Raw genomic sequence first — 144179 nt, 5'->3', positions numbered from 1 at the left:
AGCAAGTGTTTTCCCTTCCACTGAAATAAATCTCCCCTAAAGCTGCAATTGCTCATTCTTTTGTTCCATCCTCATTTGAAATGGGTTCTGCAAAGCCTCCACACCATGCTAAATAATCTTCAACTCTCACTTTTTAAAATCTGTTGGTTTATGCCTTAATGGCTTTGATGGGCTTTGCTATTCAGTCTTGTTACTTAAACCACTTTCCTCATATTCCTAAACTCTTGTGTTTTCATTCATCCTTACCACAGTGGACTCTTTGAAGCTGAAAGGATTTATTTATTATCCAGAATACTTCTCCCCACTGATTTTGGAAACATACCTTTTTAAAAGACAATGGGACACAGTTCAGAGTATTTTCTTGGTCTAGAATATTGAGCCTAAAACAAACACATTTCGTGTTCTGATTTGCTGAAAAATCCATCTGTACCTTGCAGGGAATCATTTTTCCAGTGGATCTGTGTCAGCTCCAAACAATAGAAATGTTGCACTCATCATCAGTTTAATGTGATCTGAAATAACATTCTGTTTGAGTTCCATTGTTAGTGGTGTTAATAAAAGCTAATCAGTAGCAATGGTGAATTTCTGGAAGATTACTGCATATGAGCTGTAATTCTCTGTCTTCAATATGCATTGCAATTTTAAATTAAACTAATTTGGGCACACATAGGAAATGTCAGTCTGGGTAATGCTGTGTAAACAGACTGAAGTATCACAGAGGAGGATCAGGAACAAGTAAAATCATCTGTGTGACTTTGTTCTTAAATCAGTGTTGACACTTTTGCTGCTCCTACAACGCTAATGTAACTTTCAGCTCTTTCTTCCTGTGCTGTCCTCACTGTGCAACCATGGAAATACTGAAAAGTGTAATCATCATTTTGTCAGTCATTTACTTTAATATTGTTCTCCAAATATTTGAAAGTATCTAAAAACAAGTGCTGAATTTCCGAAGCTCATCTATCAGTCAGAGGCAGTGAGCCTTCTTACCAACCCACACACAGCTTCTTCAAAAACTGGAAAGATGTCCATGTATTTGAAACATCGCCAGCTGCTTCCAGGCCAGATTCATGTGCCCAGATTCCTCCATTCTCTGGGGGAAAAATCATGCAACCAAAATCAGGAGCCAATGTTGTTGTGTTTTCTCTTATATTTTTACACTGATTCCAGAAAGAGATGGTGTCACTGGAACACTTCAGTCAAAAAGAGTTTTTCTAATGACTGAAGCTGGGATTCAGCCTCAAAAGACATTGAGCCAACCTGAAGCCAGAGATTTCACTTCATCTAGCTTCTACGGGAAAAGGACTGAATTCACACTGAGCCCGAATTTCTAGGCTGACATGGAATAGCATTTGCCTAATTAGAGTCCAGCTGAAGGATTAATGTAGAGTGGGATAAAGTGGGCTTTTACTTCTTCAAAGCAGTCATGCACACAGGCACACACTTGGCTGGAGACCATTGCTTTCTGTGACCTAACCGGGACACGATGGTATTTAATGGGACTGTGACTCTTTTTGTATTGCAAAATGTCCCCTGCAGAGCTTTGACTTTCAATGCAGTCATGGTCTCTCACCTGCAGTACTTACATGCTCCAAGCTGCAGGCTGAAATACCAGTTTTAAGGGTGTGGTCAAATACCAGGGCAGGAGCCGAGGTTTGTATCTGCATTGGGTGGCCTGGGGTTAACCCCCTTAATTACCTTAAGGTCATCTTCCTAGTTTTAAATTGAGAGTAATACCACCTATTTTAGTATCTCACAATGGGGAAGGCACTACCAGGATTAGTGGATGCTTGCAAAGTGCTCTGGAGGTTGGAAAGAATTTTAAGTGCTATTTTGTAAAGTTGTGTGCAGAACATGACAACACAGGCCACTCCTTACCAGGTCTGTTGGTCAAGATGGACTTCTTCAGCATCAGATTTCCAAGTGATACAGTTCCATGTTCATATTGTGGTTTACGTTTCACCAGTGGAGAATCTGGAGAGATCCTGCCCTCGGGCAAATGGGAAAATTGAAACCCCATGATGGAAAATCTTCTAGCCATCCTTCCAGGTTAGAAACAGGTTTCTGCATTATTGGATAGGCTGGGGGAGGACAGTAAAACCAGGACTCGTGTCTCCTTGCACAGTGGAGTGTTCAAGAAGGATGAGAAGAAATACACCCTTGCTCTGCAAAATGCACCATGGACCAGATGTTACTCATGCCCACGGTTCCCCATGCTTCCAGGAGGACAGTAAATGGAACTTCAAAGGGATGTAGTGTGCTATCTCCGTACTCCAGTGATACCAACCACTATCCATTAGGACTGAGGCCTACTATTAATCACAGCAAAAAGACAGCTTGCCTGCCACAGATTTTTCCCCATTTTTGTATGATGAGAGAGTCTCAGGCATCAGACCCACTTTCAAGACATTGAGCATCAGCTGAGCTGTGGTAATTGCCACGCATGGACACAGAGTCTAAAGGAGGATTTTGACTCATCTGAATTAGCTTAACTTTCAACAACAGAAATCAGCTGTGTTCAAAGTACATTACCGGCTCAGGGACTAAGTGCTTGTGCATGCATATTGACCACAGGTCAGACGACATGATTAAATATATTATTCCCAAAACTGGTTGATACTCTTTGTCCTGATTTAATTATTTTAGATGTGGTACTTATTTCGTAAATGAACAAAAGTAAATCCATACATACCCTTAATGCTGACGCTTTTATAGAAAAGCAATGGTATAACTTCTAGTACTTTCATATATTCTCTTCTCATCACAGAGGACCTACCTCAGTCATTTCCCACCCTTCCACCTCTGCTAGAAGACAGTAAAGAGTGGGCAGGTCATGCAACAGTTAAGTTCTGGTCTAAACAAGTCGGGCTAAATAAACCAGCAGCAAGTCCGAGCAAAAATGACCCAAGTTAAAAGGGCAAGTCTTGTTAACAATCACTTAACTGAACAGTGAAGACTATTGAACTTAAGTGGGCTTGTCTGGACTTACACCAGTTCTGACAGTGACCACACATACAGCTTAGACAGCAGATGGGAAGGGAAGGAAAGGAATTAGACCCCTATCATTGGGCCCACAGGTATTAAATTGATGGGAAGCTAAGAAGGAAGACTCCTTCAGCCAGCGTAACTACCTACCTTGGAAAGGGACATCTGGAATAGCACCTTAACTGAGAGTAACAGTGGCTCTACCTGGAATCTCCACAGGTCACACTCCTTGCCTCACAACTCTTGCTGCCACCTCCCTGCAGTGTTTAGAAGCCAAGTATGGGTAACCAGCTCCTGCCCTGTGCTCCTTCAGCTGCTGACTCTGGTTTTGCTTGCATGCCTCTTCTACCCTGGCAGTATCAGCCCAGAATTTCATTCAGGAACTCTGAACCCAGAAAGAAAACAAGTCTGTACCACCAAAGAGAGACAACATCTCTCTCCCTTTGCTCACCGCTTAGTACTTTTTAGCTGCTTCTACTCCTCCTTAAAACTTACAATTTGAGAAGTGGAGAAAAAGAACTCTTCTCAGTAGCAATGAGAGTCACGTGAAAAAAATACTTGTCTCACTAATTACAGGTATGGTGTTCACAGACCATTTGCTCTTGATCACCACTTCTTTTCAGTTACTCCTTGTATTGCTGCTATATCTTGCTCAGCAGGTAGGACAGCAGCACAAGGGGATCCAGTACCTCTTACTGCTCAGCTGCTTCTTTTTTTGCATAACCTTAGTGAGGCCTTTTCACCTCTCTCCCAGAGGATAATTAGGTATAGTGAGGGTTAATACAGGAAGTCCAACGACAGCAAGTCCTGTGTAATACTACCCTTTACAGACATAGCATATTCTAAAACAGGTAAGCCAGCAGTATTTTTCTGTGGAGCATTCTCTGTCCCCCCAAAAAAAGAAAGAAACCAACAAGCTATATCTAGCAAGCCACTTAAACTGATATTATTTCCCTGGTCATCCAGAGGAGTGAGTGAGGACAAGATACCTCTGTGTTTAAGAAATTAAATTAGAATCAGAGATGAGCTCAGCATCCCAAACTCGAAAGAAAAAAACAAAACTGACAATTCCAAACTGCTTTCTGTTCATCTTGTTTGCAACCAGACAAACCTCATTAGAGCTGAATTTCTGCAGAGCATCATAGTGACATTCAATGGACCACTTGCAAAGTACGCATTTCCTTCAAGTGTCCAGAACAAACTCTGGACCTGGAGCTGGGGCCAGCTGTTTGTTAGAAAGCCAACCTTCAGCTAAAACAACCTTCCAAGCTTCCACACTTGCTCCAATTTGCCAATTAAACATGCAAAGCAAATAATGGGGAAGGGGAAGGAGCGGGGGGATCACAGTGTTGCTTTGCCAGAAAATGTCAAAATAAGCCAGAGATAGGAGCCAGTAGAGCTATTTACACCACATTATAATATGCAGAGCATTGCCTGCCTCCTGAACCTGATAGTAATTTGTCATTACACTGAAGCCTCATTGTATTTGTTTCCTTTAAGGGAGCCAGAAGTTTCATACGCCATCCCCCCATCTTTGAGTGAATGTGGTCAGGCTGCCTATCAAGATATTTCAAGGGAAGGCCAAGATCTGTGCCTTGGAAAGCCAAGAGTTTCTCTGTCTGTGCGGAAACCTAATGGACACTACATAATGTGGAACAGTCTGTCCCAGCAAAGAGCAGAGCTACTAATCTTCTCTGGTACTGGTTAACAGCAGCAAATGCTCCTGCTCTGGAAGCACAGCCAGGTATAGGTCTCAGCCAACTCACGCAAGCACTCAGCCTGCAAAGGATGCCTTGGGACGCCTCCCCAAGTTTCAGCACCTGCCTTCTACCTGCACCCAGAGGCAGGTAGCCACACATCAGGCAGACTAAGGACAGGCTTGTGTAAGATCTTCTATGTTAGACTCATCTTGACCTCCAATTTTGTTTGTGCACCAAGAACACAGCAACTGGACACCACTTAAAAAAGAACAGCGCTGAAATCCTCTCGTTTGCCAACTCTCTGGCACTCCGAGGGACGTTTCTGGCCAGGAACTGTGACTTTGACAGGTTGGATGTCAAGGCATGCTCGCTATGATAGCTCAGGTCTCTGTGCAAGCTAATATAACCCTAAAGAGAAGTCAGCTCATTATCTCAGCCAGCGTTGGCCTGAAACAAGGTTGCCCTCCCAAACCCTCACTCCTCCCTCCTGCTTCTAAACCATAAGCTACCTATCTTGAGCTAAGACCCCAGCAAGGTGTGGGTTGTCTCTCTACCCTATGACTTAAATTCCCGGTGCCTCTACATGCAGAACTCAACTCTACTTGCAACCCTATCCTTCCTTTTCGAAGTCCCCTTCCTTTCCAAGCATTGAAGCCTGAGGGTAAGGTTCCACAGTAGCTCAAGCCCGTTCTGAATCCATCTTCATCTCTGTAACGCAAGTCACATAATCCAGCCTCCTTCCTTGCACAGTTATTGGCTGTCATACATGTTGACGAGTTTAAGGAACCAGCACAGCTGAAAATAACCCGCACCAAACAGAGAAAAAAGAAGTGATTAAGTTTCAGACAGATCAGTCTCCTGAACAGATTCACTGCATATGAATGGAAAAGGAAGAAAATAGCTTTCCATGGGAAAGATGTAACAAAGCAGTATGGGCCTAGTACAGTAGAACTGTGCCTGCAGGCAGTGGGCAGGTGATACTTGCTAAGGCCAGCAAGTATGCTTGTGTTAGCTGACGGGTCCTGGCTTAACAAGATGGGGGCAGATGGACAGAAAGAAAGCAGGAGAGTCTTGGGGTGGCTCCAGCAAGCTGTGCATACCTAAGGCCAGCTCTGAGCTCTGCACTACACTGCAGCTCTGCAGTACAGACATACATACCCACTGATCTCAGAGATGGCAAGCAAAAGCATCAGCAGTGATTCTGATTGATATGTAATTTCCCTTTCTGGCTCCAAATATGCCCTGTGAAACTGTTCAAGAGTCTTTCTTCATATGAATTAGGAAATGCACATACTTTGCTTCATTCATCTATTTCTTTAAATATCAGGTGCCCATCTTGTAGTTAGAAAGCTTCTGACTGCCCTTAAAATTTAGTTCGTATCCACCCTTTACTATAACAAAAGCAGCAATCCTTACACAAGACAGATTATTCCAATCCACCATCCTGTTTTAGACTGTACCAATGAAAAAAAGTCATTGCTAATTTGGACTATTGTTGAATATGCCAATAGGTTTGTTTTGTACTCTAAAAGGGAAATCAGATAATTGCTTTGGCAAGACTGCACATTACTTATTGTACATGGTTATTGCAAAACCTCCAGCAAAGATACATTTTTATAAAAATGCTTTCAGAGACTCTTAAGCCTATCCTCTTGCCCCCAGCATCCTCTTTTTTCCCCACCCCAAAATCTCACAGATTTATTTTATCCCTGGCTGCAAAATCAGCATAAAAAGTGAAACCTGATGGGAATTGGGGGAGCAGTTTTTAAGTAAAGGCAAAACAAAGCTTAAAAGGATTTTAGTCATTTTTAAATATTTAAAGACTGCAACCACAAAATCAAAGTTTTGTGTTTCGGGTACTTTTATGTACTGGTCTAACCGAAAACAGCTTTGTATAAAAATACAATTTTGCAAGTCAGCCCACTTCCATAAAGAGAACTATCCCCTTAAGCTACTGCTAAAAGGTCATTTGGCCTGCAGGGACTTGCCCCGTTCTCTCGTACACTACCGTTAGCAGAATGCGAATGACCCAGCATCCCATAAACCTCTAAGCCCTTGAAATACCAGAGGCACCCAAGTCAAAGAGTAAGAAAAGCCATTAATTTGGCGTTCATTTCCCTTTTTAGATGCTTGGTATGAGCCGTTTCTGGACCTGGATCCTGCAAAGGCTCAAACACAGGTTTAGCTTTACACACTGCATGGGGTTCCATTTACTGCAACAATTGCAAACACTGGGAGGCCCAGGGACTTACAGACAAACTGAAAATCAGACTCCACTATCTCTTTAAAAAGGATCCCAAATATCTGGAAAGCCCATTTGCATCTGGGGGGGTTGGGGTTGTTAACCTATTACAGTTACATTACACCATGATTAGTCCAACTGAAAGAAAACAGCAGGAAGAAAAAAAAATAGCTTCTATTTCCTCTCCACTCCCAAGTTAGTTTATTATGTGCATTTGATGGCCCTTCACGAAGAGGCAGTAAGACCCTGAACCTGCAATGACCCCTGTTTCCACAAAGAACATATGGACTTCAGTGCAGGGGTTTGCCTGGACAGGGCTCATTGTCAACTGAGACTCAAACATCCCTGAGCAAGCAGAAGAACAAAAACATGTTTTAATATTCCCCTTGAAAAAAAAAATAAGTCTAGCAGATTTCGAATGTTCTGTTTCTATGAGACACTTCCTATCCTGTTGTTTTACAACTGAACACAACCCTGTTGGTGCTGGATGCTCTGCAGGGTCTGCACTATTTATCTGTAAGGCACCATCCTGCAGCATCTTGAGCTGTGTTACTCAGCACCTTCAACTCTTTCTGAACCCTGCTAGAGTTGAGGGCACTCAGCCCTTCTCCGGATGGGACACAAAACTAGTTTACTTTGATCTTAAGTGCTGGAATTGTTTGTGATTAAATCTAATTCCATCAAATCCTCAAATTTACCCATTCCTCTAACATTTGCAACTTCACTGAAAACAATACGTGTAGAAATCACTAGCATCACACATCCTACTGAAGATGAAGTTAATTTACAGAATCTAGCCTTTAAAATAGAAGGATTTCACAACAAATCTGTTGCTATAGCAACAGAGTAAGCTTATGTGAACTTCAGGCATTCATATTCATAGAAACTCCTGAAGCAAGACTGACTGTTGGCCATAACATCCCTACTCTTGCCAAGTTTCAAATAGTGCATGAATTATGCCAAAAATAAATGGGTGTGACTAATACAAGCACACAGAACACCGAGGGAAAAAGAAAACACCCAAGCTTTTGCCCCTAAGGCAACATTTGTTGATAGAAAAGATGGGCATTTGGAGAGCATGCCTTTTCCTTACCTCTATCTTTTTGCTTTACTTGCACTTCATAAAAGCCCCACATGCACATTTGCCTCCCATAAATTGTACGACTGCTAGCAATCGCACATCTTTGCAGTCTATAGAACAAATTTTTTTTAAAGACTTGCTCCCTTTGTACTCCCCTGGTATTTAAGGAGCACGTGTGTGCTGGAGGAGGAAAGTCAGTCTGTTTTAACTCATACCCTTCTCTCTCACAGAGCTGCAAGCAATTCTTTCCACAGCCTCTGAAAAAAGCATGCCCAGCCTTAGCCTGTGACAAGCTCTGCGACATCAAATCCATTTCTCTCGCATCCTCTCCTGCCCATCTCATCTCTGCACCCCAGCCCAGCCTGCCCACTCTCATTTACCAAGGTCAGACTTTTCTAAGTCCCAGCCTGCATTTAATGTGCTGTATCCAGATCCAGAAACTTCCTGCTAATTACTGTGGTCACACTTCCTAATCCAACAAGCATCAAACCGCACAGTAGTCTCTCAAGTGGAATAGGTCACCTAGCTATCTGCTGCAGGTCATTCAGTTGGCGGATTTTTCTTGATGAAAGATAGTTCTGCAAGGTAGCTGTTCCAACATGAACAGCAATCTAGAGTAATTACATGTGATACACCCACTCTGATTCATGCGATAGCACAAAAGGACAGGGAGGGAGGAAGGGGAAGAAGATGAAGAGAAACAGGAAGACTAAGCATGGTAAGTCCTTAACTCATCTAAAGAACAAAGGAAAGTTTCACACTTTTCACTCTTCCCTATGGAATAGAAAGGTTCTGCAAATTTTGGATTCCAAGAATTTATTAAAAACAAGATATTACCCCTCTTTCTCTACCTGCCCCAGCTCCTCTTCCTAGCCTGTACAGCAGCTCCATTTCCCATTACGATCCAATCAAAACTAATAGTTCTTTCTCAGAACTCAGTAATTGGTTTTGGGTCTGACAAACTCTATAAAGGCTGAACAACACATTATTCAAAACAAACATGAAGGCAGTGGAAGCATCTCTCTGGCTGTCATTTCACCCCATGTTCCCACAGATGATTTTACAGACTTTCATTCTGCCCAAATCCTGATTTTTGCCTAATGATGGAATTAGCCCAAGCACTCCTTGAGGCAAGAATATGAAGACGTGGGAGGGCTCAGGAGACAAAGGTAGACCACATGGAGCAGAGGTTTTGCAGTAGAAAAACATAAGGCTCATAGGATTAACTTTACAACTGATCTTGAAATTGAGTGTGGGGATATGGAAGAAGCATTTCTTCTTTGAATGCATTGCCACAACATTCAGTCCCCCTTCTCAGAGCAAGTGTTAGGTCCTGAACCCAGAATATTTCACCGCGTTTTGGACAGAATGGTGGCCTCTGACATGCCTCCTGTCAGGCATTACGTCAACATGCTTTTCCTCTTTTTGGGAGCAATAACTTCCACACAATCTCATTTCAGCAACTAAGTGTGGACAGAGTTTTATCCAGGGCTTAAGATGATCACCTCACATCCCCCATGAGTTTATTAGCATAGTTATTTTTCATTTATCTTGACAGTAAATTGATTTCAAATTATTTGAATACTGTTCATTCCAGAGTCTGAAGAGAAACTGTTTGATAAAAGTCAGACAGGTCAACAACTGAATGCAAGAATATGCCATCTCCTCAGAACAAAAGAGTTGGCCCATTGGCATTAAGTAAGACACAACTTGTTGCAACATGGTTGCTTCAGGAATTCTGCCACATGGCTGAGTTTCCTTGCATGTGTCCTGTCCTTGGTGGAGGTTGTACTGATCTAGACACTAGATTGCATATATTGTTTGCTGCTGCACCAAAAAAAAGGAAGCCACCTGTGCGTTGCTTGGTAATTGTACTATCTTCTGTTAGGATGGTTACAAATGTTCAAGAATGAAAAGCTGTGAAATAGTCAGTCCTTATGATTAAGGAGGATGAGAATGCAATTTCCTGATCCGTTTTGAAAGTCCATTGACAAGTTCACTGGTGCATGATAGAGAAGGCTGTTTCCAGTTTCCCAGAGCTAGGCCTGGAAGCTGGGAGATCTTGTGTGAAGTATGAAAACAACAGAAAAATAAGGGGGAGGGAACAAGGTGAGAAATCACAAAAGCTATTCATGGTCCACGGATTATTTAAGAACACCTGTGTTACCTGAACACTTGACCTTGCTTTGGCCTGGATAATTCATAATGCTGGCATCAAGTCACCCCTTGCCGGGAAAATCATATTGGGTTACTCACCATCGCATGAGATGGGCCTGCCTCCAAACAGTGCAGATTCAACCAATGCTGAAAATTGCACGTATTCATAAGCCTTTGCCAATTGACTGCCTATTTCTCAGCTATAAGGGTTTTGGTAGTTTGCCCTCCAGCCTAACAGCACTCAACTGAACATAACAACATGTCTTCTGAGCATGCTGGGGCACCAGCAGGCGCTGCAAAGCCAGGTATGCCCCTGAGGGCTTGCTCAGAGCTCTTAGAAAGGCTTACGTTGGCTAACATAGGCCTTGGGTCAAACTCCACACCGTATCAGGGAACAACAGCCAGCAGTGGGGCAAGGAACCACGATGTGGACTCACCCACTAGATTTTATACCACTGATCACAGTTGGTTTACTCTTAATTTATGTTAGAGGTCTCTCCAATCTAAACAAGCCCTGTCATCTCATTCTGAAATGTTGGCTATGGGTTTTGTCTTCTTGTTTCACAATCACATTTTGGTCTCGATTGATGGGTTCTTGAACTCTCATGGAGCACTTTCACTCCCATCTGGTCACAGCGTAGCACTGTACCACATGAATACATTCTCCTCTCAGTTTTAGTAAAGGACTTCTGCAGGATGCAAACCTGCACTCCCTCAGGCTTTAAACCATTCGTTCTTTTAGCACTATAATACCAGCATCCTGAAGGCAATATGGACAGTCCCTGGAAAGGACTAGCAAGAGGATCTGGAACGTGCTTTCATTTCTACCTGTTACACATATTCGCTGCCCTCTACCCTTTGGCAGAAGTACTAAACTACCGGAAAACAGAGGCAAATTCCTGCAGCTTCATTCTAATAGTAGCCAAGGCTGTGTTGGCAGGCCAAGTAGTGCCCATTGCCTTTAAATGGATTAATTCTGCTGTTTGAAGAAGCATGAAAGTGAGTCTTGGCAGAACAGGAGTTAAGATTTCAGAGTGGTCGTCCTACAATAGTAGTTTAGCTTAAAGAATTACAGTTACTCCAAACGTGGGCCGCAATGTTCAAACTGGTATTCTTAATATCAATTCCCAGAACTGCTCAAGACTTGTAGCTCCACCTTTCTTCAACAGTTGTGATTAGTTGACTTCACTGGAAACCTGAGCTTTTGTCCCGGTCAAGCTCCCTTTTCTATTTCTTCCCTCTAGAACAGATAAATTTATTTCTACCCATTTTAACCTATTGTACTTCTTACTTGTTTCTCCCAGGAAAATGTTGGCTGTTTCTAGCCTGCAGTTTTTTTGGAGGAAATTAAACATTAGTTTCAGGCCAAAAAAAGCATGTAAGTCAGTTTGTAGACATTATAGCCAGGAAACCGTTGTTCTTCTGTGAACAATGAAAGGGCAGTCTCTGCAAAAGTGCAGGATGTTCTGGACACTGCCACCAAACTGCCCACCACCTACACAGCTGTGTCAGAGGCAGCCTATCTAAGCAAGAACCATAGTCTTGGCCAGGTGCACTAGCAGGCCTAACTACCCATAGAGGAGATAGACTTGGTCTTGTGTGCCTCAATGCTGCTCTTTGTTTGCAATACAGGCAATATCCAAAGGACCTTTGATACTCTGCTCCCAGGTAAGTGCCCAAATACCTCTGGGAACTGAGGATTCCTCTGCAAATTTGCAATGTCAGAAGTATCGGTAACAAAGGGCATGCTATTGCTCAGGGCTTCCCATTTTCTGTCTCACAGGATCCAAAAGGCCACATACTTTTAGTAGAGACCACACTGACCTCACCATGAACTACGTGGGGCCAATGGAAAAGACTCCCACAAATATTCATGGATGTGAAACAGCCACTGATAAACGTTTATAGGTGAGTCCTATTACTCGCACTAAAGGAGCTTAACTACTTCTAAAAGAGAGGAAAGAAACTACATTCCCAAGCATTATTTTACTACTATAATATAGTAATAACGGTATAATAATAATTATTATATAACTCCAGTGCTTTAAATAAGTGCAGTAAATATCTATTTTGAAGTGTCAGATTCAGAATGACTCTGCTTTTGGTAAATGAGGGCTTCAGTTTTCCTGGTAACAAGATGGAGATCTGGTGCAGAGAGATGAAAAACATTTCTCAGTAATTTCAATGGGTCTGCCTGGAGACCCGAATCTTAAGCACATGCTTATGTACTTGATTGAACACAGAAAGGACTTAAGCACATGTTTAAGTGTTTTGATGAGTGTTGCCATATGAATTTCAACATGGATTTACAGATCTATGGCTTGACTGACAGACTCAACCCTTTCGAACATGTATTATCTAATTAGTGCCTGAAGGGAAAGGCCTAGATATAGAACATTTGTCTTTTAGCACACAACTCACACAGCATTTCATGACATCTTGACACTTATTAATTGCATTCAGTTTGAATATAAACACTGTCACATGATCCTTAATTGAGAATTGGCTGAAATGCCATAAACAAAAGATTACAAGCAGAGAGGGGGGAGGATGTGTCTCAGGGGATGCCACAGGGAATTTTGGCTGTGTCCAGTCTTGTCCTCAAACGATGAGGAAAGAAGAACTAAAAACAAGCCAGAGTTTGTAGATGGTTGAAAACAGACATGAGAGGAGCTAGGAAAACAGAGTACCTAGAAATGTTTGAAACTTGGTAGACAGAAAGAGAGGAAGAGTTATAATGGAAAGGAAGAAAGAAATTTCTATCTTCTTCCTCTCAGCTGGAACAGAGACAATATTCTCGACACCTTCTGTCCAAAGAGTTAAAAAAATCTGCAGATGATCCAAAATATGCACACAGCAATAGTAGAAACAGTATCACAGCATCATACAGAGCAATAAGAGTGGGATACTGTCTCCAGGAAGAAAGACAGAGGTAGAAGGTTTCTGTAAAACTACTATGTCTTCTAAAAAAAACCCTAGCAGCAGCAATGGCACCAGTTAAAAGCCCCCTTCCCACCTCCCCTCTGTCTGCCAACCTCTTCCCTGAGGCTGTTCCAGCTTTGCCATCTCCAGGTCTGTGGACTGTGGACTTCAGTCATCCCAGCTCCTGTTACAGGCTGGGGCTTGTGACAGAGGCAAGATAAACTACTTTTCCCAGCTTTGTCATGACATCTGGGAAATTCCTTCCTTGCTCAAGCAATCAGAGCCTGGGACCAGCATGTGACTGCCACCAATAGGCAGTGGAAAAAGTGGATGGCACCAAAGTACTCCTGGGTTTTAGAGTCTCCTACAGGCATATATGACTTTGCATGTGTTCACAAGAGCATGGAAGCTCCTATGGGATTGCAGGACAAGAGCCTAAACTTGCACTGAAAACTAAAAGAAGGACTGCAAACTCCGGTACCTTCTTTCTGGATGGAATACACTCTTACCCTTCAGCTAAGAAGCAGCAAAATGCTGGAGCCTGCATTCTCTATTTGTAGAACTGCAAGAAGTTAGCCCACAGACATTTTTTCACATTAGTTTGGCATTTGCTAAAAGCCACTACAGTTGTATTTATAGCATATCATTTTTCAGATGACCAGAAGACTTATTTTCATCTGCCTGTCAATTAATACATTTATCATTCAGACCTTTCCTTTAGGTAAGAGTGTTCTCTCATAACTTTCATACCATTGTAAATTTTTACCATGTGGGGGAATCAAGTAAAATTCATCAGAGCTTTCAATCAATGTGAGATATATATTGATAGAGAGAGAGACATATATGAAGAAAGTGCAGCAACGGTATTAAATTTCAGAGCAAAATCATTTATTCTGCCTAACAATGAAGCTGCTATCTAGAAACAAGACTGATTATTCATAATACTACCCACTGCTATTACCACAACTCTTTACAGCCCCTGATAAGCTTTTACCCAAGATGTTTAACATGTCAAAGTCAATTTGCCTTTCCACATGTATATTTCATAAGGTTACTTAAGTATACAACCAGACACCCAAGTATTAAATAGAGCATACATTTGTTTGTATTTATTTAATATTACCCTAGCTCTTGACAACTTTAAAAGAACACGTCTTAGAAATAACTGAGGTTTCTTTAGGAAAAGATCTGCCATCAAAAATTATGTTTTTTCTAATCAGCTTAATGGTAGAGGATTACTATTTTAAAGTAGGAAGAAAGATTGTGTAATTATCTATCTTTATAGTTACATATTGCAATATACGGTATAATTTACATAGCTAGAGTAACAAAGGACAAGGATATCTCCCCTAACAAACACCCAGCAACGGCGACCTCCAGATCCCATGAGAAATAAGGGGTACACCAGGGTGCACACAGCAAACCAACTGACCACACAGATTCAGCTCAGATCCATCAGGCCTCCTGACTCCGTCAACAACACCAGTCCCAAGCCAGCTACATGAATCATTGAAAATGCACTGTGCAGGTGGGGCTACACTAGCTCAAGTAAAGTTCAAGTACCTATACACAGATGAGGTCCAGCACAGTCAATGCTGAATCAGAATTTTCAGCCCCACTGACACAGGGGCAGGCTGTCTCTGCCTGTTTTCACACATCTAGAGGCACACAGATCTATTGGCTAACTGTTCAAGGGCTGCTTAACAGCAATGCCACCACTTCTGGCATCAAGCTACTCCTGAATGACATGTAACTTTTCTCACTCCTGCATCTGAGCCAACACACCCCATGTCTCTGTATAGAGCAAGTTCAGGTCGCCCCACATCTATGGACAGCCCAGGTATAACCCACAACCCAGACAGACACACACAGAACTCTAACATCCTGCACATAGCTTCAATCTGCCCAAAATGCACCACCACTTCACCTGGAGCACCTGTGGGGATAACACCCACTGCTTCTTCTTCACACACTACTCCTGCCCACCACCAAGCCCATCGTCATCAGCTCCCAACACAGCCAGTGCAGTTTAACAACAGATCATTCACCCTTCAGAGAGCCACTTTGCTGCCTGTTAACCTCAGGATCCTGCTGCACCTCAAACACAGGGCCCCATCTCCAGCACACTCCTTCCCACAAGGGCACAGCTCTCCCATTCCGCTCCAACCTAGCATCTTTCTATAGCCCAGCCTCCTCATGCTGCATAGGACTCCTAGGCTGACTGAGCACCTTTTAAACACTCTTCTGCCTGGTGAGGGTGGGAACATGCCTTCCCACACTGCTTTACAAATACTGAGCAACTTCACATAGCCTCTGCAGGAGAGAGAAACTGTCATGTTCCCAGTGGGGAAACTGCGGCAAGCAGCTTGAGCATCACCCCTGCTGACTGTCAGCATCAAACCTGTGCCTTTCTTACTTTGGCACAGTAAGTCAGGGGTAGCTGTGTAGGCCATAAGCAGATTAGCTCCTCACACACAAAAAGCCTGTCTGAAGTGCCCAGCACCGTTGAGCTCTGAAGCTGATTCCCACACAGTCCTAGCAGGGCTCCCTTTTGGATGAAGCACTTTCACAGCCAAAAATGAAAGCCTGAGGAAAGCTTATGATCCATGAAACACAGTTTTACCAAAAAAATACAAAAAACGACAGCATTTCGAATTTAGCTTACCTTGGAGCATCCCTGCTAGTTTAATGGAAAGACACATAAGCGTGCAAACATTGAAGTACAGGTTAAGAACAGTTAGCTGAAACCTAGGGCCCAGTTTTCTTCCTGTTCACATTTCAGTTTGGGGCCAGGTTGTTCCTCTGCTTTCATATCACCAAAAACATGAGCAAAATCTAAACTATTCCTGGTAAAATACTTCTGGAACATTCAGCTTTAAAATACATGTATTCCTCCTTCATCCTTTACATTGCATGTACCTGATGGCACAAGAGTATGACAAAATGTGATGTTTTGCTGCATTCACTTGTGTTCTTCTGAATAAATACAGAAAATACTGAAGATTTTCCCTTAAGTTACTTTGGAAAAGCTCCTGCAGTCATTCTTGCAGTCTACTGAGCAATTGCTCTAATAAATGCAACACCCAGAAAGATTGAGTTCGTGTCACAGAGATACATCCTTACAGCTGAGAATCATTTTCAGGCTTTCAATCCAGCTAAAAAGCAATGCATTAGTAAATGCAGACAACGCATTACTATGTCCTTTTGAAGGAGGTCTGACCAGTACACATGATGAATTCTTAGACCGCTACATGATATAAATAAATAGCCATGATTTTTTATTATTATTATTTGGAGCATCAGGCAAGCTTTTTCAGTTTGAGATTTAAACAAAAGAGACCACACTTTCCCCCCAGTTATAGTGCATACCTTGGACAGCGCTGACAACAATTAAAATGGGGTAAAAAGGCTTCCCAAATACTTTGGCATTGTCCAGATGACCACTGAATTTTAATAACAATTTCAATTAATTAAGACAGGGAAATACCAGAATCATAACAACAGTGCTATTTTATTGGCAGACTACCAGGAAAAAAAGAGGATTCATCTGTTGGCCAGCAATAAAAATCAAAATAACTGCAAGTAGCCTTGGGGCTAGATTCTGCTCTTACTTACACCATCCAGGTAATTCCATTTATTGCAGTGGGATTACTCCAGGCAGATATTGTGGTCATGCAGCTGTTGAACACCTCATGCAGAATAGAGCCCTCCAAGGAGAATTTGGCTCTGTGCATTTATGCTTTCTATCAGGCACATACCCCTAAGGGGCTATAATGGAACGTTAAATAAATAAAGTAAAATAAAAATAGGGACTTCTGGCTCAGGTTTTAACTCTGCCCCCCTGCACAAGGTTCCAACTGATTTACCAAGTTAGTGTGGTGCCTGGGAGGCACAGGAAAGTATGAGGGGTAAAGAGCTCATTTCTCCATTACTAATTCCTATTATCGTTAGCTGGAGTCAAGAATAAGGAGATTCAGAATGAAGATGTCAGAAAAAAGATCAAATAACTTGAACAGGCAATAACAGCACACTGACTAGCTATAGCAGCTGGATTACAGGTGGTAGTCCTTCTTCCCAAAGAATGGCTGGCATAGGAAACAATTTTCAGGGACATTGCTCAGCAGAATAAGAGAAGATACAGTTTTGAATGAATTCTCCATTGCAGCAACCCTAACATAACATATTATCCTAGGAGGAGTAAGATAGACTGTATTTTTTCACATGCTTTTATGTTTCCTTATGCTCCCTTATGTTTCTCAGTCACTGTGGAAGAAGTGTCAGCTGAGGATAAGTGTATTACTGGAAGGTGAGTGAGTGATATGGCTGGGGATCTATACCCTGCAAAGGGTCTTTCTGTCAGGCTACACATGAAGATGATGTCTTTGGTTGAGACCAGTGCACCAGGAAATGTTTGTGCATTTCAGTAGTTCGAAATGGTGTAACCAGGAATAACAATAGAAATTCACTCACTGCCACTAGCTCAGGCAGCAGAGGCTTCATCTAGGTGGCTGTTTTTTCCTGACCTTTTGCAGTTGTGGCCCACCGGTGGAGCATACTAAAACAGATGTACTGCCTCTGTCAGATCCCTTCATCTCCTAAGCAGGTTCTTGTGACCTCGTCACAGTAAACTATGAAACAAATGATCTGCAGTATAAAATTACTTCCAACCAAACTGATTCAATTTCACAGGTCTTTAAGGACCAAATGCTTAAGGACGTGGTTTCAAGAGAATGTATGCAGATGCTTTTAATTAGATGCAGAAAAAAGTGCTTTGCTGAATGAGAAGCTAATGTGCAGCTGTGAAAGAGAAAGGTTGGCTTGTTAAGTGTAAGATTTCTCACATACCTGGAAAAATACACCTGCTTAAGTTTGAGAGTAGTAACTGTTTTTTACCTGCACTTCCCACTGAAGGCCAGGCAACGAAGTATGTCTTTTGCCTGCACTGAAGTTGCAGAAAAGTCTCAGGCAAACAACTTAGCAGAGAGAAAAGTGTGTTCCATTGCACAATATGGATGGCATTTTTCTTTACAAAACACTGCAGGTTGATGGCAGGGTATCAGCACAGAGAAGTTATATCTGTACTTGGTGACTAATTCACCCTTGGAAGATATTGCTTCTACAGCTGATAACAGATACAGACAGGAGTCCTGCCCCTGAAATCATTTCCCATCAATCTCAATCACTGTGAAAGGCTCAGCCACCAAAGGTTCCCAAGTCAGCTGGCACACAAATGTCCAGACCCTGCCAATATTTTGTGATCCACTTACTGTAAACACATAGCTAATGAATGTTCATTCCCTTGATGATTCTTTTGGAAAGTGGAGACATGTCTAAGAGTGTTTAAGAGGTATGTAGTACTCCAAAAAACTGATAAATGTTCTAACACATCTTAAAACAGAGGCACCAATGACTTCAGCCAAATAAATAATTCTAATGTTGTATAAAGACATGAGTTATCTCAGGAGCCTCAATGTATTAGTTTCATTATCACTGAACATCGCAGTTAAATATTCTGACCCCATAGCTTGGGGAAGGACGGGAACAAGACTAAGGCAGAGGAAAATTGTTAGTTGTTATGGAAACCTTTGAATAATTGTGATGCTAGTTTTGTGTCAGTCTGTGGATTATGTATTTCCACCATCAGCAATGGCCATTGCTAACCCACAATGTCCACTTAGCAGGATCTGAGACTGTACAGCTCTTCTGGCAAACAAGATGCCCTGACTCTGGGAGAAATGCAAGTGAAAATGAGTTGTGCCAGTGTTGCTGGCCACCTTCCCACTGAGCTACACTAGAACTCAGCAATGCAGAGTCAACAGCCTACAGGAAGACTTGAATTATATTTGTCTTGAAGCCCAGAGGGACTGCTCTTCTAAATAGCGGGTCACAGGACAAAAATTGTTGTGTAAATGCACTCATGTGCACAAAGACATGCATACAATCAAACAGAAAGTTGAAAATTCTATTTTAACAATATTGTGCTGAGAATCACCACCAAAAAAAAATATTTGACTTTAGTTTCTTTCCGCTACAAATCCCTAAAGGCAGATGATGGGACTCTTTGAACACAGTACAAATTTGGCAATATGAAGTAACTTGCAGATGCTAGCACAGACACAGCGCATGTCCTACAAAGCTGTATTCACTGACTGCCATCTTAGAAAGCTTCGAAGCATCAAGGAAGTTGAATGCAATCTTCCGGTCCTCTCGGTCCTTCCACAGAGAGTGTCTTCCAAGGAAGGGAATAGGGAACCTGCCTCTGTGTGTGATCATGTTGCCATCTAGTGACCGCAATCTAGAGAATACGCAAGCCCTAACACTCCTACACAAGCACAGACAATGCTGTGCGTGAAGCAACAGGGTCTTGTGTAACTGAGACCTCAGGGGAAGTCTAAGCTGTTGCCAAGACATACGGGATTATTTCTCCTAAAGTTACAAGTCTCACTTACACAGAAACAGCAAGTTCCTTGAGTAGGTTGATAAGGAACTGAAAGCTCATAGAGGTTGTAGCTCTTGCTGTATCATTTTTGTGCCATCCGTCAACTTTAGGGCCAACACGGCAGTTCCCTTTCCTGAATTCACATCAAGAGTTGGCAAGACCAACCACGACAGTCAGTCATGGCCAGCTGGTCTCTGCCATTCCTGTGCGATTTGCTCAACTTTTCCTGTTAAGCACAAAGAACAACAAAACATCCCAGCATAGGTACTGAGCAGCGCAAGGCCTCCTCTACTGCCTGTTGCACCTGGATTCAGTGGCTGACTTCCTGGGACAGAAGGAAAATGCAGTTGTCTTCTATAGCCCAAAGGGTGTAGGTACCCAGCACTCTTTTTTATATGATCAAGATACATAGGCAAATAAAATTTGGGGATTCCACATACAGGCACTTCAGAAATCCAACTCTCACTGCTCTTTAGGCACCTTTTACCAATCCTGACACAAGACACTCAATCTCCATCAAAGTTGTTTGAGTGTTTTTCAAACTTACAATTACGGCGGCGCACTTCTTTTTTGGCAACTTGAGAAGGCAAACTTTCTTTCATAAACGTGTATGGGCTCAGTCCATTTGTATGTAGATAACTGTATGCGTGTGTGTGTGCATGCGTGCATATGCGTGTGTGTGTGTGTGTGTGTATAAATACATATATGCACACAAACAGAGCATCCTCTCCAAGGTCCAATCTTTTTTTTTTCCTATAAATGCATTGCTACAAAGTCAGTTGTAGACAACTGGCCAAAGATATAAAGATGCACTTATATGTGACTTTCTGCAGTATCTCTTGCAAGTTTTTCACCCTGCCTAAGCACCAGACATTACCACCCCAAAGTCTCTGTATCCTGAAAATGACTTCTCCCCACAGTATTAGGTTTTGTGGAATTTATCTTTGTTTTTCTCCTTGTTGAAAGAAAGTCTCTGTTTCTGCCTTCACAGAGTCACACGTCAATCTGGATCAGTATCATCTTGTTGGTTTTGTCTATAAACACACACACACAGAGTAATAAAAACAGCTCATGTGTTTTCTTCCTATTATTCTCTGTATTATCTCTTTCTTTTGCTTTGGGATCTGAAAAGCCACTGATTTGTTTTTACTAAAATATAAATAAATTTTAGGCCATATATTCCCTGATCAAATACAGACAATGAAAGGCTAATTTCAGCATACTTTTCTCCTTAAACAGTTATAGAAGTCTCAGTGTGGTTTCCTAAGAGATATGATACACACAAGAATTGCTAGCAGATATAATTTGCTGGCTCCAATTTATTAGAGATCAAAGAATGGGGAAAATAGGCCTCATCTTTCTTGCTCTTTTTGGCAGTGGAACTTTTAGATCACTTACAAAACCAAAAGGCAAGAGGAAAAGAAACAACATGAGGATATACAATTGCACTGGAGAGAAAATCATGATCACACTGAAATACCTAAGGGACTGAAGGATGGCTTTCAAAAGCCTTCATAAAAATTAAATGCATAAACTATGTCAGATGCAGATTACCAAGCACCATGGCCCTTATCCTGAACAGCCATAAATCAATCATGATGTAGGTATGCTAGTGTGAAATAGCTGAAGATCTTCCTCCACTGTGGTGATGCTCTAGGGTTTAGGATGGGATAGTTCCAGTGGAATATGGAGGCAGGCAGCTACATACATCCCTGCCTGGGAAATAAGGGAATCACATTTCTTAAAACCTTTTCCACCAAAATGCACTAGCTGATGAAGCTAACCTTTGCCACTCCCATGAGATTTGATCAACTTTTCCTTTAAGCACAAAGAAAAAAGACATGAAGCACAATGAAGGATGGCCATGTGCGGGATTGCTATTTTTGCTCTATTATGCTATATATGATTATTCATGTAGTCAATTAATTTTTCTCCCAAATAACTCACTAGCTGAGTCTACAGACTGAAATTTTGTTCTATTCTCTCCTATGGGGATTTGTATTCCTCAGGCAATTCCTTAAAATCAGGGGTTTTTTTAGACTTTATCAAAGTGCTTCCTTTCCAGAGAGACCACCCAGCAGAAAATAGGAAGTTCCATAGTTTCATATTCTTTGAGGAGCAGAATGCAGAGTTCAAGCCCCTTACCTACCCAGCCACCAAGGAGTTAATGTGTTGAGCAGCTACTTCATGTTCTGCAGCTATGTATATACTGATTAGCAGTGGTTAGGATAAAAGACTACAGCCCAAGGAAGGCGGAGCATTCTCAGAAACAGCAGTCTGGCAAGAAGCTGTCAAGGGAATAGATCCAGAACCCCCAAGAAGAATGAGACGGACTGACTGGGAACAATTAAGGAAAATCATTCCATTCTCTGTAAAGGGGAGAACAGAGCATCTTTCTGAAGTTGTGAGGTCCCTGGAAATCCGCATTAGCATAGTATACAGAAGGGACTAAAAGACCAGCAGACTGGACCATTCATAATCTCTTGAAGGGCAACACCAAAACCCCTCAAAAGGAGAATGGAAAGTCTTCCCCAGCATTATCTCCCTATCACATTGTGCTAATGATGGTAACAGTGCTTCTAGAGCAGGTTTCACCCCAGTGCAAACTAGACAGACGCTGGCTCCTTGTTTTGGGAGTCATTCACAATAGTTGTCCATTACTGCCTAGCTATGCAAAACTTCAAATAGCAAAGTGCTCCTGCGCTAGTGGCCAGTCTCTCCACTCAACCCATATCTGACCAGAAGCTGCACTATGCTGCTAGAGAAAGCTGTCCACAAGGCAAAAGGTAAGAATCCATCCCCAAACCCGTTAGTTCTTTGATTACTCTATTGACAGTGCTAATGATTAGCAATGACTATTGATTGAGAGATGCATGATTGACCTGGCTGATTGACTGACATTACCAGCTCCTTTTATGCAGACACCCAAACAACCCCCAGTCTCACCTAGGATCTTTCTTAGTGAATCTTACCAAACTCCAGCTCCGGAAGCAGACAGCAGTAGTCATCTCAGAGAAAGATAAAGGACACTAGAAATTAACAATAATCTGTTCCCCATCCTTGTATTTGGACTTCACCTTGACTCCATCAGGTTTTGTACCTTTTTCAAGAAACACGTTTAGCATAAACTATTATGAAACTGGTTATCTTAATTAGGCAGACAAAGAGGATTTCTTCTCTCCATCTCTTGCCAAGTTTTGGTCCCAATGTAATCTAGCGGCAATGAGTTTTGCAGACTAGTTCCACATTATGTGAAGATGCATTCCCACGGAGCAGCTGTAATCCCTTGTAGGAATCAGCAGCTTTGAAGTTTTTCTGTTACAGTGAATATGGCCTCTGTGGCCATCTCTGCGCTCTTTTTCCTATGGGACCTCAGAGGACAAGGGCATGTTCCTGGCTGGACCTGTGTCACAGGATGATGATCACAATACAAAAATAGTCCCCCTGAAAATCAGTTTATTAAAACTATTAAATGATCAGCAAGGAGCAGGTCTCCTTAAAGATCAGAGACCCAACTGGACACACGTTTCAAGCTGGAGTGAGGGCAGGTTACAGATCAGGCTAATCAGCACTCTCACAAAGCAGGAGTGAATGGGGGACTGAGTCATGAAAGTGTGATACAGAGATATATGAAAGGAGGGCACAAAGTGCAGGGACCCAAAGATATGAGTCCCATTGCTACTGCAGAGGATGTACCAGCAAGTTCTATTCCACAGATGATGGAACAAGGAGAAAATTCCTGCCATCATTCCTACACTATTCCATATTTGGGGAACTTTATCACATCCCATCACCTTGATCCTTGTAAGGCAAATAAATCTGTTCTATAGCAGTGACTTCCTTCTGGTACATGAGGACTAGACAAGCTGAATGCACTGCATGACCTCAGCACTTGTGTCAAGTACTTTTGTGCCTATATGCCTCTTTTGGGGACAAAGACAGGAGCAAAGCTGATGACTCGCATCCTGTCAGTCAACAGGTATTCTCAAATTCCCCTGAGCGTAATGTGCCTGGATAGAGCAAAAAGATAGTCCTGTATTCCCAGAATATCCTCAGCCCCGGTGTGGAAAAGCCAGGCAAATCGATGACCTGACCTTCAGAGGTGTCACAGAATCACGTAATGGTGGAGGTCATCTTGTCCAACCCCCCTGCTCAAAAGTTGGGTCACCTAGAGCAGGCTGCCCAGGACCGTCAGCCTTGCTCCTATTGTTTTCAGTGGGAAGTCCTGGTGCTTACAGCACCTGTGCAGGACAGATCTCCCTCCTTAGGCATGCATTTTATTATATAACAATATATAGATGAGGAAGCACTACAGGAAGTAGTGCTATTTGGAATGGAGGTAGACTCCAATACAAAATACTGTTTGTAAAGCAGCTATTTCTATGTACACAAAAAAAAAAGCAGAAATGTTTAAAATATTTACGTGCAGGATTAATTCATAGCCTGTAAAACTCTGACTGCAATCTTATAGCAGAATGAGCCATCTGCTTATTTATCCATCTTAGTAAACTGAAAATATATAGAACAGCAAAACTGCACAAACTGCCCTCGCCCCTGAAAGAAAATACATGTTGCTATCTCAGCACTGAAACAAAAAGAAAAGCAATCATCTTTGCAAATTAATTAATTTATTGAAATTCTTAAAGAACCAATCAGAAATAGTTGTTAAAAAATAAGGCTTCTTAGGCTGTGGAACAATTCAGTAATGAGAAATCCTATTATTCTCTTAGAAAGGTCTTGAAGTGCTTTGTAAGGGACTGCTATTAACTTTATAGATGGGAAAGCCAAGACTTTACCAGGTCATATGATTCATCCAAGGTCATTTTACAACTCAGTAGTGGAAACAGGAATATAAACCAAGTTTCTTAATCCCCAGACCACCGCCAGATTCCCTTAGCCTTACCTCTATCACAGGTAGGACTGAAACAGCAGTTGATAACTGTTTACTCGTGAGCCCTCACATTGCGGTTTCACGAGAACCCATGTGGAAACCTGGTGGGATGTAACAACACTGGAGGACACTCTGCCACAAATCATTCTTCCTTATGCAACTAAAGACACTAGCAACAGGGTCCCACTTCTGCATGAAGAAAAGCTAGTGCAATTTCATACTAGACTTGAGTGAAATGACTTTGTGTGGGAAATGCTGGGGAAAGGCTTTGAACAACTTGCCCCCAACTGAGTATCTTCAGAGCGCTGCTTCTTCCTCCCTAACGGTAGCCTCATTGCAGTCACTCATTAATTTGCCACCTCTTTCTTGTCTCCTACTGCATCGCAAGTGGAACAAGAAGATGTCTGAGCTCCCACTCCTGAGGGTATAGTTCTGCATGCCTGTGCTGCTGTGCGAACCCCCACCACATTCCCTCTCCTATTCCCTTTACAGGTGCCTCCACTTTCAAAAAAATTAAACCGTGTGGCAGGCCCAGCACAAGCCACAGCGACACATGCCAGCTGCCGGGGCCTCTCCTGCAGGCCGGAGCAGGCAGCCTCAACTGAAGCTCAGCCGCCCTCCAGGTAAGGATGACCCGCCTGAGGCAATCATTTCCACCAGCAGCTCAGAATTAACCTCTTCCACCGCAGAAAACCCTTCAGGAAGAGGCAGGGAGGGTGCCGTGACGGACAAGGACGGGAGTTAGGGGGACAGATCCCCGTAGTCCTCAACACCTCGCCGTGAGCGGCTCGAGTTAAACGCGGCCCCGACAGCCGCGCCCGGCGCGCGCCTCGCCACGAGATGTCGCCCTCCCCTCAGGCAGGGCCGGGGCCGGCTGGGCGGCCGGTGGCCCCCGCAGGGCCAGCCCCACTGACGCTCCCGCTCCCTCTGGGGGAGGCGGCGGGGTGGTGGCTCCCGGAGCCGCCCGAAACCTGCCGGCCTCCACCTGTCGGCGGCGGCGCCTGGCTGGCGCGGAAATGCGCCGGCGGGCGAGCGGCCGCCATGTCGCGGAGCCGCTCGAGGGCCTCTCCGCCGCGCCCTGCCAAGGTCGGGGGGAGACGGCCTTCGGGGCCCGCTGGCGGCCCGCACTCTGCCCCGCGGCTCTGCTGCCTCGTTCCTGGCGTCCCCCGCGCAGATCCAAGACGTCAGTCCCACTCGCTGAAAAAAGGGAGAGTTTAAGCACTTGGTTTGAGGACCAAAACGGGTTCCTGGGGTGCAGGCGGCCGCCCCTCTGCGGCGGTGGGTCCTCCTGCAGAGCCACCAAGCGCTGGCTTCAAACCAGCTGCCCTCTTTGCACCCAGGGCATGGGAGGCTCCAGCCCTGGGAGGCTGTTTAGGGACCTCGGTCCTCTGCTTTACAAAACTCTTCCTTTTCCGTGGCCAGTTCATTCTGCACTGCTCCTTTGATGCCACTGTCCTTTAGCCCAACTTACTTTTCACCGTGTCTTCCGAGCAGTGAAAAAAACCCAAATCCAGCAGTCTAAGAGGATGCCTGCTATTTCCTCTTGCTAGGAGTGCGCAGTAGCAACTTGCAGTGACTTGGTGTTAAGGTAAAACCACCATCTTTACTAAATTCCCCCATCTGGACCAAGTATCCCTCCAAAAATGCTAAATGCAACAACTTGATCCTCAAGTGGGTCTCTTGCAAGGCTCAGCAGCCTCCACTGCTGTTCACTTGACTCCCGGAAGGCAGTCACAAGTTAGGACTAAAGGACCTGAGCGGGATGCAAACAGCTGCTCTGCTGGAAGATGTATCCACCTCCCACTTACTTGTCAGCTTCTGCCTGCTAGAGGGTTACCACCTTCCCAACTCTGTTGGTGAGATCACCTTATCTAAGTGCTCCCTAATCCACTTCAGGCACAATCAGACAGGCTGGTTCAAACAGTGAACTGGTGGGCTGAGCTCAGCCAGCAGATTTTCCTTGAAGCCCATGATGGATGCTACAGGGACAACTCCATCAAAGTGACAGCAGTATTCTCTTTCCATAGGTCCAGCCAAGTGGAGAAGAGAATGAGTGTCCTTCCGGGTTGTCACTCGGTAGCTTCCCCAGCTGAATCATCCTTTTCAAACGTACCACTACCCTTTCAGTAAAGGTGTTTTGGTGATCCTGGAGGAGGCCTCCTATCCCTGCCATACATAACACCCAGACCCAGACCACATGCGTTAGTACTCCAGTCCTGAGTCTGAGAGGCTCACACACATGTGACCATAAGTGTGGGGGAGATGGGATGAAAGAGGTCACCCGCAGCAGCCTCTGAGCAATTCTGTAACGATGGCGTGTATGTAAAATGACGTAGGAGGGTTCAGAACAGGAATCTGCTCTCAGAAAATATTTGCCCTCTGTGACACGAGGAGTCCTGCTGATGTCAATGAAACAGGAGTGGCAAGCCCTGGTCCACAGCAAGGAGTCAGATTTCCCTTTTTTTTTTAATATTCACAGGGTTATTATGAACATCTGGAAAACAAATTCTTTCTTAACGATTGACAAGATTTTGACGATTTCCTTTCAGACAGCTGGCTTAGAGTAGTAAGACATAGACTCTAGGGTTTAGATTCACTTTTTTTTCATACATAACTTCTTCCACTTATGCATAATTGTATTCACAAGCAAACCGTAACTGCTGGGGGGAAAGTTTTCCCTAAGACTGCGTTTAAATCCAACATTCCCCTTCCTTGTCAAGACTGTGCTTATTATTACATGGCAGACACAATGGTACTAGCTTTGTACAATCCAATGTTTGTTTGGTACCACTGGAAAGGAAGATTTAACAATCCCAAACTCTGTACAGGAAGCTAGAGAGAAGAGTTACGTAGCGATTCAATGCACAATGAGGAGATAATTAAACCTGGTGCACAGGAGAATCCTTTCTAATTGACCCCCTGGATCAGATTTTTGCTGGCAACCATTGGAAGTGAAGATTAAAAGAGTTTAACAGCTTCCATTTTCAAAAAGTGATTTTTAAAAGGAAAACATCACACTTCATTAAGAATTTCATTGGAGCAGCCATGAATTATGTTCTAAAGAAGACATACTTCATCGCTATCTTTGCTGACATTGGTTCTGTAAATTCAAGTGCATTCTAGGGGAGGTTATTTTTTGTTACCATGGTAAAAATTATTTTAACTGTATATGATCAGCATTGCCCCCTCTGTTCATAATCTCTTCTACTCCTCCACTTTCCCCTTCCAAATATATAAGCATCAAGATTTTTTCCTTCTTCCTTTCACTCACATAGGTAACAGAAAAACGATCTCTCAAACATATCCAGTGATGATACCTGTTTATTAACTGGTCTGGATAAAAACCAGCTCCCCTTGTATAGCGAAGTATTAAAGACAAACCCCCAAAAATTAATAGCTTGAAGTTAAACTTGCTTTTTTTATCCTAGCTTCCTAATGAAATGAGGCTTATGTGATCTTGCTGTCTGTTTTCCTCTCCTTTCCCACCCTCCTCCCCCATTCAAATGCTTTTAAACCTGTTGGCCAATTCCAGCTAAATTTGGCAGAGAGATAGGGAAATAATATCTTTGCAACCTCACCAAGCTTAATGAAAGTCAGCACGGGGCTGAGAGGAGATACCCAAATGAATGCCCTTGGTTTAGGAAAGACCATGTAGTTCCACAGTCACCTGTTCAGCTTACACGGTGACGCAGCAGCATGCACACACCGGACAGCCTGTCTATATAATGATTACTTCAGCTCTCCCACACCGCGTGTCTGCTGTTTGGCTGGCTGTCACTGCGGTATAGGAAAGAGGTGAGACTTACATGATGACTGGAGGGAAACGGAGGTGGTGCAGGGCTGCGCAAGGTGTTGGGTGAAGCTGTAAGTTACAGGGTTGTGTATAGAGAGGCATGGGATAAAGACACGTCAGAAGCAGCTTTCACTGCATCAGCTGCTCCCAGAACAGCTACTCGCAGTGACTGATACTACCCATGTGGTAATAGCCACCTTCAAATAGCACAGTAATCCAAACTGGCACGATTATTTCCCCATGATACATTTTGCCATTCTACTTAAGCAATTTGGGTAGGACACGTATGAGAAGATTTCCGGTACAAAACACTGAACAGGAGTATTCCTTATCTTCGGTAGCCACTGCCTCCAGACAACTTATGTTATGCCCTTTTCATTCTGGGTGGGAGCCAGGACTGCTAGACTGATGAATCAATAACATCCATAAGGAAAATGAAATGGAGGAGCCTCTTATTCAGTACATTTCTCTTTTGTTAATTGTTGCTATATTTCACTCCATCCATCCAATTCTTCCAAACGGCTGGGATTGTGACTCAGCTTCAGCAGTTTACATGCTCAGAAGAGAGAGGAGTCACCCTCCTGGGGCTGATTTCACTATCACTTCGTAAGCTCCATTGCTTGGCAGGCTTGTCCATCCCACGGATCCTTCTGCAGGTCTCACCCATCCCACATCCTGAATGCCTGTCTTGTCCCAGGCAGCCAACCACAATGGACAAGGACAAGGACAGCTACAGCATCAGGGGCCAGCAAGATAATCCTGCTAGTGGGACAGCTGCGTAGGGAAACACTGGCTTTGCTCATCAGATGCATAATCTACATAACAGAGCATGAACTGGGCCTAAAGACAGAGAGAAACAAGCCCCGCTCTCCAACCCTGCTGCAGAAACGCCAGCACCTGATGGACAGGCAGTACAGACTAAGAAGGGCAATTATTTCTTTGGCTGTGGCACTTAAATCCAGTAGATTTTGTTTGTCAGTCATAAGTCAGCTCTGAAGCAAGCTTGTGCCTTCAAGGTATGGCATAGATGCTTCACAGCTGACACCTAGTAAGTCACTCTGTATGGAAAGCTTAACATTGCTGTTCCTAAGTAGCAATTACAGTAGATGGCAGGTTGGAAGGAAGGGTTCATGTAACTGGGAACCAGAAAGGAGGAGTCAAAGTTAATGAGATTTCTTTTTAAGATAACTGCTGTGTCCTCCTCAAAATAGGTCAAGGCCCCTTAGGTGGAAACTGAGGGAAAAGCATAGTGAAAGCAAAACAAAAAAGCAATGAATAGCAACAGGGAAATAAACTGGAAACATACGTAAAACAAAACCAGAGGCAAAACACACAGGCCTTTCCAAGCCTCACCCCTTAAGCCCCCACTCCTGGAGTCAGGAGATTGCATACAGTCCCCAGTGTCATTAAAGAAATTTATTTTCTCCTTCTTGCTATACTCTGCAAAGAAGACTTTGAAAACATAGCGCGGATGCGCTTTAAAGAAAAGCCAGAAAAGGCACCCAGATTTGGCTAGCAAACACTGGGTCTTCAAAACCAGAGTGACCTGGCAATTCTTTGAGATTTGCCCCACAATTTTTGAATAGTAAGGAAGTGTTCAAAACAGAAGTATTACTGCATGGGTAGGATGAATAGTTTGGGCCCTGGGAACACTATACAACTATGCTGCTTTCTGGACATAATGAGACTATTTTCATAAAAAAAGGTGTTTATGTGCAAATATGTAGCTTTCAGGTCAAAGAGAAACCTGGTATCAGAAAGTAAACAACAAGGACATGCTGAAGCCTGTAAGCTCTGTATTATAAGGCTAATGTTTCCAAGTGCATTTGGAGATGGTACATTTATATTGCTAAAAGACCCAACTCACACCACAATGACAATGGGACACTATAATGATATTGGCAGCTGACTGCAAGTCTTCCACTGCTGATGTTTTAGAATAGGTCAGATACCACAACCCATATTTAGAGCATGCTTTTCAGAGACACTGGCCACCCACAATTCCTACAGGGCTGGGCACAGACATCAAGCCAACAGCTGTAAAGCTCTTATTTCCAATGTTGTGTTTCCAGTCAACACATAAAGCTTAGGTAGGGAACATATTGTCAGGAATGTCTTCTGTGTTTGTCTTTTATTTTTTTTCAGCCTGTTTCCCAGCTAGTCTTACTAAGGAACAAGAAAATCAAATGACTTGCATGGAGGTCACAGAGTGAGTCATCAGCTCAGCCCAGTGACGGTCAAATAATGCTTATTTGTAAAACTATAATTTTATACTGCTCTACTGCATAACTTTAAAAGTGAATGTATGGGAAAAATACACCCACATATGACAAACGTACTTATACTCTCTCCACTTCGGGTGGACGTTCTGTTAGTCACAAGGAAGCATCTGTGCAAAGCTTTTTTTGTTGCTGCTTTTTGCTTCTCTAGACATTTCATCAAATGGTCCCTGAGTCAGAAGAAGTGGGTTTTGCTATTAAAGTCTGTGTGGAGGCTGCATTCCAAAGCTGTTGGAGGATTCAAAGATAAATATTCCTACTTTGGGGAAAAATTAAAAAAAAAATCAAACAACTTTGATTTAAGAACAACAACAACAACAACAATCCAAAATGAATGTAATGTTTACAAAGACAGCAAATAACTAATGATCCTGCCTGGTAGTCACTTTGGAACTGAAACCCGAGAGCTTCATTAAAGCACAAGTTCCTTTAAAATTGCTTTCAATTGTATAGCATATGCGCCTACTGTGCTAAAAAAAATGGTATTGATTCATATTGAAACTAATTCCAACAGCAACAAAATATTAGCCAGCAACCTCATACAGCCACTGTGCGATGAACAAAGCTCTTTGGAGCAGGAGCCATCTCTGTTCTGTGATTTGTGTTTTGTGTGGTAGGGGTGGAATGCAAGCCTGTAATAATCTGTCTCAAGAAAATATTTGGGGACGAGCATATAGGCTACGGCTCCTTTGGCTCGCTGCTTTGGAAGCTTCATGTATCCTCTCAGATACGCAGCTTACATCGACAAAATGAGGGAGAGCTGTGTGGTGCAAGATGGTAGAATCACCCCATTATATGAAAGCGTTTCCCATATACATATAAAAGCAGCAGTGGCAGAACACACAGGAGGTGTAATACAAGGAGGTCAGACCATGCTCGCCTTCAACTTAAATGTAGGGATGTTGCTCAAAGTAGCACCCCTGCCTTAATTCAGGGGCAGCTGAAATTAAGGGGCCTCCAAACCCACAGTTCTCCCTGCTGTGGTCCAACATGGACAGCGGAAATGACAAAGAAAGTCTGTGCTCTCCCTACATAGCATCTGCCATTGTCCCTTTCACGGGGGTACCAAAGCCTAGGTGGGCTTGGAAGGATCTTGCCCTCCCACATGAGGCAGAAAGAGTGATTTCTCCCTTTTGCCCTGGGTGTGCTGATGTGCAGAATGGAGGGACTGACTTGCTCAAGGACATGGAAGCCCACAGCAAAGCTGGGCCCAAAGGTTGAGTGCAAAGTTCAGTTCTTACCCCATACCACTTTGCCTATGTCCAGCGATATACCATGGCTGGGATGATCTACTTCGTACTAAAAGAGTGCTCTGGATGAGAGGAGTTTAAGAAATGCATCTAGCCTCCCTTTAGTCTAGCCTCCCATCTAGCTTTAAGTCTTTCTTGCCTGGCTTAGCAGTGAAGAGCTGAAGAGCTCTGCCTCACCAGCCATTCAAGGTGGAGCTGGACACAAGGGGAGGCAGTAAGCCTCTGATAGTGGAACTTTGCAGAAGGAAAGCTGTTGAGTGAGACTGCACAGGAAAAAGGGACAATTTTGTTTGAGTTGGCCTCGTCTCAGCCTCACATTGCCATTGCAGTCATGACCTAGGGAAAAACAGTCTTCAAGCAACATTGATGAGCCTGGTGCACCTCATCTCTGATAGTCACATCACCAGAGCAATTATAACTTATGTCCAAGAGAAGCTAAAAAGATTAATGAATAAGAATGTTAAAATATTAGATCATCAGTAGAACAATGAAAACCCCAAAGAGATACAAACAATGTTCTTGCCTTTTTTCTTTTTTTTTCTTTTTTAACTTCAAGCTGAAAACCTGTTTGGGCCAGAATTCTTTGGAATCGTGCTACTGAATGTGCCTATAGTTAGGAGATAAAAAAAAAAAAAGAGGCGTTAAAGCTGCTAGGAGATGTGATCATCACAATGAAGACTGGTTGCAGCCTGCAGGAACCTGAAAAGAAACTGGTGAGTGCAGGAGTTAGAAGGCATTGCTATGACAACAAAGCAAACCACCCCTGAAGAGAATAGAAAATATGTACAGCCATGCCAAGATCATAAGCAAAGAAATGTATATTCTAAGAGGAGGCAAATGAAATATTGACTTGGAAAACAAAATTATGCCTTTAGCATGATTTCTTTATACGTGGCACCTCTTCAGGAAAAGCATGCATTTAGCAGAGGGAAAGAAACTTTCATCAAAGCACCTCTTTGCCCAGTCCTTATGCTTTGAGGAGGTAGCAGAAAGATCTGTGCTCTACATCTGCACTCTCAGATTTCGGTTAGCCATGGTTGTTTAAGCTACCCATAAGGTGGTCTCTATGCTTTTTTCCAACCAACACTTACTGTACTTGTGAACAAATTTAATGCTAACTTTCTTATATTTTCCCTCCTAATAAAATTAATCTTATTTACCAGAAGACGCCTTTTCATTCACATTCAAAGTCTAGGATACTCCATGGAGGGTTAAACCTAGAAATTCCTCTAGCATTCTGGCAGAGAAGGTTTCCATGTTCTTCTACAGCTGCACATAAGTCATTAACAACATCGGTCCAAGCAGTTGTCTGGACCATACCTAGCAGAAAGCTCCCTGGTGACATTGATGCTTGATGACAGTCAACTCTTGAAATCAGAGCCAGCATGGATGTTGACATAATTGTCCACACTTCGTGTGCTCAGCCAGGAGGGAGAAAATCCTCTGGTACCCAAAGTGAAGGAGCAAATGAGCAGGCTGGAGGAATACACTACAATGGAGTGTGATGAAGAGGTGGTGAGCAGCATCTTAGGGTTTGTTGCAGGGACCAGGGATAGGCAGCTTTGTGTCATGAGATTGTTCTGCATAAAGGATGTCCTACATAGGGAGAATCGAACAGATACTGCTGGAGACAGAGCGGTATCAGTCCCTACCTGGGCAGTCTTATCATGGCTTTTGAGATTTATCTTCTGATTTAGCTCTGGAATGGTAGGAGAGAGGGTGTCACATACACAGGTGACACTGTCTCTACAAGGTCCTCATGATGCAGTCCCCTGCCTCTCTCCAGCAGACCTGAGCAGTTCTGCATCACTTTCTGGCATAAACACTTTCCTGCTTCAGCCTCAGAGATTTTATTCCCCTACAGCACTCCTCAGCCAGAGACTGAAACACAGAGCTCAACAGTTACAAACATATGCCGTACCCTGTAATACGTCTGGAACATCAGCAAACTGACGCATGAAAAACATTGTCCCGGGCTAGGAGATACCTTGCAGTAACAACAGCGGCAAAAAAAAAGTGTAATTGTCCTTGCCTGTCCTGCGAGAGCTACTGCCGCAGAGCAGAGACACGGCCTGTGCCACCAAAGGGAACTTCAGCCTACGGCAACGCTACCTACGTACCCAGACACGCTAAACTGTCAGAAACACTCATCTGTCAGCACAGCTCTGTCTACACCAGTGCCTTGCCAACAGTGCGGGAGTTGGTTTCTTTCCACACCCTAGAATTACACTGGCAAACTCTGTAGGTTACACTAAGCCACAGAGTGCAGGCCACGTGCGCATACATTTTATTGGCTTTCATTTGATCCTGTGCATTAAAGGCAGCTGGGCTTCCTCTCTTTCCAGCTAAATAATAATTACTCCTATTGTTCCCAGTGGGCAAAGAGACCCTGTTCACACGTATCCAGAAAGACAAGGTATATAATTAACACCTTGCTGGGATAGAGAGCTTTTGTTCGGGTTAGTTATTACATGTCTTGCAGCCTGAAAACAGTCCTTCTTACATTCATTTCAGCTCATTTCCTCCCTGCCTCAGAGCTGAACTCTCTGCTTCTTCCCAGGTGTTTGTGCACGAACGTGTCCAGCAGCAGTGCTCGGTAGGCTGAGGCCAACAGCTTAATCCAGATGTCCAGGGCAGGGAGTCCTGAACCGTCATGTGCCTCCCGCATTCCTGCACGCAGTCGGGTGCTGTGGCTGTCATTGCTACTGCCGGGCACATTTGCAAACGAGTGGCAAAGGTCTCCGAACGGTGCAAGGTAGAGGACAGGTCTCTTCTGAGCTACAAGAGAGATTTGGGCTACAGGAAGAAGGTGAAATTCCAACAAATGGCTGGGTTTAAATAACAGCTCATTGCTCTCCTCTTCCTACTTCCTTTCTCTTTTCTTCCTTATCCCATTTCCATCCTCACTGCAGCTCTCATTTTCACTCTACATTCTGTCCCTTCCCTGCCCATGTGCTGGACTCCACCCTCTGCTGACTAGTGTGGTCAAAAAATCTCTTTTTTTGTGTGTGTGTGGATTTAGGTTTTTACTTTTTCACTTTAGGTTTCATTTTTCAAGCCTGCGGTTTAGTGCATTCAACTGAAGGATCCCGAACAGGCTGAAGACTGGCACAAAGGGGAAAGCAGAATAGTCACAATGAAGGGGAGAAAGGGGGTAGACAGGGAAAGGGGGGATATGCTCCTCTCCTCAGGCAGTAATCTGCTATTAAATAAGCTCAAGCTCTCTTCTGCAACTTTGCCATTTGTTTTGCCAACGCAGCAATCTGGATTACAACGCTATGAGGAGGTAGGGAAGGTTGAACTACATCATTTTGTCAGCAATTTTGTTGCATAGGTGCAATTATAGCAGCAAAGAATCACTTCATTTCAGGGCCAAAATCCCACAGGCAGAAGCATTGTATGCCCAGAGTAAGGTCTATCTGTACAACACGAGCTTCCCAGGAAGGAGACTCTCAAAAACCCTTTTGGACACGGTGCTCCCCAGCACACTGAAAGGCCCCAGGACCCATCAAGGCAGAGCAGCGAAATCCTCCCCACTCCAGTGCCCCTGTATTGCAGTCTCTGTACATGAACTGCTGACAAGTCTGCCGCTTGCACTGATAGCCACCAGCACTCAGGAATACAAGGCAGAGAGGAGGAGCTGAAGAGCAGAAGCTACACCCAAGACGTGAGGAGCCAGAGCAAGAGCAGAAACCAAAAGGTTTGGCACAATCAATACAGGTTTTGGCCATCGACTGACAAAGGAGCAGCTGCGGCTACTGCCTTACAGCAATAGCTCCTGGCAAGCAGTGGGGCTACCAACGCCCAGCCGACAGGTGTTTGCATAGCCCACATTTCGTCACTTCGCTCCAAGCTCGGTCCAGCTGGTGCTACCTGATTTGGCAAGGTCTCTGCAACCCCAGGGCGGTGTTTTGCCCACTGACAGCTTTAACTATAAATATCCAAAGCATCATACCAATACAACCTGAGTGAGAAGGAGCACTTACATCAGCTTAAAGACACCTAAGTACCAAGTTCCTCTGATAGGACTACTCTCTGCTGCCTGTCATCGACATGAAGCTAGAGGTCAGCTCTGTATCAGAGCACTCCCACATCAGCTGGATTAACTTAAAACCCCTTTGTCAGCTCCATAAAGTAACATGGTGCACAGCTGGGTTGGTAGCATATAACATTTTCACTACCTCAATACAGATAAAGCAGCACCAGTCCTTTGAGGAGAAAAGGTCTAAAAAAGACCATTTCACACCTGTGTTGACTTAATAAAACCAGTAATAGCTGAGTTTTGTAAATGGAAAGTGCAGCCGCACTCATGCAACCCTGGCAGACTAAAAACTGCTGTAGCACAGAGTTCTGTCTTCTTTTTCAGCCTCTAAATGCAATGGCATCTGGTGCCTTGGGGTTTCGGCCCCTCCAATTAACTAACAAGCTTTTATCTCCCACTGGTGCAACTGAAAGGTGATTCTGTGATCTCAGGAAACACTAATGGCTCTTTTTTTCCCTGTTGTAATTTAAATAACATCCAGTCCCTCCCTACCAAATAGCCACTATAAGGATCTTTAAAAAGGTATGTACTTAGCACAGTGAGATTGCAGCAGACAGGTAAGCAGTTAGGCAAAATAAGCAGCAAGTTCTTCTAATACAACAGCCATGCAAAGTTACTGTTCATTCCCTGTGACAATTGCTGTATCTGAATGAGGTAGGATGTTTAAATGGATTTGACACATAACATTTTGCTAATGATGTCTGGTTTCAGACCTCAGTGTTACGGAGTAGTGCGGAAGTCCCTTATGTTTGTACCCCACCAAAATTGGTAGGACCTAGACAAGCGTCTAAAACCACCACGATAGCAATGTCCTTAAAATACATGGTGGTATTATTGGACTATGATTTGAAACGTTATTCTTAGAATTAGCAGTTTAAAGCCTGAGGTAGCAAAAAAAACCAAACCAAACCAAAACACCCAGCCCCAACTTCAGTTCTCCTTATTTTCCAACTCTACGCTCAACAATATTTCAGCAGCTGCCTCTGGAGAAGCTAAAATATCCCTGCAAGTGTCAGGCACTGCCAGGAGAAGGACACAGAGTGCTGGAGATGGGCACTACTTCCCCTGTCCCGCGAAGGTAGCCCAGGGCAGCAGCCAAAGGAGTGGTTTGTTTTTTCAGATCCTTTTGTAACAGCAAGTCAGGATAGTCCAGCAGTGCCCAACGGGCTGGGTAGAAGCAGCAAGGATTTATCCCAACTGCCCAGTACACTCCTTTCCTGCTTTCCTTAAGAGGTCTCTAATCTGCTTTTGCTGCTGGTGGCTGGAGATAAAAGTAGCCGTACTGCCTTGCGCATTTTTCTCCAGGATCTCATCCGGTCCCCTGAATGGGGACAGCAGATGCACTTCCCTAGGTTCCCAGTTCATTCCCTGGACGAAAAGTTATCTACCATCCCAGTTATCTCAAAAGGATGGCTCTGGGAAGCATGGCTTAGCCCTGAAAAACGCCCTGTTGTGAGGAGACAGGGGAAGTAAGATTAAAGAGAAAAGCAGCAGCAAAGCTGGACCACAGCATCTGATTGAAATCTCAGGTTTTACTCACAGTTTACTGAAACTTTCAAATTTTCTCATGACAAAATGAATTGCTCTATCAACAAGTGTAAAAGGAAATGATTAATTTACCCCTCCCATCCAAATTGATTACCAAGACTTCCATATCTTCAGGACCTGAGTAATGAATGAGCTTCCTGTGATTATAGCCAGGCACACCAAGAGGGCTCTGGTGTTAGCATTCACACCTCTGGGTCAAAAGCTGTAAGGACCACACAGCATATCTGTGCTCATCAGAGACAGCAGCAACGCTTTAGCACGGCAAACAGTAACTCCTGTAGTCTTTAACCTAGTGCACAGTAGTAATCTTGTTTAAAAAAAAAAAAAATCTGTTTCACACTGTACAACATGGCACATGGAGCACTAGGCTAATGGGAAAACGCTGGAGTCCTGGTTTCCAAGGCGTGCAGACCAGAGCAAGGGTAGCATGCCAGCTTGGACTTTCTTTCCGAAATGTGAGGCTCAGCTTGCTGGGAGAAACACAAGAGGAATTGGAAGCTCCTATCTCACAGAAAGACAAAATGCTGCCAGCAATTAATGGCTGGTATCTTGCTTTCTTACATGACAAGCCTCACTCCTGGTGAGACAGGAATTCAGCATGAGCTGGAAGCTGCAATTTCTTACAGCTCCTTCTCTTGTGGTGGCATGGTTCCCAGTTGCTGATCTTACCATGTGCCAGGCAAAAATCTGTCCTCCTGCTATCTTTGGCCTCCACGCTATCAAGTGCTGACCCTGATTCAGAGCTGCGCTGGTCTGAGTTAAGTGGCATAGCAGCGAGACAGTGGGGCTTCTCTGCGCTAATGCGCTCCCTGTTGCTAACAGCGATGTGAAAACCAGGCTGGAGATCCAAGCAGGGACATGATGGTCACCCTCCTCTGTTCTGTCCTTCAGATTAGATGTTGAGCCGAAGCCTCTTCTCCAGCTGCTTTCAAGGCAGAAATTACAAACTGTCACCGTCATTCTCAAAAGAATAAAAAACAAACCTCAGCTTTAGTGCGCAGGCCAGCATCCCCCCTTCCCCCCCCCCCCCGAGGAAAATGGTTTCTGTGTTAAACTTTCACAACTAAACCTGAAACCCAGTGATGTTTGTTTTAGGTTTTGTTACAAACCTAGAATACAGGCCAAGTTTGAAAAAAGGAAAAAAAAAAAAAAAAAAGAAACCTGGGCAAAGTTTCAAGCAAATCAAGACCAATTTATGGTTTTGAGTGGAAACCATACTCAATTCACTACTTTCACAGGAGTTTGATCTGAAACCAGGCACAATCTGGCAGCCTGAAGCTGACTTTTGCTTCAGGTTAAATTGAAAGCCAAATCCTGCACATGTCCCCAGGTATCCAGGTCTATGGGGTCCTTGCAAGAAGGAAGGATTCACGATCACAGATGCTCTAGAGATGCCATAATTGCACAGCAGTACCTATACAGCGGTGTAAGTCGCTCCAGTCTCACATGGGCAACAGATCTGCCTTCAAGACAGTACTGTAGTATACACTTGAGAGCTTTCAGTATAAAATACATCATATCATTCTAGCCTGTAATTCTTCATTTGTTGGGAGGGGGGGGTTGTTCCTTATTTAATTGTTTGTTTTGCTTTTAATCTCTTTGCTGCTTTGGTACAGTTGGCTTTTTATCAGATTGCAGGCAAAAATTCTGGTGGTCTTGTATCAAAGGCCGTGAGTTGTTGCAGTAATTGAGAATGCTGTTGTGGCACTGATAGTAATTCACCAATTTTACTGAGAGATAAGGCGCATGCATATACTGCATTATCTCTGAGCTTTCCCTCCCTCTGCCTAACACTGATACTTGTGTACGTTTTAGGCCTGCTTTCGAAATATTAAACAAAAGTGTCCATTTGAAAAACGTGATGGCAACTGTGCCATTGCTAGACAGACGGCGCAGGAGTCGGCGTTTCGCAGAGACAGAAGGAAGGCTGAAGTAAATAATGGACAACCAAAGCCATTACTTACTGATCCTGTGCCTGGCTTCTACCATTATTTCACATCGTTAAATGTAACGTCTTGCCTCTCCCTGCCAGCCCTCCATTTTCCAAGTCCTACTTAATACCCTGTAGATCCAGACAGCGAGGGTTTATGCATCCTTGAGTCTGATGAGACGCTCCAGACATGCAAACATTCACAACGCAACAGCCCTAAGTCAGCACATCAGTATTAGGGCTGTGCAGTCCGTGCCTTATACAGATGTACGTGTGTGCTTGACTATTTGCTGGGAGTAGACTTTCATGGGATTAGCCACCGGGAACATTAAGTGCATGCTTAAGTTTTTGTGGGACTGGCAGGCCTATCTATTAACAAAAGAAACAGATACATAAATACTACTTTGCACGTACCCAGTCCCCCATCCCAATTCTTTGTATTTTAATCAGATTAAACTTTGTAGAAACATATTATTTCATGACAAAAACGCCAGGAGGAACAATCCTTTGTATAGGATATCAAAGAGCCATCTTGAGACATGGCTCCAGTCGAGTTGGCACAGAAGAGGTAAAGCATCCCCAGCCATGAATCCTCCCCAGGCCGGCAGGAAGCCACAGGGAAGTTTTCTTGCTGGAGCCAGGCTCCTGGAAACGTGCTGCTCTCTGTAGTGGTTTCAACAACAACAACAAAAAAAACCCCGATAGCAAGTATGATGGGCTTAACATATGAGCTGTTCCCCATGCAGCCCACTTGAAGCGCTTCAACGGGTGCAGGGGAAGCGTTTTGCCACCACCTATTTCCCCAGGTCCCTGCTGAGACCTGAGGCTTTGCCTCCCAGGCCACCCTTTCCCAGCGGGAGGGTATGGGTGGAGAGACACGTCCCCCTCCGGTTGCGGCTGTCCTGGCCACGTCGCTCCCGCCGCCACAGTCCCTGCAGGTCCCTTGACCTGCTCCTTTCAAAATCTGCTCTTTAAGCCGATTAACGGGCTCATTTTCATCTTGCTGTGACGAACAACTGGAGGCAAACACCCGCCCGCACCTTCACGGGCGTATCTCCCACAGGCCGGCGGGCCCTGCCGGACGCTTTGGCTTCCTCCTCTGTAACACCTTCAGCCCCAGCAAGCCGTGACAGCCGCCTCTGGGCACTCCCCTGAGCCGGGGGACCAGCCAGCGGGTTTTGCCCGCACTTCTTCACCTCTACATGGACTTTGCAGGAGGTTAAACCAAAGTAGCGAATAGCCCAGCGCTGGCAAGAAACCTGAGTAACCCTAGTCCTTGCCAGACAGAAGGCAGTTTGGGTTGGTATTCCCTTACTTATCCTTCCCAAATTTACCAGGCTATGTGATCTTTTCAAGCGTAAATCACCTGAGGTGACTAAGGTTAGGAATGAATTTTTCCATGTCAATAGCAACTGCCAACGATGCCACCAGTCAGCTTGCGCACAGAGCTGCCAAGTAGCAGACCAAATTCCTGCCTCCTACGATCCCAACGAAAGGCAGGTTATTCCAGCGGGGGTAATTCTTACTTCTTCATGCTAGACAGACACCACTTCTTAAATCCAGTGTTCTGTTTACATTTTAAGTACCCTCCTTGAAAGATAAGTGAATTAGGCAGCCGCGCTCTCCACTAAGGCTGACCGAAAAAAAGAAAAGAGAAAACATGTCCATCTGAAGCACAGCTGGACAACTTTTCTTATTCTTATTATTTGATGCCCTTCAGGATATAAAGAAAGTCCGTGCTCCATTGTTCCAGTGACAGAATAAGGCCTGCTGAGACCCCACCACTTCATTACAAAACCGCATGCTGGAGCAAACACAGAAGGCCACAGCTGGCCAGCTCTGGGAAAAGCAGAAAAGGAGTTTGCTAACTCAAAATGGCTTGAATTCAGAATTTCTGTCCCCTGCTAGTAGGAGCACACAGCATTATTTGTTGGTCTGGAAGGAAATGTCCGTCACCTAAGCTGCCAGTTACCATACAAATGGTTTTAAAGGACTGCTGCCTCCATGTGAGATGTTACAGCTGGAAAGAGAAGCTCTGGGGCTTGACTGTCCACTGGACATCGTCGTGCAGCCACCGTCCCCCTGGACCAGCTCCCGCCTGCCCCTGCCCGAGACTGCCAAGTCAGGCAAACATTCGAGCTGCAAACCACATTTCTGCTTCAGTCAGTTGCTTGGGATGTTTCTCTCATGCCTATCAGCATCACCTCTCTTATCTGGAGTGAGCACAAGGCATTTTGCTCTTCCGTATGTCCCTAGCCCGCCCGCTGGTGAGCGAGCAAGCCCCCGGCTTGAGCGAGGAGGTAGCTCCGAGTGCACCTCCGCACCCATAGCCCTAACAGGGCAAACCCACTGACGGAGAGAGCCCTGCCGAGCCCCACGGGCGATGGGGTGCACGCTAATAAAACTAGCCCCTGACATCTCTCGCGTGACCCTACACATCTATACGACCTGCCAGCAAACTGAGAAAACCTGGAGTTTATTGGCATGAAAGGCTGGTGCTGTCGATCTGATTGTTAGAAAACCAACCATCCAGCAGCATAGCCATGTAAAACCAAGCGCCGTAAAGCTGCACGCATCCATCCTCTGTTGCCTCAACTCTGTCCTCACTGCTGCATCTTCAGTATCTTTGCGGGGATAGAGGAGGGCACTGGGTAGTGCTCTTGCCTTCCAGCCATAGCCTGGGCTCTGCCCCAGGCGCCGTTGGGAGCCTCGTCCTGTACCCTGAAGACATGACCAGGAGCTGCAAGCACTCCCGGGGCCTTTTGCTAATATGAGCTGTGATCCCCTACTCCCCAAGGGTACGTGCCTCCCTTTTCTTGTTTCTGTAGAAGCAATTGCTCAGCAGGCATTGAATGAGGCCAAAAAAAACCCCAAAAATGTCTAGAAAAAAAAAAAAGACAAACCCAGACCATGCAATTTTGGAGCTTCCAAAATGAATGAAACATGGCAAACATTTTCAACTTCACCCAAAATATAGGGGGAGAAGACATACAGATCTGCATTTCTTGAAAGAAACAGTTTGTTTGGAAAATGCCACAGCATTTTATTTCAATGCCTCTTAAACACAACCCTTTGATTTGCTATTTTAAAGTGGCATTTTCCACTCAAAAGAGACCTGAAATAAAAGAAAGTGTGAGAAGCAAGAGGGGTAACTAACCTCAAAACAAAACATAACATTCAAAATGCGATTTGGGTTGACCCAAAATAACACGTTGGGTTTTTTCTCATTTCCCCCAGACAAAAAAAAAAAAAAAAAAAAGAAGAAAAAAAGGCCATTTCTTTCACTTTGACCCAATCCAGTTCTTTTTCTCTCCATTTTCCAGCTCAGCCCCTGAAACTGAGGCAGCTATCATTTTCGCAGGTCTTTCCAGAGGGCATATTGTCTGCTTTGTGCCTCTCTGCCACGCAGTCCATGGGCAAACACAGAGCAAGCAACAAAGCTCTGCTCCTTTGGGGCAAACCAAGCCCTCAGGTGCCTTGTTTTTACTCAATCTTAACTTCTACATAAGAAGTGAGTCGGTATTATCCAGCCTGTCTGACTCATGAATTTCAGGAGCATCTAAAATGCTCAGTGCAGATACAGTCTTTTCATAAGTGTGTGAAGCGGGCAGGGTAAGGGGAATCTGTTCATATTTAATCTTCGTTCTAACGCTCTCACACTTGCTGGGCAGCTTTGGCAAGTTCATTTGCTCCCCTGGCTCAGTTTCCCCGACTCCAGAGCAGGAACGAGCTTTATCAGCACAGCAAGCTGCTGTGCTGGCTCATGGGTGCACTCTCCTGAAAACAGCACGTTAACCACTGCGCCCTTGTGCAGTGAAGTTTCTTTCCCTCCGTTTCAGCATCTACAGAACACGGAAAGGTTGTAATGGTCTAAACCCGCCTAATGCGTGTGTCTCTCTTGGGATGTTACTCTGCTTACAAGGGCAGCCAAGCTTTGAGAAAAACAGCTCCTTCCTTCCCCCCCTTTCCCCTTTTCACTTTTTTTTTTTGTTTTTTTTTTTTGCATCTTCCTCCGCGGGTTTCCGGCGGTTCCTTACAGCCCCACAACAGACAGCTGTGCTCACTGTACCTGTGTGTGTGTGTCTGACTTTTCCTCCCCAGGAGATTTCTCTAGAAGATAAGCACAAGCTTGCGGAAATCCTGTGACACCGACCTTAGGGCAGCTCTTTGTAGCAGGGATCCCAGTGACATTTTGTCCTTCTGGAGGGCCTGCTGATGGACACAGCCATGCATTTTGCACCGCCTGAAAATCTGAAGTAAAGCTTTGGGCACCTTACGCCGTCTCCCCAAACACACAAGCCTCCACTGCTGCTCTGTGGTTTCACTGTGGCCAACTTTATTTTCATTTTCACGTCGTGGAGGCGAACGTGGTGTCTGGGTTTCAGCCAGGGAATCCTGCACTGAGGTCCTGCATGCTGCACCCTAAAGCCACTGCACATGTGAGGATGATCCCTCTGCATGGGATCGGCAGGGAATTTTTCCCTTGAGATCTGGGAGAGCAGAGGTATAAATGCACCGAAGTTATGAGGTGCTGCTGAGTGAGGACTCTGAAGTGGGAAAGGAGCAGTGAAGGGAGGAAGAGTTGGGGAGGGTGGTGAGGTGGGTCAGGTACGGGTCTCCTGCGCAGGAGGAGCCCGTCTTCTTAGCACGGAATAAGGTCAGTTCCTTGCATATTAAGAAGCAAGGGAGAAAAAACATACCCAGAAAAGAAAATCAGGACAAAACAATATCCCAAAAATGCTCGTTAGGATGCCAGGACGGACACAAGTCTTGGGCATCTGGTTGCCCTGAGTCAGAGGGAAGTGGGGTGCAGAGCCCCCACGATTTGACTGAGGTTATAGAGGAGTTCAGGGGCACCTGAGGGCGGGCAGCCCAATTTCAACCTTTCCAAAGGAGCCACCCGAGTGCCAGAGACAGCCGCCTTCTCCTCAACATCACGACAAAACTTCCCGAGACAGACCCTACGATATTCATCACAAAGACACACAAATACGCATAAAAAGACAAAGCCAGGCTCTCCTTTCCCTGAAACTGGCACTGCATACCACAGATCAGACCTTTCTAGTTCCACTCCAACCAAAGGGGTATACACATGCATTTTTTCTAGTTTAGAAAAGCAAAAAATATTTCTTGGGCTTTTGTTTCAAAAATCACTACGCTGTGACATTTTTCAGCAAAATATTTCAATTAGTGTTTTATTGTTCTTTTTTTTTTTTCAGTAAGACAGATTTAGTATCTGGTTCCACAGACCCAGCAAGAGAGTAAATCAGAATTTATAGGAAACTGGGAAGTCCCAAGTGGACCTACCCAAGTACAGAACAAAGATTTAAGATTTGGAAATCTTTATTTGGAAATAAAAAGAACAATGTTTCCTTTAGGAGGTGCAGCTCTTGTGTTCGTGGCTTCCAGTCTAAAGAGAAATGTCTTCCCTCAGCAATTTCACATAGTAGGGAACTTGGGAGATGTAGCACAACCGGAAGAGGACAGGGAGGGGAATCCCTGGGACTCGATGACAACGTTAAGTAATTCCAGAGTCTCTCCTACAGGAAACAAAAGTCAAAAGAGGAAAAGGAAAAAGGTTGACAACACCTTCCAGTTCAAAACTCACTGTAAGCCATTGTTTTGCCGATGAAAATGTCGAGGGAGGCAGTGTCTTCTGGTGGTGAATATTCCCATATTTCCTCTTCCTTTTGAGCTTGGCTAGCACATTTGTGTCGAGCCCAGTTAACCCCACAGGCAGCTGAATAACATTTACTGCGACGTCTAGACACAGGAGAGCCCCGCGCCTCCTAAATTAGCCCAGGACACTCTCCAGCCACAGTGCTCTGGGAGGGAGGTTGCCAATGTCCGATACTTGAAACGGATCACAAATTTTTTTCCCCCAACAGCGAGTTACGAGTAAAGACTGTCGTCGAACAGAGGCAGAAGAGGAAGTCTGACTCCAGCTGGAGTTTGGGGGGGTCCCTGTGTACACCCGCAGGCTGATGGAGCCAATGGGTCTCTGAAGCTACTCGTTTGGCTCCTGGAAAGCCATGGAGAACGTGGAGAACAAATTCGGCATCAATCCCATATGAACCCAGAAAGGAGGACTCGGGTTCTGCAGGGATGTGCATCCCTGTAGCAAGGCTTCCATAGCTGCATACCTTCAGCGAGCTATGTTAAAGGCCAGCTGCTGGTCTCACCATGGTGTATGTATCCAAAATAAAGACACCAGTGGTATTGCTCCTGGTCTATACCACCATACTGGAGAGGAAAAATTTTCTCCAATAGTCTTAATTAAGAGAAAGACACCTAGAGCTAAACAAATAATTCTTTACACTGGGCATGACCAGCCCTTCTCGGCCTGCAAGCCACCAAGCAAAATCTTCACACCAGACCCTGACCCCCGAGCCTGAAAACCATGTGGAGGAGGAGCTGGGAGGCAGAAAGGGAGAGTTACCCCATCCCTGAGCTCTGCAGCTGCCTGGGTCGTGCCTGGCCACAGGGGTTCCTGCACAGGTTCACATCCTCCAGGCAGTCAGCCGTCCCCGATTTAGCGCTGGGCTCAATTTTCGCAGTCGCACACGTCTTCAAACCAGTGGGAATTAGAGGCTTTATGATCTGACTTCCATGATTCAGAAGCTTGCAATTTTGCGGGATGTGGGTGCTTCCCTTGCGTGGGACATCTGAAGGGCCAAGCCTTGCTCATCTTCGAAATTACATATAGTGTTTGGATATCTTTCATGTCGCAGTGCAATTTCCAGGATGAATGCATATGCTGCACCCCTTTATGGTAAGTGTGTTTTAATTTAGGCCTCTGTGATGTAAGACCCTGAAAAGTGCATTTAAAATTGAAAAGGCAGCTGGTCCTCAACACTAAAGGCACAAATATGATACCACAAAACATTTTCTGAAGGGTGTGCCTTCTTCAAACACACCTTCATTAGAAAGATTAAAATGCAGAAGAGAGACAGCATATGTCTTACAGTCATTATTAAAAAAAAAAAGTTGGGGGAAGCATTATAACTAAGAATCTAAGTTTAATTCTTTATCCAAGTTACATGTTGGCACAAGTGCAAAGGAAAGGGCTCTTGTTTAGGCAGCAAAAAGTATTTGTAGGTGAAAACACTTCTTTGGAGGGTGAAAAATGTGTTTCATCTGTGAAGACTTACTTTCAAACTTAGAAATAAGGGCGTAAAGAATTTTCCTAGGGTGGAAATGCACACTGGAGCACTTTTACTCAGGCCACGCTGGGCAAATGATTACAATCACGTTCAGTTAGATGGAGCAGCTTCACAGCAGCATTTCATTTTAATCCACGCTGATATAAACTATGAGAAAAGAATAAGCAGGGTGGTATTTAAGCTTGAAGCATTTAACTCTGCTCCAAAATTCTCCTAAGTTTGGAGTAATTCTGGTATGTCTCACAAACTTGTTAGAATTGATTTCTGTCCTTTCTGATAGTAAATTACAGGCGAACAGAGGGGCTTAGGTGATTTAAATACCACTTACAGCCAAGCAATTAGACACACGTAAATAAGCACAGAGAATTAAGCTCGAGAGGATGTTGTTTTCCTGTCCTAGATGACTCCCAAGTGCTCCTGAGTCTGAGTTCTCCCCCTGACACCTGAGTATCTCCTTGGGCTGTGATTTCTTCTGCTCTAAGGGAAGACCAACGCTCTTCTCTGCCCTTACAAACAACTGTGAAAGATGCTAATGAAAATTAGTATATAAGACCAGACTTGATTACACAGATGCATTAACTGTATCAAAAGTTGCAATATATCATTTATCACCTGGGTGATTAACTTTTTTGAAAATCTCATGTTCCTCAGTGATTATCTCCCCCCGATACTTGGAAAACGCATATGAGGAAATGCTGTATAATGAAGTGCCATCGTTAAAAGGTCAAAGCCCCTTTTGGGGCAATTGTGTGCAGCAAAGTTAAGTTACTGCAAAGCTTCCACTGCTTTCTGGTATAGCAGGTTTTATGGTCAAATAAAGCTCTGGCCATGATTTTGGTGACGGCTGTACGGTAGTGGCACGATGTCCTTTCCACTGCTGGTATTCTTCAGAAAGCAGAAGGCAGCAGGCTCTGGTGCCCTTTCTCAAAGGGTGCTTTGCTCATTTACTGTCAGAGGTAAAGTCCATCTGCAGAGGGGATAGAGTTGACCTTGACTGGCTACAGCAAGGTAAAAATCATCTCTGCTTTGCACCCTCCCAGGATTTTAAAGCAAGACAGCTATCCATCTTTCTTTCAAGAAGACAAAGACTTATCCCGGTTTGTCTGTGACCCTGAGAGAGGAGAAGGGCCAAAATTGGGTCTGCCATCTCCCAGGCCTTTGAGCAAGTGTTGTAGGAGAGCTTTCACATTTGTTGCTTCCTTAGACACAGTAAGGTCAAAGAGAAGACCCAAATCTCTTTAGAGCTAAGCAGGAACTGATTTATAAGCAGCTTTTCAATGTCACAGCTATCCAGAGCATTTTATGCGGAATAAATTAAATACTGGTAGTGTGGCAATGGCTTTGGTACAAGGAGCAGCAGTTATAAGCAATGTAAAGCATACGGGCCATGTGGTTAGGGTAATTCTGTCACCCCTCAATCAGTTTGGACTACACTGTATGGGAGGAACAGATCTTGTGGGAGAGAAGAAGCAGAAAGCAAAAAATAAAGGAAGAGCCCAGACACTGTGATAGGTCTAGTGAAGACAAACCCGATGGCATTAAAAAAAAAAACATCGTTCACCTTCTGACGATAAATGTCTTCTTCCTAAGCTCTCTAGCTGCCTGCTTTAAAAAAAAAAAAAAAAAGTTATAAAATGCCAGACAGTGCTGCCGAGTTGGGGATGTGTGACAAGCTAGGTGTCTGGACACTGTTGGGGATCTTGTTCTTTGTTCCCCAAGAAAACTGGGGCAATTGAAAAACTTTCTGAAACACTTTTTTTCAATTCTGAAATTGAAAAAATTTCTGAAACTTTCTGAAACTTTCTTTCTCATGCCATAATTTTGCAGAGATTCATGCCCACATTGGGTGTGTGTGACACTGAAGCCACACGTGGTGCTAGCACACGCGTGTGTACCTCACGTCGTCAGTGGGACCTCTCCGATGTGTGAAACAGGAAGGCAGGAATTTGCCATAAGCCCCTGAAGGGTATTTAAAATAAAAAAAAAAAATCTCTTCTGATCCTGTTGCCGCTGCCTTCAGTGGGGCCGAATCCGGCAGTTATCATCAGTGCCACGTAACTCCTCCCGTACAAACCACCCCTCCAGCCATACTTTGTAAAGCTGCACTTAAACAATTATCACGTGTTCAAAGTACGTGCAGGAGGGGATGAAATTCTCTTCCTAAACACAGCTTTCAGCACATCCATTTAAGTGTAAATGCTGGGGTTTATAGACTCGAAGAGAAAAACAGAATCAAAGGCAAATGTTTACCTGCGTGGATCTAGGAGGTTTCCTTCGCAGTCCTGCAACATAAGTCGAGTACTCCTGACTATGGAAACAAAGCTTATTTTCCAGAGTGCCTTCTATTTGCTGTTTTCCAGCACTTTATAAATAATTCTTCTTTGTCACAATAACCCTTAAATTAACCCCCCCTCCTTCCCGCTTGCAATTTTAGCACGATGGTATTAACTGTAGAATGAACACAAAAAAAAGCCCTTCAGCTGCCTCTTCAGTATGCCCTGTATCTTGGATTGTTTTTACTCTCGGCTTTTAAGGTCAGAACATGCACCCAGCAATAACCAGCCCTGGGTTTTTTTTTTTTTGCTAAGGGACCGGAGAGGTTCCTATCTCAAACAAGGGAGTTTTGTGAGCAGGCTGCACGCTCCGGGGAGGCAGGCCCACACGTTTAGCTTTGCAGGGGTGAAGCTCTCGTAACCTGGGCTTGCATTTCTGGGCTTCGTTAACCCTGCAGCAAACGCTGCTGGGGATGTGGCTGGCAGTACGCATCTGAAAGGCCTTGCACCCAGTTTCTGCAAATGGCAGCGTCTGTTAATAACCAGGCACAGAGCAGAGCTGTGCGTCTTCGTTCCCTTGGCTGGAATACATACCGGAGTATATGTACAGTTCCAAAAGATTTGTGTGGGGTGACTAATTACTTTTCTCCTTAGAAGTGGGCAGGGAAGCATAATATGTTTGTGATTACAAGGACATAAAAGGAGCATATGATTATTTTCATGGGAATCCTTGGGAACAGCGATGCAAGCATCCTGGAGGGTGGCTGTCTAAGGTGGTGCTCTCTGCAGGACCATTAAGCTCTCCCAGCTTCTTCATCGTGTGCTTCGACTTATCCCCAGCAAAGCCATCCAGTAGTGGGTGCACGGGGTTAACCATGAACTTTCTTTAGCTCCGACTCTCCGCTTCCGAGTCCTTCCAGGACACTCGTAAGCCATGTGCTATATTGGCCTAGCTGGAGTTGTTATGAGGACGTTGACACAAGGGAAAATATCCGCCTGGAGAAAAGGGTGGACCACTTTGAAATTAAATATTGTTGAGCATCTGTAAAGGACTGCCTGGGCCAGTGTCCCTGAGCAGCCCTGAAGCCGAGGGCTCGGTCAAGGAGGATACAGGCAGGGTACACACAAGGCTCGTTCCACTCGTCTCCCCTGCGTACCATACGCCACTAAACGCGCGAGCCAGCCATGTCCTCATTTCCATATTTCAAAAGCTTCATTCAGCTCCAGAAGCTTTTCCTGATCAATACCTGTGGGGGGGTTTCTGCCACGGCTGGGCCCAGTCTGGGTAAACCCGCGATTCTAACTGCTCAGAAACTGAACAAGGACCCTCTACTCACAGCAAGACGCTACGAGAGAAAAGCAGGTCAAGCCACGAAAACTGGTTTTGCCAAAGCAAGTAGTCAACAATTCATCCTGTCACCTGCGGAGGCTGGCCAAAATGCTTTGCAATAAAGGCGACAGGGGTGTTCAGGTGGGATGGTCTCCCATTAGCTGTGCGAGAAAGGGAGGAACGGCGGTTATTGAGTGAAGTTTGGGTATTGGAAGGTGACTTTCTTAAAATACACATAAGGGTTCAAGCCTAATTCAAATAAACCCCAAGAAGGGGAGGAAAAGGTGTGCACAGCTCCAGTGTTTTTCCCAGATCCATCCAGTTTTGTGCTCCCTGAAGTAAAAACAGATTATTTGGCATCTGTTTATTCAGCTCCCACGAGGCCTTGGAAACAGCTGTATCATAAATGCAGAAACCTCTCAAGGGTGGAAAAAGGCATCTTGAGAGGAGAGCAACCCTTCCCTCATGCCAAAAGAAGCCCAGCTTTAGGACTAATCCTGAGGTTGCCAATGCATCCATGACGCCATCAGAGTTCATGCACACTTATGTTTCGATCCGATGGGCCAGGGCACGCTCCGAGCCGGCAATGCACAGAAGCAAAGCACTGCTGGGGAACAGATGGTGATATGTGAAGGTTTTTTAGCAGTTTTTCCTTCCAAGCATTCAGCAAAAAAAAGTATGCAAGAAGTTCAAGAAGCAGCTGTGCACCCATCTCTTGTTGAGTCCATGCTGGGGACTCCCAAAAAACGTCATCCTGCATCACTATGTCTGAACGAATCGCCCTCACCAGTGTTGCTGTCTCACTAAACCTGCTAATGCCATCCTGTCACCACGGTGAAATTTGCGGGGGGGTGTGAGGCTGAAGCACTGAACTCAAGATCAGAGCATTTTCCTGCTATCTGCACCGCAAAGACAATGTGTCATGTGCTTGTGAGATTACAATTTGGGTTTGTTATCATCCCTTTAAATCAAAAGGAAGTTATGCACACAAAGGAAACACCAAACCATCATGTCAGGAGGGCTATAAATCACTTACTGCTGAATATTAAGGGGACATTAGAGTGCCCAGTAGAAAAGCAAGGGTTTTGAAAAGCCCACTTTTCCCCACAATCCCTTCATTTCAGTAAACTTTGCTTTTATTTTGAGGGAGGGTGAAGGAGAACTCATGGTTTCATGAATACAGCTACGAATAAAAACAGGTTTGTCCCATACATGTGACTCATGGCTGACGGCAAGCGTCGGTCAATACCTTCCCGCCTGTCAGAGCATTGCTGTTGCCCAGGTGGATCCACGGTGTCCAGAAAGGGCTGAGCTCCTGCTCTACCTCTGCTTTCAGCTGAAAGCACTGAGCTGCTCCTCTAACCAGACATTTATTTTATTTGAACAGGTGAGCACTGGGTTATTTTGGGGATCTCTACTCTCCTTTCTCATTCCTCCCTTCCCCTTCTTCCCCCCAGCCACCAGCTCCAGCATCTCAAAGTTCTACAGAGGTGCATGCATGCAGTAGCAAAGAGATTTTTCTTCGCTAGAAGAAATGGCCATTTTCTGCCTTAGTAAAACACATGGTTACAAAAACCAAGAAATGGAGAAAACAGTGGGATAGTCAAATCTTGGGCAAAGCAGCCTATCTGGCAGCGAGGGTCCCTTTCTGCTTTCCTGCTCTGGTTAAGACCTTCAGAAGGACATCCTGGGAAGACTGCGAGGAGCCCTCCACCTCCTCTTCCCCTGGCGGGTACCCAAAATCCTCACGACAATTCTCCAAACCTCGTGCCGAAATCCCACTCCCGCTGAAAAAAAAGCTTTGTATTTCCAAACTCTGTGACCTCCCAAAATGTGTCGACCCTGAAGGCTTTCAAGCTGATGGCAAATGTTGCAGATCGTTTCTGTAGCTCTCAAATTCTGAGCGATTATAATGGGGGGAAACACAGATGTAATCATTGCTTTTAAAATATGATTGCTGCTAGAAAGAATTATCGGGGAGGGGGGTAATTGTCTGGAGGATGGTGTGATTCAAGACTGCTGACTTCTACTCCTCACTCATTCAAAGTCACTGCGTGAGTCAGTGGAAAAGTCATTGAAACTAGCACAGTCAACAAGGTACCAACATTCATATTTAGGTTCCTAAATCAACAGTGTGGAAGATTTCAGCTCAAAGGTATGGGTTTTAAAAGCAAGAGTGGGTGAAGGGAGCAGGCTACATTGCAAGCCCGCAGTAAATGCCATCCTAAACTCTGCCGCTTCAAATTCCAGCACTTCTCACTCCAAAAAAGTGCCAGCTAAATGTGTAACAGCACTTTGGGAAGTCCATTTTCAGTCCAAAAAGAAACGAGGTCCGTATACCAGGTTCTCTGCAATGACTGAAACATTACGCTGCAAAGTAAACATTCCTTTTGCATATAAAATGCAGAATAGTCATAGCATGCGAATCGTTAGTACGCAGAAGCTGCTGTCTTGAAGCTCTGCCACCAATGGCTAATTAATTCTAGGTACCGTAACAATCGCATCACAGGGAAGCGCTATTCTGTAAGCAGAAGCTCTGTATACAAACAGTACAATGCACAAACAGAAATCACACCTCCAAGAGCCTTTTCATTCAGAAAAGTCAGTCATCTTGAAAGCGCTACTTGCAAGAACCAGCATGGTAACCTGAATATTAGAAACATAAAATTCAATATTTATCAGTATGAAAGCAAGAGGGTTGTGCAGTGAGAGAAATCATTTGGAGAATAAATAACTTAGCAGCTTTCAAATTTGCAGGACAGTGAAAGCAGAGATCAAATGCGAGATCTTGCAAATCCACAGGAAATGACTCAAGAAACTAGATCGAGTAGAACTTCAGCTTCCAAGCCTCAGACACGTTTGCTTCTCACCAATGGGGCAAATATATGCATACACAACACGAATACATAAAAATACATCCAGATAATACAGTCAAGCTGTCACGCGTTAATCGGACAGTGACTAATACCCGGTTCTCCTCAGCACTACATGCATTATAATGGCCTTTTAATTACATGATTGTGCCCTGGGCTTTTCAGGTCGCCATAACTCTCCCCTTATTTTGTAGTAGCCAACTGCTAAATGCCATGCTCCCCTCCTTCGTGGGCATCGATGCTGCTGCTGACCATGGAAATTCTTGGCATGAAAGATTTTAAGGATGTTAGATGTCTGTGCAATCTCAGCATCATTTGGGAGGGGGGGAAAAAAAAAAAGAGAGACATAGGATGGGTGGAAGTGTGTCAAATCATTACATCTGGTCTTTTATGGTACAGCAGCTGAAGACGTTCCTGCCATTTCCTTGCCCCCAACCGCTTACTCCTGCCCTGACGCTTCCTTTCGCAGCCAGCTCTGCTTTGCCAAGATGTTTATCATGCCATTCTGCAAGCTGGATCCTTGAATAACTTTCAAAAATAAAGAGGTATTGGGGGGTATTATTAGCTGGGACCATTTAGCAGATCCAGCAGCAGAACCCCCCAACGGAGGGATGCATTAGCACAGCCGAGGGGGTGTCAAGCTGTGCTTTGCAGAGGAATGAATGGGTGGGAAGGGGATGGGGAGAGAGGCAGCATTGCCACCCGAATGAGCACGCCACAGGCTGCCAAGGGGAGGGAAGCGGGCTTGCACTCTCACATGTTATCTGGTGTTATGGCCGAACCTCTAGCAATAACAAGTGTGTTACTAAAATATTGTAATGCCACAATTACAGATCCGGTACCACCTCCAAAGGACATGCTGCTTCTCCCTGGGGGTAACCTCCCATAAAGAAGACCTCAAAGCTTCCATCAGCCCTTGCCTCCATCGCATTACTAGCAGTCCACAGATTTTTCTCCAAGTTTCCACTTCTGTTCCTGAAAAGAAAATTTACAGCACTTAGAAACTGAAACCCAGCAGAGCAGAAACACAATTTCCCCCCCAAAATCTGAAGGCACCTTCAGGACTAAATGCCATAGAGTAGACCTGAAAGATAAATCACTAAGTGGCTTCCTTAGGAACCGCAGCCATAGGGGGTCTGAATATCCCTATGCAGGGAGAACAGAGACGGGGCGTCTCCCTACCCACGGTGGGAAAGGGATGCTGCAGCTGAGGAGCCTGCGGAGGCCGGAAGGGCAAGGTGATCTACTTGGGTAGGAGAGACAGATTTCTTCTTCCAGGATTGCCCCAGGTCACAAAGGACCCAACGGAGACAGCAAAACCAAAACTCACTTCTAGCTAGTTATTCAACTTCATGGGCCAAATTTTCTTTTCAAAACTCAGGTCCTGTCACCCCCTCCTCTGTGGACCAAGCAACTTTCCAGGGCAGGAGAAGGTGTCACGGCGTAGCTGTGGACACACCACAAGCTGGGAGAGTGTTGACGATTACGGCGCTGTTCATTGTAGCAGAAAACATTTAAACTGACCTACAAAAAAAAAGCTGCGTGATGCTACCAGCATGCCTGCGCTCACCCCATAGCGTAGCCGAGCATGGCTCCGCGGGTTGACTTGTAGAGCGCGAGATGGGACGAGAAGAACGCCAGGGTGGTGAGAAACCCAGCTGCACGGGCAGAGGAGCCCCGTCACCTCAGGATGCAGCTCCGTTGGGGCAACGCCGCCTCCCCGAGCTCCTCTTCTACCAACGCGCTGTTAAACCCCTCGCTGCGCACACGGCATCGCGCTAATCGCCCACAGGAACGTAAATCCGTCCTGCGGGCCTTGTCAGCCACGGCAAGGAGCCGCGCCGAGCCGGGCTGCCTTGGGCCAAAGCAAACCGAGCCGCGCATAGGTTGGGTTGGGCTGAACGGGCAAGGTCAGGCTGAGGCGAGCTAGGCCTGGCGGGACTGCGACGGGCTAGATCGGGCCGAGCCGGGCCTCACTAGGCCAGGCTGAAGAGGACTGAGCGGGGCTGGGTGAAGCTGAACCCAGCCGGGACAAGCTGAGGTGAGCCGAGAGCCGAGCCGAATCGGGCCGATCCGAAGCGGACGCAGCCGAATCGGACCGAGCCGAGCCGAGCCGAGCCGAGGGCGGGGCGCGGGGGCTGCGGCGCGGGGGGCGGCGCCGGCGGGCGGAGGCGAGCGCGGCGGCGGCGGCCGCACCCCGGGCGCTGCGCCGCCGGGGGCTCGGTGGGCCGGGCCGGGGCGGGCCGCGCCGCCGCGGGGGAGGTGCCACTGGCAGGCGCGTCTCCTCCTTCCTCGCCGCCGCCGCGGCTCCCTCCCTCCCTCCCGCCCGGGTCCGGCGCTGCCCTGCCCGCTCCCGGCGGCCGCGGCCGCTCGGCAGCGCCGCCGCTTCCTGCCGGGGCTCCCCCCTCCCTCTCCGCTCCGCCGCCCCCCGCGGCGCCCCGCCATGGCGTGAGCGCGGCCATGGGGCTGGCCCGGCGCCGCCGCCTGCCCCCGGGCGCTGCGCCGCTCCCCCGGGCCCGGACCCCGCGCCGCCGCCGCCGCCGCCGCGCCCCGCCGCGCCCCCGCGGCGCGCTGACCGCCGCCTCTCCTCCTCCGCCCCCGGCCGCTGCCGCCCGGCGACGAGCGCGGCCGTAGCCCCCCCCCCCATTCCGCCCCCTCCCCCGCCGCCGCCCGCGCTCCCGCGCCGTCGGGCCCGGCGCGGCCGCCAGCCCCGGCCCGCCGCGGCGCGGCCTCCCCCGCCATGTGAAGCGCAGGAAGATGCGGAGGCGCAGCCCGGCCGCCCGCGGCGAGGGATGAGCCTAGACGGGGAGAAGATGACCGAGGAAGCCTACCCTGACGAGTGAGCGGGGCCGGGGGCGGCGGGCGGGCGGGGGCCACCCTTTGTTGCCCCGGCGGGAGCCGGTGCGGATCCCTCGCGCTCCCCACCCCCCCACCCACCCCCCCGCACACGCAGACCGCGGGCGGACAGAGGGACACGGACACGCGCGTACGTGTGCGCGCTGCCCGCCCGCGCATCCGCCATTTCGCGCTCCCCCCCGGGCCGCGCTCATTTGCATACCGCCTTTTCATTCATAAAAAAAGCCCCGGGAGGCGCGGGGACGCCGGGGTGCGGGGGGAGGGGGGCTGCCGCGCCCCCCGGACACCCCCCCGCGCCCCCGCCGCCACCTCTCCCCGCCCCGGCCGGGGGGGGTCAGGGCGCCCGGCGGGGGCGGCCTACGGCGGCGCGGGGGGGGGGGGGAGGGTGTGTGTGTGTAGGGGCGCTTCCCTTCCCCCGCCCCGCGGCCCCGAGGTTGGGGGGGGCGATTGGGAAGCGGAGCGGGACGCACACACACGCAGACACACAGACACGACGTCGCGGATCCCCGCCCCGGCCGCCGCCGTTTTGTGAATAGGAGGGCGGCCGCCGCCGCCGTCACATGACGCCGCATTCATAAATCCGGTCACCGGCGGCCTCCCCATTCACGGGCACCCCCCCACCCCGCTGCACCCACCCCCGCAAAGGCACCGCGCACCCCCGCGACCTCCCCGCAAGTAACACCCCCCCACCCCCCCCACCCCCCCCGAGAGGCCGCACCGAGGCGCTCAAAATGCCTGACGGGGCTCTTTTTTTCCCCCTTTTTTTTCCCCCCAAAATTTTTCTTCCCCAGAATACAACTTAATGATATTACAGCGAAATTACAGGAAAGGCTTTTACAAGCGGTGCTGGCCCAGACGTTGTTCCTGGCTATCTCTTTCTGGGTTTTGACAGTCGAGAAAAATGACTCACTTGCGTGCAGGACTGGTTTCGTGCCAAGCGCCATAGGATGTACCGCGCTTTAAAATGACTCCTCTCAGGGCTTATAAAGCGGCGTCAAAATTGTGCAACTTTTCGGCTCGGTTTTTGGAGTCCCGAAAAAATCGTAATTGGCGGCATGTGCTGCGCTTACACCTTTGTGACGTCAAACTCATTTTAAGGCGATTTACTGGAGAAATGTGACTGGTGAAGGAAATGGCTTCTGCCTGCAACACGTGTGTTAAGAGGAATTGTTATTTTGGCACTTCTTAATGAAGAGACTACAAATACGTGTTTACGTGTAGCTTCTGAAATTGTGGTTATTTTGAAGTTGGTATGGTTCTTCCAAACAAACAAACAAAAAAAAAAGGTTGAGTTTTTCGCGCGCGGATTGCCATGACCTAGCAGGCTGGAAAAGTGTGGCCCCCTCGTTTCCAATAAAAACCCGCCGGTTCTTGATACGTGGGTTGTTTTTTTTTTTTTCCTTGAGTTTCGCTTCTCAAATGGGACGAAAGGAGCGGAGGTGGGTCCCTCTCTGTGTTTGAGAGCGCAGGGACAACCATAACCCAACTCAGCGGGCAAAAGCTGGGGCTCGCCAGCCTTCGTCTTGCGGGAAGGCGGCTCCGAGCGCGTTTTCCTGCAGGGCTCCGTGCGGAGGCGAGCGTTGGCGTAACACAGCGAGCGCCCGGCTCTGATGGTTTTGGGGTTTTTTCCCTTAATTGTAGGCTGCAGTTTTCTTTGGAGTAAATTCTTCCTGCACGTGCCGCCCCGCGCCGCTGTGCTGAGGGAGGCATTGGCTAATGGTTTTCGTGTGCGTCCTACCTGGGCTGGGGAGGGAGGCTCTCGGGTCACGCCGCCTCTCCTGTGGTCACCGGTCAACCCAGCAGCGTCGTGCTTCGGTCCCCGGGAGATGGGGAGCGCCGGTGCCCGCGGGGAGCTGGTACCCACCGCTTCCCGGGCCAGAGTTAGCTGTTTTCGTGGTGGCTGGACGTTTTGGCTTTCGGGGAAAACGATGCGCTGTGGACCTTACCCCGCGGTAAGGGGTGCACGTCCCGAGCAGCTGTTTTGGAGGCTGCAGCTGGGTTCGGCGCCATATGATCCAGGCCTTCGCCTTGCAGGGCACGGTTAGGTCTTTTAGGTAAGCCATGGTTTCCTCCATGAGCTCTTTGCTTCCAGTCTTGCATTGATTGATAGCGTTGCTGAAGCCGGTGACTCATGGGTTGTTTTTCATTTCGGTGGTGGGTGAAGTGATTTCCCCCCCCCCCCTTTTTTCCAATATATATGGTGCTAAAAGAAATAAGGACAGGCTCTTCTGATAAGTTTTCTCAAGCTGTCAGAACAATGGTAGTGTAGTGTGCTATTTGCCCTAGATATCTGGCTTTAATTTGCATAGCTATTCTCATTTCACTGAGTGCACTGTGAGCAAATGTTAACAGCCAGATTACAAAAAAAGGACCGCTGTCCGGATGCGTTTCAAAATAACCTTCTTCAAGTAAATTATGGGGGATTTTCCCCTTGTTTTTTGCAGCTTTTTTTTCTTTTTTTTAAAATCCCTTGAGAACAGCTTGATAAGATTTTGAGTTTTGAAACAATTTATAAAGCCGAGGAGGGGGAAAAAATAGGGCTTGCGATGCTGGAAACCCATCGCTCCCTTCGCGACTGCACCATTTCAGATCGATACTTAGAGGTCAGTTTGTCATTGTAAAGCCAGCGCCTCTTTCTGCATCTCAGCCTTGAATTCCGTTTCGCTCCTTCTCCCCCCTCCCCGCCGTTGCGCTTCTCCTTTGCACATTGCAGGGGGTGGAAAACGGGGACGCCCGCTAATAAATCAGAGGCGCGGAGCTGCGGAGCGTGAGCGGTGGGGGAGTTTGGGGCAGCTGCCCGCTGCGAGCGGTGACCCTCTTGCGCAGCCGGCAGCTCCCGGGTGGGCTGCTGGCATCTTTCCACTTGCAAAGTAGGAGGATGGAGCCGAACCCGTAAAGCAATTCGGTTACGCCCGGAGGCTGCCGCCTGCTCGTTCCGATGCACGGTTCCAAGAAAGTCACAGGAAGTAATTAAATGGAAAAGGTCAGGGAACGAGGAAGTGTTGGTCCGCAGCCTTTCGCTGCTTGGGACGGAGCCGCGACGCCCTGCCCGAGCCAGGCGGCGGCCGCGTCCCGCGGCGTCCCGGCCCCTTGGCGAACGCGCGCGTGACTTGTCCCGGGGAGCCCAGAGCGCGCGTGCTGAGTGTTTGCGAGCGGGGCCGGTCCCCCGGAGGTTTTTAACGAGCTGGATTAAGTGGGATACGTCTCGGGCGGCGTAGGGGGTTGCTGTGGTGCCGTCTGGGACAGAAACTGCAGCGTGAGATCGTGCCCGTGCTTTGGGGTGATGCATTTTTCCCATTCTGGGGAAGGAGGATTAAACTTGACTCACGCTCATTTGTCCTTTCCCTGGTCCCAAAATCCCGCTTCCCTCCATTGCTGGGCTGGAACCATGGATGCTTGCCCTGAATACCTTGTCTCTCAATACTGCAGTTTGCCCTTTACGCTGAAAAAACTAACATATTTATTTTTTTTCCTTCATTTTCACCATGTTTTTGCTCAATACTGATGATTTTTCTCCTTCAGCTAACTTTTTTTTTTTTTTTGCTGCAAGCTTAAGCCGGGGAGGAAGGCATGGGCCATGCTGTGTGTCATGACATTACTGCTCGCAAATAGGACAGGAAATGAAGGATTGCCAAAATATAACTCTCTATTTCTTGGGCTGAAAACGTGACTGTTTAAAATACGACATGTAAGTAGCTGCTTTGTTCGGTTACTGGGAGAAGTTGCTGTTTACAAGGGCATAAAAACTGTGTTGGATGAAGGATTAAAAAAAAAAAAAAAAAGGTATTTACCTTTTCTACTTCTGTCTTGGAAATGGCCTGGAAAGGAGCTGTAGGTGGAAGACGTATGGGGAGGGTGGTTTTGGTTGGTCACCTGGAAGGGAGACCTGTGGGAAGAGAGTTGCCACAAGCGGCAGGGAGCCAGACTTGAATTTCTCAGCACGTTAGTCCACGCTATGTCCGTGGGGAGCCCTCGGATAACCCCCATCCTGTATTGAAGAGGAGAAACCTCAACAAACCACCTTTAGGCCAGAAAGTGAGTTTTTTCGTCGAAAAGCAGTGGTGGATGGTGTCCGACCGTGGTGCAGACACCGCACCATCAATGGGAGCATCTTCAACCTGTTTTTTTAGCCCGGTGTTTATATCGCCGGGGCGCACCCTCGAGCGTGGGTTAAAAGGTAGGCTTTATCTGCCCGTTTAATTAAATCCCGAGGCTGCAAACAAAAGTACGTTGCGTGGTGAGGCTTGCTCTGAATGTGGACTCGATTTGCTGGTAGCCGGATTTAAACCACGAAATTGCTTCCTGTTGGCCACCCGAACCGCAGGGAGATGATGGTAATTGTCCTCCTCTCTCTCTCAGGTTGGAGAGTAGGAGCTCAGGAACATGACACAACTTAACTATCGGTTTCAATCTCTCCTTTTGCTTTCTTACGCATTCTGGCACGCGTGAGAAATCGGTCAATTCAATTTTCTTCCCTCCGACAGAATAAGAATAAAAGATCCTCCGGAGGTGTTGAACCTGGGAGAGACGTACACGGAAAGTTTGAGTACCTAAAGGGTGCGGGCCGTTGGCCGCATCCCGACGCGAGCGGCGCTGCCTCTTGATCCAGCCCGTTGAGTGGCAGCGCCCTGTTTCTGCAGAAGCCGAGATCTTGTTGCTCGTTGGCAAAGGTGTGCCTCTTGCTTCCTCCGCTGGTGGGACCAGCTCTGGCCGTAGGAACTGCTCCCTTCAACAAATATAAAACAAAACACACTTTTGAATTATTTTCCTTTGGCTTCTCTTCCCCCCCCCCCCCTTTTTTTAACAGAAGAAGGTAATCTTTCTTGCAAGAAGAGATGCGCAGGAGCGGAGAGGGCACAGAGATCAGTAAAACTAAAAGTACAGCTCTGGAGACGCTGTTTTCGATATATGCCCTGTTTGCGAAACGGAGCATTTGATTTTTGGAGGACTCGCACTTCTGAAGCAGTGCAGAAATTTTAAAAGAAATAAAATAAAAAAGGTTATCTGACTAAAAAAGGCACGAATAGACTGCAGAGTTGGTTGACAGCAGATGCGAGCCACAGCGGTCCCCGTTTCTGTGGACGACAGAAAGCAAGTGAGAAGCTTTATGTGACCAGTGTCACATAAACCCTGGTGCTGAGAAGAGAGGTCTTCTCCAAGCCCGCCAGCAAGCGGCGCGCTGCAGCATCCCCCAGCACCTTGATTGCACTGACCCTTTCTTCCCACCTTGGCCATGGGTCAAACTTACCTGATGGTTTCTAATGCTCTTTGTTTGTTTCTTTTCCTCCCTATTGGTTTTCTGCCAAGATTTTGCGAGTTTTCTTTCCCTTCCTTCCCTTTTCCCTACCCCCTTTCCTTGTCAAATTTCCTTTAATAATTTATTTTTCTGGTGCTCGCTCGGTAAGTGAAAACCTGACCCACTGCAGCTGCGGAGGAACGCAGCGAGGCTGTGCCGGCCTCCCCCTTGATGCCTTCCCTTTGCGCCTAACCCTCGCCTTCGGTTTTGCATCGGCTTTTCGGAGCAAACGTTGGGCGAGTCGAGGGCGGCGGGTTGCAGAAACAAACCTGGGGCGTGGGAGCCAGCCCCGCTGGTGCGGCGAGCGTAGCAAAGCGATGCCCGAATACTGCGCTTCCGCCCGCTGGCGCGGTTGCTGTCAAGGTTTTTATCCTGTCGGCGTGACCGTCGGGGCTGGTACCCCCCGAATATCGTAGCGGTGCCTCTCGCCTCTTGTCGTAGTCAGGCTCGATGTCAGCCCAGCGTTGCGTGGGTAGAGGAAGAACACCTGCCTGAAGTCCAGGAGGACGTCTTCTCCCTCTGGTCGCTGTCCCTCCTCTAGCAAAGTCGCCGGTGGTTCCTCCCTCCCCTGCCCTGTACCCGTCGCACCCAGGGACCCGCCGCTTGCCCCGGCGCCCGCTGGCCGGCTTTTCGGCGTGGGCGACGAGGGTCTGCTCCCTCCTTCCGCTGGGTTTCTGTGCTTTCCTGCTCGCTTTTCCCCGTTTCGCTTCTTGTTTTGTGCTCTTTCGTTTCCTTTCCCCGGCGCTTGTGGGGTGGTTGTTGGGTTTTTTTTGGTTTGGGTTTTTTTTTTTCCCCCCGCTTGCTCATTTTGTTTCTGTTGTTTCATGTGTCACTCTTGTCTGGATGCAAGGACTTCTGCCGTCGCCGCAACTCCTGGTGCAAGCCAAACCCCGCTGTCTCCACTGGCAGTATTTTGGGGGAAGGTGGTCTCCGGTAACGTACACCTGACGTAGCCATTGGAGTGAAACGCTGGCTGCTTCATGCAGTAGGAGTAGATGCTTCACCTTAAAAGTAAGCTGTGTTTTATCAAAAACAGCGTTACAAAGTGTGCATCCAAAGGCTGGTAAAAACCTTTCTGCCGGCAAGTTCTACCTGTAGCAGGAGGTCTAAGTGAGATTTAACCCAAATTAATATTTTTGTCTCCAGCCTGTTTTTTGTTAGGCTTTTTGAATAACTTTCTTCTTTGACTTTTCTTGCTTGCAACTCACACTTCAAGGACTATGTTTTGGGGTTTTTTTTTCCTCCCCTCCATCGTTCTCAACTCCTACATGTGCTGTAACCGGAGGAGAGATCTCGAGTCTATCAGCTGAGCCCAATAGCTGATGGCAGCCCGCAAGGAAACTTCTTCCTACTGGCAGGGGTGGGGAGGGGTCTGCGTTACAGGGCTTTCTAACAAAATTCCTTTATTTCCCCGTCTGTGCTGTTTTCAAAAGTGAGATGCCCACCTGCACAAAGTGCTTGGACTTCGGCAGCGGTGCCCCGCAAGGAGAAAGACGTTTCATGTCCTGAAGGCCAACGCGGTAGCGGAGCCCGTCGCTGGCCGAGGAGCTACAGAACTAGGCGAAACGCAAGCCAAAAACAGAGCCTTTAGTGAGCTACCTAAACAATTAAATGCATTTTTTTGTTCGCGTCTGTATTAAATGGCCTTTCGAAAGCAATGTTAGGACTTGCTACCTGTGTACGTCTTTCTAGGAACAGGAGCGTCTGTCTCTTGGTGAGTGCAGCCGCTTTCCCTCCCCCCCTTTTTTTTTTTTTAATGGGAAAGTTGCGTTGGTGCTGTTACACCTCTGCTGTTGCTCTTTGTGAGACTTACTCGCGTTTGATGGCGCTGGGAGATGTGTTGTAAAACCTGATAGTGTCTTTTGATCTGGCGTACGGGAAACACGTCTCTCTGCTTGTAAGGACCTGCGCGGCCGTGCAGGGACAGGAGCATGTTCTGCACGTGCGCTCAAGTCCCGAGGAGGTCTGGAAATGCTTAGGTTTTTTTGTTTGTTTGTTTTTTTAATTGCGTTATACGTACATTTCGGATGACTTCTTTTCTTGCTGGTTGAAAGTGGCTCTGAAGGTTAGGCAGCTTCCCTCCCTGTGCCGTATGTTAAAACGTTCAGGGCTGCTCGCCTGTTGGGCGAGCGGCTAGGAGCAGGGCTAGCTTCCTCTGCCGTAGCTGAGCTACGCCGAAGGTGCTTGCACAGCAGTCAGGGTCTCAAAACGCGGTGGGAAATAGCAAAGCTTCCTCCCTAAACGCCCCAGCCTGTTGCAGCACCACGCTCTCACCTACCAGCTCCTTCCTCGTCCTCCCCTCGCCTGCGGAAAGACAACGTTTCTTAAATGATGCGGTTTTGTAGAAATGCAGTCCGCGCTTAGGATGAGCTGATGCCACGAGCAGCAATTGGCATCTGAGTTTAAGGCGCACCGGTGTAATACGTTCTCTTCTTTTTGAGTCTCTAGACCGTTCCTGCTTTTTGTTCGTTCGTTAAGTCACCTCCCGCTGGCAGAAAGCATCTTCCCGGGTGGCAACATGAGGTGGAAGAAGGCTCTCCCCCAGCGGCAGCCCGGGTGGCTCGTCGCCCACATCCTTCCTCCCCTGCGGCCCATCACCCCGCCTCTGGGCTGGGGTGCCAGGAGGGTCACCACCAGGGATGGCTGTTCGTGGGGGTCTTTGTAAGACCTCTGAGGGCTAAGAAGAGGAAGAGTATCCAGGTGTTACCACTGGAGAGCTGCTTTTTTTTTTTTCCTGTTGTTTTCCGGAAGCCGAAGGGATGCCGTAAAGAGCTGCTGGAAGGCGGCAGCAGAGCTGGGGAGTGGACTCGGCCGCGGCTGCAGGGCCTCTGGGTCTGGGGTTGCAGGTTATTTACGAACAGTCTGGTTCTTAAAAAATTACATAGATATCTGAAAGTGTCACCCAGGCTAACTCAAAGCACGCTCGGAGTTTTTTCAGCTGTTTAACTTCGTTTTTGTTCGGTAGCGCAATTCCTGTAACGCTTGGACCTTCGCATCGCTCCGTCGTTTGTCCATGCGGCGTGGCTGGGGGTGCCAGGGCAGAAGCCCAGCGGCTCGATAGGGAGACGAGTGCCTAATTTTGCCTTAGATGCCCAACGCAGTTGGGTCCTCACGATGCCGGCGAGCTGCGAAATTCACCCTCCCCTGCCGCCAGGCTGGCCGTCGAAGAGCTGCACCGGAGAGCACGTCGCCGAAAGCGGGGGCTAGACCTGCCTTCTACCACCTTCTCCGTGGGTTTGGCAATGCAGCCGCCTTATTTGATCACGTTTCTGAAAACCCAAGGTGCCCGATTCCTTAACGCTGTTTTTTGGTGTGTGTTTGTTGCTTTTTTTTTTTTTTTTTAAAACTTTTAATAAAACCCCCGCTGCCTCGGTGGGGATGGAGAGCCGGGGTACAGCCACCCCTCTTAGACCACAGCATAAATCCCTGTGTCTCAGAGCTTGTTACCCTCCATGTATTTAAAGTGCCTGTGTATAAATTACCGAAAAGCCAGTGATACTTCAGTGGAGCACACTTGTGCTTGCCTTTTTTTTTTTTTTTTTTTCCTTAAAGTAGTGGTGAAATTAGAGCAAAAACTTTATCGCTGGAGATTTATAGCACTGCCAACATAATTCATCCTTGACTGAAACTTGGCCTGGGAGGTGTTAAGCTGGTTGCAGCCCGTCATTGCTTTACGTGTTGTTACTAGATGTATGCAGTTTTGTGGCTGTAAAGATAGAAAGGTTAGGAAATGGTGTAAAATTTTGTAAAATAGTAATTCCGATACTTGTGTTACTTGAATGACCTTGTGTTTTTAGTTTAGTTTAACTAGAGGAAAAACTTAGTGCAGAGCTTGTTTTCTGTGTTTAAAAACAAAAATAAAAGGCTGCAGTACAATTAAAGCTGCTTAAGAGAAAAACTTCCTGGTTGTTTTGGGGTTTTTTGGTTTTTTTTCAGGTCATCTGGATAAGTAACAGGTTTTGGGTAAAACGCTTCCCAAGGCAGAGCCGCGTGGCTTGGTGTGGACGGGCAGAGGCAGGAGGAGGGGGTGTGATTTTATCCATTGGGCTTGATGTGTGTGCGCGTGGGGGGTTCTTCCTCCACCTAAAAGTTGTGCTTGTATGTGTGTAGTATGTATAGAAATGATTAACAGTCAGCAGGTAAAGGGGAGGCAGAAATAGGCATATTTTGATGCCTTGGGTTGACCTCCAAAAAGAGTTTCTCGCTCCTGGCATTGCCGTGGCCGTCTTGCATGACGCTGGACGATGTTAAAATCCGCGTGCTTGCGGTACGGTGAAGTTTTTACCCAGCTTCTCTCCTGTCTCTGCACGTTCAAAATCTCCTTGCTTCCCTCCCGGTTTTGTTAGTAGGTCCCAGAAATGCTCGTGCACCCGGAGGCCAAGATCTCGCCGGGGTCTCCCGGTTTTTGGGCGGACAGCTCGCGGGTGGTGCGCCTGCTGACCTCAGCCGTGCCGGTCCTCCCCCAGCGAGCGGTTAAGGAGCCCTTCAAAATCACAGCCTACGAATGAAAACAAATTATGGCCGAGCAAAGCCTGCCACCAACCGCTCATTCGGTTTGGTCCTGCGCGCACGCCTTCAAACAAGGTCCCCGAAATAAATTCCCAGGGCCTGCAGAAAAGCACCCCCTCCACCCCAAGCCCCCATAAGCAACGAAAAGGCTGTTCCCTAAAGTTGGCAGCCGCGTGGATTGTTTTAGAAACGGTGATCATAAAGATCTATTAATTGAAACGCAAAAAGCCCTGTCTGAGGTATTTTTATCTTGGACACGAGGGTTTGGCTACGGAGTGCCAGAGTTCTGCGTCGTCTGCATCAGTGTACCTCTATATTTTCTTGTTTAGGAAAGCTCTAGGTGAATTGTAAACTGGGTTAATTTTTTAATATAATTTGCCATTCTGTACAAGTCCTTAAAAAAATATTTCTAGCATCTTTGCTGCTGGTGGGGGTGGGTTGTTTTTTTTTTTTCCTTCCCCCCTCCTTCCCTTTACTATATCTCTAAGGAAGTGTGGGCTACCTTTATCAGAGTATTGGTGGAATAGCTTCCCCAACCTTTCATAAGGTCGAATAAAAAACCCAAATACTCCTTCTTATGGGAAGGAAGGGATGGGGAAAGAAGGGTGTTTGTGTACACTTTCCCATTCATGTTCTAAAAAGAAAATATATAAACTTTTGGAGTCATAGCTCATGCGATTATAGGAGCTGAGAGTCGGAAGCTTAATTTGCTTTCTCAGCGCTGACTTAAAGAAACAAAACCAAAGGGGAATAGCAGCGAGCCGGGGAGCGCTTGCTGCTTTGGATTTGCCTCTGTCAGATAAAATGCACTCCCAAGTTCTGCAGTGATTTTTACGCAGTAAAGTCACTAGGTGCTTTTGCAAATCACTTCTTTTTGGATTACAAATGTATCTGGAGCTTGCCTGTTGATTTGGGGTAAGATGATACAGAGGAAAATTTTGAGATTTCAGTAAAACACGTAGCTTTTGTTGCAGATTCCGTATTAAGAAAGAACAGTTAAATATCACTAGACTGTTTCCCTCTTCTGCTTCCTCTCTGCTGCGGGAGTAGGAGGAGTAATTTTTCACGAGACCGCTTGGCAGGTTGTGGTTCTGTGGGGGCCCGGTACTGTTCTGGAAATACTCGACTGCAAGTCAGATAGCTAAAGCTGGTCCTTCCCTGTTTCAAGAACAGAACAGTTGCTCGGATCTATGTGCTCGGGGCACGAATGGTAGAGGTGGGACTAGAGACGCGCTTCCCCAGTCGGACCTTCCCCAGACGATCATCCACCGTGGGTGAGCGGTGGTGAGCCCCGGCTGCCCGCTCGTGGAGCGGGGGCTTACGGTGCCGCGTTTGTCCGACGGTACGGCAACCTCTGCCCCGTAAGCCCAGGGGGGGGACACGAAAAAACCCCCGGCTGCTTTGCAGGGGCTTCTGGCTCCGTTGTCCCTGACCGGTCACCGGTGGAACGGCTGGAGATGAGAAGGAACGTAGGCGGTTAGTTGCGATTAAGGCTATCGCAGACTCGGTCGGTGGACTTACCGGGATCTAGCTGAAAACTGCTACTGCGGGTGGCAGGGAGCATGCCTCTGCCTGGAAGAGGTGGTCTCTTTGTGTCAGGTGGCCTTCGGCTATGAACCGAGCATCAGAGAGAGGTCCTTCACATCCCCTCATCTTTTTATGCAAGTGATGGCCCAAATATTAGGGTGTGTTAAAAAAAATACTTGGTGAAAAGCCACCGATGTTGCTTTTGCATGCAGTTAACACCGGATTTTTTTTTTTTTTTTTTTTGCAGTATATATGGAAATAAGCATCCCTGTGTGTAACGGGGTGGCGGGCAGAGAAGGGAAGGATGGGATGGCAGAGCAGCTTGTTGACTTAATTGGTGATGGGTCAGCAGGAAAAGTACTAACGTTTTTTTGTACTGATTCATTCCGGTTTCTGGTTTTATAAACTTTCCACAAAGCCAGCCTGGGCCAGCTGGGTCACCCCTCGCTACAAGGGGCACAGCAAGGTGGTGACTGTATTTTCCTTAGACCCAGCAGAAGTGAATCTTCTTCAGGTTGTCTGCTGGCAGTGTCTTCTAGCTTCTTCAGGTGGTGTGTGTCTTCCTTGGGTTGTCGTTCAGAGCTTTGTTTGTTATCGGGCACAGAGCACCTGGCTTTTTTCTTCCCCGTTAAGCCTAGTAGACCATGTCGTCTTCTCCGGCTCCTGGCAGAGCGCAGACGCCCAGCGGCGTGGCAGGGTATCGGGGGACGTGCTGTTGGCTTCAACCCCAACTGCTCGTTCAGGTTCGTCCTTCCTTGCTGCCCTGCGTGCTCAATGTCACCCGGAAGCCTGGTGCCGGGGCGGCTTCGGGTGACTCCCGAGGTACAATGGCAGCGGTTTTACCCATGTGCTTGGCAGCGCCGAACTGCTTTAACGTTTGCAGAGGAAAGCCCAATTCTGCTTTCTTCCCTGGAGCAGCGGGGGGCACGCGATCACGCCGAGCCCCGTTTGCAAAACGGCCCGAGTGAGAGGGATGCTTTGGGTGCTTTTAGCTGGTTCTTTAACTGAAAGAGGCTCCCAACAACTCATAACCAACTGCTCTTTTTAGCTGTTGTTCCCTGAGATGGAAGGAATAAATACACAACCCCGTTCCTCTACTTCTGCGCTTGACTTTTTTCGGCAAGAGACTTCTGCTGCTCCCTGAGCTTCTGGGCAAAATGAGCTCCATAGGATAGAAGAGGGGAAACTCCTTGAGAGCACTCTCCAGGGCTGAAATGCACTGTATAAAAGCACGTTTGTACATTTTGTTACTCAAAGGAATTCCTGGCCGTACCCAGCCTTCAGTAAATAGCCAGGGAGAGGTGACTGAAGCGTGACGGGTGGCTGTGGTTGGCGAGGAGAGGCACGCGGCGTGGAAGTCTATGGTGCAAAGCAAATTATCGATAAAGGGGACCGTGCCACGTTTTACAGAAGTGGTGCTCTATTAGGAGAAAACTGTCCGGGGTCTAAAGCTGTGCTCAAGGTCTCTTGCAACAAGTACAGAAAACGCAGAAAGGTTTTCTTCAATCCACAAGTAAACTTTCCTGTTAGGTCATGCGTTTCAAGACACTTGGAAATTATAACCCTTTGTCAATGAAAGGAAGTTGTCTGTTGGGATCTTTTGCTGATGTGATGTTTAGCTTCAAATTCCGGACAGAAAAAAACCTCAGGAAGTTTAAAATCTTTTTCTAGAGGATGCGTAATACAAGGTCCAGGAAAGTCCTACCTACAGATTGCCCGAGATGCCCTAGGTTGGTGACATGGCAGAACAGGCAGGGTTTTCCTTGGGTGGCTCCAATAGGAACGTGCCTGGTTGAGCACCTGGTTCAGGCATCCCTTGCTGCGTAATTATGAATTATACGTATAAGGGGATTTAGAAACTCCCTTGACAGCAACGGTGAAAGTTTTAAAACCCATAGAAAACTCGAGAGGGGAAAATGTGGTTTGCTGGAAGGTGCTGCGTTGCAGGGAACACGAACGCTGCTGTGCAAGGACTTCTTTGCTTAATTGAATAAAGAAGTTGAAAGGTTGTGCATGTTCACAGCTTGTGCACGTTCTTGCTATTTTATATTTCACTTCAGAAAACTGTACACCTTAAATATGGGGAAGGAGATACTTAAAGGCTAAAATCCAGTCTCTGTATATTCATTTTATTTTGGAACATCTTAAATACTGGAACATTTTTGCAGGAACGTGACTTTGTCGTTCATGATCTAATTAAAATACTGAATATACTAACCTCTTGTGCTTAAGGAAGATATTTGCTTCTGCATGTAGTGACTTCCCTCTCCAGGATAGCCTTGATTTGGTCAAGAGTGGCTTGTTGTAAAGGTCAGAAAGCGGTTACCATCTTCCCTCCGATCAAACGTATGCAGGCAGAAATGGAAAAAGTCTCTCTGAGATTGGTCTTTGTGGCTTTTTGTACAAAAACACACAACAACCTGGCACAGGGATATAAAAGCTTGAAAGAAACCTGTTTATATAAGAAGTTATTTCCAATGTGTTTGGTTACCAGGAGGTGGCTTGCAGAGCCAGTCTGCTGCCCAAGTGCGGGTGGCAGCTTCTGGGAGGCCATGTCCTTGGTTGCGCCCAGTGGTTGCGGCAGTGTGGGAAGGAGGTTTGCGATGGCCTCCCTTAGCGTGTCCGTGCAGACGTGCCCGGTAGCTCCAGGGTTTTGGTAGCTCCAGGGTTTTGGTAGCTCCAGGGTTTTGGTAGCTCCAGGGTTTTGGTAGCTCCAAGCGTTGCATAGGCTTTCTCCCCACGTTGTGTAGCACGGCACTCTTGGCTTACGTTGTCTGATGGGTGTAGCTCTAGTTTTGTGAACACTTTCTGCCATTTAGCGCTCCTCTGCATTATGGATCATGCATAAATTAGTCTGCGCATGCCATGGAGTGGGGTTGTGGCAGAGCGGATTTTTATTTCATTTTTATTTCTTTAGCTAGGCAGCGTGCTGAACACGTTCTTCCTTTTGGCTAAAATTAAACTTCTCCCCACCCCACGCTGCTCTCCCACCCTTGGACTTCCACTACGTGAGGCATGAAAGACATGCAGAGCACACCATAGGTTGGCACGATGTTTCAGTTAACTATTAAATTCTTTAGCCTGGGATATGACCTAATTAAGCTTGAAGAGCACGCTTGTCCCAGGTGAAGAGAAAGCCTGCCTGAACAAGCATTGGGCACTGGGCAAAAATGGCTTCTTATCAATGGAAAAGTTTAATTTTAAACCTACAAGCCTAAATGGGGTGTAGCACCTTCAGCAGCCCGTGGACGCGGGTTATTGCATTGCCAGCTGTTAGCAGGTTGAAGTCAATAAAATCTGCTCTTCGGAAATGGCGTGGGCACCACCAGGCTCCTAAGAGCTGTCTGTGCCCATTTCACAGCAGCGTTTCAGGAAAGCGAGCGAGGAGCCACTTGGAGCTTGCAGTGCCGCTTGCTTGGCAGAGGGTCACGAGGAAGTCCTGAGCGCTATCCAGGAGCGGGATTTTTGGAATAGTCCCCGTACCATCCTCCATAGTGGCAACAGCTGGTCATCATAGGCATGATGGGCGTCTGGGGTCCCTGGCACCAGAGCCCAGCCTTCCCCATTGCTAGCTTGGTTGGCAGGAGAGTCCACAGTCTGTAAGTGCCATGGGATTTTTTTTTTTCTTAAGCTGCTTGATCTTTTTAATTGTTAATTTTTATTTTATTTCTGATGTCATTGGCATACATCTCTGACTTGCTGAAGTACCCATGGACCTCAAACACTGGTTGATTTAACGGATAAGGCAAAAAGTCCCTGTGCAGGCAGGGCTGTGCAAAGCTGAGAAGCCATGAGGTGCCCCAGAAGAAGAGATGTCTGATCCTTTCGGCATCAGCTGGCTTACAGCTGGCCTTGTGCACCGCGTGCTCTGTAGCCAGGGCTGCCAAAGCTCGGAAGGCTGCTTTGGAGAGGGCGTCTCTCATTTTATTGTGCTTTTTTGTTACTTCATGCTATTTTTATATGCTTTGAAGAAAGGGACTTGACGAGCCAATCTAGGACTTCTGAAAGTATCTCTTGGGTATTGGCAGATGATGGAGAAAAATAGACTGTTGTATTTTGCTGACTGGCTCACACTTGATGAACTGCCTTAACAGCAAGAGTCAAAGTTTGGTATTTTTGTGGAAGTATTGTCCAGGGTTTTTTGGTAGCTTGTTCCTTCATCTTCATCTAGAGCAAAGAAAGGGTGAAGCCAGAATATCTGGGTGTCATTCCAGGGTTGAAATGACATTTCTGGGTGACGCTTCAGGACGCAAAGCATGGGGACCCTTGGTGAGCAGCGTATACGGGTGCAGCTTCTCACTGCCACCTCAAACACTTCATTAGCCGGAGAGCGTGAACTTTAACAGCGCTCTCGATAGCGATTTCCTAGAAGCCGGTGCTCAAGGGCTCCATCTGTGTCTGTTATTATTATTCCAATTTCTGCTTGTAATTGATGCCAGTTGTTTAATTACCAATGCCACCAGTTAACACGAGGAGCTACGAGGTGGTGTAAAACATTTCGTCGCGCGAACGCTCAGGGAGACAAAGCCAAAAATTAGAAAAGATTAACGGCTGGTCTGCTTGGACGTGCAGCAGTTGGGCAGGATTTTCATGTAAGTAATCACTTGAAAAGGGAATGTGAATTGGCATGAGGCAGGTACGCACTAGCTGGCCCGGCTGGCTCAGGTGGACGTTGGAGCACAGACCTTTGCTTATCCCTCGTCATCAGGGCGTGTGTCGATGCGCTCGACGCCACGGCAGCAGCATTGGTGTTTCTCTAGACAGGAATAATTTGTGTGAACTGAAATTTTAAATTGTTTCATAGTCAGATCTTTGCTTCTCTGATTTTACTGCAAATTTAATCGACCGTGCTGTCGCTACAGTCGGTCGCTGCCCTAGTTGATGCGCACAACTTGCTGGCTCGGTACATTCTGTGTCAGACAAATAGCAAATGCTTAATATTTGATACAATATATAGATATTTATATATTTATACAAATGTCCCATGCAGTTAAGCATGCAAATAGCATCTAAGTCTCCATCGCTGTTGTGGTAGAGGTCAAATCCGAGTGGAAGGCTGGCTTGATAGTACTGCGCTTGCTTTTTTTTAAATGTGGATCATTCCCCCCTCAATTAACTAACATCTGCCAACTAACGTTGAAATTCCTAATATATTTCCTAAGCAATGAATGCCCGAGTTCAAAGGGATCGCTTCCAGTGGACAAAAATCATTCAACTACATATGGTAGTAAAGAGCGAAATGACAAGAACATATTATTGGAAACATAAATATTTAAACCTTTTTTTCAGGTTAAGTTAAACTTAATTTCTGTACTGATGGCTTCCGTGCTCTGGGAATTCTGCAGACGGATGTGAGCTTAATTCAGCTCTTAGGGTGGCATTCAGTACATGTGTGTAGCATCGGTTGCAGTGGGAATGATCTAAATTTCTTGCAGGCTTTTGCAAGAAAGAGGTGGAGAAGGTACTTCACAAAGTTCCTGGATGAGGACCAATGGATGTGGTGTCCCTGGCCCCTACTCTCCCCACCTCCTTTAGTAGCAGAAGACCACTGAGCAGCGCTGTGCCTCAGCGTGACTCAAGTAAAATAACGTATGTGTAAGACATGACACGAGTCTGAGGGCTCCTTGTGACGCCACCATGAGCTAGCACGAGACGTTTCTGAGGTGAAAGTAAAAGGTTAGTGCCTCCAGATGAAGCGCTGATGTCTGTTCAGCTTCGACTTGCGATGGTCCAAAAATAGTTTATGCCACCACGTCGCCACGGAAGCGGTGGTTGGCCTCAGCACATCCCTGCTGCATCCTTAGAGGGACTGTGATTCGTGGCCGTGGTAGTTTTATTTTCATTTGAACAAAAAGAAAAACCCAACAAATGAGGCAGGAGAGTCCAGAACAGATTTTTTTTGACAGTTTCTGTTTGTGGCAAAACCCTTCGTTTCCATCAAGTAGTACCTTAATATTGAGTATTACAGTAAATATACTGAAATACATATCTGGAGGGAGCGCCTTTGTCCTGTGGCTGTGGGGGAAAATGCAACAGCAAAATAACTTGATTTATTGGTATCACCTACAGAACATTGTCCACACAGTGACAGCCCTTTCAAGTGACTTGTAATGACTTTAAATGAAGTGAAAACTGAATAACAATGTTGGCTAGGGAGGCAGCTGATCGGTAGTGTGCAGGATGGCCTCCCCGGACTGACAGCTCTGGGGACCTGGGTGAGGAAACTCTCTGCAGCTGCTTTTGTATAAAGAATAGTGTGACCTGCAGATGGAGGCTTTTGCCAGTATCTTAAGCTCCAGAAAAACAAATACTCTCTCAAAATAACATAAAAAAAATAAACTTCCACTTCATCCTGTTTTTATAGTTTGCTTATTTCCTCAGTGTCATGGTTTTGTCTCCAGTGCTGTAGATTATTAACCTTCAGAGGATCAGGACCTTCATAGAAGTGTTTCCTGTACATGTTTATCTGTCTCTTTAACAAATTAGTATCTGCTTGTTCTCTTCTGAATTTTCCTGCGAATAATAAGAAACTCTTCCTCAGTAATAAGGCTTTTTGCTAGAAAAAATATCTAGATGAATCACTGCCAGGGGTTAAAGTACCTTTTGTATGACTTAGTTGATGGCATCCTTTAGGACATCTGCAAGTAGCCCCAAATTCCAGAGGTCACTGTCTTTGTGTTGGTTTTGGCGAAGCATCGTTTCAGCTAAACTTCATTTCACAGAATCACAGAATCACTGTCCAGCCTTGGCTGTAAGTGCATCTGGAGGTCTCCTGTCCAAGTGTTACCTAGACTCCTAGAAGAGGGGTGCTGCTACGTCTAGAGCTTGTTTCGAGACAGCCACGGATTTTCACCTAATTTATTAGCAAGGTGAGTGTTGCCCATCAGCTAACAGAGAGGGGCCCGTTTTCCTTGCATTGCCTTGCTGTAATGGGGTGAAGGCAATCTTTTCAGCCACTACGCTACTAACTTCTGTTACTTTTGGCTAATCTCAGCCCAGTTTTTAAATACACGCACTGGATATGTGCATTTAAATATATTCCTCTGAAAAGGGGCGCCCATGTGTGTGGTGGATGGGGACTCAACTCCCCGGTTCTCCATGGGCTCATGGACAGGCTGAAGCAAGGATGTGCTCTCACCCTTTTACCTCAAAACCGACGGTATGCATCGTCCTTGCCTCTCCAAGGCAGAGTGCGGGATTGGGACGAGTAGCTGGCTTTCCACCTCGGCTTTCTGTTTCGGATGGAGCCGTCGTCACCCAACTCCGAGACTGAATCCGCTGAAGCTGGGCGTTACGTCACCTGTAACTCGCCGCTCGCGCCGGTTCCGCCTCGGATTTCTGCGGCAGGTGCCGGATTGCATCGCTGCACGCGGCGTCTTCACAGCGTCAGCCTGGTGGCTCCTCCAGGGCTGTCCCCACGGCGGAGGAAACACGGGTTGGGCATCTGCCTCGTCACGGCGCTGACGTTGATAAAAAGGCATCGCCGGACAAAGAAGCAGCGGGTCCTCCATGGCGTAACCTTTTGAACGCCCCTTGTTCCACCTTGCAAATTAATACGGGAAGTGCTTGACAACTTGCGGTTTCCCATCACGGTGTGAGTTGTTTAGCGAAGCTCCTGTTCAGCTTGCTTTTGGGCAATGTGTGCGTATTTCTCTCCCTTGGCACACTGAAACGCCGTCACTGTTTTCCCTGAATGTTAATTTCTAGCCGACAACCAAGCCTTGCAGGGCAGTCTTGGCACGTTGTGCTTCCGCTGCCGTCTTGTCTGGGAGCTGGGACATCCCGCTGGAGCGCTGGGCGCGGAGCTGCCCTCCCTTTGCGCGAATGCAGTGGAGACACATCTTCAGACCAAGCCACTTGCTTTCTAAAATTTCTCTTGCTCCAAGATCCTAGTGGACGTTAGCGGCAGAGGCAGGTAAACCCCCTGAGCAAGGAAGCCAGGGGCTCATAATATAACTGGATAAAACCACCTTAAGGAAAAAGAAAACCGCGTTCGTAGATGGGGCATGGAAGGATAAGCGTGCGCCTCCTGCCGATTTTGCATCCTTGGTAAACGGGAATTAAAACCCTAGTCAAATCTGAGTTTCAGGGGGAAAAAAAAAATAGGCTGTTTTGGGTTGAGATAAACGCTTGCGGTTCCATTATCATCCGCTGAACACTCATAGAGTGGTTGTAACACAGCTTGAGACAGCGAAAAACAAGTGGGAAGCTGGAAGAAAAAAATCAGGGTATGTCTTTTTCCTCCCTTCTAGATGCTACGTTAATAATTAATTGGGGGTGGGCAAGGTATAGTATAGACGGGGCTTCGCCCAAAGATGAAAGGTAAATGCTTTCTTCTCACAGATCTTCAGCAAGAAGATAATGTCGCTTCTCTTCAGTATTTGGTTTTTGACGGTTTGCTCAACTTTTTTAGGTTAAAAGCGTGCTTAAACATAGTGTTGTGGCCTGTTAAATCAATAGACTTGCGTAAGCTGTTACTAGATGTTTTCTAAGCTTAGCAGGTTTTTTTTGGCTTGTGTGGGGCATCGGCGTTCTGGCATTCCCCAGCAACCGGAGATGGCTGAGATTGCAGCTCCCAGCTGCACCAAAAACCGTGACGGGAACGGGATGGGAAGCTCCTTCGCCATCTATGCTGCTCAAAGGAAAGACCATGGGAGGCTTCAGTCACCTTCCGACATGCCACAGGACCCCGGCTGTCCCAATTAAGACAGGGCGCGGGAAGTATGAGCCGCTAAAGGCAAGTGATGCTTGCGACTGAGCGAGGGACGGCGGTAGGGAGACCGGCACGCAGCTGCCTGCGGCTTGAGGAAGCGCTTCTTTCTTTGTGCTTTTTCCAAAGCCCTTCGGCTTTGCAAGGGAAGCGACGGCGGAGATGTAAACAGGAAAGCCGGCCGCAGGGAGAACAAAGTGGAGGTTGGGAGATGCGCGCAGTTGGCCGGAGGAAACCAAAGGTATTTGGTGAGCAACCTCCGGCTGCTGTAGGACTTAAAGAATAGCATCAGAAGGCTGAATAATAGTTAATGTTGGATGCCCTGCTGCAGGGCAGGCGTGGCAAAGCTGGCAGTACTCTGTGCAGGAGGGGGGACCTGCCCCGTATCGTTTCTGTGCTCGCGAAAGAGGCAGACGCTGTGAATCACTATCCTAAATGAACAATAAAATAATTCCCATGCTACTGAAAATGAAAGCAGAAATCATAAGTATTGGCCATCTTCCTTTAAGTCTATAAAAGAGCAGATTGTTCCCAAGAGCAGTGGAAAGAGCTGGACAAGGTACATTTTATGGGCAAGATAATGTTTTACTAAAACTTACGGGAGAAGCAGAGTGATCTTGAAAATTTAAGCTGGTTAGCTCAAGTCAGTCCCCAGCAAAACGGGGAGCTGGCTGAAACGAGGTGCGGTCAACATCAGCTTGAGTGTATGAACTCGGAGCTGGTCAACACGGTTATGGACGTTTTCAGTGGATTTAGCAGTGTAGGTGGATAAGGGTTATCGTATCGTGCTTTTTACCTCTTGGTCTGCTGTACCTTGCTGCCTTTCTAGGTGCTTATAACATGGCCTACTGAGTCCTGGCACGAGGGCTTCGCAAAAGATAGCGCCAATGCTCAGAAAGAGCAGCAAGGGTGATTTGAGATCTGGAAAGAAAAAAATTGGAGAAGACAAGAAACTGGAAATATGCTGTCTGGGGTACACACAGTCAGTCTGAGAGTACTCGCATGGGGAAAAACTTTTATCCTGCAGAAAAGGAAAGCAAAGATGCAGAGGTTAGAAGTTAAAAGAAGATTGATGCTTTAAAAAAATGTGTAGTTTTTTTAGGGATGTTGTGGATTTGTCATCATTTGAGATCGTTTGCAGATAAACTGGAGTAAAGCGTCTGTTAGACTAAGCAGTCTGGATTAAAGCTGAAATGAAACAAAAGTTTGATTTAGGAACCATCAGCCAACTCAAGCTCTTCTACCTGCGTGGTGAGCGATGGGTTTTCTCGGGGGGTCAGAGGTGTGAGCCCATTCATGGCAGTGATTCGTCTTGGCTCGTAGAGGCAAGGAGCTCTTTGAGCAGGCGGCTTGAAAGAAGCGGTTGAGCTTTGCTGTCTGGTCAGTCTAGGAGATGCCCATAGTGGTGCAAGAAGAACGCAAATTCGGATGCAAACTGTGGAGAGGCAGGACACCAAAAGCACCTCTCCTTTGAGCTAAATGTTTAAGCGCAAAAAAAGGGAGGAGGAATGTCTTGATTTTGTACTAGCTTTTTTTTTTTTTTAACCAGAAAATGAAACTTTTCAGCCTGCCCTGTGATGATTGAGTCCGTGTCACGTGAGTAAAGGAAAGCACAGGGTTAGATTTCCTGGAGTGTATTACAGCTGTTTGTCCAGGTATCAATTAGGAGCTATGGAGGAAGGGTTTAATTAGAAGAAAAGCATAAGAGTCTTTCCTGGCACAGAGGAGCTTGGTGCATGTCATTTGTGTAACCTCTTTTCTGGTCGTGAATGTTTATTTGGAGTCGAGTAAGACACTCTCGACCGCTTTCCTTTGATCTGTCTGCAGGGAAATTAAATCCACATGGCCTCCACCCAGAACCTTCCTGCATCCTGGATGGAAATGCCCATCTATGCTGGGGTCATTTTTATTGTAATCCGTACGTACAAAGGTCTGTTCATCAATGGGAATGATGCGTCTGTCCGAGGCTTAAGCTGTAAAACACCCAGAAAAGAAAAATGGTTGTTGCAAGCTGCCGGTCACCTGGAGATGGACTTTTTAAACCCGTGTATATAAGAGTTGCCTTGGTTTGTGCAGTTGGAAACGGCGAAGAAAGGCTGCCTCCAACTTGCCGTGCTCATTTAGCGTCTCCGTAATTTATAAAGAGGTGGTGATTTTTCTAGGGCCTGAGATTGTGCCATCTGCAAGGATCTGGGGCGATGGGCTCCCGGCCCTCGGCTGCAGCGCCGTGGCTGCCGGCCGCTAACGGCAAGAGGCTCCCACCGTGCCGGCGGCTTGCAGCTTGCCGGAGCCAATGGTGGGAAGAAAAAGGGATGTATCCTTTCTGTTTCGGATCAGGTGATGTCTACCAGAGGCTGAGACACTGCAGCTCTCCTCCTTAGTTTGACTGGAGCACTGGGGGGTGCGTTTGTGTCGGGAAAGCCTCGTGCTCAGTGATGCTTAACAGTTGGGTGAGGTCTGTGTGGAGAGATGCGTAAGTAGACTCGAGCTGTGCCGTGACCAGAACTGCTCCCGTACGGGCTCTTATGGACCACCTATCCCCCGGCAGACTCCTCAACTGCTGAAGCACTGTTCAGCTGTACTTTTAATAATACCTTGCTTTTGCGCTGGCACGGGTGTGCAGCGTGGGAGAGCCTTGCTCCAGTTTCATGGAAAATAGGGAAAGCATGGTAATGGTAGGGAGGAGCATTTCAGTGCTCCTGAATATTTAGCAGCCCCAAAGCACATCGTAAAATGTTTGAAGTCATTCCGAAGGATCAGCTTTTCTGCCCTTTTTTCCTATTTCTGCTCTACATCCAGCCTTTGAAAGAGTGCTGTATTGAAGAAAACTCTGTGGGCAACAAGGAGAGCATGAATGCAATGGGTGTCTGAAGTGCTGGACAAAAAGCTATACTGACCGTGTCTATAAAGTCTTTTGTTTGGGTTTTTGGGGGTAGTTTTTTTCTTTTTTGTGGGTTTTGGGTTTTTTTTTAATTAAAACAAAAACAGAGCAAAGCACCCTTTTTCACCCCTCACAAGGCACAGTCAGCAATGTTTAGGCAATACTGCTGTGGCAAATCTTGAATGCTACACCTGAGGTAGGTTGCCTGGTGTTCCCATGTGATGAGACATTACGAGTTTTGGAGTGTCCTATAGGGACCTGGGGCTGCAGATACTCGGAAGCCTACGCTGCACTGAAATTACGTGCTGAAACATCTTTTTGCCTGGTTCACAAGCCGTCAGGGCTCGGTTCTGTGCGCTGTGTTAATGTTGTGCTGCAGAAGTTCAACCCGTTAATATGACCGGCATTAACGAGGTGACTGAGTTTCATTCTCTTAATCACAAATACTCCAGCACCGATGGTGAAAATGGACTCCTCTTGCTCCTACCACAGCTCTTTAAACCGTGCTTGCCGTTGGCCGGCAGGCAGCGGAAGGCAGATCCACCACCTTGTTGGCTCTCCAGTTGCAATGTTTACTTTCATTTGCTAATAGCAAAAGCCTGTAGCAGTGTCCATCCCACTAGAAACTGGGGAAAATGTTCCTGTGTTACTCAGAGCAGCCGCTCACCAGTCCAAGCTAGGGAAAGGCACAAAAGCTTTGGAGGATATTTCGCTGTAGCACCAAGCTAGTAGGGATGGGTGTGCTAAGGTGTGCTGGACAGGGCAGTATTGAAGGGGAAAAATAATAATAATAATAATTAAAAAAAAAAAAAAAGTGCGTCAGCGTTGCCAACGCTGGAGCTTGAGGTTTGTTAGCTTAGCCTTAAGTTTAAAGAACATTTGCAAAAGCGAGAACCCAACCAGTGATTCAGTTGATGCTCACAACTATCCGGTGACTTAATATCTGCTTCCCTTAGGAGAAGACCCTTGCGAGCAGGGCTTGAAGCCAACTGAGTTAGGTGGTGGTGGTGGTGGTTCTTCTTGACTGACGCAACAACTTCTCCATGTAGACAGAAGGCCAGGGCTTTATTTGCATCCCTATGGATTGAGCACGCCTTAACGCTTCTAACAGAGACCTTTTCCTCTCTCTCGCATTTTCACGCGCAGCATGCTTCTCCCTGCCTCACAGAAGCCACACCTATTCACTGGTAAATTATACGCTGATTCAGAAAAGATTCAGAAGGGCTAGGGGGGGAGAACGAGGGGGGAAAAAAACGAGAGTAAAAAATACGAAATTATACACGACGAGAGCACGCACACATATCTGCCAGGGGATCCCATCGCCTCTGCATTTTACACCCCGTCGGCTTTATGGCGCGATGGCTTTTCCCTGCAAACCCGTCTTTTGATGTGTAACGCTGCAATCGCATTTGTTAATGCCGCTGCTCCGTAAGCCGCCTTAGGTCGGTGCTCGGTCCCGAGTCTCGCCGTGCCCGTTGCTTTGAGTTTCTAAGAGGAGGAGCAGTGGCAAGGGAAGAAAACAGGGGAAGCTTTGGGGAGAAGCAACCGCTGAAGCTGTTGTTTCAAAAACATGATTACAACACGGCTTATTCAAAGATAGGTTTGTCTTAGACTGGGAGGTTAATTTCGTCTTCCCCCGTTCCTCGGGAGAAAAACTTTAGAAAGTGGATTTGCAGCAAAAAGGACCAGGCGTCTTTCCTTAATTCTTGTGGCTGACGTTGCTTTGGACTTGGGTGCTGACTTCTCGCTGGAGACAGCTGAGGACAGAGCTGACGGGCTCTGCGTTAAGCATTTGAGGGTGAAACTGCTCGTGCTGCTGCAGAGCTTGAGGAGGAAGGCAAGGCAGCAAATCCTGGCGCATCTGGGTAGGACGAGTTGTGGACTGGGGATGTGCAATTAAAAGGTAAAAAAAAAAAAACAAAACCACAACTTTTTTGTTGTTTTAATTATTTGGCTAGCATGATGCTCTGGCTGGCTAATGAGTTACTCAGTGGTCGCAAATGCACTTCTGCCAAAACGGCGTGCTCTTTATGCGTTAAATTCAGGATCTTTTTATATTGTATATTGAAATAGGGTAAATGCAGCCGTCGCTTGATCCCACTGTAACAAGCTCCAGATGCTGCCTGTTGCCTTCAGCGTGGCTTTGGACTTGATTCTGTTGTTGTGACAAAATCCAGCCGAGCTGCGAATAGGTGCCGGCAGCTCCACCTGCGCACGCGCTCGCGGGATGCTGGAGAGAAGCAGCGCACAAATGCTTCCGTCCTGGCCACCCGGGACGTCCTCAGCATCCTCCCCGCAGCTTGGTGTCCACTGGAACCGAGTTTAAGCCTCGGTGGTCTCGAGCTCAGTGTTTCCGTGGTCCAAACTGGGAAGTTTTCAAGAGCATCTGTGATTTTAAGTTGTCATGTCTGTAAAATGGGGATGCGGCTTTCCTGAAGGACGCCTTCAGGCAGCATCACCCTGGCCATTGTTCTCCATCCTGGGAAAAAGGGATTTTTGCCCCAAATCAAGGTTAAAACAGTTTGGATTTAAGGAAGGCAGAAGCGGCTGAGCCTGGAGACACTTCAATTGGCTTTCTTCGCCGCTCCTCCTAATCATCAGCATAGATTAGTTCAGAAACAGGGCAAGTATTTTTAGAAGCTGCTTTCAGAGCCCCAGTGTCACAATTCTTATTCTTGTCTTCAGTTGCTGAGGCAGTTCTTGAGCAACTTTTTCTGCTTTAAAAAAAATGAGAGGGCATTTAGGGATGATGCTATCACTTTGGGGGGCACGCGTGCTGACCGAGCAAGGAGTTAAAGTGGTTCTGAAAGTTTTTGAGCAGCAAGGGAGCACTTGGGACCAACTACCCAAAATGAAACTCGTGCGCAGGGATGTTGCCGTGTTGGCACTTCGGTTGCGTGGGCTGCCTGCAGAGGTGCAGTATACGAAGACCTATAGCTGATCTTTATATATTTATATAAATATAAACTTTATTTATTTTTTTATATATATATAAACTTGCTGCAAACCGGAAGTGTTTAAAATCCTGTTAAAAGCTGCAACGGAGACGGGCACGCGGGGAGGCTGAGCCTGTTGGGTTGTTTGGACCCTTGGGCCTAGCGCTGCGTTAGCAGCTTTTGGGGAATAAAGTGCAGCCGGGGTTACCGGAGGAGCTGACGCCCGCTTTCAACTTTGGACCCGTTTGCAGTCCCAGCTGAGTGGGTGACGTGCCCGCCGCTCTGGTGCAACCTCTCGGCAGCACGTTTGCTCCGTCAGCTGCCGCTACGCCCCCGTTATTAGTTTATGGCAGTTGTATCGTAATTTTTTTTCTTTTTTTTTTTTTTTTCTTCCCCCCCCCTCCCCAGCCTGTAACCGGGGCGGGGAAGCAAGACTCTTTGGTCGGCGCGCGCGCTTCTGCTCTCTGAGCCGGGAGGATGTTGCAAATGAGTAATGGTCCGGCCGGGGCTGTAATACGCAGAATACCTCCGGGATGACTCACCCGTACGATGCAGCACATCCCTCAAGGAGACTGAATCGCGCCCGGGGGGAGACCGCTGGCGCGGGGCAGCCGACGCTGGTCGGGAGGCTGGCGGTGGCAATGGTGGTAAAACACAGCAGTCGGGGTGTAAGATGTAGAGGCGATGGCATCCCCCGGCAGGTATGTGTGCGTGCTCTCGCCGTGTATTACTTCATATTTTTTAATCCTTTTTTTTTTTTTTTTCCCCCTTCTCCTCCCCCCATAGCCCTTCTGAATCTTTTCTGAATCAGCGTATAATTTATCAGTGAATAGGTGTGGCTTCTGTGAGGCACAGGCTTGCTTTCATGGTTGCATATACATTTTTTTCAGAAGTAATGGTTTAACATGCTCCCTCTCTTACAGACGGAGAGGCAAATAGATGCTGCCTGGGAAGCTGCTTCCCTTGATGCCCCCCTCCACGGACACCTTAAGGTGTTCCTACCTTTTGGAAGGCAAAATCAATGTGCGTGCTGGTTTTGATGTAGTTAAGAATGCCTTGCTTTATTTTATTATTTTTTTTTTAATGCATTCACCTGGCAAAAGATAAAAACCCTTTAGATTTAGGCCGCAGTTACCCTGCTTACTGCCTCCCCTCTTTGATACAGATTCAGCTGGAATTGAGTCACAGAAATTTTTTTTATATTTGCAAAATATGGTCTACCCTTTGTAGTTGTATCATACGTGTCACAGCGGATGTTTACGGGGGGATAAATATAGTTGCATTCTGCAGTCATCAAAATGGAGCAGAGCGGGGGAAATGCAAATTGCTTAGGGTGAGCAATTTCTGTTGGGCTTTTTTTCCCTTTTTTTTTTTTTTTTGAGTTTTTCAGAAATACTATGTGTGTGTGCCTACATAATTATTTTGCGTTCCGGAGTATCACTGATGCTGTAGCTGAAGATGAGTACCCCCGGCATTATTTTCACTTGCGCTGTAACCCGGCTGCGTTAGGACGGGTAGCGCTTAATCTGCAAAGCGCGGTGTTACACGGGAGCAATGGGACTCCTCACCTGGGCAGCGCCTTCGGCGGCGTCACGGGCGCCGTGGCCGTCTACAGCGTGGCAGCACAAACCCATGGGACGGGGAAGAGGGTCACGAGGAGATAGCATCATCTTGTGAATCGAATAGGTTTCTCCATTACATTCCTCTGTAATTTCTGGCGAACGGTGTCAGATCACTGGTTTCATTTTACAAAATAAGGAGGGTGATAAAACTTCTAAAGCTGGAATACAGTTGCTGTGCTCGTTAGTTTTATCTCTTACTTTTGCTAAATATCACTATTCATTAGTTAACGTAGCATAACAGTAAGAAAGTGTTTACGGTCAGTATACTTAAAAAAAAAAAAATAGGGTAGAACTTGTCTGTGGCTTTTTTTTGGGGTGGGGAATCAATTCAGGATGCAGATCTCGTGCAGCTACCTGTTTGGCTGGCTAAAATTTATGTGCTTTTTGCTTATCTTGCATATGATATAAAACAAATACCATCTGTCATGCAATTACAACTTCCTTTCTCATTACAGTAAATGATAATACTAATTAGCTTTCCTTGAAATTTGTTAATGTTTTGTACTCTTGCACGAAAATAGTAGAAGACTTGAGTGTGCAACTCCTGCCTGTACCGCATGCCGGCTTGATGAGCTGCAGGGCAAATTAAGTCAAATGCATTATGTTATTGAACTGATTTTTTTGTTTGTTTTGCTGCTTCTTAGAACTTTCCAAGACATAGCATCATGTGCAGCTATAAGGATTTATTGCAAAATTGATCCATTAAACGAATTTGAAGAAAAGTTGGGCGTCTTTTGTTTTGTTTTGTTTTTTAAATAAACCCCAGACCTGTAATTTGCAATCACTGACAAAGCATCTGCCCGGCAAAGCTGTGAGGAGGCTGGTCCTGAGGTAACTCAATTCTCCACTGAGACGGAGGTTTGCTGTGATTTTTCTTTTTTTTTTTTTTTAGAGGTTTCATGACATGGTTGCTCATTAAAAGTGTTGTCATTTGTGTGCATCCCAGTGGCGTCGTGACTGTCTTTTAGGAAAAAAAGGGGGGGGGAAAAAAACCCAACCAGAATTTTTGTGTATTTTTGTAGCAAGGTTTGCTGTGGCTTTCAATAACTCTAACACAATTTCAACAGTATGTTACGTAGATGCTTCAATACGGCCACGAGTAGTAAATTAATCTGCCCCTGATGCAGTTAGACTTTAATTTTAATTCAATACTGTTTGCATAGTGAGCTAATTTCTGGGGAAAGCCCTTGAAATCCGTGCGCTTGAACTGTGTCGGTGGGTCGTCACTTGCCCATCAGTATGTTTGCAAGCCAGCTTTTTTCCCTAAAAAGCCTCTTGCCGGTTCATTTGAGGTTTCGCCCACGTGTGCAGCGCTTTGTGGGAATTGCTGGGCCAGCCCGGTGCGGGAGGAGAGGTCATGCTGGCCGAAAAAACGGCTTTAGCCCATGAAAAGGCTGCAACACCCAACCCTGCAGCCGGGGGAACGGCAGTCATGCCAAACCCTCCTGGTGTTGAACACCAGCCCCCGGTTCCGTGTATCTGAATTAGCGGGGACGTCGCATTGTAAAAATGCGCTGCGAGACTTACTCTTACGGCGGAAGCTGATGCTTCTGTGTGTGTCATTTTAAAAAATTGTAAACACATATATATAAAAAACAGGAGAAGAAATTATGTATGAAATGAATATATAAAAGAAACTTTTCATATCTACATTATATACATTGCATATGTATATTGATACATATATATATATATAAAGTTATGTTTTTAAAATGAGTTTTCCATGGGAAAATGGAAAGTATGGGAGTATGAAATCCCATTCAAGCAAGTTAGGATAGGGGTGTTTCTCGTAAACTCAATAAAATGAGCCTGGAATATTTAACAAATGTTTTGGTGAAAGGGTTCCTTTGTTCGTCCTTGCCTCGGCATTTAAGGGAGATGCGGAGGCGGGCGGCTGGATTGTTGCAGGTGTCTTGGTGTTTTGCAAAGTCCTTTTCCTTCCGGAAAACAAACAAACAAACAAACAAAAACAAAAACCAAAAAAAACCAAAACAAAACCAAAAAACGAAACTCCTATTAAACTTTCCTACAGAGGGTTTTCAGACGGGCTGCGGCGCTGGGCGCAAACCCAGGCTTGCTGGGCACTGACCTGGCGCCTCTTTATTCTGCCTTTGGGGCTGCTCTAGACCCAGAAGGGCATCAAGGACTGAAAAATAAAATCAAAAAGTGGTACTTTGGGTTTGCTCAAGCCTGCTGGAGCTGTGTTTCTTGCATGAGGCCATGTGTCATGCAGGAAGACAAGCTTTTGCAGGCTGAAGGCACCTGTGCCTTCGAGCATCCTTGCCGCATCCAGGCCCCTCACCATCCATCGGGGCGATTCCCCCCGCTGGGTCGGGTTTTTTTTCTGCAGACAAGATTTTGGGCAGCACTCAGCCACCAGGAAAACCCGCAGCATTGAGCAACCTGCGTGCAAAACTGCTCCTCCGGGGTGCTGTATGGGATGTGCAGGTAGGGCTTCGCGTGTCTTACAACTTAGTGGCGATGATTTCCAAATCCCGCACGAGCGCTTCCTTCGGGGCAGGATTTGCCTCTTCCGCCTTCTGCGCGGCTGCAGGTAACAGTGCTCTTGGAATTAATATAATTTTTCCCCCCTTTTTTTTGTGAAATGCTCAAGCTGAACACGTGTTGCCGAACTCGGTTCGGCGGCCAGGTGTGAACCGAGGAGTTGGAAGAGAAAACTCCTTTCCGTTTTCAGAGGGAAGCTGTGGGGAAATGCTAGATGCCAACACGCTTTTCTCATTTTCTTGAGAGAGAGAAATGTCCTGAAACTGAGCTTGTGAGGTTAATATTGGTTTAAGGTGAAGTGCCCCAGGACAGATGTGCTGCAGGACCCGGCCAGCATCGCTGGAGCAAGGCGTGTGGAGATTGTACCATCTTGTATTTACTCTGACCAGGTGGAAACCAAAATTTCCCAGAACACCTTCTTATTCTGTCAGTATTGGATTTGAAAGACAGAAAAATATAGGCTGCAAATCTACCGTACTAGAGATGGGTTGCGGATACGGTGGTTCTGTGTGCCTGGTGGGATGCAGAGATGAGGGCAAGGAAAACTTTTGGCAGGTTTTCCATGGTTTTTATAGAGGCTTCATTTTAACCCTGGGTCTGACCAGAGTTGTGCAGATGGCTTTTTCTTCTTGCTGATGCTTAATGAAAAAGCTTCAAAGTTGCTGGAAATCTAAACGGTATCGAAATACCAACCTTATTCTGCTGTGGCCCCATGCACTCAGAAATCTTTTTTCTAACAAAGTGGTAGAAGAAGAAGAAAATGCTGTTTATAATCTTAGACATTTCACCCTTGCTAGAAGGTTCACGAACCAAGCATCAGATCAAGAAAGTGGGACTCCAAAAATAGTGGTTTGTCACGACTTCCATCAAAACGCCACCGCTTTCTGGCTGCGGGGTGAACTCCGGAGAGGATCCTTGCAACGTAATTTCCAGCAATCGCCTGGACAGAACGGGATGGCTTTAACTCCAGCAGTCGGAGTTACTGGGGTGAGGACAGAGGGCAAAGCAAGAGCACCGTGAAACACATCCAGTTCAGCTGAAGACAGGCTATGCCCTTGTATTTGTAAAGTTAAATTTGCATGGATCCAAATAGTTCAAATTGTGTTTTAAGCGACCGGTGTCCGTGGTTCGGTACAGCTGAACAGCCCGACCCCTTCCACTGTTGCATTAGCAGCCTCCTGCTGTCATTTTGGCTCTGCCCTGAAAATGGGAATGTCGATGCGCTGAAGACAGTAGTCCGTGTTTTTGAAACCAGTTAAAAGCAATTACCTTTCTGTCCGAGACCTGAATCTCTCCTGGCCTTGTAAGCTGGAAGGTTGAGAAGGGAGGGAAATGCTGAAGCGCCGTGTGGCTGCATTAGGGTGAAAGTTTATTAAGTTTATATTTTGGTCAACTAGCCTGGCTAGAAGAAGAAATATTACTGAATTATAGAAGGTGTCCGGGAAATGTTTTAGATGCTAAATGTGACTCAAAGGGAAGTAGTAAATGTGGCGGCTTGGATGCTTCCCCGCACCTCCTCGGGATTTTTTAGACATCTCAGCTGGTTTTTAGACATCTCAGTTGCTGCGTTGGAAGCAAACAAAGTGGAAGAGAGCGGCTGGTGGAAGGGAGCTGCATACTTTGACCCTTCTTTTACGAAGACGCTGGCAAAATTAAAGCCTTAGCTGACGAAGGAACTGTTTGCCGTTAGCCTCGGGTGCAGGACTGCAGCTGTAAGCCCACGCAAGGCGTATAACAAGGCTCGGCGCTTTTTCCCCCCGTGGGTTTTGCTGCGGTGCGGTTGCTGGAAGTGATGTGGCTCATGTCGGAGAGCGCTGGACGGTGTCGGCCGTGCGTTGGTGCGGCTCGTGCATGCTGGAGGAAAGCGCTTTTTTATCCGCCTTAAATGTCGCCTGTCTCTTAGACACAAATCCTCTGTAAAAGTTAGGCTCTGCGTAATGCAGCCAGGGCTCAGTTATTGCAAACATAATCATTCAGTTACTGCTTATTTAGGAAAATTCTCAATATACTTCAGAGTAGCAATTATGCACGCACTCTTACACACACATTTTTATATATATATAGGTGCACATCCACGAGCTATAATTTTTAAAGCTCTTTTCCTTCCAATAAAAACAGCACGCGGTTTTCCGCGCTACCTTTACTCCCCAAGTTCATTATGGTTTTTTTGCTCTGGGTGGGGCGAGCAAACAACCTGAAGCAGCCCTGGAACATGCTGGCCGGCTGCCATGCAGCTGGGTAATCCCTGCAGATACTTTCTCCCCGAGCTTTTAAGGCTGTTGGAGACAAATCTGTAGGGTTAAGATAGCAAAGTATTCCATTTAAGAGCATAATTAAGAATAGTTTGCATGAAACGCGAAGTGCGTAGGCCATAAACTGGACTGTTAGAACAGTCTTAAAGTTTTAAGAAGCCGGTAAAATGAGGGGAACTAAGGCTACTGCAGGGGCTTTTTTTAGCAGTTTCATTTTTAACTATACGAAAGGCTTGCGTTATCTAATCTCAGTATCTCATTAATGGTAACGGACCAAATATTTTCACATACCTCATTAACTGTTTCTCCTGGAATAGTCAAATTGCACAGTTGCCACGATAAAAGTGCAGGTGGATGACTTGGACATGGTTGTTTTGCTGCTTCGGTGCACCAAGGTTTCAGCAGCGACGCGCACATGGCATTTGCAGATCTCTCCTTTGCTCCCGAGGATTTTGAATGCTTGCAACCAGCTGGAGCCTCTGTGCAGTCGTGTAAAATTAAATAGCAAAGAAAATAAACAGCTTTTATACTAAGGAAGCAAGGTCCTTATATGGACCTGAAATATTGAGTACCTCCCAAGTATTTATCAACACTGGCATGAGGGAAAGAAGCATTGCCTATTCTAGGCTTGTGGATGGAAACGGCAGGCAAGATAAGGAAGCAGCGCGTAGCCTTGAAAATTCAACGTGCAGCTTCTGAGTCCTTGTCCGACACTTGAGATGTCAAGCCCTAAGGAGCTTTAACCGCCTTCTTTCCTTATTTCCTTTCTCTCTTTTTCCTAAGTCCCTTGGCATAGGTGGCACGTTGGGAAGCATGCGCCCGTGGCTGGAGCCCGGTGGGAGTAGGGACGGGGCTCTCCAGGGAGCGCGGCGTCACCGGCGACTTTTGATCGTGCGGGAAGGTGTGCCAAGGGGTTACGTTAACGGAGCCAGAGCTCTGCTTACCTTGCCAAAGGTGAGCCCTTCTGCTGCACAAGGTCCTCTTCTGATAGAGGAGCAGAGGTCTTCTTGCCGTGGTAGGGGGGTGGAAACTAGGGCTTCTGGCTTGGTACGTTTAAGGAAGTAGCTCTTCAAGATGGGAGGAATGCAGTTGATGTGGTGTTCTCTTGGGTGAAATCAGTGGCCTTGGTGGCAGAGGCTAAGAGCCACAGGTCACTGTATCGGTGTAGATACGAAGAGGACAACCGTATGGCTCTGTGCCCCACCAGCTTGTGAATATAATGGGCAGGGACGGTAGCCAGAGGACGTAAATTTAACGTGTACTCATCCACTAGTGTTCAAACGTAATTACGAGTCTAGAGAAATCACTGGGAGGTGATGGAAGCACGCAGATAATTGGGAAAAATCACTGAGTGCTGAAAGTGCTGCGTAACTGCTGGTTTCTTAATTTTCCTCTAAATGGACGATTCCTGCAGCAAAGTAACTGAAGATGACATTACTTTTGGGACGACCAAAAGTTCCGGCTGCTGCCGTAAAAGTGAACGGTAAATCCCACAGGAAGCTATATGGCCAGTGGCAATTTTCAAGTGTAGAAGGAGAAGCGGCAGTTTGTGTGGATGGCTTTGGTGGGAAGATGGGAAGGAAGGTTGTGTTGAACGGCTCCGACTTCGGAAGAGAGCTTGAAATTTAATGGGAGTTCCCCAGAAGTGAGAAGAGTTAAAAGAGTTAAAAATTAAGTCCAGAAAGGATTCTTGGGGACCAGGAGAACTATATAGAAACGTATAGTTGGCTTTCTTTTTTCTTTATCTGTTAATTGCTAATCCTTATAGACCACATGGGAAAGGTACAGAGAAGAAAACAAAAATGGTCATGGATGGAAGCGGCTCGATTTTTGCACAGTAGGAAATCAGCTGAAGTATTTTGCTTAATTTTGAGTATCAGGACGCCAAGAGATTAAAGTTGCCACTAGTTCCCGTACCAGGATGCTGCTTTAAGGACTCAAAAGCAAAAATACTCTTTAAAATGTTGTTTCTCAGTTCGGTGAATGCCTTGCGCGTCAGCTGCGGTACAGGCTGTGTATCTGAGTGCGCTGAAAAGCTTTTTATCAGCCGCTGCAAAGTCCTCAGAGCAATAAGGGATGAACCTTCAGCATCTCTTGTACTGCCTTCATCGTGTAGGTCTGGTGAGAAAGTTGGTATATCCGTCAAATAAAGCCGGTGAAGGGAAAATTGCAGTGTGTGTTTTGCGAGATCTGTCCAGCTGCAGAAGGGATTAACCGATCCCAGGTGCCTCTGGCCAGGAGATGCTTGCTGCCTCCTTGGTCTGTCCTCAAAAGTGCCTTCAAGGAGGGTCCGTGAGGCTGCTTGCTTAGGTGTTAAACACAACGGAGAAAGGGGAACTCAGACTTTAGGCATTAGCACTGAGATTACAAAAGTGATGCAAAAATAATGTCTGAAAACAAGAGGCACTTGTTTACCTGGTGCAGGATGAGGAAAACTACCTCTGCTTTTAATTTCAGATGGAAAGGGCCCGTTCTCTTGTGTTATATAGGATGCTGTGAAAATGTCCGTCCGGATACAGAGCTTTCCTCGAGGAGGAATTTTTTTTTCCCTAAAGGATGATACCTGTCGTTATTAAAGGCCTCCTCTTGGAGACCTCTGCAGGTTGAGCTGTCTTCTGGTGAGCTCACCTGCTGGCCTGAAGATGGACAATTCCTGGCCAATTTTCTTTGCACGTCCTTTTTCTCAGCCCCTGTTGGTATTCCTGTTTTTGCTCAGATTTGAGTGCCCTGACGCACCTTTGCGGGCACTCATGGGTGTCTCGGCAGCTCTGCAGCCAACAGTGCCATGGTTGTGCGTGGCTGACATCTAACCATGCTGTGGTGACCTCGCTGTGAGGGCATCACAGCTGTCAGCGCTGTTCCTGAGCAGTCATTGGGTCAATCGATGTCTAGCATGTGATGGGTTGCGCTGAGCCAGGACCGGGCAGCAGTGTGAGGACAGAAAAGCTAATTTAGGTATTTTCCCAGCAGCTGTGGGGTGGGGACAGCCTGTTCTGGCTTGGAGTTTGTTGCGTGTCCCATGCAAGGTGCACGGCTTTTGCTTACGTTCTGTAGTGGCCTTTCTGCTCTCAAATGACCCCCTGCCTGGTGATGTCCCCAGCAGATGCTGGAACAACAGCTCTGTGGAAAGGGTATGGGAGGAGGCCTGGGGGAGCAGAGCCTCCCACTCTCTTGGCCCCTTGCGATGGATTATCCCCAGATCTCAGGGGCTTCCAGAATAGCTTCTTGTGAGGTTATGATGTGCCGCCCTTGAAAGCCCCTTGAAATGCTGGTGGAGCTGTTTTAGGGACATGGCGTGGTCCTGATAACCTGAGCTGAGATGTTCCCACCTCCTTTTGCCTGAGGTGCCAGCTGGAAGCCACACTTGTGGCTTTTTTCCTATAAAGGTTGTCCCAGTTGCAGAGGAATTTGAGTATTGTTTTCCAAAACCCACTTCACTAATTTGATCACAAAAACCTTAAAAAACTTTGTTCGTGGGTTATTTGAGCTCCACATGTTCTTCCAACACTTTGGAGACCTGATGCTCCAGTGCATCACCTGTGGTGATGGCGGCTTTGGGTGCTGCCTGGCTCACCCGGCTCTCTTCATCCCTGTCCCCAGCTGCATGAAGAAAAGAGTGTGTGGGACAATGGGTTGTTTGATCTGTGTGTTGACATCTGGAAACCCAGCAGGTTGATTCCTTGCTGTTTGATGGGTCTCTTTTCTATGGTGGCTTGACTGGTCAAGGCCATCTGTCACAGAGGCGGACTTCCATCCTGGGCAGAAACTCTGTCTTGGGGCCAGACCAGTGCTGCCTAAATACCGCCCTCAAGAAAAAGGCTCTGATGAGACTGTGTGATGCTCACAAAAGGTTTTGTTTTTGTTTTGTTACCATTGCAGTGACAGCTATATTGTGCGAGTCAAAGCTGTGGTTATGACCCGAGATGACTCCAGTGGGGGATGGTTGCCGCAAGAAGGAGGCGGTCTCAGTAGAGTTGGCGTCTGCAAGGTCACGTACCCGGAGGGCAATGGAAGAAGTGGATTTCTAATCCATGGTGAAAGGCAGAAAGACAAACTGGTAATAGACCCTAATTCAACTTTTGTCTGTTCTTATAATGAGAATTATCCCAAATCTATTGCTATTGTACTCTTGTGCAAGTTTTTTTGAAACGTAAAAAACAGGCATGTGCAAATAGTACCAGATTGGACAAAACAAACCCATCCTCATCTAGAATTGCCATCTTTTGCTATCTAGGCTGGCGTGCTGCCACCTGGAAGGAGCAGGTAAATTTTCGACATCCATGCGCAAAGATCCTCTTTGATGATTGAAGAAGGCCCTGTGGGTTTTTTTCTAAGACCTAGCAGGGTAAGTGAGAAGTGAATTGAAGTGTAAAGGACCCATGAAGCCAGTCACATTGCACTGAGTAATGCAGTGCCAGCCTTTAAAACGGCCATGAATTATTTATGCTGCGTGCCGTTCAAGGTTTGAACGAGCAGAGTGAGAATATGAAGACAAGTTGTCTCTTACGAATTGACGCACTCGGTTTCTCCTGGTAGCTGTTTATCTAAAAAGGAGCTCTCTTCTTTCCCTGCACAAATCAAATTAAAAAAGCCTTTTCCCTATTTCCAGGGTGGGTTTTAGATGTTACATTTTGTTATCTCGTTTTTATATATTTGATTCTTCTGAAACTCTCTCCTGTGAAGAGATGGGCTAGCTTAAAAGTAATGCTCCCTGTACAGGCACAGGCTTTGTGAACTTTTTGAAGTGTTCGGGTGAAAAAAATTTACTATTTGAGTTGGACATTATCTTGCTTTCAAAAAGACTGGTGTTTTAAAGCTGTTCCAAGTATAGTTTGTCTTTTGCAGTACTATTTTTCTTAGGATGCTTTTTTTGACACCTATTTGGGAGCCATGCTTATGGTTTTGGGGGACGAAGTAAGACTAACAAGCCATTCCTGTTCTCCCTGAGCATCACCCCAGAGATGGTTTTTGGCACAGCAGAGCTTGAGATGAGTGCCTGGCTGGGAGTGAGGGAGGTGAGGGGAGTGTTACAGCACCTCCTAAATCTGCTGCTGGCAGATAAAATGTCTGTTGAGCAAAATTATTGAGGCAAGAGGTTCCCCCTCCACCTGAGCCCCCGCTAGCTGTAACCTGTGCCACGCTGGATCTGTGTCCAAAATAGGCTCCTGGGGTAGGGAGCAAGCACCTACTCAAAGCACAAGCAAAAGATGAATGCGCAATGGTTATGAGAACAATCACAGTGTCTGGTGTTTATTAGTCATCGTTTGGTAGGGAAGGATGTTCCCCTGCGTGAGGCATGACTTGGCTTGCTTTTGAGTCCGGGCTGAGATGGTGCCGGCTGTGTCCTTGGGGTGGGAAAAGTGACTTTGCTCCTCTTTTGGGGCTCGTGCCCTCCCAGGTGGTGTTGGAATGCTTTGTGAAGAAGGACCTGGTGTACACGAAGGCGAACCCCACCTTCCACCACTGGAAAGTCGACAACAGAAAGTTTGGGCTCACTTTTCAAAGCCCCGCCGATGCTCGAGCCTTTGACAGAGGAGTGAGGAAAGCCATCGAGGACCTCATTGAAGGTACCGCGGCATGTGGCAGCGGCCACTTCGACCCTTGGAAGAGCGGGGAAAAGGGTTTGAGTGACGGAACTGGGAAGAGGGATGGGTTTAAAATCAGTTCTTGGGCTTGGACGTCTCTCGTGCATGTGTCCAAGTGTGGCCGGGTGCTTACTCTGCGCTGAGCAAACCCCAGCTTACTTTTAAGAACAGAGTTTTCTCATCTGTTAAAGAGAAGAGCGATTTCAGTCCCAAGTATTTTACAACCCTACCTGGCCTGGTCTGTCCAAATTTCCCCCCTGAATTATCATCAAGTCTGTTATTACTGCTTTTTTGATAAGCTTGGGTTTCACGCGCGCGATGGCAACTCAATCAGCCCAAGCTCGTCTTTATACGCAGCCAAATCTCATCTTACTGAATCTTTGTTAAATCATAGTACGAATTCCTGCCTGGAGTTGAATAAAATTTTGTTTTGCTTTTGGTTTTTTTGCAGTAATTAGTTTTCTCTGCGTCTGCTTAGTTGGATGGTAGTTCTTGAAGACTTTGTTGTGTGTTTGGGTTTTTTTTTTTAATTGTGTAACAAATGCGTTTGAATTGCCTGTGCTTTGAAGTTGTCATAAATTTTTCCTTTTCACATTTCATTGCAATCAGGCAATCATAATACAGCTATAATTCAATAGTACTTTATTTTAATGAAATTTGATTCTTCATGGGGTTTTTTGCTTTGATTTTTTCTTTTTTTTTTTTTTTTTTAAGCCATACCACTTTATGTAGGGACTTAGCGGTCCAGAGCCTTTCCTTAACGTTCTGTATGCCCTGTCCTTGCTTTAACATGGAAGTGGTAGATATTGGGAGAGAATTAATCCCCCAGGGCTCTTCCCTGGTAAATACCTCATCAGTTAGAGGAAAGATCTTCTCAACTAGTTACTAATTTTCTTTTTCCTGTGCCATTAACGTGAAGAAGTTACAGCTAGGCCTTCCGCTTTCTTCTTCTTGTTGCTAAAACCAGGAAGCATTTTGAGTCATAAAAGTGGTGTTTTATCTAAGTGGCATGGGATTGTGCAAAGTTTCAGGGAGATGGCAACTCAGCTGTATCGAATAGTGTTTTGGAGATGCCGGTATGTGGCAACTCCTGTTCTGCTCTTTCTGACCCATTTTACAGTGGAGGTATTTAAAATCTAGTTCTGCTGTATCTCAGATACTTCAAAATCAGCAAATCTATATTTATCCCATTAACAGCACAGGCTGATCCTCATGAATGTGTTCCTCCTTAACTTCCAAATAAGGCTTTCTGAACGAAAAACAATAACTGGCTTGTGCACACACAGCGTCGGGCAGTGGATTTCACTTACTGTTCATTTTTTCTTCATGTAGTTGGTCAAATTTAGCAGGTAATATTAAGCACAACAAATGATGTGCATTCGAAACTTCACAAAATCGTTGCTTTGTTATTAATATTTAACTGACGGTTTGTTCCCTGTAGCATCAGAAGTGTAGAAGTTCTGTGCCCAAGTACAGGAATCCTACGCAGCTCTGTAGAGCGTCTGGATTTTTTACTTTTAAAGCTAACGTAGCAAATGGCACAAATGTTTTCACATTACTTAGTGTTTTAAGTGGGCTTTCGCACTTAGCTCTGCACATCTTCGTGATGATGCAACTGAGAGCGGCCAAGGCTGATGCCAATAGCATTATATAAAGCACATTATTTTAAAAAATTTCCAGAATGAAGGTGGTACGAACCGTTCAACTATTTCAGTTAGGGATGCGATGTGGCCTTAATTCAGTGTAACGGTGGGCTTACATCAAAAAAAAATTGCCTTTGAGTTGAGATTTCTCCCCCCATCAGAGCGTCTTGCTGCGCCCACCCTCCGTGGCAGCCTCTTGGGGGGTGAAGCCAGCCAGGAAGGGGGTCCAGGACCCTTGGCCAGGCATGGGGAGAGGGGTCACCCCCTTTGAGCCAGCATCAAGTTACTGCCAGGTCCAGCGACGGCGTGTGCCACCCTCCCCGCTGCCCTTCTGCGATGTGGCTGCTGACAAGGCTCTTGAGTGACTCTCTGGGGGTGGTCACCCACGGGCTGGGGAAAGAGGTAGGAGGAAGGGTGTTTTATGTGATTTCCCACTTTCCAGATGATTTCCATGTAAACAATGAGAACTGCACCCCAGTATTCAGCTCTTGTCTGTGGTTTTACACATATCAGCTCCTTTCAAATACTCTGCTTATGTGGGGCAAGGTAGTTCTCTGAGAAATAGCTGATAACAGAGAAGAGCTTTACAATATATAACGACTTCCAAAATTAGAAGAAGAAAAAAACGCAATCTAACTCTTGTTTGTCAAAGTGAGGTTTGTTTTTTTTTTTAAATAGAAAGTAATTTTCCCCCCAGACTTAAGGAATATGTGACGAATAATTTGTATATGGTTTCTTGACAGCTGAGGATCTAGTCTGGAGCACTGATTAGTACATAGCTTTGCCGTTCTTCAGAAATGAGTGTCTTCTGTAATTGGAAATGGTAACTGCTATTTTTAACATAGTTAATTAGCACTGGCAGCCATGCAGTTGCGTGTCAAGAAACACTTTCAGATTTTACCTTTCCAACACACCTACCAGTAGATGTGTTTTTCTTCCTTAATTTGAGCTGCTCCTTTACACATCTACAACATACAAACTTGTGAGAATTCAGATGCTTACCAGCCTAGTAAAAAAAGTTGCATAGAAATATCGTGTGTTTAAAAAGCTGTTTATTTTTTTTCTAGGGTCTACGACTTCCTCGTCAACGCTTCACAACGAGGCCGAGGTTGGCGATGATGATGTCTTCACTGTAAGTACATCCCATCTGAGGTCGTTCTCCTTTACACTCCAGTTTATATGGTCAGGTTGGAAAGGGTTTTTCGTTTTATGCCTCGGGGTTGGCTTCCAGCCGTCATCGTGTTTGGCCAGTGGGCGTGTTTTATTTGATTGAAGTATATCCTCTCCAGAAGGTAAAGCCTTGACTTTCTGTTGGCCTCCCATCGCCACGTGAAAAGCATGGCAGAGCAGATGTTACCAGGGCTAGAAGTGAGCGAATAGTAACCCTCAAATTTCCTATGGCTTGGTCTGAGTGGTGCACACACCTCTTAATGCCCCCCTCTGTTCTTAAGAAGCTTCCCACAAGCTAGAGTGGATGGCTGCAACTTAGGTTGCAGCAACTCACGCAAGGAAAGGAGATTTTGAGTTGCAATTGTTAACATCAGCCAACTTTAAAGGTGTTTCGCCTATGCATGAAATGTAGAAAGTTCAACCAAGTGTTTTTCAGCTGGAAGAAGGCACGGTAGCATGCCATCTACCTAACCACAAGTGAGTTGCTCGTATTTAATTCGTGTTAATGTCTAAAACGTGTTTTGGAGCTTTTCTGAAACAGAAGCAGCTGCTGTCCCCACTACACTTGCACACTTTAAAAGACAAAAAAAAACACATCAGATGAAATTGTGATCTTGAAAACAAGATGCTCACAATGAATACTTTGTCTTGTTAAATTTATTTGCTTGGCTCTGATCGCAAACCCCACGCACAGGCATACGTGCGTCAGTTATGTTATAAATGCCCTGCTTGTCCTGTGGCACAAGTGGGGACCGGATGGCAGGAGGGTGGAAGGTAGGACATCCTCAGCGCAGCAGCAGTCACCTTTGGGATGCTTCCCTGCATCTTTAGGGTGAATGAGGGAAAATAGAGAACAGGCATCAAGCTGTTTGAAAACGGGCACCAGGAAGCACTCAGAGCCGAAAGGCATTTCTGAGGGTGATGTTTTGCCAGTATGGGACCAGGTGCCGCATTTTGACTAGACCCTCCTGATGGCCGGCATGTTGTCCCTATCTGTCCTTTTGTCACGGCTCCGGGAGACAAACAACAGCGGGCAGGGTTAAAAGGTGACTTCCTGCGCTCCGCAGCAAAGCTGTCATTAGCAGCTGCTTCCCAGATACCTGCCAGAAGTGATTTATAGGCACTGGGCTGGGACGGATGCCCTGTTGGAGCCAGAGCCGTTTACCAATTTGTGCTGTTTTGTCCCCGGATTTGCCAGGCGGGCCGTGCTCTCTGCTGGGGCTGGGTGGTCACACTGAACTTGCTTGCAGCTCTTCGGCCCTTATCGGAAAGGGAATGACTGTCAAAATGTGCCTTGGGCGGGCGTGTGCCAACTCTCACTGGGTTAGACATGGAAATACTTGGTATTAAAGCAGTGAAAAGTAGCCTGTGGAAATAGAAGAGGATATTCCTGCCACAGTCCAACCAGCTGATGTTTAGGGATCTGGGCATGCTCCTGTATTGCTCCACAAGCTCAGTCTTGTGGTTGAGTATTGATTTTCAAATTCGTAGGGTGCTTTTTACTGGGAGGAAGAAGTTGTTGCCTTTAAGTAGGTGTTGCTTTACATTGGGAAAGTTGGATGAATGGTGCTCCAGATGCATCAATATCAAACTCCTGCATTCGAAGTAAAGAGCCAAAACTACAAGAGATTTTCCCCCCTACTTGACCCCAGGGAGGTGACAGATAACCCCCTGTTGTGCAGATATTTATGGGTAGGATGCTCGATGGAGGAGGAACAAGCTACTTGATAGCATTAGGAAGGACGGAAGACATAGCTGCGGTCAGCACCTGGTTGAGATCCAGGAGGACATTCACACCTCAGATTGTGCCCTGCCTGGCAGCTCTCTCTGCATGTTGCGTGATCTCCAGAGTGTGAGAGGGACTTCACCGATGGTAGTGGCTCGCGTGGTGCTGTTGGTCAAGCTGTCACATCGGGGCAGGTACTCCAAAAACAAGGCTTTAGGAGCATCTTTTTCCCTGATATTTCTTTGCCTTCTCTGGATGAAGTCTCTGCTTTTGCTGCAGTCTTTAAGCTATTTGAAGTTCTTGATTTCCCATTTATCTGGGAATCCTGGTAGGTGATGGTGGGTTATGAAGTCTGCATAAGCATATAGGGGTTTTAGACTGAAAGAAGTTCATAGGGCTGTGATATGTTCTATTTTTACCCTTCTGTTTCATTCTTTCTTTGCACTTCTTTTTGACTTGCATATCATAGTCCATTTGGTCACCAGTGCATACAAAACTTCTTTACAGTTTTTCTGTAAACTTCTTTTCCCCAGCCACAGCAGTGGGTTTTTTGGGTTTAGGGTTTTTTTTCTCTGTTTTAAAGAGAAAGTACACTTGTTCTTCTTTATTTCCTAAGGTAGTTATTAAAATCTTCACAGTCCTCCCCCTCTCCCACACATGCATGAATAAACTTAACTGTGTGCGGCAGAATTTTCAAAAGCATCTGCATGATTGAGTCATTTAATCAGTCATTTACCCATCTCTGAAAATCCCAGCCGTCGCTGCTGCCTCAAATATTTGGCCCGAGGTCCTGCCCCTCCTTGAAGATGTTTCAATCTGTTCAACCACTGCAGTCCAAAACTTCACATTTCTTACGCCGCTTTACAGATGGCCACCCCAGCTTTATCTTGCATGTCAGCACTGATGTTTGCACCAATGTAATGGCACTGGCTTTAAAACAACCACCCTCATTGCATATAGGCACTGACCCTGATATGGCTGTTGGATATTGATTGACACAGGGCTTTTATACTGTCCCTGATCCTGTTAGCTTCAGCAGCGCTCCGTGTACTTAGTGCTTGTGATGACTTTGTGCGTATTTTTGTGCGTGCAACTCGTACATCATCCATTTCATTCATTCGTCAGTCAGCACGCAACCCTTCCAGGCAACCAGCAAATTATTTACAGGAGGAAGAGCAGGTTTGCCCCAGAGGTAGAGCTCTCCCTCAGGCTGTGATCTTGTGTGGCTTAATGGAGGATCATTTTCTTGTACCAGAAGGTGTTTTGGTTTGTTTTTAAGGAGGTGAATTATCTGCAGCTGTGGATACATGAGCATTTGCTTGGGAAGCATCACTGGTGTCGGTAGCCTTATCTCCTCCCATCACTGTAACTTCCAGTGCCAAGACCGTAACTTGGGCAGCAGTACCTTGCCCCATCCCTACGGCATATGCTCCCCATCCATCGTTCTGAAGCATGGGTTGTATCTTTAAAAACAGGACTTTGCCATCTAAAAATTTTCCTGTGGATTAGACCTACAGCAACTAGATGAATCGATACAAACCTCTGTTCTGAAATTCATACCTAACAGGGCAGAAAGCAAAAGTATGTAGAAATAAATGGCACTGACTTGAGGGGAAAATGCTTATTTCTAAAATGAAATCTCCATTTAGAGGTTTTAACAATGTGTAGTTGTGTTTCTTTAATTCCAGGTCCTCAGTAGAGCCCATAAATGTTTTCCATATGTTAGCAAATAAATTTCTCCTGTCTTGTACATTATAAATCGTCCTCTCAAGAGATGCAATCTGAGTAAGACTAGCCATCCGTTCTGTCTCCATTGGGGGAAACATTGTCTTTGCAACGGTCTGAGATTGTTCTTTTTGTCTTCATCCATCCAGCCTGCATCTTCAGCCTTCTTTAATTAACATTCATTTCAAAAATAACATTTAATAAGGATCGAATATATTCTGTAGTTCCTCAGCCACAGAATTTGCCATATAATTGAGTTCTTGTGCAAAATATTTTACTTAATCTACACTTTTACTTTCAATTGCAGATAATAATCCCACATGACCATGAAGTGAAAAATGAATTGAGTCCAAGGAAAGAAAGGTCACTATCTTCCAGAGTCTGCAGAGTGCCTGAAATGGTCTCTTTTAGCAACCGATCTGAAAAAGCAGAGGTGTTCATTCTGAAACCCTATAAACAGTTCAACTGAAACACCACTCATGTTTTTTTCAGATAAATCCTCAGTCTCATGCCTGTTTTAGTGCTAAAGACAAGACACCCACTGGCAGGAGGAGCAACAGTTCTGCTTTGTGAGCCTAAAAATGACTGCAGTCCCCTTCTAGGTTAATGGAAACGTGAGGGAGAAAACAAAAAACCCCAAACCTACTAATTTTGATATGCATGTTACAATGATAGCAGTTTCATGTAATCAATAACAATGGAAAAAATCCTAATTGTTATTCAAAGTGAGACTTGCAGAATTTTGCAGGTAGAGCAGGTGTGATCTAGAGGAACGTGGCTGAGCTACAGGCTTGGGTTTGGAGACACCTGGGCTGGATCCATTGCTTCTCTTGCTGACTCCTGGCTAAAAGCTTGTTTACCTTCATTCCCTGACTACAAGACAGGGAAAATACTCTCCTGCTTCACTAAGGTGATGTGGACAGATCCTGCTGCCACCACCACCGCTACTCTTCTCTGCACAGTGTCCTGGTGCTGGGACTCAACACCAGGCTTCCTGCAGAAGTCTTCAGGCTCGTGTTTTCACCACAAAGCTGCATGTTTGGAGCAATCCTGCACCCCTCCTGCCTTTTTCTCGTCATGAATGTGCACTCCTGTGCTCGGGGATGTTCGAGTTAGGAAGTTTGTCATGTGGCTTGGACGCTGCTGACAGTTGTTTAAGAGACAGACACAATTACCCATTCTCCGCCGTAGCGGTGCAGATTGTGGCAGATGTTAACGTTACAGTTCTCCTTGCATCTCTTCTGGTTTCTTAATTAAAAAAACAGATTTCTCCCTGCTGCCTTTCCATGAAACCTTTTCCCTACTTTCATCTCCCATGTGGGCCTCAAGCGTGTTACAGCCTCACTATTAAAATTTATAAGATTTATGTTAGTTAGATAAACACTAAATCTAATTTTTCTTGCTGGCTTGGTCATTTCACGTTCAGATGGTTCTTTTAAAGAACACTGTAGCTCTTTTTCTTTAAAGTAGACTTGTAGAAACCCAGTCCAATTCCTTTGGAATATATTTGTAAGTTCTGTGTGATGCTGGAGCATCCCTTGTCCGACCCCTCCATGGAAAACAATGTTGTTGAGAGTAGAGGAGCATTGAGTTGCAAGATTTATTTCTTTCACGAGTTGTGCTTGGGGATTACGGAGCAGCAAGAGCTTGCAATTTCCTTTTTCTTAAGGCTAAGAGAAAGTAACAGAAAGGGAAAAAATGCCTTTTGGAAGAGCAGAGCTCTGTATGGGAATGGTGGGGTGCAATGCTTAGGTTGTCACCATGAGCAAATCCACCTTGTTTGCTCTGTAAGGCTGAGAAAAGCGATTAGGAGATCATAACAGCAACAGGACTAGATGGCCTTACCTGTGTTATTCTTCCTGCTGAGCAGCCAGCTGTGCGGTGCATGTACGGCCGAAGGGCTCATTGCTGCTAGCCACATCCTCTGATGTCTGGATTTTGGGCTTGCATTGTAAACCACAGCTATTCTAATTCAGATTTTAAGAGGAAAAAAAAAAGTACTTGCCAAGAAGAGAGAAATTCACATACAGAAACAAACAGGCTCAAATCCCTCCCCCCCAAAACAAAACAAAACAAAAAACCCAAAAAAGACCCCAAAAAAACCTTTTCTGGATTTGAGCAATGAACTGGACTAAGATTTATTCATATTTTTTATAGCTGGGTCTCTCAAGTTATACGCAGTGCTCTGGGCATCCCCGTCCTACACCTGAACAGTCAGTGCAACACCAACTTCTAACAATCGCCTGTCATGCCTGAACACAACTGCCGCTCTTCGCACTTCAGCGCTGTGACATCCGCCTTGATTTGTGCCAGCAGACTGACGACCGAGGTAGTCCCAGAGTCTGAAGTCATTGGTTTAGCTGTAGTTTAATTGGGGTTTTTTTTGTCTTCCTCCCATTGATACCAGGGTGTATCAGCCTCTCGGTGGAATTCTTCCTGCTTTTCTGCCAGGGATCAGGAGGCAGGAGAGATGCCACTGAAATAGTGAAAAGGTCCTGAATATCCACCTATTTTAAGGCCAGCTTCTTTTTATTCCTTTTTGGTTTTTTAGTGTCTTGCTTCAGGCTAACTTCGCCCACAAGAAATTTTCACATCACTCAATGTGAATGGAAAACGATGCTCAAAGAGATTTTTCAGTAGGGAAAGTCAAGTGGAAAGTTTTTCTCTGGCTGTCAGGTTTTTTATAGCGTTGTGTTTCTCCCTTTCCTTCAGGACCTCCTGTTTCTTTTAAGTGATGCTGGAAATTAACCTGTTTATATTTTTACTCTTTCTGCCAATACAAGCAAGCTATACTTGCCGATAGTTTAATACGATTGCCGCTGAGACAGAGGTATTATCGCTGCTGTCATCTGGAATGGCAGCTGCTCTTTTCTTTAAGTCCTTCAAAACTGTAGGGGCAATTACTACCTACTTCAGCCTATAGATTCTCCTTGCTCGCTCGCAGCCTGTTGTTCTGGTCAGAAGGAAATACAAAAATCACTGTGGTGTGGAGGTACGCGGAACATAAAATTTGTTTATTCTTTTGTGTATAACAGATTCGTGAGATGTAAATGAAGTGAAGAGCTACGGGGAACTGATAGGAGAGAGAACTGTGGGGTAGATTTGAAGCTTTATTTGCTTTCGTTAAAAGAAAGGTGGCAGAAGCAGAGGTCTTGCACAATTTAGGTATTGCTTTATTGTATTTATCATACTACTTTTTTGCTTTTGGGTGAATCTCTGGTGGGCAAAGCAGGCTTTTCTGCTGCGAATCAGGAATATGCAGTTTTACACAATTCCCAAATGCACTGAACTTCAGTTGCTTTGTCCCTGTTTCAGTCTAAGGCTTTAAAACAGTGAAAACTTCCCCCCCCTCCCCTTTTCTAAACCAAACTGTCAGTCTGGTCCTTTTACCATACACGATCTTCAAACTCCTGAGTCCCTGGCAAGGACGGGATCACCCAACCAGTACTGGAGTGCTTCCCAAGGGTCGGGCAGTCACCGCTCTGCCGGCGGGGGAGATGATGGGAGCGCGGTTGGAAATTTGGTTGGTCATGGGCACCTGCGTGCGCTTTGTGGAGGAGGCAGAAAAGTGTTCCCTGTCACAAAACCAGACCCAAAAGAAACGATACGAGATTTTTTTTTTTTTTAATTTTTTTTCCCCCCATGTTAGTCCAAATACGGGAAGTGTTCCCATCCTGCAAATATCAGCCTATTGAGAGCTTGGGGCGTTTGGGTGTCTGTTGTGAAGACAAGGCAAGGAGCATCTCTTGTTCGGTAACAAATTATTAAGCAGAAAATACCTGTATTGCTTTCGGATATTTCAAGTCTCGTTGTCGTGTTGTTTTTATGTAGCTCATTATAGCAGCGACTTGGATGTGTTGAGCTACTTTGCTGAGAGTAAGCAATTTCTCTTGTCACAATTCTTCCTCTCAAGACCGTTTTTGCAGTGTATTTTCTGGCGCTGTACTGTTCCTGCATACGTACACAGTTGATCCTGCACTGGGATTGGGATATATCCTGCAGGAAACTGAAATATGATCTTCTGCTGTGATGGAAGTTTCCTTATAGCTGTATCTTGCCAGAACTTGTGAGTGTTGTAATTTGTGCACCAGTTAAGTATTGAGGTTTTTTCGGTTTGCCCCAGCAGTTCAAAGGAGATTTTTTTTTGTTAGGTTTTTCGTTTCTTTCTTTAAGACTCGCTTTCCCCTTTCCCTGTGCTTAAATGATGATATGGTGGCATATTTTAGTGTGCTGGCTGTTTTGGTTTTGTATTCTAATTATTTTGTTGTGTATAACCAGACTTGCATTCATGTAAGTAATCTTCAGATTACTGAAATCCTGTTTCTTCTTGTAATACGCAGTCGCCTGAGGCTTTGGGACGAGAAGGGTCACCAGCAAACCTGCCTGTAGGATTCCTTGTCCAAAGGTGAATTGACTGGTGCCTCCCTGGCTGTAGTTTCTACCTGATGAATTCGTGATCCGAGTGCCTTGTAACACCGTGTCACACTTGCAATCAGCTAGCTGCATGGTTTGTCTTCCGAAAAAATAATTTGGCTGTGTAGTAATGTACTTAAACTATGTGATGAGTTAAAGTGTGAAGCTGTTTATGAGCGTGTTCCCTTTTACTTCACCTGGAGTTGAATGCTTTAGTGTGTTTGTGTGCTTAAGGCACAAACGTGTCAGAAACAAAACATAGCCAAGATGAAATTGCCCTTCCTTAATGTACAGTAAAATGGAGAGGGGAAGGGATTTTTTTTTTTTTTCTTCTTCTTTGACTTTTTTGGAAAGGATTATTTTTTAACTTGGATCAGCTTACTAGTTGGACTTCGTGCATGGCCCCGCAGGCAACAGCAGCAGCCCAGATAAAGGGGAGATGCAGGAGGGTGAGCATCCGGAGGTGGAGCCCGAATTGCTTGCTGCTGACAAAGCCATCCCTGGGACCCTTTGCTGAAGGTGGGCTTTGCTGTTCCTCCCCAAGAGCAGCTACCGTGGCCCTCGCTGTTTCCCTTGGATAGCTCTGATCCCTTGCCCTCAGCCAGGAGGAGCACGTGCAAGCGCAGCTCGTCTTTTCCGTGTTTGCAGCGTGGTGCTTTTGCCCACCTCGGCTTGTCGACGGAGCTCTGCAGGCTGGGTTTGTGGCCTTTTCGTTTTGGCCTTGCTTTTGTTCAGCTGTGGTTGCCCAGGCATTTCTTCAGCATTATGTAAGGGGGACCTGATTTGAGGCAAGACGCCCGTGAAAAGCAAGTTATTTTCCAGCCAGCTTGGTTCCCCCCACCTTGCTTTTGCATGCCAAGAGCAGAGTCGGCATGGGGGAGCTGGAATGAGGTTGCAGGGGTTATTTTGGTGCTCTATGTGAAACCACAGCCGAGGGGTGCAGCTTGATTGATGCATCCTCAGCGCCGCTGAGAGCCAGCGGAGCGGAGAAGGGCTCCTGCCATCCCCCTTCTACCAGTACGGCTGACCCCGCGCTGAGCCAGTCCGGGGAAGTGAACCAAAAACTAGCCCTGTGAAAGAAAGCGAATACTTTTCCGGTGGTTTAGCTCCTCAAGCCAGCTCACTGTAGGGCCAGAGAAGCAGAAGTGCTGGCTCAAGGGAAACTGTAAGAGCAATCGGCTAAGCGGGCGGCAAAAAACCTCTGCCACCCTGCTAATATTCAGCGTGTTGCCTGAAATCTGTCGCGTACCCCCTGGCCGTGGATACACGCAGAATCATTAAGGTTGGAAAAGACCTTTAAGATGATCAAGTCCAACCATCAGCCCAACACCACCAGGCTCCCTAAACCATGTCGTGAAGTGCCACGTTTACACGTTTTTTGAAAACTTCCAGTGGTGGTGACTCCACCACCTCCCTGGGCAGCCAGTTCCGATGTTTGACCACTGTGTCGGTAAAGAAATTTTGCTTTCTGCAAGACAGCTTCACTGCAGACCTTTGTTGCGCTTGTGCCAGCGGTACAAGTAAGGTGGTTCTTTCACAGGTGGCTGAGCCTGGCTTAGTATTTGTGGCATTTTCCTCCTTCATGTTGCCGCTGCCAAATTCATCCTTCAGCTGAGACAAGAAGGAGGCGACAGGGTAGCTGAGGTGGGTGTTGACTGGGGTGTGTTGCGGCCAAATGTTAAGCTCTTACCTTGAAAATACATAGCTGATATTACTACAGTTTTCCATTAAGATTCCTGCTTTAATCCAGGCTACGCAGTTAGCCTTTGAGTTGTATGGTCCCTTTTTTCAGCCCTGGGGTGCTTGAAAATTTTGCAAAAACAGAAAATGGCCTTTCTCTTACTTTAATATACAACCTAAGGAAGTCGCTTTCAGCAAGCAGCTGTATTTATAAGCTGCAATCTCTCCTGCTGCTGTGTTCGAACGAAAAGGTTTGTCCCGGGGCGCTCGTGGTAGGAAGCACCGGGGACGCCAGCCAGATTCGGGGCGTCTCGCCGGTCCCCGGGCACCGCCTCCGAAGCTGACAGGCGGAGCGGACCTCGCCTGGGGTGTAAACACGGTTGGAAAGAGGCAGCCTTGGCCGGGGGACAGAGCGATGACTGACAACTTCCCGCGCCGCGGCAGAAAGGATTAGGGAATCGCCGCCCGGCACATAACCCGGCGACGCTGGTGGGGCCGGGAGGGATGCAGGTCTGGAGTGAGCGGGCAAAGCCTCTGCGTAATTTAGAGGGGAGAAAGCATTTGGCTCCTGGGGCTGGGCTGGAGCACCCGTCTTGGCAGTGATGTGAAGGGGGCTGAATCGGAACTGCGGGGCAAATGACTACGTTGCCCTGCTCTTCGGGAGGGAGCCTATAATTTCCACGTACTGTTTAAACACTGGCAGATCTGGTTTGAATCTGTTGGCTCATGTAACAGGTAGAAGAGAAAAAAAACCAAAACACAAGAGTTCAGGCTGCTTGGAGTGCTTGCCTGAGTTTTTGCTAGTCTAACCATAACTTGGTTGCATCCTTTCAAATGGTGGGTTTTTTTGTTTGGGGTTTCTTTTTTTGGAGAGTTTGGAAAGGAAAAGGAGGAGTTTGGAAAAGCTAAAGAATGAAATGTGCTTTTACATGAGGCTTTAAAGAAAAAAATAAACCCACAAAACAACCCTCTGACTAACAAAATACTGCAGGACGGTATTCCTCCCCCACCCCAGGCATGTGTTTGGTAGTAACTGAGGGCTAACAACAGAATACATGAGTCCAGGGAGCTCAAAATGGACTTCTGCCCAGTACAGAAATGCATTATAAACAACTGCATCTAAATAGCCCTGTTTCCTTCCCTCACCTGCCTAATGTGTTTTGCCAAGGGTCTGCTCACCCTGTATCTTGTAAATATTTTACGAAAATTAAATCAGAAGTGATTATAGGGAGCAGTTAATCTGTCTCTGGTTCTGTCTGCAAAAGGAGGAGGAAAGGCAGAAGGAAGTAAGTATTGTTGCATTTTTAAGTGGAGCCTGACATATTTGCAGTGCATGTGAAGAGGGTATTTTAGAAGTTTGCATCAGCTGTTGGGTTCTATTTTGGTGATGGATTCCAGCTAAAATAACGTGGATGCTCATAACTGTATGAATAAATGACCCCTAACTAACTGCTTAAAATATCGTATCAGTCTGCTGTGGGAAGTTTGCGTTTAACTGGTTTTTTCCCCCTCCGTTTCTAACTTGTTGTATTACACAGGAGGAGTGCGCCGCTGAATTTAGAGGCTGAAATGTTGAATTTGTACATAGCAAAGACATTAATGATGGGCTAGGTACACGGATTCTTTTAGCTTAGCTAATCTAATTTTTGTTAGCATTTTTTCTTCCCCTCCTCCACCTTATTTTCTTCCTCCCCCCCCCTCCCCCCCCGCCCCTTTGAAATGTCTGTGTAGAAGAGCTGACATTCAGTGCCGACTTACGCGTAGCCATCTGTTCCCGGCTGCGCTCAGCAGCAGCGCGGGCTCTCGCCATCCCCTGCGCGCGGCCGGTGTTTAACACCCCCTCCCCGGCTGAGCTTCGCTCCTTTATTTCCTAGCATCCCTACCCGTCTTCGAAAAGGAAAGCTCTTTGGCAGCGTTGCATGCGCTAAGTTCCCCGTTAGCATCTTAAAATTGAGAGCTAGCGCTTTCCAAATTAATTGCAGCTATGCTAATGACAAGCAGGTCAATGATGGAAGACTTTAAAGAGGAGCTGGCACCCACCTCCCTCTCCAGACCCCCCGGCTCTGCTCCCTGCTCTGCCTGGAGACCCTCTTGTGCCATTAGGGCACAAGGCTCTATGGGTGGTCAGCTGGGGTCAGGGAGCTGATACCAAAATGACTTTTGGGCTGGATTCCTGCGGTTCTCCACCCAAACATGTGCACAGAGCAGGTGATGGGACCGGTGGGAGGGAGAAGCAGGGACTGTCACCTCCCAGTGATGGTACAGACCTCGGTGGCCGTCGCTCTTGGCCTTAGCAGAGGACAGCTGTGGTAACGTGGCTAATATTACTTGTTAGAGGAGGGAGGCTCTGCTAATTTTCACGGAGCTGTACAAACACAAATATTGGGCAGCTGATCATCCCGACAATGCTGTGGTCTGCACCAGGATGTCATTTCCAAGGCATAAACAGATTAACAGAGCCCTTCGTGCAAAAATGAAAAGCCTGCCTCTGTCCCTAGGTGGATTTAAACAACTGGGTGGTTTAAACAGTTCCCAGGTTTAGGTAAAAAGATCCTGTTGAAGCAACGTAGCTCATCTCAGCATGGAGAAATCCAGTCAGGCCACAGCAAGGAGGAGTTACAGGAATGAAGGAGGAAACATAGGAGTCGTGGTAAGGAGAAGCTCTGCAGATTGACGAGGACATGAGTGCCGCGTCGGTAGGCAGAGCCATCCCACTCACCACTGTACCCGTGGGACCGCTGTGCTGCCTGGGGAGCAGCCCCAGTAACTGGGGCTTGGGTTTTTTCCTCTTAAAACACTCTGGTTTTCCCTTAGAAGTACCTGATGCAAAGACTTTTCCTTCCATTGAAGCAGTGTGCTAGTCCAGTGGTGTGGTAAGGGCAAGACAAGGGGTTATCATATGGGAAGGAAATGTCACATAGACCCGCTCACAGCCTCTGGTCCTGGGCTGAGTCCGAGCAAAATGGGGTCCCGTCTTACTTCAGTCCTCTGCTGACTTTTGCAGGCATTTCTTTTTGTATCTGTTCAAGTGCCTGCTTTTGCAGAGACGTGTCTGACGCCTTGTATCAGTGACAAGTAGTGAAACAGGAATATCTCACCGAGGTTTCCCCCTTACGACATCTCGGTGTTTGGTGTGTCGCTTAACTGTGTCTGATTCTCGTATATTCTTTTTACTCCTTGAAATGGGCCGTTAAGCCACATCTATGGTCCATGCGGAACTGACCGATGATGCCAGAATCAGGTTTAGCATTTGCTTAACGGAGATGATCTTGTGCACTGGGTCCTTGGAAATGTTCCTGAAGTTTTGCTGACTTAAGACAGCACAGCCACCAGCATCTTTCTGGCACTGAAAGCTATAACCACAAAACTTAAAAATAAAAATAAAAAAGGTAGCAGTAAAACTAGCTAGCTTTCCGCACTTCATACTGGTATTTCTGTAAGTGGTGACTAGGAAACAGTCCAAACATTTTAGAAATTATAGTCCTGTTCTGGTTTTAGAAAAATCTGAATCCATGCCTATTGTAATGGTTGTGTACAGCCAATTTGTTTTTGAACTGTACTGGAATAGGAACTAACATGAAGCTTTTCCTTCAGACTCTCTGCTAGGGAGTAGAACTAGGTTCAGCTCCAGCGGTCCTCAGTGATGAGAATATCAAAACGTTTCAAAAAATGTATGGAAAGGATTTTCTTCAGTGCAATTTCTGTCTTGTCTTCAGTGATAGAAAAAGAACAGAAATTTGACAAAAGCATTTTCTTCCATGGCTTTACCTTGCCATGACAAATTAAAAGCTTGTGCTGAGGAGACGGAGTCTCAAATCTTAAAAGATTTTTCACACTGAACCTTTTTCTTAACACTTAGATAATCCAAGCCCCCTTTGAAGTGGGCTGTCCTGAGTATACAGGGCATGCTTAGAGGTGGATGGAAAATGTCAACTATTTTTTTTTCTAATTTTCTTTAATAGAGAGAAAAAGGTGTTTTGAGACAAAAAACAGGATTTTTGCTCTTCTTTCTGTGAAATTTAGAAGTGCTGTATCTCTTTAGGCTTAAAAAAACCACTGGAGAGGAAAGAAAAGACTTGTTCTGGCAAGATTAAGATGAGGGAGTTCTGGGAGACTCTATTTTATCTTAATTTCTTTGGAAAGGTGGACGTTTCTTTGCCATGCATCCAAAATAGCTCTCGGACTTCCTCTTTGTGAAGTTCATAAACAGGAGGCTCCTCAGATAAACTTCAGATTGGCACTTAGCTCTGTATTGCTCGCTTGCTGTTTTTGCCGACTTTATCATTTTTCCTTTCTGTATTGATAGCACAGCTGTGTTTTCCCTTATTCCAGCGAATGAAAATGGCCAAGCAAAGAAAAGCTGGCTTGTGCCAGGGCTCCCAAGGGACTGCACCTGGGCAGAGCACACAAACAAAGGGCTCTGGCTGCCTGCGGGGACCATATCGTGCGGGTCTCAGACGGAGGCAGTGGGGCTACGGCTGCGGGGAGGATATAACTTGCTGGCTGTCAGTTTTCCAGGCTGGTCCTCAATCTGTGAATTGGTGACGGAGATGGGTTTCTTGTCCTGGGGACGGTGGGGATGTCTTTTCGCATGACAAGATGGCAATGGGCTCCTCTTTAACATGTCCAGGCTTCCCGAAGCGAACACAGGAGCCGCCGCAAGGAGGTCTGGCTGTTGCAGAAGGCTGCCTTGGTGAAGATGAGGTCTTGAGCCCCCACCAACTTTTGCATTTCCATGCTGGATGTTGGCACTCTCCCTCAGATACGGGTGATGCAGTGAGTGGGCTTGCACAGCAGTGGGAGGTGAACCAAGTGGAGCATGGCCATAGGGAGCAGACTGGCTTGTAGGGGGCTTGTGCTTTGCAAAGGCCAGGCTGGCACAGGGGTTTTGATTCCTTTAGGACTTGCAAAACTACTTGTTCAACGTCATGATACTTCTATTCTCCCTTGCCCTCCCCACCTTGTGTAACCCTTAAAATCCTGGAGGGTGAAAAAGAAACATCTTGTCTTGCTTGGCCCACTATTATTTTTGGCAGCAAACTTGTGAATGCTTTATCTGGCTGAGAGCACTTTGGAAGTTAAAAGTGACAGAGCTCCATAATTTCCCTCTGGCAACCGACTTCTGACAAGCTGCCACATATTGTGTTGCTTCATAATTTTGAGATGAATCTTAAGTCTTCTTTTTTGTAGTCATCCTTAGATGTTGTATCACATGGGGTGAACCTATTCTATAAAACCATTAGAGGCAAGGTGGTAAGTCCAGCTTAGGAGCAGGAGAAGGCTTCTTTTTCTCACTGATTTTTGAGATAGATGCTTATCTCAGAATATTACTTAGGCACCTGATTAGCCGGCCGTTCTTGTGTAACAAATCCATTTCAATGAGAAGTAAACTGCAGTAAATGATTAACATAATCTTCTTTACTAATGACTAGGGTTTTTTAATTTAATGAGTCACTTCTGAAAGTCTGAGGGGGAAACAGGGACACTTTTTTTTAAAATGATCACAGTACAATCATTTACAATCATTTGCATGTAGAAGCCCAGTGTTGTTTCTCAAAGCAGCCATATCAAACATGCAGTATGTGTGCTCACTCAGATATGTACAGCTCACTTGCAAAAGGAAATGTGTAGCATGGGTTTTATAAAATTACTATTATGGTCATGATTAATGATTTTGTTATCCAAGCAGTGAAACCACAAGACTTCGTGACCGCCATAGCAATCGCAAAGCTCTAGTACGTGCAGCACAGATTTCTCTAATTGAGCATTGAGGGCGTGTTGAAACGGAGTTTCTTACTGGACTCCCTGTTCCAACAACTTTACTTTTGGGTTCATTTCTCTTACGCGGCTACTGGGCATGTTTTCAATAGTTTCCCCTCAAAAACAAATACTGGAGCTGGATTGGTTTCAACGGGCTTTAGGGGAAGACTGTTTCTCTGGCAGTCTGGTGGCTCGATGGTTTGGGACATTTTTTCCGTCGGTGAAATAGCCTGGCTCTGGAGACCATGTCCTTTCTAGATGTATTCCTGTAGGTGAGTGTGTTGTATTTGGGTGACTTGCAGCACACCTCTTGTGTCTCCCCATTCCACCATCCTCCCCAAAATTTTCACTGCTATGCTGGTGGTAGAAAATCACAGCCAAGACCCAGTCTTGTCACAGTGGACCCTGCTTCCGTCACTGACAAAGTCTTGCCATCATTTGTTCGTACTGGCACTTGGCTGAAGATGAGAGTGCCTTTACTTTGAGAATGTGCCTGATTTTCGCTAGTCACCAAGACCAGGTTCAGTCCCAGTGGAGTGGTACTGAGAGAACAGTATGCTTTTTGAAGGCCTGAGCACCATCATGCGTTTGATCCTCAGTCATTTATTTTCTTCTGAGGGTTTCTGTATGGCTTCTTGAACCACTTTTTAACTATAGGCTCTGTCAGAAGTACCTCCTTCTGTTTGAACCTTATCTGAGCCTGTTCCAGTGAATGCCTCGCGATTTTCTCTTCTGAAGGATACCACAAGAATAATCTCTTCCTACTCACGTTCCCATGGGACTCATGATTCAGTAGACTTCTTCTCTTCCCGTCGTCATGGTCCCTTCCATGATCTCTTTTGAGGCTAGAGAGAGCTAGGCTATTTAGTTAGCTGCTGTTGAGAAGCCGTCCCATGTCCTCAATTGTCCTGACCATGGCTCTGGGAGCTTGCCATAGTGGGAATACTCTTATTGACACAGCATGGAGGGGAGGTCAGAACTGCAGAGAGCTTGGGGAAGCACAGCAGATACCTGCAATGCCTTGATGATGATCTTTGCTGCTTGCTGCTTTTTTTTCCACCTGTTGCTGAGCCACCAAGCTGGCAGTGTTACAGGGCTGCCTGTTTTAACTCCAAGACCTCTTTCCTGAGCAGTGATAGCTGGCTCAGAGTGCATCGTTGTACATGTCAGGTCATGGTGTTTCTGTCACTTTGCTCTTTAGTGGTAAGTAAATGTCTTTTAACATCCAGTCTCTAGACGTTATTAGATTCTTAAGCAAGTTGGCAGGGGCAGCTTTCATTTTTACTTCCTTGAATAGCTGCTTATCAAAAATCTGTGTCATCTTGCTGTTCACCTCCTCTTCAGATCATTCATGAGTATGCTCACCAGCACACATATAGACATGTAGGGTTCATCGGTGACTTTTTTCTTGGGAAGGGGGTATTTTCTACCCCATTTTCCCAGTCTTCAAACCACTCATTCCTGTGTTGAGAGCCACCTCTTCTCCTACAGAAGTTTGAAGCCTTGGTGAGGTACCTTGTTGGAAAGCAACAAGTGCTTATCCCAGCCGACGGTTAGCAAGGTAACCCTGTAGACACTGTGTTTGTCAACCAGTTGCCTTTAGTGTCACCAACCAGGAGGCAGCGTGAACTTTTTTACGGACGAGTGAGCAGAGACCTGGTCTCGGATAGCTTGCCTTTCTGTGCGCTTAGAGTAAGTGCTTGTGTTGGCAAACTGCCCCTCTAATCTGAGGACGTTGAACGTGGAAATGCAGCAATTTTTAATAAGGTGAAAGCGGAGGCCAGAGCTGCAGCCTCTGTGGTATGCTGCAAACAGGTTTTGTAGCTGTGTCAACACATGTGGAGGAGAGGCTCAGTTGCTCTGCCGGGTCTGAAGGAGAATAAGGTGTGGAGGAAAGCAAGGGTAGATAAGAATCAGGCAAGATAAAAATCACTTGCAGCCTCTTTTCCAATTGCCTGTTGCAGAAATACTGCCTTCCCCGAGAGGCAGCAAATAGCATGCTGCTGCTTGGGGGGCTGGTTATAGCTCCCAGCTGCCCCGCTGAGATTATCGAGCAGTTATATCCAGTTTGGGATTTTTATTTTCATCTAGGAGGGTGAGGGGGATTCAGGCCAGTATGTGCAACCTCCTCCAGTTGGGTAATTTTCCCAGGCTTTGTTATTTTGACCGTGATCACCCATGATGTTGTCGGAGAGTATCTACGAAAGGCTTGTCCCAGCAGGGCTCGGCCGCCGTTCCGGTGAAGGTGAAGGGTCCTGCTGGCTGGCATGGCACCGTGTTAAGGCCCTGCCTCCTTTTCGGTTCATGCCAGTCAAAGTTTAACTTTGCGAGCATGCTGCAGACTGAGGCTGCCCCCGGACTATGGGGCGTGTGCCTCTCTGTTGTTGTTCTGAGCAGCTTAAATTACAGTTCGGCATCTGGGTCTGCACTGCATACAGCACTGCAAAAAGGTACTTGTATGAGGTGGCTGTTGTACCTAAATCCCCACTCTTCTCGGGTTTTTCCAAATAGGTTGTAAGCTTAATGTTATTATGAAGTACTTGCATGTAGAAGCTGCTCGTTTTCTTTTGAAATGTCCCTAAAATGTGATAGATACTGTAGGACCTAAAGTTACAGGCACAAGAATCAGCTTTGAAGGGTTTAAACCGCAGATTTGAAGTTCCTTTGTCTAATAAGGTATGAAGACTGGGCTGATGAAACCACTTCTTAAAAAGAGTCGGAATATCAGTGCAGTTACATTTTAGAGGTGGTGTTAGCTATCTTAAGAGTTGATCTGCTTCTAGGTACTTGTTTAAAAAAGTCCAACCAAAACAAACACATGTATTAAAAATCTGTTCCTAATGGGTGGGTCAGCCATTCAAAACTCATCCTGCTTGTTGTACCTCTCAGATCACCCAGCCTAGCTTTACATCACACTGCAAACAGATATGTATATTTACTTTCAACAAAGCAAGTTGGGAGTTCGGTGCTTTTAAGTGCTAAACCAGTTAAAGAAGATCAGCGTCTATTTTGTGTTGTAATGCTTTAAGGTGTGCTCACCTTTGGACAGAGTCTTGTAGAGCGTTGTTTTCAGAATAAACAAATATCCACAATGAGTGCTCTTGTATTCTTGGAGTAAGAGACATGTCTAGTACGATTAATTGGAAAACAGTATTTGGGGAGTACATTCTTGACAAGGAGGGAAGGTTTTTCAGGTAAAACCAGTCTTCTCCCACTACTGATACAACTTTCCTCTGCTCTTGAGGTTATGTCTCTAGTTAACTGTTGTGGCAAACGGAAACCTTTACCTCAGACTCATCACAGCTGCAGCACAACCTGTTAGATGGACAGGGATGGAGTTTTTTCTTAGGTCAAAGCACCAATATTTTAGGCACGTGCAATGTTACAGCTCTTCTGATTGTGGAGGCTTTTTTTGCTGCTCCTGATCTATTAATGCGTTTAACGGCTGTCCTCTGATATGCATGGTAATATGAAAAAGCCTGACCAATCTATGAAAAGAATTAAGAGGCAAAATCCTGAATGTCTAGATATTGTATGGAAACAATTTTAACCAGCTCTATGGAGAAAGGATGGCTAAGACTGGTACCTCACTGTTTATTTCTCCAGGAGCAGGAATACGTACATTAAGAAACTGTGGGTATTGGCAACAGCATGTTATTGCGTGATACTTCACCCTTTCGTGATCATTGTTGTGTAATGATGTAACTAATTAACCTAAAGAAAGTGCTCACTGTGAGCCAGAAATGTATGAAAACACAAGTAACAGTCATGGCACATTAGAGATTAGTGACAAAACGAGGAAAAAAAAAAAAAAACCCCACTGAAGTTTTTAAAGGAAAGCTGATTATTCAAGTAGCCTATGATGGACTGGAATTCAGTGAGTGTTTGGAGAAGAACGTGTAAAGGAGTTTTTGGCTTAATGGGATGCCTGCAGGTTAACAAAATTGCCAGTATTTTTGTAGCGTGGGAAACTCGTTGGTTACAGCCTGGATACACAGATGCTCTGTCTTGAGTGTGCCTGCAGGACTTGCACAATCGCATCGTTTGATGGAGTAACTTTGCTCTTCAGAGGTAGCTTCTAGTGTAAATGCTCACCATCCGACAATGCTCAGTACAACAAATAACATGCCAAGCGAATACGAGTGGTGTAGGTGAATATGTCACGGGTAGGCTATGGCACGTTATTTTTCCATGCATGTGGCGACAGCTTTTATTGCCTGGCAACAGATCTGCCTCTTTCAAGTATTTTATGTGAAACTTTATGAAGCTGCCCGCTGTCAGGTGTTGCCAATATTGCAGGTGTGTACGAAGTCAGTGGCAAAACATCTCTTTTAATACAGCATGCAGCAACAGCTGAATGTATGACGACCTTTTTTCCCCCTTTCCATTTAAAACAGAATGCTACAGATAGCTCCTCTAACTCCTCTCAAAAAAGGGAACAGCCTGTGCGAACGCTGGCTTCTCCTGCATCCTGCGAACATCGAAGAATTTGCACTCGTGGACACCTTCACGACCATTATAGCTCTGACCACTACCATCTAGAACAAGTAAGGTTTCTTCCCAGTGTTGCCACCTAAAGGGCTCTGTCTGCCATAGCTGAGACTGGTGTTTGGTTTTCCCCCCACATCCCTGAAAGACCCTCCCTTCCTTTCTCCCCATTTTGTTCTGTTAGCTTTAAATGGCTTCCAATTATTTAAAAGAAAAAAAAATAAAAGGGGGTTTACAGTGTGATTTAGTACGTTACGTTGTACCATGTGCACACAGACTGTTGTAGGTCTATGACAGTTGTGCTCGTTCCTGAGCCAAAGGCTGAAACTCTGTGATGGGTCACAGTGAAGAGCATACAAAGAAGGGAAGACAAAATTGTTAAATATTGGCTTTTCACTAAGCAAGGACACAGTGATTGCTGATAGCAAAGTGAGCTTATTTACGTTTTCTCCCTCTTCATCTTCATCCCTACTTCCACAGTCAGTACCGCGATCCTACCGACACGTCAACTTTCCAGACGATGATGAGGAGATCGTGCGCATCAATCCTCGGGAAAAGATTTGGATGACTGGATACGAGGACTATCGCCATGCCCCAGCACGAGGAAAGAACTTTGATCCTGATGACATGGACTCCTACGTACGTTTTGCCAAAAGCGAGGCCTCAAAACATGAATACACTTATCCTTACGTAGACAACTCGGACTTTGACCTGGGTGAAGATATCAAGGGTGCTGTGATAAAGACTCAACCTGTCAAATTCAAGCCCAGGCGGAAGGAAGATGGTGAGAGGTCGCGGTGCGTGTACTGCAGGGACATGTTCAACCACGAGGAGAACAAACGGGGTCAATGCCAGGATGCTCCAGACCGTGTCAAGACTTGCATCCATCGAGTGAGCTGTATGTGGTGTGCAGACACTATGCTCTATCACTGTATGTCTGATCCAGAAGGAGACTATACAGATCCTTGCTCGTGTGACACCAGTGATGAAATGTTTTGCCTCCGGTGGATGGCCCTTATCGCCTTGTCTTTCATTGCTCCATGTATGTGCTGTTACTTGCCGCTTCGGGCTTGTTACCACTGTGGGGTCATGTGCAGGTGCTGTGGTGGAAAACACAAAGCTGCTGGATGACTACAGATGCATTCAAAGTGTTATGTTTTTCCTGTAGTTGAAGGAACACGTTGGTTTTGGAGCATTGAGATCACTCATTTTGATGCAGCCACTGTGCCCAACAGCATCCAGAAACCACCAGTTCGGATCACTTCACATTCGGTCGTCTGGGGCTCACACTGCATTGATTTGCTCATCAAGTGTTCTAACTAACTAACCTGCAGCATAGACTTTTGTATTATTAATATGTAATCAAAACAGACTGTCTTGTACATGTTTATATTAATTTTTTTTTTTTTCCAGTTAAAATGAGATTGAGAAAAGAAATGCTTTAAATGGTGGTGGATTGTAGAACATCTCCAGGTTGTGTCCGTCTTGCCTCTGCTTGTGTGGTACCATCAGCGCATTAGCAAGCTTTGGCATTTCTAGAAACGGGGTGTAGTGAATGAAATCTCAACTTGAAAGATATTTTAACTTGCTGTCAAGTTATTGTGTGTGTATAGAAGGTGTGCTAGTAACAAACTTGTACCACAACACAGTATTTCTGTCACTGGTTTTCTTTGGGTATTTTGTTCCATTTTCCAAAGCCAAAATAGCCATCTAAGCTGCAGTTTCTCTTCTAGGGTCCATCGTCATTTCCTTCAGCAAACATCTTAAACTATTTCTCTGTTCATAAAGTTCTGTGAACAGAAAGCAAGACTCAGTCACATAACCATTGAGAATCTGGTAGTTCTCCTTACCTGTAATCATTTCAGACCACTACTTGAAAGGGAAACTTAAATTTTAGGGTTTTCTTTTTTCCCTAAATAACATTGGAAAAATAAAACTGTGTTTTCAGAGTTCTGCCCAAAAGAAAGGGAACTTCTTCATTAGCCAGCCATGTAATGATCTGTGAATAAAACACTAAGGTTCCAGATGAGGAAAATTGTTGTTATGCAAAGAATTACTAACAATGCAATGTCAAAAGCACTATTATGGCAATTCTGGGGAAATGCTGCATTAAGTGGTGGATTATATGGAAAAATCGTATTTGTTTGTTTGTTTTCTGTATAATACATGAGCATGAGAACATACGCATCCACGGTAGAAGCAGTCTAAACAGGTATTTAAAATCAAAAGCCAGGATATTAATCACCACTTCCATTTCCTGACCTGTGGTCCCAATCCTCCAGATGCTTACACGTCTCGATGTATTGTGTGTGCAGCCGGCATTTCTGTGAGTCTATGCGTAGGATTAAGCACGTGAGTCTTTGCAGGAGCCAGACCGAAGCGCCTCCCTGGCTTTCCCTTCCCCAGTTCACCACCCAGATTTTTCAAGTGGATGCATAAGGTGCATACAACAGGATAAGATTACTTTAATTTTTGGTTTTTTTTAATTTTTTTTTTAATGTCATGTTGTCTTGTGTACAAGGCTTGTAATTAGCTTGGAAAAAGAGTATTTTTCTAATATATTACAAGGAATAGCCAAATAATTTTTATTAAAAAAAAAAAAAAGATTTAGCGCAGTGAGCTCTAACTAGCATAGTACAATCTGAATACTTTGAGGCAGCTAGGGATTGGCTTGTCAAAGCTGGCACTGCTGTTCCTGCCATAATTTCTTTCTGCAGTAAATTGCCAGTGGGCGCATGTCCTTTCCCTCCCTCTATTGCACATTGACATCAGTCTTAAAAGAGAGGAATTTTTTTTTTTTAATGAATTAATTTGCCAAATAAATGTAAAAGGAATGCTTGCCATTCTTTCTTGGTGGAATGTCCCAACGGTTCCTCTAAGAGTTAATCACAGCTTTTTAGTCAACCATGAATTAAGTATGCAACGTGCTTATACACTGTAGAATTTGGTAGGCTTAATTCGTAGCAGTTGTTGGGGATTTTTTCGGTTGGGAAAAAAAAAAGAATGATAATGGAAAAGGGATGGAGTGTTACACTCTGGGTGATGTGTCTGGGTTTGCTGAATGAAATATAAATATTTTGTGCCTAATAGCAGTTGACAAATCTCTCAATGGTGTCTAGTAAACATCAAGCCAGCCTCAAAAAAAGAAAAAAAAAAAATCAGTGGAACAACCTTTTCCTTTTATTTCTGTTCTCAAAGTTGTTTCATGTAAACAAACATCTGTAAGATCTTCTCTCTATAAAGCACAACACTACAAAAAGATCTTACAGCTTTTTGTCCGGTCTTGAAGTGCCCCTATTTATTTAAGTAAAGTAGACATACTCCAAGCCTTTCTATATGTCTGGAAATAAAAGTTTAAAAAAGAAAAAAATCCCTCTTTTTTTAATATTTTTATCTTCCCCTTTTCCTTCCTCCCTCTTCTTTTGGGTTTCTGTAATACTTGTAGATTTTGCTGCGTGTGTTATTTGGTTTGTGAAGGCAGTGGTGTAAGGGCACAATGATAGAAATGGGTGTTTTTTTGTAAATATTTCTCCTTAATTTCCACACTGCCGCTGAACAGTGTGTAGCGTTCTCCCAGTCAGCTTTGCAATACTGACATCAATCATTTGAGAGAAATTATTCAGATTTTATTTTTGTATCTGTGGTAACAAAACATTAACCAAATTTTTTTTTTCTGTTGTGGAAAGTTGTTTTTTTTGTTTGTTTGTTTTCCAAGCTATCGCTCACGTTAACAAATTAAAGTGCCTGAAGCCTCATCATTATTGTATCTATATACTAAAAGTTAAAACCCTGTTGTATTGATTTTTATAAGCCTTTTTACCTCTGTGTAAAAAAAACAAAAATATATATACAAGTGTATGATGTACATTTTAGTTCTTAACTTCTTTTTTTATTGTTTCTAATATGTATGATCAGTGTAGCTATTGCTTTCAAATGTACCATGTAAATATAAATACATCATATCAAAACGACACTGTTTATTGTTGTTCAGCTGGCTGGAAAATGAGGGGAAAATGAAATGGTACTGGGAAACACGGGGCCATCGCCAGAGCCGCCTCCCCAAGACCTTGGAGTTTCTGAGGAAAAAAAAAAACGGCTTTATTTTACGTTTTCCAGTGGCGAATGCTGCTAGCCCTGGGCGTGGGCCATATTTGCCCAAATGCAGCGGGCAGCATGGGGGCAGGTGTGTGTTCAAGAGGTTTTTAGGTGGTTTTCCGTTCTTTCACACGTTTTGGGGGAGGGAGCCGCGTGGGGCGGCCCGGCCTGGTCTCTGCCCCGGAGGCCCCGGCAGCCATGACAGCAGCCAAGGTTCCCTCCTGTTCGCCCTTCTCTTCTCCCTGGGCCCTCATCCCCTTGGGCTGCTTTGGGCTAGGCTAAATATGCTGGGGGGACGTTTTATTTTGTTTCACTCAAGCAGAGCGGCCCCGAAGAAAAGGGGAAAGCAGAGAGAAAGGCCGGCAGGCATGGCTGCGGAGCAAGGGCCGCCTTGCTCGTTGAGGGCACACGGTGGGAGTTTGCAGGGTGGGCTGGATGCCGCCGCTGCTGAGGAGAGACACGGGGGCCGGCTGGCACTGCCATCCCCGCTCGGAGAGGTTGAAGATGGAAGAGGAATAAAGCAGCTAAAACAGACACCGGGCCGCGGCCGATGGGCTGAGGAAACCAGGGGAAAACCAGTGAGTATATCTGAATTTTTACAGTTATTTCCAATGGAAGCTAACCAGGCGCTTCTGAAGAGCCCAGTTTTATTTTTCTGCAGGTAAGTGATAACACAACCAAGGTGGCAACACCACCAAAGCCGTTGTTCCTTCTTTTTTTTTTTTAATGTGCTGCTGCTTGTTTTGCTGCTGAATAATGAAGGTGCCTGGAGCGATGCGTAAGAGAGGAGGCAAAGAGCGCACGTGCCAAACGATACGTGTCCTTCTCGGATAAAAGGTTTGCTCCACGCAATGGTGGAGCAGCAGCAGCATCAGCACACCCCCAGCACACGGGGTGATGTGCCAGCTGCATAAGTAATCCGATGGTTTAATTTGCCACAGCTTTGCTGAGATCCCGACTCCAGTTTCACTTTTTACTGGTTTATATTTGTATTCATGTATTTCTAGAAATATTATATGTTCATATAAACATAGATTTCTGTTTACATTTATTATACAAGAGTGTATTTGTTATAAATTTAAAAAGACTTTGCAGACCTTACGAGAAACGCGGGCACTGTGGGTCAGGTAGTGTGTTCAGGAGGACTCATTGCACATAAAATCCTTCAGTCTGCGTTGGTGTTGGCTCCATCTGCAGCTAAGCTGAGGGCAAAGTCACTCCACCAGACTCTTACGGTTCATCATACTCGCTTGATTAATTACGTCAGGAAGACTTCAGGCCTGTTCCCTGGCCGCTTGGATTCAGCTTGTCCTGCAGAAAGCCTGGTTAAGCCACATATCTTCTTGCAGCTTGCAATGTCCTCTCGCTTTTGTCCGTGAATCAAAGGGGTCACTTATGCCTAGAGATTTCTAAACGGAACCAGTAAATGATACATTTGGACCCCAGATCTGTGGAAAATTCAAACACCACCAAGATATGAGGCTTTATGGAAAGCAACCAGCTTTCTGCACCTAATCAGTGCTGGGGTCCCAGGCTTAGTCCTGCTGTTCATTTGGGACAGGAACTAGCCTCTTGGCAGGAGGCAATCACAGGCATGCAAGCTTGCAACCTTTTGAAACAAGGTTGAGTATTTTATGGATTTAAAACAATACTATTTAGCTACAAATTATATTTTAGAATAATCTCCTTTGACCTGGGCTGAGTTTTAGGTATTGCCAAATGCAGCTTGGCATTTCATAGCAAAAAGACTTGACACCAAACATGCTGCTACTATTGCCTGGATCAGAACTGTTCTCCCAGTCTCTCCACTCCCCACACGGGCAGCAAGAGCAGTGCTGACCCAGTTCACCCCCAGGCCTTTCTCCTGGGGAGGCATCTTTGGGTTCAGACAAATGTTATCATAGCAGTCCCACCTGCGTGAACTTTTCTCCTCATAGCCTGTGAAACTGAAGAGACAGAGAGCAAGGATAGGATTTTCTTGTCTGTGCTCACTCAGGAAACCTGCAAATGCTACAAATACAAGCCTCTCCTCAGAAAAGCAGTATCAGACTGGGAATTGCAAGGGGAATGGAGCGCAACTGCGAGGGATAACCAGTGTGTGTCCCTCCCATTAGACCAGCTCTCTTTTCCTGGCAAGGTACCAAGATAACAGTTTCAAGCATTTCTCAGGAGCGACTGTAGCTGCCCAGTGTTGCCTTCAGGGGCAGAATTTTTGTGTGCGGAGGGTTCACCCAGTCTCCTTTAATCACTCAGTAATAAAAAGTTTTTCTTACTCTGCTCAGAGCGCTGTAATTTAAATTGGCAAAACTGACTTATCCCTGTTGTGAAAATGAGTAAGTCAAGAGTTTGAATGACTTGATGTAATGTCACATGGGGAATTTGTGGCACAAGTATCCTGAGCACAAGTCCACCCCCATCTTCATCCAAAGGTCATCTCTCCTGTCACTCTGTCTGAAGATTAACTGGGAGGTTTGGGCTTCTACCAAAGCCTTGCTGTGTGGAGCACAAACCAAATCAATTGGCCCAATCAGCAAGGAATGTGTAAATCTCCTTTCTCTGCTAATTCCATTTAGAAATGCAAATTGGAACTAGCTGTCAGGATGCCTGGAAACAAGAGGTATCATTGCATGTGTTCCCAACGCTTATCACAGGCAGAACTTGGCTTCTCTTACAGACCAAATGCAGCCTTTTTCACAAATAGTTTGAGCGCGAGCTTGCAGCACTAGCAACCGGAAACGCTTTCCTTTCTTCAGCACACGATGCAGGATGAGTTAACATCCTCCTAACGCCTTGTCCTTTTCCAGGATGTTCAACCTTCTGGTATTTTCTTAACATTTTTAATTAGGCAATTAAATTCCTTAGTAACTTGGTGGCATACATGGAAATAAATAGAAAAATGTTTGGCTTCCACCCAGGGACAAGATATTTAAATGGTGGAAAATATGTGTGTATTTTGGGGGTGGTGTACTTAGATCTCTACAAATATTTTTAGTTGCTTCCCTGCGCTCATGCACAACCATCCCATGCCATTCATCTCATTCCCCCATTCCCCACTTGTAAATTCATTTAGGAAGAGTTGACAGACTTTGGTTTGGCTTCTGCTAGATTTCAAGCCTGATGCCTAATGTTGTGTGGGACAGGATCTCTGGGTGGTTGTAAAGAGAAAGGTTTCCGAGGACTGTAACAGACCCTATGTCTCTGCACGAGCAATCACAGTTCCATGCACTGATGTGTACTCTCAGGTGGCAAGGAAAGTACAAAGTCATTTCCAGACTTAATGTAATTCATGTAATGACCTAAGGAGTCACTGATGTTAAGAATAACTACCATTGCATGGGGGTGCTAGAATTAATGAGTACTTTGGGATGGCTAAGACATTACCAAGTCATTACACAGCCTTAAACTTAATTCTTATCTAGAATACTTAATTATTCTTAATTATATAGAGAGTGTAATATGAACTGACATTTCTTTTTCTGCATTTTCTAAGGTTATGTCACGATGAACTGCAGAATTGGCCAACATCTGTTTTAAGGGAACTGACAGGACTACTACCAGGCTTACCACTCTAAACAAGCATTTTTCTGATTTTCACACTCTCAATTTCTCTGTTTCAGTGTTGTGCCAATGTTAGTTTTATTAACTGTTCAAACTCTTGATGTGAGATTTCAACCTTATGAAAAAAGAACGGGGATAGGGAACTTGTCAGTGCAAACAGTGAGATCCTTGATGTTGAAGTATCAAGTCTGCCATGTTCCCAAATGTACCCTATTTTCTAATCTGAGGTTTTTGGCATTCAGATTATGTTTAGCTCCAACCTGATTCAGAAACTAAAAGTTCAGACACTTCTAAAATTTGAAACATTAATGTCCTTGTGCTGTGGAGGGCCATTTCCAACCTTAAAAGCCCAATTCCAGAACCACTAAACTCAAGTGATTTCACTTTAAAAGTGCTTACTCTTTACAACTTCCTGAGAACAATGATAAAAGCCAGGTTAGAAAGTATTTGCAACCACATTTTGCCAAAGTGCTGGCCACAACTTAAAACAGAGAGCATTTTGATGTGCGCAGCCAAAAGAAGCAGGACTCCACTGGTCTGAACATCACAAAATTCAAATCTCAATACATTTCTTTCAGAAAACGCTGAGTGGCTAAAAATGACCGAGTAGAAACTAGGACTGAATGCAGATGCAGGATATATAGTTCATCCCAGATGATAGGAAATACAAGTAAAAATACAGTCTTTTTTTTTTGGAGGAGTACCTAAAGTGAAGCTCCCAGTGTCCCAGTAATGTATTGGTACGGGGCCTGAGCTTTAAGCTAAAGTACCCCAGCAGTTTCCTGCTGGGAAGGGCAGATGGTCTGTGCCTCTGAGAGGAGTGTTCAGACCAACACTGCGGCTCAGGCTGCCAAGCAGGAAATGTATATACACATATATATATGTGTCTGTGTGTGTGTGCGTGTATCCTTTTGGAGCAGAAATCTGAAATTACCAACATGAGCTAAAAACCCAAGTGATAGTTACCCTTTAAATAAATAAATAAACAGGTAAAATTCCAGCTGCTTGGCTGACCCTGGTGGCTTGGCAACAATGAATGGGGTTTTCTGTGCAGTGGCCCCAAGTATTGAGTATCGCTACAGAATTTCTCTGTTCGCTTAGAGAATAGACCTCAGTGAACGTCCTCATCTTGGGGAAAACCCCAGAACCCCATTAAGTGGTTGAGCCAGCCACAGAAATGGGAAGGCTTCCAAAGTAGAAGGCGAAATAGCAATAGGATGAAGCAGAGAGATGTATTCTGCTCAGAGGAGTTATCTATCATCTGCTTTGCTGTGACTTGAGGGTCATGTGCTGAATGGTCAGTGGCTCTGTTTCTCTGAGGCCAATGACTGGGCTGTGGGGAAACCATGGGCACTTTGGAGAGTAGGAAAGCCTGTGCATTCATTCATCTGCCTGAAATGGAGGGGTTTGGTGCAAATCATTTGGCCAGAGCAAGGCAGCCTTTGCAACTCTGCCAGTACCACAGTTTAGATGTGGTTTCTGCCATCTGCCGCAAGTCTGAGACATAACTGTACTCCTACGTGTGGCCAGAAGTGCCACAGGCCTGGAGCAGGCTGCTGGGTGAGCAAAGTCCTCACACTTACCCCCATCTTTGCAGAGAGATTCAAAGGGCTGTAATGTGTCACAGAGGTAGCAAGAAATACCACATAAATTTAATTTCAAAACTCTAGCACCCATCGCAGATGCAATGCTATTTGCTGCATTTGTGCTTCCCTAGAGTTTGAACAAATGGACTCCTTCCAGCATCAGGTAGGAGAAGACTGGGGAAGAACAGACCATTTGATGGCAGGAGATTGCATTCCCCAGTTCTCTTGGGTAAAATCCTGACTCCAGTTAAGTCAGCGGCAAAAATCCCATACATTTAATTGAAGCCACTGAGGTGAACTTTCCATGGTCTTCTCCCTCCCTCATTCTCCTAAGGGACACCAGGAACAATGACAGCCTAAGTCCATAAAAAGGGATTTCTTATCCTACGCAGTGTACCAGCTCCCCAATTCTGTCTTTAAAGGGCTGCATTTGAAATGGGAGCTGCTTTCTGCTCCTGCAAAGTTACAAGTGGGTGAGAAAGGAGTGAGAGCATCCTGCTGACAGCCAAGGTGGGGCTTTGTGGGACCCCAGGTTCACAGGTTTTAACCTTAGCACCTTAGCTTGTCACCTTTTTTCCTGTGCCCAATTGCCAGGTTGTTTCATTCACTTGGACCTTCACAAATCAGCATGGAAAAGAAAAATACATATCTAGGAGGAGTAAGCAGTTTTGACTGAAAAAGTGACAAATTGGCAGGGGCATTCCCTCAGCAATCTTTCACTTGTTTTTGACAGCTTGTAGGGTTTTGAGCTGGCAGCGATTCTTTCCAATATTAGACTGAATTTCCAATCAAAGATTCAGAGGCTGAAAGGGTGCTTATGTACTAACAGACATGAGAAAAAGGTCCTGTAACAAAGAAGCACCCCTGAAAGGACTGTCTTTTCAAACCCACTCTCATACATAACGTTTTAAGAGCTGTCACCATCAGAGCACATTTTATGGCCGGTTCCTGAAGGAAGTGGTTGTAAAGATGTGGCACGAAGAGCAGAAAATCCAGGTGCTGAGCAGAGAGCTTTTGAACTTACAGCAAATGCATGATACTTTTTTCTAACCGGAACAACTGCTGTTTGTGACCATCTGAACTTTGAGCTACAAGAAAATGTCTTTGGGGTTCGTCAGGCTGATATCCTGTCTCTAACCACAGTCTGTACCAGAACTTCAAAGGGAGAGAATACAAGAAACTCTGTATTGGAATCATCTGCTAGCAGAGGAAATTTCTTCCCAACATCAGACAATTTGTCATTGATTTATCCCCTCAAACAGGAAAGTTTATGTGCCTCTTAAAAAAAAATCCAATTGAATGTAACAGCAATGTGAGTTTATTCATTAAGCCTAACAAATTTTTGTTTGAAATGTATTTGATTTCTCTGAAACACCATAACAACCCTTCTACCGTTTTCTCTGGAGATTTTTCTGGTACTGAAGTGGTAGTTTGAGGATTTTTTCCTAGCCAGTTTTTTATACAGATGATAGCCCTGCAAGTGTGATGATGTTCAGGAGCTGCAGCCCTATAGGCAGCCATTTTGCAAATGCCAGTGTCTCTTCCTCTGAATCCTTCTCCTGGCAAATATTTTTAATCCCCTTTTATGGATCCTTTAACCTTAATTTTCTTATTGTCAGGATGGTATTGCGTTCTTATTGTTGTATAGTTTATCTGAAGCCTCCTATGTGTCAAAAGACACAAAACAGAGTGAGAATATGCGGCAGGTAGTGAAAAGACAGCAAATTTATTTGTCAGATTGCCGACATTGAGCTGGATTTATAATATTTGTTTTCTGGGACTCAGATACTTTCAAAGACGGCTGTGCTGTAGCTGTGAATATAAACTAGGATGAACTGGGTGTCTGAGATGAAGGTGTAAAGTCCGTATTTAGGCTCTTATGTACAAGTGGATTTGCTCTGAGATATGTTGAATGTCTTAATTTCTTCCTGAAACCCATAAGATTTCCTAGCTGGGTGGGTGTAAAACATTGGCCCTGCTGAGGTCAATGGCAAATTTCCCATTGGCTTCAGTAATATATATTCAACCTCAAAATACAGAGTTAAGAGACTAATTATTGTCAGTTATCTTTCTAAGAGTCTGGCTAATACATAGGACAATACCAAAATGTCTATTCCTGTTTATTTCTTTGTGCAAAGCTCTTTGCATTTTCCCATTACCTATAAAGAAACACAGAAAAATCCTGCAGCCTGATTTGCCATCACTATCTATTTAAGGGTCATCTATTTGGTCTTAGTCACAAGCAACACAAGTGAAAGACCTGCTTTGCTTCAAACGAGGCCTGGCCAGATGAGCAATTCAGCCAAATAGTAGAAACTTAGTGATTCTGTGATGCAGAAACTCATTGGCTGATGTTTGGCTCCTAATTTGAGACTTCTAATTTGATTGTTTAGTAACTGTTGATTGCTTCAACATGAACTACAGATGATCAGCATCTTTGGAAAGCAAGCTGTAGATAGCAGAAAATAGTAGGTATGGGGTTTTTTTAGATGTGGGTCCTAAGGCTCTGTGCCTCATTGAATTTAATCACAGCTTGGAGTAAAAAGACACTCACAAATTCTACTTTGGCTTGATTTCTAACAGATTTGCATTTGCACCATTAATCTTCTTCTTGTCCTACTCCTGTAATGGTTCTTGAGCCACATGGCCAGTGAAAACCAAACTGAGGTATTGAAGAAATTAATTTCCTACAGGCTTCATAAAAATAGGCAGCTGGGTAAAACAGAGAGCTGTTAGTACTCTTGCTGAGCTCATCCCTGATTAGACACCAGGAAAACAATGTGGGAAAAGCCTTGTTATGAATGCCCTACCTGTGGATAAACTCAGCTGGCAGTCATGCCCTACTGGACGCTAAACATCCACCCCACAAGAGCAACTTTGCTTTCATACCATACTTCTCTCTTAAACAGCCAGTCATGTTCAGACACATCCTTTGGAAACCAAGTGCTGTTGTTTTCATCACTTGTGGAATACTTGTTTTAACATATACCAGTGATATCTAGGAGGGAAGTGACATGTTTTCCCAATCAGGGCAAAGAAATGTGTCAAGTAATGCCCTGGTTTTTTTCAGTCTGCCTCTAGCTGCTAAAGGGTCTGCTTCACAATTTGTTAATTCAGCTGAGAGTGTTGGCTGTATCTTTGAAGGGGTGTAGGTGGATGATTTGGGGTTTTTTTGTTGCCAGATTGAAGTCTGCTTTCACCTTTTTTTTTCTCACTTGCTTGTGCATCAATATGAGTATCTTTCCATCTATGAAATTAAATTATTGTAGCTGGGAAGTCAATGATTCCAATAGATTTCCTTGGGCTTCTACTTGCATGATGAGAGAGATTCCTGGGCTCCAAAAGGCTTAAAATGTCTGGGTCTTGCTAATAATAACCCAAAGGGAATAGTCCAGCTGACTGTATGTAGGCCAGACTTAATCAATTAACACATTGAGATAATTACATACCAGCTTATGGAGCCTCCTAAATACGACGTGTGAAGACAGCCACTGGCTACAGAAGGTCTGATGGCTTCACAAATTAAAAAGCACAGAACTGCCAATATTTAGATCTGGGATTTCCAGAAAGCCACACTGAGATAGAGAGCAACAGCAATTTCTGAAGAAACGTGCGTCTTTCCATGCTAATATCTAAACCGAAACCATGGCTCACAGGATACTGATACAAGAAATAAATAAACATATTTCAGCTGCAGTCCTTTATGGATGGTGGTTGCAAACTGATACCTGCCAGAGTTGTTCAGCCAAAGTCGATGGGACTGTTCCTGCATATGTCTTTGCAGAACGGGGTCCGGCGTACAGACTTGTTGCTTACTTTGGAAGTTTCGGTAGTACGTGTCTCCGTATTGTTCAAACTCATGTGAGCCGAAGTTTGCATAACAGCTTTTAAAAAAGTGGGCCTCAAAATGTCAAAGGGAGCCCCCTTTCATGTAAAAGATGAAAGCCACATTGTCTTGGCTGAATTCCAGCATCTATCCTTGTGTGTTCAAGCGGATGATGGAGGTTTTCTTGTGATGGCTCCTGAACCGGGTGTTCTTTTACAGCCGATAAAGCTAAGTCGATTTGCCTTGATTTTGCTGTGGGCTAAGTTGTGTACAAAGGGGTTACAGTAAACTCTTAATTGGTGGCTGCTTGAATGTGTGTGTGAGCCCTTAGTTCACCCATCTGTACGATGAGGGCAAAAGAGGGGTCCCTTCCTTTTTGACGCTTTTGTCTAATCTGGTTTGATTGTAAGATCTTGCAGGCAGAGATTGTTACCACATGGTTGCACATTGTCTACTGGGATGGGGACCCTGGTCCCAGTGGTAAATAACAGCCTTCAACAGTTAGTCTCACGTGAATAAAATATGACCGGCAGAGTGATCCGAGTCATCTATCAAATAACCCACAGCTCCACCCGCATACAGCTCCTCCATATGAATCCTGAGGTTAATTAAAAGAATCTAAAGAATGATGGGGTTAGGGTGATTTTGGTTGAGCGCTGAAGATTGATGTATCCTCAGAAGCTGCCTATGCTGTTCCTCCAGGCTGGGGGTTTTGCATGGTTGCTGGCCAGTTCCTGAAAGACCAGGGCTAGGTTTCTAGCTGCTCCTTGCAGGCCATGCCAAACTACAGGTTTAAATATTCATTGCATTCTTCACATGCCAAATCATCTAAATTGGAAAGCAGGAGCCTAAGATTTTGCAAAGCTGCTTTTGCACATAAAGACCATTAAAAATTCATCGTGATAGGGTAAAAACAACAACATTGCCAGTAGTAGGGAACTTTATGTTGACTTGGCTAATGCTGTGTGGGGCTAAGTCAGAGCTAACCCACATTAATCCACTTAAATGGAAGGGTGAGCCTGATCCAGTAAAAGCAATAAATCCTCTTTAGAGCTGACCAGACTCCGGCTGCACTATAGGAGAACCGAGCTGAATGGCAAACAGTTGGCAGAAGGTAACTGGACAGGGCCTGAATTTCCAGTGTGCCAGGTAATTTAACCCACAGCATCCCCTTTTCCCCATATGTGCAGACTGGTTGTGGGTAGGACCACATCCCAAAGCTCTTGGCGCCAGAGGTGGAATGATAGGCTGCGGGGCAGGGAAACTCCCTGCCAGTACAGAGCTGGAAAGGTTGAAGCAGCTCTCTGTTATCGCAGGGAATGGATACCTGAGGTGCCTGTGTTGGCAGAGTTATTATCCCAGGCAGCTTGGGCAAAAGGAGTGAGGTGCAGGGAGCAGAGGTGGACAGACAAACGCCTGACCTGGAGCTGATGAGGCTCTGCCTTGCCTTGGAGGCAGCCTGCAGATGTCAGGAGAGAAGGGCCAGCTGCTGCTGCCTTGCTATGGATGAGGGACTGACTGGGTTGTTGTTAAACTCCACAGAATTACATCTGAAGCTGAACTGGCTTGGGAGCAAGCAGACCTGCACGCCTGGGAAGTGGCTGTTACTATCAGAGAGCAATTTTCTCAAGGCTGACCCAAGGCATGAAACTAAATCCAGACTGGGTGAATATCTCTGTTTCCTTATTCCCCTGAGAAACTGGGCCTGAATTTAAAAGGCTGTTTAACACTTTGAAGCCACCCACAGTTCTGTCTTTGCCTCCCACACAAGCTCCAAGGAACTGACTCATTCCCACCGTATTTTCAGCTGTGCATAGATCCTGCTCACAGCTCAGGAAGATCCCCGTTCAGCCAAGCGAATCAAGCGCACATTTTGACTTGAGTTAGCTGGTCTTGAAAGGGTTTCGCCACGCCGACTAACGGTCGACTGTATCTGAAGACATCTGGCCTGCCTTTTAAAGTAGAGTAGGAACCATATTCTTTAGTTAGCTGTATAATTTATGCCTTGTCTGCTGTTCTCTATTCATGATGCTTCCTTATGTTGACAGTTAAATAGCTGTCTGTGAAAATAAGTGACACTGTCATCTGCTGTTAAATGAAAAGAGGTCTGCTCTACGAGCAGGCATTCACCTCTCCTCTCCCCTTCTCCGTGGCAAACTCATGTTGCTTCTCTCCCCATGGGGATGCCGCTTGGGGTTTTGCAGCGCTTTAAAGAGTGCGAGTGATATGTACAGCCCTTGATGGTTTGTAACTCAGGAAAATCAACAAGCCTTTCTGCAAGGGGAGACATAGGGTTATCCCTCTGTCCCCTGCCAATCTATCTGGTGAGCTCAAATGCTCTTTGCAATTTGGACTAAAGTCCTGACATCCCTGGATTTCTAGCCTGCTAATGCTTCCACTGCTGAGGAAAACAACTCACTTCTTGCTGACATCATGCTGTCCTCCCGCTATGCTGTATCCACTGTCAGTCTTTAAAGCTTCATGCTATGCCTGAACAATTACACCCACATTTTGGCTGGGAAACAGAGAGAAACGAAGGCATTTAGAAGGAGGACATGGGTGCCCTGCCTTCCATTTTCCTGTTCTTCACACTGGGATCATTACTGCGGTCTTTCCCCCTGCCTGGTAGCAAATCTCCAGCAAATACCTGTTGTGGTCACCACTCTGTGCCTTCTCCCTGCTTCTCTGTAGGAATATCCCTGGTCTGTTTGGGCTCTGGACCACTTCTGCATGCCATGACACCACAGCACAGTCTTTACAGATAAACATTTGCAGGTTTTTGAGCATAATACTGCTCACTATATTGTTACAGAAGGGAAGTAAACAACTTTTGCAATATAAAGGAGTTGTCAACAAACTCAGAAAAGAAGGGGAGAAATGTCCAAAGGCATGCTCCATTTTTGGTTTGTTGCATTTGGTTTCCTTCATGCAACTCCCTGAATGTTTGCCCCGCTCTGCAAATATCTGGGGCAAAGGCCTGGCTCTTGTCTGCACTATTAGCTAGTGAAGTCAGGAATTTACCTCTGTCACCACCTGGGAATTGAATAATGTAAAACCCAGCTCCTCCATCCTACTGGCACTGGGCTGAGTTCCATTAGCTTCTGAGGAGCTTTTTGGAGTGCAGAGTCCTGACCTGCTCACAGTGGCTAGTATTAGCTGAGACATGAATAAACAATAAAGGAGATAAAGGAGAGGCTGGGTTGAAAGCAACAGCTGTTTCCTATGGACTCCTGAATAAATTCAGGCTCCTCTTGCTGAGGGGCTCTGCTTTTGTCCTTGTGCAAAGGAATGAACTGCTCTGGGAAGCTTGTTCTGATATAAGAGCAGAGTGGTATTTGTTTATCATTAGACATAAAGGGTCAGCTCAAAAAGTTTTAAGAAGAAAAAGATGTCTATTTTAAAATGTAATTACATCAGGTAGTTCCATTATTATTTCTTTTAGCTCTGTTATCTTGCTTCAGCTGTGACTCAAGGAGCAGAATTACACCCCAGACTTGCATGTGTAGATCATATATGGCAAAGAGCAAAGTCCTTGGCCCGAGATAGCCTTTTGCTGACTCCAGATGTGCTCTGCCATAAAAACACTTTGGAGGCCTGATGCTACATTACATAAGCCACTCAGTGGTTTTAACACTGATTTCAACAGAAGGAGCGATCCCTTCTCTGTGTAAGTAAGCAAAAGGTTTGGCTTGAGCATGTTGCTGTAAGGAATTTCTAAAGCTGGGCTTGTGGGAATGACTCTGTAAACAAAGCAGCAGCCTCTAACCCCAGGAGTGCACAGAGAGTCTTGGAGCTTTAGGCATTTACTCCTGATTTCTACCAGCAGACCAGAGAGAAGAGCTTGGCCAGGAGAGGTGGATTTTCCTGGTACTTCTCTTGGGTAAACTCATTCCGTTTGTGTGGAAATCAAGCGTTTTTCTTTTATAGGGAGATAGAGCCTTCAGTTATCTCAGTGGTACAGCAAGAGGAAATTCTAACATCATGATCCATGATCTGGGAACCAGATAAATGCAATCTGTTTTAATGCAACAATCTCCTTTTCAGTTACTAATACCAAGTTACTATATCTGAAAATCCTTTGCAAACTCTATTTACTCAAGTAATCTCTTAATTTGCTGAGGGCTTGGCTGCTTTTGTTTACATGTGTAAAACCTGCAACAAGTTTGGATTCCAGATTAGCTGGTCCCTATCCTCCCACTCCACCTCCCAGATGCAGAAGGGTGGCTGCAAAGTGCAGCAGTTTGCTCTTGGCAGCACTGGCACTGCAGAGACCTTCCCCACAAAAAATAGAGTTTGGAGATTTTGCAGGGAGCCAGAGTTCAAACTAGCCCCATTTTTCCTTTTTTTTTTTTTTTTTTAAGCAGGATATATAATCTGTTTTAACATATGAATTAGCAGATCTTGGTGTGGGTCCCCTGGTGTATCTAGCTTTCCAATACAAGGCACTTGGCTCCAGCTGCAGTGGGAATTCAGGGTAGCTGGGGCTAGTGGGCTGTACTCTGGGCCAGGGCAGCCACAGCTGCAATGAGTTTCTGGCTCTCTGGGGTGGCTGTGGGGTACCTGAGCTGCAGGCAGACTAGCCACCTTGGGAGAACAGATCACATCGGCCCCATCGTCTCACTGAACCTAGTAGTGAATGGTGAAATGGAACTGTGGTTGCATCTGTTACATCCAGGTTGTGTGTATCTTCCTTTTTTTTGGGGGGTGGGGGGGAGTGAAATCCCTGGAAAAGTAAAATCTAAGGGTAATGAAGCCTTAAAAATTCTGCTATTTGTATATTTGAAATGAGTAATACCTTGCCTTAGAAAAAAACTAAATTTATAGAAATATGAACCTGCTAAATTTCTAATGCTGTTTTAGAAGAGGATGTCTTTGTTTTAAAGTTTAATGGTAGCTAGAACTCAAATAGATCCCTTCAGCATTTCCTTTCTTCTTTCTCTTTTCTGTTTTTCACCAAGTCTTGCCCATCTCAACCGCTTTCCTGAGGCTCTTTTTTGTTTATCCTATACAATTTCCTTCCTTCCTTCAAGTCCAGACCCCCTTGCTCCCCTGGGGCTTCCTATGATAGCTAGGCACTAATCATGTACTTCTGCCCCAGAAGCACAGATAGAGGCTTCCTCCCCCTGCTTCCAGTCAAAGGAGGATGTAAGGCATAATGGTAATCTTAAACAACACTGCTATTCATTGTTTGGGAGATCTGGGAAATATCCTTGAATTCAGCTTGCTAAATTAGCTGCTTCTTGAGTAACCCACAGCTGCTGCGTATCTGTCCCATTACATTTTACAAAAATGCAGCAGTTCTCATTACATATGATATTCTCTCGGCATATGGACCTTCCATTAGTTTATGTCTCTGTGTAGCTCTGTTGCCATGAATGTATACACAGAAACATTTTCTTTTGTACTTAAAAAAAAAACCCAAAACCCAAACCCAACAATTTTTGAAAATAGATTAAAGACAGGCATTTGCAATTATTCAGATGGAGCAAAGATGTTGGAGTGCCTCAGAACACTGCCTCTGTCAGGAGCCAATACTTAGATTAAAATGTTGCTTCTGGCAGTAAAAGTGTAACTACTAGTGGTTTTAAGGCTTCATCCTGCCTGTTGTGCACATGAATATCTCCCTTGAAGTTGGCAGGCGTTGTCTTGTGCATGGAGATACTGGAAGTCAGATGGACCATCAGTGTAAGGTGATGCTTAACCACCTGAGGCTCCTAAGGAGGCAGCGACATGATCTTTTGGCTTTGGTCTTGTGTGTTTGCTCCTTCACAGTGATTCACAGAGGAATTTGGTTTGAAAGAAAATGGATTCCTGGTGTTAGTGGATTTACACTCCCTACCCTTTTAATAACTTCTCTAGCATGAGCGGGGAACTTGAGCAAACTTTGGGGAGAAAGGTTTCTGTGTCTCCTCGTGCTTGTGCACTTTTCTAGGCTTTGCCCCTCCAAGTGGAGCTGTCTCTTTGAGGAAAACTCAGACCTCCATCTTTGCTGTGCTTCCTGTGAAACAGATGGTTCCAGTAGGGTGTAATCCTTGATGCATCAAGTACTTTAAATAAAAATGCAATGCTAAGTAAAAATTTTCCTTGGACCCCTAAAGCACTGTTCAACATCTCTCATCCCATCCAGGTCTTATTTCATTGTCTGCAAAAGGAGTCTAGCTAGGGGTGAGCACCAGCTTTGCTCTGAACAGTGAAAAAGTGCCATGTGTTTGCATACTGGCCGTTGTCACTTTGCGCAAACTCTGAGGGGACAGACCACATTCTCTAACGGGCATCCTCAGGCTATGCTTGATTGCCTGGTCACCAGCAAGGGCCAGCAAATGTGTCTGTGACAGTGGTCTTGACTGTGTAACCATGGATAGTAAGCCAGTGGCATCCATCTCATTGCCTTCCTCCCGCCTACCCTGGTCCTCTCTGTTGTCCCTCTTTCCCTCTCTCTGTCTCTCTCCCATTCTGTTTGTTTTTCTTTTCTTGAGTTGCATTTTCCTTATTCCATTTTGTCTTGCCATGAGCTGATAACTTTACTCGCAGCTCTAACTTTGGGGCTGTAGGACTCTATCATTCTTTGAGGTGTTGCCCTGCTTAATCCTGCCTTCTCCACGGATGCGATTTTGGAGCTTCCAGTTAACCACATTGAAAATGAAAAATACGTAGTTAACGCCACTCTGATTCTGTTTTGCACCTCTTTCATCTTTTATAACTGAACTACAAATACGCCTCCTCAAACACATCCACCTAACTACAAATACAGCCTGCTTTGCTCCTATATCTGAGCCTTCTGCAACATATATGCTATGTCCGATACCTGCTTAGTGCCCCTGTGCTGCAGGAGGGGAGGATCATCTCTCCCACGGGAGCTACAGAGAGTTGGAAAACTGAACTTATGCAAGGATGTGGGTCTCCTGCAGCCGAAGTGAGCTGCCAGTGCCAGGGGCTGTCAGGTACCCCGTTTCATGCCAGTGCATGTAGGAGGGTGTGCAGAGGGTCCCCGGGAGTTGGTCACCTGTGTGCGAGAAGCTGCCAAACTCTGACAAATACAAGAGGCTGAGGACACTGCTGCGGCCCCTCGAAGCCGTTCAGGTGCTGTGCTTAATTCTGTCTTAGAAGGAGACATCTCCTCCCTGTCAGGATGCATGGGCAGGAACTCTTTGCAAGAGAGGCCCTTTTCATGAAATAGAGGAAGAGGGTTTGGGTTTCCTTTCAGTGGCCTCTCAATCATTTGTCCAGAGCACAGAAGTGTCTCTTCCTGGAGGTATTTAAGCCCATTCCTTTAGAAGTCATCTATGATTGTGTTAGTATTTGTGCATAAATGAATATTAATGGTGAATGTGGTCTGACTACTGGGCCCATTTCCTCCCACAGCTGTTTTTGTGCGAGACCTGATCCAAAAACATCTTGCGCACACATCTTCCAGCCTGGCTCCACAGGCGAGCTTGACAGAGAACGCTTTGCTGGTGAGGCCTGTTGTGGTTTAGGCATGGACACAGCGCATAGCTGCTCAGTGCTGTCAGGGTCTCAGCAGATCTGCATTTGCCTCACAGCAGACATTTAGGTACCCAGGGAACTTGTGTTTTAACTGGAAAAAAGCTTACGTGCCAAAGGCCTCCCGTTGTAAGGGAGGTTGCAGCTGAGCAGAGGTTTGGAAGGGCTGAACGCTGGAGTTTGCTGCTCCAGCTGGCAAGGAAGGCCCACCCACAGCTTGGGTGGTGTTTAGGGCTCCAGATTTCAACCTGAGCACCAGCACCTGAAATCAAGTATTGAAACACCTGCATTATAGCACTTTTCTTTTATTTGGATACAGTTCTGTGCATTTCTACATTTATCTTTTTGTGGAGTTATCCCAAAGAGATTGCTGGGACTGAGCCTGGGACTCCTGCAGGAAAAGACAGTCCCAGAGACAACAGGTTCTGAGAAAAAATACTCCCAACGCCTTATTTTTTTTAATCTTTAAATGAGCATACCCTTACAGATTTAGATTATTTAAGTAGGGAAAGGGATTCTTTGTACGACTCGCATGTCCAAACTAATTGCTACTTGTATTTTTTAATGCAAAACGCTCACAACTGTTTGCAAACAATCTGCAACAGATATGTGTGCTTGGAAACTCTTGAGCAAGTAATTTTGGACTTGCACACTTGAAAAGGTTGTTTGCAGACGATGCACATGCCGACCACTTCTGTTGAGAAGGGGCCTAATTCAGAGTGTACGGAAGGCAGCAAAAAGGTTCCCATTGCCTGAAATTAGTCACAAATAATTTGTCTGGCTCTTGGTTTTGATCACATGATCCAATTACAACTTAATCCCACCAATATGAAATAAATGTTCCCACCTTTGGTTATTTTCTCGCTGGGGAAAACTGCTCACAGCCTCATGCCTGACAATTAGTCTGTGTTTTGTGTTCCTGTAGCAAAAGGGGACGGGGGATTGAGGAAGGATGGTTGGTGAAACACACAGCTTGAAAACCCTTCTTTCGGCCCAAAGTGAGAGCAGAGCAGCCTATAGAGATACTGTCCTGGGTCCAAGCAGGCTGGGGTTAAACGGTTTCCTCAGCTTTTCTCCCTAAATCAATTTGAATATTCTTGGCAAGCTCTGTTACTATGCATGGTGGGCAGCTGTGATTCAAGCACAGATTTTTTTTTCCCCGTTCTACTGTCCCAGTCTTCCTGTCTTGTGCAGATGTGATCCTTTCCCTCTGTCTGCCTAACAGCTAATTATTTTACCAGATGAGCCAATAGTCTGAAGAAAACAGATCATGCATATTCTTGAAAGCAACAACTGTATTACAATGTCAGGGGGGATGGGGAATTAAAAAAAAAAAAAAAAGTCACTTCCTTCTGACCCACTCCACTCCTTAAGAAAACCTCCAAAAATAGCAAGTGTTCTGATTTATAAGGGACCAACATACCTCCCAAGTTAGTAACTCCCTTTAACAGCACAAACTTGCACCATATATTTGGGGAAAGTGAGGGAAAAGCCAGCTTGAATAGAAAAGACATCTAGCTAACAGCTCTGTAACTATCAGCAACCCAAAAATGTACACACCCCTGTTATTGGAAGAATGTGGACAAGAACGCATCAGCTGCTCCCCAGAAACTGCCCGGGTGTCGCTGCGCCCACTGAAATTTCATTCCCAGTCGCAATTATGCCTTTCTGATTAAAATTATTAGTCCCTAGATCTGGAAAGGGCACAAACTCTGCTTTCCATGTTTGGTGGTTATGTTTGAGAGGGCTTCTCTGGCGGGGTAGATATCTGAGCTTTGCAGCCCGCTCCAAAGCCAACAGCCCTAAACCACTGTCTGCCGTGTCCCAGGTGTGAGCAGGGAGCACCACAACCGAGCAGTTGTGTTTTATAGCCTACAGGCTGCGTTTTGAGAATGCCTACAGTATTGGGTTTCATAGGCAGGACAGGCAGAGCAACGCTTTGTTTCCAAATCCTGCAGAAGCTCAGCACTGGTTGCTTGCTGAAGCACCACTGTGACACAAGGAGCAGGGTGTGTGTTGTCCTGCTGAGCCACGCTTACTGCTGGCCTTCATCCCACAACAGCAACGAACAGCAGGGCAGGGGTGTTTGCTCTGCTCTGAAAAGGCTGGGGTGTCCCTTGTATCTGTGAGGCCCTGGTTTAAGCAGTGAGGTGCTCAGTATTTTGGGGGGCAATAGCATACAAATGCTGAGAGGCAGGAATGATGGCTCTGAAAGAAGGCGTGTGCCTCAAGATGAGGTAGAAGCTGTCTGGTACTTCTCTTAAATTAGAGCCTAGGGTGCTAATCGTTGGTGGATTCAGCACTCAAGGATAAGTTTTACAGATGTCTACTGCTGCTGGTGTAGAAGCTGCCTGGACTTCAATCATACAGAAAAATGCCGCTGCTTTTTTTTGACAGGCAGCTCTTTTTCTAGGTGGTAACAGCATGCCCCAACATGGGGTAAAACCAAGGGCTGCCCCCAGCACATCGCATCCGCCCCAAGGGACCAAGTGCTCCAGATATATTCTCTTTAAAATTCTGCACAAGCAAATCCTTGAATGTAAAAGGTGACCCATACTGCTCTGAAGGCTAGCATCAGCTGCCTTCCTGGATAACCTGAGTCAGTGAATCCTCCTTAATTTTGAGTTGCAGCTCAAAAGTTGAGTTGCTTTTGAGTAAGCAGTCTACTCTCCTAAAAGCAAGTTCCCTGCCTCAGTAACTCCTATGGCATTCAGAGCATCAGGATGCGGAGAGCTCTGTCCGTCCAGGAACTGTCTCATTCACCTTTTGAGGAACACGTGACTTCGCTGACAGCACTGGGACAAGAGCCAGAAGAATGAATATTTTTCATTTCTTTGTTGCCATTTTAAAAGTGGATAACCATTTAATTAGTTGTTCACCCTCCGGGGCTGTAAGTTCTTGTATAATTAGATAATGAACAATTATCATTACAATATTTTGTTCTCACGTGGTACTACGTGGATTCCAGCAGTGACGACGTTTCAAAGGCTCGTGTTCCAGGTTATTACCCAGTAATGCTATGGGAAGCACTAGCACCCCCTTTTCAAGAAGACTTTCTTAGAGAGGACACTCTACCAGTCTTACAGGTGCGAATAAAAATCCCACCTGCTCTTAACTGGACTTGCCCCATGGTAGTGTGAAGTAGTGTTGGTACCCACTACAATGGGAAAATCCTAAAATATTCCAAGAAGATTATGAGGTTGGGTGCTTCACAAAATACTGCCTTTCACGCCCTTAATGCCACCTTTGCCTTTCCTGCTTTGGCAGGGAAGGCCAACATCAGGATTACACAGGGTAGTTTAAAACAAAGTTATTGGACAACTAATTTTAGGTTTAGATTTGGAGTAGCCCCCAGAAGGGCTGCTGTGCTAAGAAAAGCGCCTGATGCAAGTCAGGACTTACAGGATGTACTTGTGTTGAGGTCAGCAACTGGCAATTAATTAATTCGTTACAATACCTGGAGAGATTTAAAATGGGCACATGGTGAGAACATGCGTGCAAGAGGAGGATCTTGAAACCACTTAAGCTTTAGGGCAAACAAAAAACAGATGGAAGATGGGCGCGGTGATGAAAAGGTGTAGGCAAGGGGCCCATATCTGTCATTATTCCTGCAGCTACAATTTAATTACCATTCCTAGGCTGTGGGGAACAGAGACTTTAAAAAAAAAAAAAAAAGGTATGGAAAGGAATACAAGTTGTGCAGTTGGAAGATGCCCTTTAGCATCATCCCAAGTGTCTGCTAAGACTTTTAATACGCTTTACTTATCACCCAGAATAGAAACTGTTTCCTTAACACTGAAGGTTAAGGAATTGTTTTCAAAGGGAAAAAATAAAATAAAATTGAGAGGCAAAGCCCCACACTTCCTCTTCTCCATGAAATTCTCCTCCCTATTTCAGCAGCACCAGAGCAGAACTCAGCACAAGGCAGCCGCTTCTCCAGCTGTCTGAGCGATAAGGAGATGTGCACTGCAATCTTGTTTTGTGCAGGTATTAGTTGGGACAATAGGCTGCAAACAACAGGTTACAGAAAGGTAAGCTATTTACCTGGAGGATGTTACTTAAAGCTGATCTTAATGTTGCAATGCAGTGAAAGTACAAGGCAAAATTAGCAGCCGACTCTGAATGCAAGATTATTTTTCTTCTTGAGACCTGTAATGGCAAAGTGACAGCGACTTATACCACCAGGACAACCAACCCATTAGAGAGGAACAAGCATCACATGGCAGGGCTCAAATAAAGCAACGTTTTAGTTTAGATTTTACTACTTTCTGGAAAGATCCAAAACAGTTTTTTCTACCACCATTCTCCTGGTTGCTAGAACACAGTAAGAGATATATTTGGATTTAAAAAAACAAAAAAAGCCAACCCAAAACCAAACACACAACCAACAACAAAAGAACCCAAAACCTGATTTTTCACAGTATTGAAACAGCTAATGAAGCTTGTTTGTGGAAAATAGATGAAGTGCCTGCAGGGAGGAATTCACTGTTGAAAAAGTTGACTAGCAAATGTCAACCAAGCTGTATTTAGTCCTTTCCACACAAAAGCCATGTCAGGCAAAGCAAGCCAAAGGGGAGGAACAGGGAACATGACTTACTATGGAGCAGAGGTAAAGCCTGATTTATCTATTTTTTCCCCAAGAATGCACAGTGATGGAATAAAGATTTGGGGTTTGGTGGCTTTTTTTTTAATACTATTAAAATCCTCTCTACCTGTATCTAAGATGGCATGTGTTTGACCTAGCCACCGAGACAGACGCACCCAGAGCCAAACTGCACGTACTGGTTTACTCTAAGAAAACCAAAGCCATTATCCTACTGGGGACATGATGCCTGGGGAGCATACATACAGAATGGCATGTACAATGAGCTCGGGTGAAGAGGCTGGTTGAGCTCGTTACAAAAGCCAGATAAATCCATTGTGACTGGTGGGCCAGCCACTAATCCACACAGCAAGTTGAGAATTACATTATTTCAGGTGCAAGAGCTGCTTCAAACCAGTGCACCTTTCTAATCTTTAACCCCTTATACAGTTCTCCTATCAGTTAAAATGATGCAAGTGAAGTAGCACCTGAGGTCACAATGCCAAGGAGATTCTTCCTAAACAGAGCAACATAACATGGCTTTGACCTTAGCCAAGGGATGCTGAAGTCAGTACAAGTTGAAGGTTTTTCCCATTTTGCAGTACCAAGCATACAGCTTGAACTAGAAAAGATTCCCATCCAAGGATAAGGATTTTATTTTCTTTTTAAAGAAACTAGGATGGAGGGAGTGGAGTCTTGACTAGAGAATGGCGTAGGGGTGCTTTTCTCGCTCTGTGACAGCAATCAATAGGGAACATGTTATTTTGTCACATCAGATTTCCTCAGCATAAACAGCTCATGATAGTTTTGTGATGGAAGTTAAGTTAGAGAAAAACTGACAGAACTGTGATTTCCCAAAGGAAACAAAGCAAACATAATCTACTTTGAAAAAAAATCTGATTTTATTTTTGTATTGAAAAGACCTGTCAATTTAAATAGCTGTTTATTTCCATTCATGGTCTCAACCAGTGTTGTGTGTTAACATTGTTCAGAACTGTATAAAAAGCCATTTGTGTTACATCGGTTAACATCTTAGAACACTGGAGGGGGGCGCGGTTTGAAGCAGCTTAACATTAAAAATAGGACTTTCCCAAAAAACTTACAACTGATGCGGCATCTTCTATTCTAATTTTATAGGAGCTGAACCATATTGCAAATACAACTCAAGTTATTTGGTCTTAAAAAACAAACAAACAAAAAAACCCACTTTAAAACCAGATTGCTTTCCATAGCAATTATTGAAGCTGTCAGCTGAGAACACACACATACACTCTCGTGTGTGCAAACACACACATGGAGAACCACACTGAGCACAACTGGAATACCCCATTTAGTATTTGGATTACCTATGCGTTCTTCTGAATCCATGATAGCTGTAATTTAAAATGCTAGTTGCCTTTTTTAATATATACATGGTTTCCATGGGAACCCAAGATTCTGCACAATCAACTGACCTTTATTACTCATGGTGCTGTGAAGTTCTCTAGTGAAAGGGCAAAATTCCAAAACCTTTACTCAAACATGCACATACCTAACCGAAGCCAATGAACAGGGGAGACGATGGTTTAGAAAAGGGGTTGCGGGGTCAAGGTCTAGATTTGAAAAATCATATGACAGATTGTCATTCAAAAATGGTTATTAAGTCATTCTTTGGTTTATTTCCATGATTCTCAACACTGTCCGAAAAGCCCAGAGACAGTCACATGAGAAACCATAGCCCTAAAAGCAAGCCCACAGCATTTTTAAATCGTGTGTATTAAACGTTCAGAAGACTACAGGAATTCAGAGTACCCCTTACATTCATGTCCCCAAAAAATCTAGTAACCGCTTAAGTGCATGCACTGAGGCATGACCGGCATGCCTGTAAATTCATATTGTTCAAGTTAAGAGTAAATATAGCTGCAAAAAACCCCACCCACGTATAATTAAATGGTCATTACTAGCAATACTATAGCGACTGTCTTGTTATTAAAGAAATGCAGACATGGTTTCTGCCTGTTTGGCTCATTCAGCCAAAAGGAAGCTGTCTGCTTGATTTAGAAAGCAAGCAAATTTTAAGAATCCAAGGGAGTTTAATATTTCCATGTTCCTGGGGTCAATTATTAATGTAAAGATGTAGACAAATGACGAGTATATGAAAGCGCATCTCATACATTCCAAGGTTTGGAAGTCAAAAGCAGATCTTAACTTCCTGATTCTTAGATGTTACGGTAGGCTTGGAAAACCAGTAAGAAGTGATATAATATTTCCATGAAAAGCAAAGTAGAACTAAGTCTAACTGGCATTTGTATACAAGCAGTTTTTGCTATGCTTTATGTAAGGCAGATTTTATTGCAAAGACAGTTCCCAGTCTGCTAGTAGTACGAAAATACAGGCAACTAATACTCAGAGAAGATGGCTGATAATTACTAATGACAACTTCTATTTTTCAGAACAACTCAGCTTTAATGTACTTTCTGGAAACAGCATTTCATCACTGGTTTTCACTTCCTTCCCGATCCCACTGGACAAAATGAGTTGTGGATATTTACCAACCAACAACATCTCATATTCCAATGTTATTTTTAACTGGAACAAATATAGGTCATTCTTTATAACCTACTGCCAGTGGTTGTTTATAAATATCTGCTTGCTGCAATAAACACTGGTCACTGAAATATTCATTCGCAGTAACTACTTGGCACTAGGTTAATATACTTGTGAAGTTTAATGGAAGTGCTTCTGATGTACACACAAGCACTTAAAACATCAGACTTTTAAAACTTAGTTTTGGGGGTTTTAATATCTATAGTTACAGTTTTCACAAGCATTTCTGAAAGTATTAAATCTCTTCAGAAATTCAGAGGCTCCTGCCTCAGCATATCTAAGTTT

General features: G+C 45.6%; 1 protein-coding gene across 2 annotated transcripts; it reads left to right on the top strand.

Moving 5' to 3' along the window:
• Positions 1 to 55687: 55687 nt before the first annotated feature.
• Positions 55688 to 117888, top strand: SPRED2 (sprouty related EVH1 domain containing 2; the record flags this gene model as incomplete). 2 transcript variants are annotated; one of them, XM_081998641.1, is made up of 6 exons in its annotated part: positions 55688 to 55734; positions 91869 to 92046; positions 93388 to 93556; positions 96285 to 96349; positions 116089 to 116238; positions 116660 to 117888. In XM_081998641.1, 6 exons carry the CDS (start codon positions 55688 to 55690, stop codon positions 117308 to 117310), a joined length of 1260 nt encoding a protein of 419 aa, XP_081854767.1. In that variant the 3' UTR covers positions 117311 to 117888. The 2 variants fall into 2 exon arrangements, with proteins under 2 accessions (XP_081854767.1, XP_081854768.1); XM_081998642.1 differs by lacking the exon at positions 55688 to 55734 and adding an exon at positions 81701 to 82311.
• Between the last annotated feature and the right edge of the window lie 26291 nt (positions 117889 to 144179).

Source organism: Phaethon aethereus (assembly GCF_964289735.1).
Source record: "Phaethon aethereus genome assembly, chromosome: 3".
Classification (NCBI taxonomy): domain Eukaryota; kingdom Metazoa; phylum Chordata; class Aves; order Phaethontiformes; family Phaethontidae; genus Phaethon; species Phaethon aethereus.
This window is presented reverse-complemented; position numbering and strand designations above follow the sequence as displayed.